At 53.7% G+C, this 124,487-nt stretch overlaps 6 protein-coding genes and 3 long non-coding RNA genes across 14 annotated transcripts in view; 6 read left to right on the plus strand and 3 right to left on the minus strand.

The window, feature by feature from the left end:
• DUS3L (dihydrouridine synthase 3 like) overlaps positions 1-2,311 on the minus strand; it is a 5,735-nt gene extending 3,424 nt beyond the window's left edge. For both annotated transcript variants that reach the window (XM_037505166.2, XM_054693070.1), the window contains exons 1-3: positions 2,214-2,311; positions 664-952; positions 1-437 (exon numbers count right to left, since the gene is read on the minus strand). The exon at positions 1-437 is cut by the window's left edge. In XM_037505166.2, the coding sequence (XP_037361063.1) occupies positions 1-437; positions 664-952; positions 2,214-2,311 (824 nt within the window). The remainder of the gene's footprint in view (positions 438-663; positions 953-2,213) is intronic.
• A 19,954-nt stretch (positions 2,312-22,265) lies between these two features.
• On the plus strand, positions 22,266-25,817 carry NRTN (neurturin). The gene is made up of 2 exons (XM_037505170.1): positions 22,266-22,515; positions 25,243-25,817. The coding sequence occupies exons 1-2, from the start codon at positions 22,347-22,349 to the stop codon at positions 25,665-25,667; spliced, it is 594 nt and encodes a 197-aa protein (XP_037361067.1). The 5' UTR covers positions 22,266-22,346; the 3' UTR covers positions 25,668-25,817.
• A 14,664-nt stretch (positions 25,818-40,481) lies between these two features.
• On the plus strand, positions 40,482-43,434 carry LOC129145456 (uncharacterized). The gene is made up of 3 exons (XR_008551010.1): positions 40,482-40,628; positions 41,523-41,712; positions 43,080-43,434. It is a non-coding gene; the product is annotated as an uncharacterized LOC129145456 (long non-coding RNA).
• Positions 43,435-50,864: 7,430 nt separating this feature from the next.
• On the plus strand, positions 50,865-53,104 carry LOC129145457 (uncharacterized). The gene is made up of 3 exons (XR_008551011.1): positions 50,865-51,220; positions 52,824-52,945; positions 53,085-53,104. It is a non-coding gene; the product is annotated as an uncharacterized LOC129145457 (long non-coding RNA).
• Positions 53,105-53,728: 624 nt separating this feature from the next.
• Positions 53,729-60,735, minus strand: NDUFA11 (NADH:ubiquinone oxidoreductase subunit A11). Its single transcript, XM_037505171.2, has 4 exons — positions 60,575-60,735; positions 55,842-55,934; positions 55,332-55,454; positions 53,729-53,929 (listed from the first exon to the last, which is right to left on the minus strand). Exons 1-4 carry the CDS (start codon positions 60,669-60,671, stop codon positions 53,817-53,819), a joined length of 426 nt encoding a protein of 141 aa, XP_037361068.1. The 5' UTR covers positions 60,672-60,735; the 3' UTR covers positions 53,729-53,816.
• An 883-nt stretch (positions 60,736-61,618) lies between these two features.
• On the plus strand, positions 61,619-63,243 carry VMAC (vimentin type intermediate filament associated coiled-coil protein). The gene is made up of 2 exons (XM_037504243.2): positions 61,619-61,809; positions 62,920-63,243. Exons 1-2 carry the CDS (start codon positions 61,619-61,621, stop codon positions 63,236-63,238), a joined length of 510 nt encoding a protein of 169 aa, XP_037360140.1. The 3' UTR covers positions 63,239-63,243.
• A 3,181-nt stretch (positions 63,244-66,424) lies between these two features.
• CAPS (calcyphosine) lies at positions 66,425-67,918 on the plus strand. The gene is made up of 4 exons (XM_037505180.2): positions 66,425-66,530; positions 66,600-66,777; positions 66,876-67,082; positions 67,163-67,918. Exons 1-4 carry the CDS (start codon positions 66,448-66,450, stop codon positions 67,262-67,264), a joined length of 570 nt encoding a protein of 189 aa, XP_037361077.1. The 5' UTR covers positions 66,425-66,447; the 3' UTR covers positions 67,265-67,918.
• Positions 67,824-121,377, minus strand: RANBP3 (RAN binding protein 3). 5 transcript variants are annotated; one of them, XM_037505172.2, is made up of 18 exons: positions 121,260-121,377; positions 102,330-102,385; positions 96,956-97,156; positions 89,563-89,599; positions 89,391-89,477; positions 87,456-87,527; positions 82,536-82,601; positions 81,584-81,676; positions 80,280-80,398; positions 78,787-78,906; positions 76,705-76,808; positions 75,476-75,554; positions 74,634-74,736; positions 73,965-74,089; positions 72,303-72,423; positions 69,904-70,046; positions 69,367-69,550; positions 67,824-69,194 (listed from the first exon to the last, which is right to left on the minus strand). In XM_037505172.2, the coding sequence occupies exons 1-18, from the start codon at positions 121,279-121,281 to the stop codon at positions 69,151-69,153; spliced, it is 1,776 nt and encodes a 591-aa protein (XP_037361069.1). In that variant the 5' UTR covers positions 121,282-121,377; the 3' UTR covers positions 67,824-69,150. The 5 variants fall into 5 exon arrangements, with proteins under 5 accessions (XP_037361069.1, XP_037361071.1, XP_037361070.1 ...); XM_037505173.2 differs by having other exon boundaries at positions 67,825-69,194; positions 73,965-74,074; positions 121,260-121,375; XM_037505174.2 differs by lacking the exon at positions 87,456-87,527.
• On the plus strand, positions 92,546-96,843 carry LOC119240621 (uncharacterized). The gene is made up of 4 exons (XR_005124151.2): positions 92,546-92,885; positions 95,280-95,396; positions 95,598-95,796; positions 96,707-96,843. It is a non-coding gene; the product is annotated as an uncharacterized LOC119240621 (long non-coding RNA).
• Positions 121,378-124,487: the final 3,110 nt, after the last annotated feature.

Here is a 124,487-nt window from a genome sequence, read left to right on the forward strand (position 1 = left end):
GGAGGGGCACTGGCATCCTGCTCCAGTGGGGCTTGTTGGGCATCACAGTTTTCCTGCCCTGGGGCACCATCAGCCCCTATGACCTTGGGGACAGTGGCAGTGGGTATGGAGCCTGGCAGCTGGCCCTTGCTTAGCTGGCGCAGAGCCTGCTCAGCACGTTCAAAGTAGACCTTTCGTTTTCGCAGCTGCTGCTGCAGTGCCTTGTCCAGGCTGTTGCGGATGGGCGGGGCCTGGACCAAATCTGCCTGCACCAGGTTCTGACCCTCAGGTCCTAGGTGGGCTCCAGCAAAGCGGCAGGTGACACCATAGGGGCACCTGCCAAAGGTTTCAAAGAGCACACAGCGTGGGCCCAGGTCAGGTGGCTTGGTCTCCAGGTAGTGGCCCACATCATGCAGGAAGCGGCAGCGGTCACCAAAGAGACACTTGTCAGCTGACTCCTGTTGAAAAACAGGCGGACAATGCAGGAGGTCAGGGAGAAGCTGGGGTGGCAGGCAGCCTGTATCTGAACCCCAGATCCACCCTTTCCTGGCTGTGTGTCCTGAAACAAGTCAGTAACCTCACATGGAAAGGATAACAATGAGGATTGAGTTGGGGTTAGAGAGAGGACAATTAACAAATGCCAGAAAATAAAACCTGTGTGAACCTTCCTGTGGCCACACTCACCTGCACCAGGGAGGGGCACAGCCTGTTCTTGTCATAGTGGGTGGGCTTCACATGGGGCCGGGCCTTGTTCTGGCCCCGGGCCCTCTTCTGAGCCTGTGGCTGCTCCTTGGCTTCCTCTGCCTCATCCTTCTGCTTGTCCTCTTTCTGCCCATCTTCCAGTCGGATCCTCTTGGCCTCAGGCTCAGCACCATCAATGCCACCAGGGTTTCCTGCCCCTGTCTCCCAGTTGGGATTCTCTTGTCCTTTGGTTTCCAGAAATTCGTGGAACTGCTCCTTGGTGGTGAGGTATCTATTGCAGAGAGGGAAGGAAAGAAGGGGTTGCATGAGGGGCCTCCCTAGTGGTGCAGTGGTTGAGCGCTGGGCCGCGAAGCTGCCCGCAGCCTCTGCTGCGCTGGTTCAATCCGTGGCCACTGGCGAGGGTCCCACATGGCGCACAGACCTCCCCTGCCGCCAGCTGCTCCCCTCAGCAGGGTATTTCGTCAGTCTGCCTGTTCTGCTCCCCGCTCTGGCTCTGGTGAATTCTCTCACCCTCCCGCGCTTCTGACTGTACCCAGCGCTTGTATAAATAAATAAATAAAAATCTTAAAAAAAAAAAAAAAAAAAGAAGGGGTTGTGTGAGCCCTCTTGGAGCTCAGACCCCATGAACGCTGGGGAAGGAGACTGAAAACACTTGACGCTGCTTATATGCTTCTCCTTCTGCAAACTGCCAGCCCTGCCGGGGGCACCTCGGATCACAGAAAGGATCTATTCTGGGGCCTCCTGGTGGCGCAGCGGGTTGAGCGCAGAGCTGTGAAGCTGTCCGCAGCCTCTGCAGCGCGGGTTCAATTCCCGGTCGGCCGGGGAGATGCCCACATGGCGCGGCGGACCTCTCCTGTCTCCCCGCTGCTCCCCTCAGCAGTGTATTTCAGTACATCTGCCTATTCTGCTCCTTGCTCTGTCGCTGGTGAATCCTCTCACCCTCCCGCGCCTCTGGCCTGTACCTCAACTATTGTGTAAATAAAAAAAATTCTAAAAAAAAAAGAAAGAAAGGATCTATTTTGTTCCTGGCTTCCTACTGACAGATACCCGTAATTTAGCTCAACTAACCTTCAGATCTCAGGCACGAGTCCCTGGCTGCCTTCGGCTACAAGAAACTACCAGTCCCAGCATGCCATGCAATGGAGTCCGCAACAGCCACATTTCCCAGCATGCTCTTCAGCCCCCACACGCCCCAGCATGCCCCGCGGTACTCGCTTCACGCAAGTCCCAGCCAGTAACTCGGGCCGGAGGTGCGAGTCGGGCCACACGCTAGGACTACAGTCCCCAGCATGCAGCTGCGGCCCTCGTTGCAAGCCCCGCCCACCCCAGCACGAAGCTTCCTGCATGTGACAGCAGCCAACGTGCGCGATCTCAGCTACGGCCGCTGACGCTGCGGACGGAGGAGCGCCTGGAACTGAAGACCGTGGGAGCTTCCCGCCCGGGGCCGGGCCCCACGTCCCGACATGCACCGCTCCGGGCGCTCTACGGGTGCTGGGAGGGCTCCGTGAGCGTTCCCTGCCCCGGCGACTCACTGGCGTTTAATGGGCGCCACTCCGCAGTCCGGCGCGCCGGCTCCCGAGTCGCCGCCGCTGCCACTCCTTGCCGGCGCCTCCGCCTCTCCCCCCGCCATCGGCCCCCCTCACGCCCGCTTAAGAGTGCCGGGAAGGCCTTCCGGGTCGTGCGTGTGTCCCCTGCCGCGCGGGGAAATACGCATCACCAGCCCGCCCGAGGGACGGCTCGTGCGTGCGCAGGCGCGGGGGGCGGGGCCTGCGGGGGGCGGGGCTCGGGGCTCCCCTCGCCTGAGCTCTGGGGGCGCCGGCCAGAGATGGTCGGTGGTGTGAGGGCTGGAGGGCTGGCCGGCGGTGGCCCCGACGTGTTTTGCTTTCCTGCTGTTTTTCTGTGTTTTAATTTTTTTTAAAGATTGATTATGCATGCGAGAGCTGGGGTACAGGCCAGAGACGCGGGGGGTGAGAGGATTCACCAGAGACAGAGTGGGGAGCAGAACAGGCAGATGGAGCAAAATACACTGCTGAGGGGAGCAGCGGGCGAGACAGGAGAGGTCTCCCGCGCCATGTGGGTAGCACCCTGGCTGGGGATCGAACTCGTGCTGTAGTAGCTGCGGATAGCTTCACGGGTTGCATCTTAACCCCTTGCGCCTCCAGGGAGGCCCTGTTTCTTAAATTTTTATTTTAAATTCCACTATTTCTACACGGGGTGTTCATTCAGCAAATAATTGTCGAGTGCCTAGGTGTCAACACAGGTGCTGCCCTCGATGCCACGGACAGCAGAGAAAACACATGCGCACGCAGAAAATCCCTGCCTTTAAGAGCTCCCATAGGAATGGGGGAGCAGACAATAAATTTAAAACATAAGTAAATGATACCTATATTAGACGACAATGAAACAGGGAAAGGAAGTGGGAAGACCATTTTTCGTGGTTGCAGTTTTTAATAGGATGATGGGATGACATTGGCATACTTTTGAAAGGAGTGAAGAGGGAGGCATAAGGACATCAAAAGAAAAAGTGTTTCAGGTAGAGGGAACAGCCTCTGCAAAGGCCTTGAGGCACGACCTGCCTGGTGTGATTGGAAGAACAGCAAGGTAGACCCCTGTGACTGGAACACAGTGAGCAGCGAAAGGAAGAGAGGGAGGAGGTGAAGCTAGGGAGCTGAGGGACTGGGAGCAGGTGGTAACTGTCTTATGGGCTGCAGGGAGGATTTGGGCTTTTCAGAAACCCAGGTGTCACCACAACTTTTCCAAGCACATTGAAACTTACAGTAAGTAAAGTGGAAGGAATGTTCTGAGGCACAATGAACTGCTCACAGTCACCTAGTCATGTTATCTTATTTTATGCTCTAGAAAATAACAGCACCTGTTGGGCTTATATGTCTTGTCTTTCAGGGCAAACTATAACAGAATAAGAACTGTAGTTTTCATAACAGTGTCAAAGAGAATGATAGATCCCAGGACTTAACAAAACCGAACCTAACTGAAGCAACAACCAAGGAAAAGCATGCAGTGACAGATGTTGCCAAATGAACCACACATTCCCATCCCTTGTCCCCCTGCTTTCTAAGTTCTTTGCTTGCTTTTCCTATAAAAGAGATTTCTTTGCCTCTTCTCAGGGAGAAGGTAACTGAAGGACACGAACTCTCCCTATTCTGTTCCACCATCAATCAATAAAATTTCTTCTCTGCTAGTCGAACAGGTCTCACTTCTTTGGCTCCAGTGACACCAGACAAGAGACCCCTGTTGAGCAAATAAGGAGCTCTCCCCATTGTGGGGTTGGTAACACAAATAGAGAAGAGGGTTGACAGAGCTGTTAGCCAGAGAGGACAGAGTGCAGCCACCACTTGCCATAGTCTCCACCATGCCTCATTGTGTGCCCCCCCCCAAAAAAAAACTATGTTCCTACAGGATGTTTGATGCAACACAGGGAGTTCAGGACCCTGATTTCAATCTGCTAAGGCTCAAACCCCAGTCCATGCACTTAGCAGTTTAGGAATATTGTTACTTGACTTCTCTGTGCCTCAGTCTCCTCATCAGAAAAATGGAGCAGGTAAAAATATCTCTTTTAGAAGGTGTGAACATTAATATATACAAACCCTACTTAATTAAGTTCTAGGGGATGGAAAGAGTGTCCAGGTAGGCACGGATCAGCAAACTACAGGATCAAGCATACCTTCCATCTCCCAAAGGAAGTGATACCTGTTTCTACCTTCAGCAGAACTGCGGGGGCGGGCCTCAGTTATTATATAGGCGATTATTAGCCTGGGACTCGGGTAGCACACGTCTCACCATGAAAGCACGGTCCAATCTGCCCGCTCTTGCGGTGTTTTTGAATAAATCCACTTTGCTGTTGGAATAACTGATTGCCTGTGTTTGAGGTCATTAAATAACTATCAATATATGTTACTGACTACTATTGTTATTTTGCATTATCGTCATCATCGAATTAACTGGACATGGTACAAGGTGGAAATCCTTAACTGCACTTATATTTTACTCTTAAACCTTCACAAAGCTTTCCTGGGGAGGGAAGTGAGGCAGGGTCTGATGGGAAACTGAGGCCCAAGGAGGGAAAAGATTTGCCTGAAGCTGGGAACCAGCTTTTCCAAGACTTAGGAGAAAACAGAAGGAGGTGGGGACCAGAACAATTTGTCATCCATCTCTGGCCTTGGCTGCCCTCTGTAGGACAATCTGGGAATAAAATGGTGGAACTGGGGGGAGACCCAGCCTAAGAAACCAACTGCAGTCCTTGTGACACTTCTTACCCAGCCCTCTTAGCCACCTCAAGGGACAGGAGCTCATTTCTGAGGTGCCCCACCCATTGAGGATCTACCAATAGTCTCCCCCCATCCTCCCAGGCAGGGGCAACAGTGGACAGCTAGGGAAACAAGTGCAAGGAGTGCAACCTCAGGAATATGTCTCCTTTCTTAGGGCCTCAGCCTCTAAGGAGAGCTCTTCCAGTGCTCTCTGGCCCTGCGAATGATTGCCTACCCTCTCTGTAAGTCAATCCAGGAAGGCTTCCTGTAGGAAGACAGAGGCTGTGACCTGGCCATTGATCACCATGCTATAAATGTTAATTACATAATAATAATAACAATAATTACATAATAATAATAATGCATCATATTATGATGGCATAGTATTGTTAATCAGTAACTAAATATTTACTGAGCACTTGCTGTATACCAGCCCTCCATCTAAGGCCCTTCTCATGCATTAACTCACAATCCTCTGACTCTGACCAGTATCCCTGGAATGCAGAGGTCCCTAGTCTGGGGGATCAACCCACTGTCCTCAACCAGAAACCAAGATATCAGCCTCTCCTCTTGCCTTCTCCCCCGCCCCACAGCCACAGCCTGTTGGTGCCCATGTCCTACCTACTTTCTCTCCAGAGTCTCTGTCCCCTCTCCCATCACCTAGCCTTCCAGCCTCAATCCAATGTTGTGGTGCAACAGCCCAGCCTCCACAGCTTTCTAAAAAACATGTGACTGTGCCCTCCTGGGCTCTCTGTCCTGCCAGGGCTCCCTACTTCCTATTGCCCCTGCTCCAAGTCACATCCCTGGAGTTCCTGTGTGAGCCAGTCCCTATTGCCTTCCCCAGCTCCATCCCGCATCGCCCCTCACTCCCTAAACTCAAGTGCCAGTGTCTTGCCTCCCAGCCCTCGCATCTGCTGTTCCTTCTTCCAGGAGGACTGCCCTCTTCCCAGGCACCTTGCTCCTTCCACTCACCCTGTAGTGCTCAGTCTCTTCTCTGGAAGACACTCCGGCTGCCCCCTTCTTGGGATGGGTCTAGTGTTCCCTTCAGGCCCTGTACTGCCTGAGCATCCCCATCACGGCCCTGATCACCCTGAGTCAGACAGGATGGCAGAGTGCTCTGCCTCCGCAGCCCTGTGTCCCCAGCCCCCAGAGCTGGCCCCGTGTAGCCCTGGAGATGCAGGACCCTGAGGGAGATGCCCCTCCCCCAGGGCTCCCGACCTTGACCAATGTTAGGAAGGAGGGAGACAGGTGGCACTGCTCCCCACCCCTGTAAGTGGGGAGACTTAGGTACCAAAGTGGGCGTGGAGCAGGAGCTTCTGCTCTGCTTATTCACTGACTTTCCCGCTCCCCGCTCGCTCTCTCTGTGTCCGTCTCTGTGGGTCCCTCTCTCTCTTACTCTCTGTGTTTCTCTTACCTTCCAAGTCTTGATTCTCTCCCTCTGCCCAGCATCCCTCTCTCTCTCCCCCTCCCTCCCCTCTCTCCCCCCACTGCATCTCTCTCTCCCTGGCTCTAGCTCCCTCCCTCTCCCGCAGCCCCTCTCTCTGCGCCCTCTTGTCTCCCTGCTCTCACTCTGTCTCTTCCTCTCTCCCTTCCTCTGTGTGTGTCTTTTTTCTGTCTCTTTCTCCTCATCCCTATCCCCTCCCCTCCCAGCCCCCCCAGACCGGATAGGGGTGGCAGCGCCGGGCAGGTGCGGTGTGGGCTTGGTGCCCATCTCTGCCCAGGGCCACCCCGGATTTGTGGTTGTGCCTCCTTTATCTGGGACTGCAGCTGCCCCTTATCTTCTGGCTTCAGGGCACGAGACTGGGATTAGGGCGCCTGGGCCAAGGACATGAGGCGGGCAGCCGGTCGCCATGAGTCGTTCTGGGGTGTGCTTGGGTCACCCAGAGCCAGGGAGCTGGGGCTGCAGCTGTATGTGTGTGTGACAGTGTATGTACATTTGCGTGTTTGGCCTCTGTGTGTCTGTGGGTGTGATGCTGTACACACGCTGGTAGCTGTGACTACTGAGCATATGACTTGGGGTGTCTGCGTGTGTAATTGTGCGTCTGTGTGAGTGTGTGTCTATTGTGTGTCTCCCTGTGTGACTGTGTATATATTTGTGACTTTTGCATGTGGCTCTGTGAGTGTGAGATGATGTAGACACAGCTGTGACTTCTGCTCACGAGTGTCTGCGTGTACATGCTTGTCTACGCGTGTATGAGTGTGCATGTGACAGTGTGTATGCATGTGTGGCTCGTGGGAGTCTGTGTCTGTCTGCATTTCCATGAGCTCTCATGAGAGCCCCAGGCCCTGCCCTGACCCACAGGTGCCCACACAAGCCCAGGTCCAGCCCTGCCTGGCTCCCTGGGGCTGGCCTGATGGCTTTTCCGTCCTGCTGGCCCAGGGCCCCCCCAACACACACATCCCCCAACCCGCCGCCACGGGCCTGCAACCTGTGACCTGTGGCTGCAAACAGCTCTGTGGGGACGGCCACCAGCCCTGCTTTTCCCATCCTCGCCTGGACCTGGCTGGCTCCTTCCTGCCGCCCACAGGCCCCGTGGGCCCCATCTTGGCCCAGGTCAGCGGCTCCTCCTTGGGCCTTGGGGCCCTTGCTCTGCCCCCAGCCCAGAGTGCTCCTCTAGCTGTGTCCCCTGTTGGGGCTGAGGCCTCTCTCTGCTCACACATCACCTCCTGGGGTGGGGATAATTTTATGAATCAACAGCCTAGAGTTATCCCAGTGACTGGGCAGGGCCTTCAGAGGAGAGTGGTACTGCCCACTTGAGAGGGCCTACACTAGGCACAAAACAAATGTGGGAGCCATTTTGCCCAGGGCAGGGCCTGGGGCTCTCAGATGGAGAAACTGAGGCCCAGAGAGCTCAGTCACCAGTGCATTGGGGGCTGACACTCCAGCCAGCGGCGGCTGGAAGGACAGAAGACACCGAGGGCACTGGGCCACCTCTACCCCCACAGGGCTGATCCCTGGGGTCCTGAGGTACAGCACCAGACCCGCAGGGCCTGGACCAGTTCCTGGTGCTAGAATGGAAACTTCTCCCTCAGCCAAATCTGTGTCTTGGCCAGCAGCCTCCCAGAACCCCTGCCTGGACCTCCACTGGAGAAGGGAACAATCCCCTTGGGAGCAGGGACTGCCCAAGGAGGGCAGGGGACCAGATCCCAGGGACAAAGCTTTGAAGGAGCACCCAAGGCTGAGGCTGAATAGTCTGGATTAATCCAGCTCTAAGTTTTAGGCTCTTTCTTGCTGTGTGACCTTGGGTCAATGTCTTGACCTCTCTGATCCTCTAGTTTCACAACTGCCTGGCGGGCTGGGGAGGGGGAGGCATTGCCTGGAGCTACCTGGAGGAAGTGGTAGAAGAGCAGAACAATTTCAGGGGCAAACACAGGGGTGTGCAGGTGGCAGGGCCTGGGTTGACCCTGGGGCCCATGAACTAGAATCAGCTCCAAGGGTCATGTGCCCATGGATGTCACTCACAGGGCCTCAGTTTCCTCACACCCATGCACTGAGAGCCCGTGGCTCCTACCAATGGACTGCGCTTGAAGCATGGGAGGGTTCAAGGCTCCAGTAGACCCGCCCCCGCCCCACAGCAACCTCAGTCTGGGACAAGGAAGGTTTAAAAATAAAGCATTGTAAATACCGTGTTTCCTGCAAATAGAACCAGCCCGAGTCCCCTCGGCCTCCCGGGCAGTCGGGCCCAGACAGGGCCTTTGAGGGGGGTGGGGGCTGGAGAGCGGGCTTGCCTGAGTGCGCCCCAGTTCCTGGCTGTGGTGTGAGTCAGCCAGTGTGATGGTGTCTGTCTGTCACCGCCTGTCTGGGGGGGTGACAAAGTGTGTGGTTTGGTGACAGAGTGGTGGGGGTGCTGGGTTGTGTGAGGTGACACGCTGAAGCCCCGGGGGTGTTGGGAGGGAGTGAACCTGAGTCTTGTGTGACTACATGGGGCTCACCCTGAACAGCACAGAGAGTCTGGGGGTGCTGAGCGCTACAAGCCTCCTCCTGAGGGATTTGTGTCGGTGTGTGCATGTCACTAGGGGTGACAGGGTCCCCCCAGGTGTGTATGTCTGCTCCAGAGGGTGACCGGAATCTCAGTCTGCAGTGGAAGGCGGGAGTGGGTCCTGGGGTCTCCACCCTCTACCTCCTGTCCAGCCCCCTTTGGCCCTAGCCCAGGCACTCCGGCCCCTGTGCATCCCAGAGGAAGAACCAAGTCTTTCAAGTTACTGTTGCCAGGGCAACCATTTTATGAACGTCCACATGGTGGGCACATGTGTGTGTCCTGCACCCCATGTGTCTCCACGCCCCACCCCCACGCCCCAGCCACGGCAGGGAGGGGGCACAGGCGGTGTGGGGTGAACAGGAGGTGGCCGAGGGGCAGCTGGTGACAGCTTAATGGTGGCGGGCTGGGGTGGGGGTAGGCTCTTGGCTGAGATCGGCCTGGCGTGTCTGCACCAGTGTGTGTGCCTGCGAGACAGCGTGGCCACCACTCCTGAGCACACGTGTGGGCTGGGGTGGATGTCCATGTTGGGTGTCACAGGAGTGTGCCAGCGTATTGTCTGTTAGAAGGTCCCGGTACCAGGCAGCTGGTGTGTAACGACCTAAGTGTGTGCACGTGTGCTCGGCAGCTAGGGAGCTGCTCCAAGGGCCAAAACGAGGCAGGATCACGGGTGTCTCTACAGGCAGTGTGTGTGTGAGCCTGTGTGTGCGCGAGCCTGTGTGTGCGTTTTGTGTTCAAATGTCCTGTGCTGGAATGTCCCGCTTGGGAGGGAGGTGAGGACACCTGTGTGAGCACAAGCGCGTGTCCACGGGCACATGGTGGGTGTGTGTCAGGTGCCACTGTGCTCACCCAGGTGTCTGGGTGTGTGAGCACCGCCAGAGGGGTGTGTGTGATGGCCAAGAGCAAGGGCTTGGGGGGTCTGTGTGTGAAGAGCCCTCGTGTCACACTCTTGCCTCTCATCAGGGTGTGCGTGTGTGTGTGTGTGTGTGTGTGTGAGAGAGAGACCAGGAGTAGCACTTGGTCGTATGGATAGAGGTGAACCGGGCACTCCCCTCTGGTGCCCAGCACAGCGGCTCACACTTACTCAGTCCTCACTACCATGCAGTGGGGATATACTAACAGCACCCCGTGTTACAGATGGGGAAACTGAGCCAAGAGGCCGCAGAGTCTCCCTCAAGACCAGAAAGAGCCCCCCCCACCGGGACGGCGCGGCCCAGGAGCCGACGGTCCCCACACGGCCACCCCTGACACGCGCTCGCCGCGCCCGGTCCACGCACAAACTCACATTCCTGCGCGCCCTCCACAGCCGCGCCCGCCCGTGCGCAGCGGGGCGGCCCCTGCGTGTCCCCATCACCTCATGCACCGTGTACGTCGCACGGACCCCGGGGGGCGAGGGCGAGAGGGCGGCGTGGAGGCTGAGGGCTCCAGCGAGGCCAGGTGTCCACGCAAGCTCCTGGGCTGCTCGGCCCGAGGAACGCAGGCGGCCTGGGGCACAGCGAGGGGCCCCACGACCCCGGCGGCGGGAGCGGGAAAGCAGACCTCCCGGCCGCGAGAGGAGGTCGGCAGCCGCGCTCCGCGACGAGACGAGCGCGGGGACCCGGGGCGGGGCTGCCGGGCGGGCGTTTCTCCCCAGCAGGACGGGGGCGGGCGGGGCCTCGGCTGGCGCGAGCCCGCCCACCCCCCGCCACCCCCGGCGCGTCTCGCGCGGCGCCCGGGCCCTTGGGCTCGCCAGGGGGCGCTTCGCGACGCGGCGCCGTCGGGGAGGGGGCCGGGGGCTTTCGCCTGGCCGGCGGGCCCGGGCAGCGCTGAGTCTGGCGCCGGGGGTGGGTCGGGATCCCCGCGGGGACCCGAGGCCAGACTGGGGGAGAGGCCACTCGATGGAGGCGCGGGTACCGTCAGTCTTAGGGTGTCATTTGCTGTCTTAGGGGAAGACTTTGGGTCTAGTTCCCTGGCATGGCTCCCTGAGGAGGCACCTTCTTCAGCTTCTGGAAAGAGGGTGCAGGCTGGGATGGTGGGGCCTCATGATCCTCGAGTGGGGGAGAGGGAAGTGTGGGTCGCGGCCGCCGCCGTCGGGGGAGTTCTGTGTTATTGTTTTTATTTTCCTGGAGGAGAATGGTGGGGGGAGACTTGGGGCCACGGATTTATGGAAGATGCGCGATCGGAGTCCCTGGGGTGGAGGCGGGAAATAGGTAATGGGGGGTACTGCTCTGGGGGTTCCTTTGGGTTTTCTTGGGGAGGGCACTTCTTGAGGTGTTGCTGGGGACGTCGCTTTCCGGCAGGGAGGCCCGGCGCGCAGGCGAACCCCCACGGAGCGGGGGGCGCTGAAGACCGCGGCACCGGCGGCTGCAGCTCTCCTCCTAGAGGGGGGTCCTGGGGGGGCGTCTCTGACCCCCTTTTGTGCCAAGGGAGCACTGCTGGGGTCTCCGGGGCCCGGGGAGATGGCCGTCTAGTGGGGTGCTCTGCCCCGGGCACCCCTGCCACCTGAGCTCCCGAGGCCCCCTCGGGCTGGGCCGGGGGCGGGGCCAGGGGCGGTGGCTCGGGTTTCCCGGCTCGGGGCCGCCCCCGGCCCTGGCCCCGCCCCGGCCCCACCCCCGGCCCCGCGCCGGCCGAGCCGTCCGCGGCGGGAGCGGCTGAGGCTGCGAGAGAGCTCGCGGTGGAGCCGCTCGGAGCGTCCGGGCCTCTCTCGCCGTCTCCCCGGAGCCCCGGGCCGTGCGCTGAGGCTGCCCGCGCCGTCTGTGCGCCCCCGCGCCCAGCGCCCTCCAAGCCACCGGTCGTCAGTGCACCCCCCGACCCCCAGTCCCCGCCGGGCCGGGATGGCCGCAGTCCGCGGCTGAGCGAACCCGGGGGGGCCCCATGGGCAGGCCCGCGCCGCGCCCCCCCCGCGGCCGCCCCCTCTGGCCCGGGCCCCCCGGGCGCGGCGGGCCCAGGCTGCCCGAATGGCGGTCGCGGCGGCAGGGGTAGGGGCTGGGGCCGGCGCGGGCGGCAGGCGCCGCCGCCACTGACGGGTAGTCGGGCGCCCTAGCAGGTAAGAAAGGGCAGGCGAGGGGCCGGCAAAAGACCGGCGCGGGCGGGGAGCGCCGTCCCCACGGACGGAGGTTTGGGGGTGCGTCCAGGGGCTCGCGGTAGACCAGTAGCTCTCCTCCTTGAGCAGGGAGCCGGCTTGTGTGCGCGGGTGGGATCGGGGCGACAGGTCCTCGGTGGCGGGGCACGGGTGTGGAGAGGGCGGTCCTCGGCGCCTCTTCAAGCCAGGATCTGGTGGGGGTGCCTGTCCGACGGGGCGGGCGTGCCTCTGCCCCGGGACCCCCATGTGCGCGTCTGAAGCGGCGAGGAAGCGGGGCCGCTGGAATCCCCGCCCCGGCCTCTAGGAAGGCACGACCGAGTCACCCTTTCTGCCCGTGGTCTACAAGGGGCTGCCGGGGCCACCCGGATCCCGCGGGCCTCGGCGGGGGCTGCCGTCGCGGGCCCAGCTGCTTGTGGAGTAAACATCTGTCAGCGGCGCGTTCCGGCCGCTCCACTGCGCGCCGCCGCCCGGGGACACGGTGTCCTCCGGTAAGGGCCGGGCTCCCCTGGCGCCGGAGCCGCCTGTTTAGCCACAAGAGGGCGCGAGACCCTGGGGGGGGGTCCCTTAAGGGCAAAGACCAGGTATGAAGAGAGAGGGGCCGTGCCTTCCTTGCTTTTTTTTTTTTTTCCCTAAGGCATCTCGTATAGGATCATCGCAAAATTCTCCCAGAAGGTGCGATTTGTGGGTTAGGAGTCTTGAGGCCGAGAGGTTTGTAGACAGTAGGCAGATTTGGGGGGGGGGCGGGGGGAACTGGGGAGAAAAATGGCCTCTCCTGGGGGGGGATGTCACCGGTGCCCCCTCCCCAGGAGTCACTGGCATAGGCTCGTGCCACTGAGCTGGCTCCGCCGGCCTGTGGTTGCCTGTGAGGACCCCCAGCCAGATCTGGGGAGCAGGGCTGGGCCCAGGAGAAGGATGCAGGAGGCGGGACCCCTGACTTTCCTCACTCCTGCCTGCCCAGTATCTTTCTCTCTGTGTTCCATGACACTCTTTGTCTGTCTTCAAGTGCCCCAGGCTGAGGAAGCCCCAATGGGGCGTGACTGGTCTAGGCGGATGTCAGTGGTGGGAAGACTCTCAGCTTTGCCAGCTTCTCCCCACCCCCAGCCCTTTGCCTTGGGGGCCTTGGGACAACCCTCTCCTCTCTTTTCATCCCCCGCTCTTGAGGTTCAGAGCTTTAGATCGCTCTGGGGTCTTACAACCCACCCCCAGGGAGCTGCAAAGAGCTACTTCTAGGGGTACAGGCAAGAAAACAAAACATACCCCTCTGTAGCTGGGTGCAGTGTCTGAAATTCCCCATTAGCGCTTCATCTTCAGATTTCAGGACTCATTCTCAGGGAGCAAGCATAGGATATAGCTTGAAAGAGTCTGGGAAGGCAAAAGTACACAAAAAAAGATTGTTTCAACCAGTGTCTGTGGGACAGCAATGGTGTGGCTGACCCTGTGGTGCCAGGACTCCTGGACCTTGTCCTTCCAGGGAGCTGGACTTAGATCTAAAAATCTAACGGTAGGTGGAGACCAGCCTGGGGAGTGCCAGCCTCCTTGTCTTCGGGTAGGAGAGACAGGAAGGTATTTTGGAGGAGGGGTATTGGGGCTGTGAAGGATGGATAGGAGTTTTCTAGATGCAAAAAGAAAGGGCATTTTAGATGGTGAAATGTATATACAACAATCTGGAATTAGGAAATAATTGGCTGGTTTGGGCCAATCCAGGGTGGTTGTAAGAGTGAAAGACTGAAAGGTTGGCAGAGGGAGAATGGACCCGGCATTGGAAGACCACTTCCTAGAGGGAGGGGCCGGGAGGAGACGAGAGAATGGTCCTTAATGCCCCTGGAGTTCCCGGTCCAGGCTGTCTCTGCTAGTGGGCTGTGGTCTCCCAAGGCAGAGTAGGGGGACTCCAGCCTCAAGGCAACAAATAGAGACAGAGGGGCAGATATGGCCTTCCCTCTGCCCCGGGCAGGTCAACATGAGGTGTGGTTCTAGCCATTTTGCAGCCAAGAAAATTGAGGTCCTAGAAACCAAAGGAATCTTTCCTTCATGCTCCATCTAGTTCCCAAACACTAAGCGACTGTGTGCCAAGCCCTGAGCAAGGATGGCGTGAACAAGACAGACCTGGTACCTGCACGCCTGAAATCAGGGGTTGGGGGTGGAGGGTGATGAACAGGAGGCTCCTATACTAACCCACCAGCCTCCTTCTGCATCGGGGGACTTCCCACCACAGAGGAAACCAGAGTGGAGAACTGGACTGCTTTGGGGGGGGCTTTCAGGAACAGAGAGGTCTTCCCTCCAAATCAAGTGAAACCAGGGTTCAGCCTAGCCCTAGAAGAAATTACATAGGAGGTTTTGCTTGCAGCAAGAGGGTCTTACTTCCCAGTTGGGGAAACTGAGACCCAGAGTGAGGGCAGTGGTGTGTCGGAGACCCACAGTATTTTGAAGTTGGGGAGCTGGAAGAGATGACTCGGGTGCTTTGTTCCCAGGAAACCAGTGTTAGCGTTTAAGCTGCACCTGGAATCTATGCCTCGGTTTCTCTTTCTATCAGACGGCCAGCGTTGTGTGGTAGCCTCCGGGCCACTCCCGGAGGACCCATGTCCCCCACACCACCCCCAGGGCCTGTGCCAGCTGCTCAGCTGTGCCAGGCCTCATTAAGCTGATCCTGTTATCCCTCTCCTGAGCCCCCTCCTTCACCCTGGACGCCTGTAAGACACGCCCCAGGCTACCTGGCTAGTGGGACCAGTCTGGTGTGGATATGTTGTGGGCCAGCCGCAGAGGGCCAGGCCAAACACACACACACACACACACACACACACACACACGCGCGCGTGCACACATGCACACTCATGCACGTACGCTTATATGTACCCTTCCCAGCCCGCCCTCCCTGAGAACACACTGGAGCTGTGGCTGCAGAAAGGAGGGCTCCAAGCCATGTGGGGACTGGAGCTCGGACCCTGTGGCTCCCAGGACCCTCTGGACCCTCATCCTCGGCAGAGTCCCTGGTTCCATTTGCTCAGCCATCGTGGTTGCCTTGAATGAACACAGTCCTTCTTCTGAGCCTTTGCCCCAGCAGCCCCCGCTGCCTCAGAGCTCTCCGCAGATTGTCACTTGATCTTGGGTCAAATGCTGCCTCCCCTGAGAAGCCCTCCTTGACCGTTCAACCTAAAAGCAGCCCCCAGTCCCTGTTGCTTCACCTTGTTTGATCTTTTTGTTGTTGTTGTTGTCGCCCTGTCAACCTATAAATTACTTTCTAATTTCTTATTTATCATCCATCTCTCTGATCTGATTGCACAGGGAGTTTGCCAAGGGTGAGGCCAGGTTGTCCCTGACTTCCCTGCCTGGCATAGCATGCAGTAGGTGCTCAGGAGGTGTTCGTTGAATTAATGTGGGGTGGGGGACGTGGCCGGTTGAGCCTTGTATGCTGGGCTTCCTGCCATCTTGCTTTTTGTTTATTTGCTACTCTCTCTGCTGTGTGTCCCGGAGAAAACCTTTTCCGTCTCTGGTTTTGGCCCCTCTTTTTGCCCAAACAGCAGAGCCTGTCACGCTCTCTCCCCTCCATACCCACCTCTCCCTCCTCCTCAACATTACTCTTGTTACTGAGAGCTCAGGGTTTATGGAGGCATTGAGGAAACAAGTCTGAAGTCAGTCCTAGGTTCAAACCCCAGTTCAGTCCTGCCTCTGTCTCTTGATTTTTGTGTGACCTTGAGCCAGTCGTGCTACCTCTCCAAATCTCAGTTTCCTCATGTGGAAAATAAGTTAATAATAACAACATCTTTTCCAGGAACTGTGTGGTGAATTAAATCTGTGGAAAACACTTAGCATGGTGCCTGGCACTGAATAAATGGAATAGTGACATCACGGTGTTAATATTATTATTATTGCTGTTAAGGAGGCCATATGGGGCAGCACTTAAGAATATGAAGGAAGGGGTGTTGGAGCTGAGGCTTTGAGGGATGAGTAGAAGTTTACCTGACTCCTATGTTCAAATCCCAGTTTAGCCACTTCTGTTTGACTCAGAGCAAGTCACTTCGCTTCATTGAACCTCAGTTTTCCCATCTACAAAATGGGGATAAAATACTTCATACCTTGCTATGAGATAGTACACGTAAGGGCTTAGAACAGGGACAACAGTGCTCTCTACTGCTAGTGTTGACGATTATTATTATTACCACTGTTATAATCACAAATGATGGTTGCTATCATTACTACTCCTATCATTATCATGAAGCAGTCACTTCAGAAGTCCCTCTCCCTGTGTGTCTACCTCTCAGCTTCACTTTGGCACAGAACAACCTGGTGTCCCTCAAGACAAACTCAGGAGCTCAGACTTGATTCTCAGAGCACCAGGGAGCCAGTGATGGTGCTTGTGGTTGTGCAGCAGCTTCTGGGTTGGGGGAGAAAAAGGAGAAGCTGGTCTCCCAACCCTCACCAGACCTGGAAAGGTCAGCGGGGGTGTCTGTGACTGCAGTCTGCTGTGAGGCCACCCCGCAGGCTGGCCCCCAGCCCCTGCAGACGCGGCATCGGAACCAGCTGTGCTAGCCAGATGTTCCTGGTTTACCCCCAGATGTGCGTCGCCGACTCTTGCGACTGCCCTGGCCTCCCCGTCCCTGCCGTGGAGTGGGGCTGGGCCCTGGGGCCCTCCAAGGGAGGGGGCACATTTTTGTGGGCTGCAGAATTTGTTTCTTGTTTGGCAGAACCATTGAGTTTTGCCTTGAGAGAGATCCAAGTCCCACCCCTGTGGGGCCTCAGTTTCCCCATCAGTGGAACCCTACGGAACCCCCAGGGGACATCTGGAAGAAAGGAGACAAGCAAGGCTGCCCTTGGAATAGGCCTCGCTGCCAGCTGGCCACACTGCTGGGGAACAGGGGCGTAGCAGTGGCCCAGCTGCTGCTGGTGGCTGGGCCTGTACCCTTCAGTGGCTCTCATGAGGGCGGGAGGATGACCTGGGAAGCCCATTATACAGACAGGGAAACTGAGAGGAGGCAGGAGCCTGCCTCATAAGGAAAAGGCACAACAGAGACCTGAACTCAGCTGTCCAGAACCCACATGTCATGCTGCGTGACCGCAGACACACTCCTTCCTCCTGCCCGCCCCCACATCTGTTCACAGGATGCATCAACCTACCCTCTTCTGGCAGTGGGCTGTGATGACATCCCCACGAGCCACCCCATCAAGCTCTTCCTGGTCCTCCCTGGTGTCCCCACAGTGCTGGCGGCCCCCATCCATCCCTTTCTGAAAATGGGGAAACCAAGTTACAAGAGGACCATGTGTCCAGTAATGTAGCGGAGAGGAAGGAGATGAGTGCGCATGGAGGGAGGTTTCACGTTGCTGAAAGCCTGGAGACGGGCGGCTGCAGAGATCTGGTACCTCTATAAACAGAATTATCGAAGTCTGCCCTTACCCTGAAAGGATCCAGCAAGCCTGGCTGTCCCTCCAGAAGCCCCCAGTCCAACGGAGACAGATGTGGACCTAGACATCATGCCAGAAGGACTGGGCAAGAAAGAGGGACCCACAGCTAGGGGGTCAAGATGGGAAGCAGGGAAGGCTTCTTGGTGGAGGGGTTATAGAAGTTAGGGCTTTAAAGGATGAGTAGGAGTTTGCCTGATGGACAAAGGCTCTGATTCCAGGTCTCCCCAGACTAGAAGAGATGACTGGATAGAGAGAGGGTCTCCTCTCCTTTTCCCTCTCCCTGGGAATGATCATGAAGCAGGTGCCTCTCTGAGACCAGGAGCGCTGTAGGATAGAAGTCATTCACTCTAGGAACAGGGTGTCTCCTACGTTGCTCCCCCCAGGCAGCTCTGTGGAAAGGTGGAGCCTCAGGGCGTTGCCTGGGCACCAGGATAATGGGCAGCATTTCCTGGCACCATCAAGGAAGCTGCCAGAAACACCCACACACCCATCTGCTCCTTGGATCCATGGAAGAGCCCGCCTGGCTATGTGAATTTGGGCTACTCATCACCCCTCTCTGAACCTCAGTTTCCCTTTCCTCACCACCCCAGCCTTGGGGACTATTTGGTTCCAGGATCTATCTAGATCCTTCTTATTGCAGCTCAGACTGGCATGGCCCCCAAGGCAAAAAGGGTGTTCCCTTCTCCTAAAAGTGAGAATTCTCCAGGGTCTGGGCATTTTCCCAGGACTGGGAAGACAGTGGCCAGGCCCTCTCTGGGCTGTGTGGGTGGCAATTGAGGTGCCAGCAGGAGCAGACCCAGGCCAGGTAGTGGGGATCGGCGCAGGGCTCTCTCCTGGCTCATCCCGCCACCTCCTCTTCCACGCCCTTGTCTCGCAGCCCACCTGTCTCAGTATTCCCCAGAATCTTTGCAGCCAGGGGCCTCTTATACTAGCAGCAGGTCGGTGTGTGTGCCCCTGTGTGTGAGCATGTTGCCGGGGCGCTGGAGTCACAGGAGCGAGCACGCAGCAGGCGGCTTGGTCCCAGGTCAGAGCACAAGTGATAATGGACATGCCTGTGCCTCCAGGTGTGTGTGCCCTCAACCCAGAGCCAGTGTTCGAGGGAGGGCTCAGGGGCTTTGAGTGTGTGTGAGTGTGTGCGTGTGTCTGTGCCCGTTCTGTATGTGAGTGCACAGTGTGTGTCTGTGAGAGTATGACCATGCTTGAGTGTCTGCAGCTCCCAAGTGTGTAAGGGAGTGTGAGCGTGAGCACAGACGTGTGCATGGGGTGTGGGAGTGTGACCTCCCAAGTGCAAGTGGGAGGGAGACCTGCGTAGTGTATTTAACTGGGAAGACATTGCAGTGAGAACATGCACGTGTGAAAAAAACACCAGTGTGATTCTGGTTATGTGTTTTCACACGTGTGGCAGTGTGTGAACATTTGAGTGTGAGTAAATTGTCCAAGTGTGAGTGTGCACTGTTCAAGTGTGTGTGTTAAAATGCCTGAAAGTGGAACAGGAATGTGCAAGTGTGTGGTGTGATAACATTTGAGTGTGAGTGTGGCTGAGTGTGAGACTAGTGTGAAAACTCCCAAGTATGTGGTTGTGGGTGTGAGACACCTGCATGTGAAAAAGCAGCCAGTTTGAGTGTGTGAGTGTGCCACACTGGGTGTGTGGGCATTTGGGAGTGAGTGTGGAAACACCATGTGCCAGCAGGAAGGAGCAAGAGCACGTGAGGGTGTCCCGGGAGAGTGGGGCGTATCCAAGTGTGCGTGTGAGTGTTTGGCGTGATTGAGAGTAAGGGCACCCACGGTGTGAGAGAACATGAGGACCCTCGTGTGAGTGGGGGTTGCCTCCACGGGTGCCATGTGAGTGGACCCACCTCCCCAAGTCTAAGGCCCCCATGACAAGGGCGCCAGTCACACATACCTGGCCCCCCTCCCGTGCCCTCCACCACACCCTCATCACCCCCTCCCGGTCAGGTCTGTGCCAGAGACAAACCAGTTGGGTGACCCCCGTACTGAAAGGCCCATTGTTAAAGGATGCTTATCAGCCGCACCTGCCAGGCCCCTCCACCATCGGCCCCCTGCTTCCCTGTCCCACATCAGAGCTGTGGGGGGTCTGTGGTTCCAAGGCCACTGGAGCTCCTGTGGCCAGGCCATCTTGGGGCTGCCGTCTCATCCACCCTGTAAGCCCCCCACCTCCGCTCCACCCCTTCCCCCGTTAACCCTCAGCAGAAACAGAGGACCAGAGTCGGCACTGTGCAGAGACCTTATTCCAGCCAAACTCGGAAACTGAGGCATGCTACTCTGAGACTTGGGTGTGAAGGAACCAGAGAGGGCCTTACTCCCCTGAGACCTGGGGCCGGGGCAGTGGGGGTTTCCCTGCCTATTTCCCCTTCCCAGGGATGGAGGCCCCCAGAGTTCAAGTCTCAGCTATGTGACTTTCGGCAAGTTACGACTCTGGGCCTCAGTTCCCCTATCTGTCAAAGGGGGGTAAGGACTCTCTTGTGAGGTTGAAATGACTTAATAAGTGTGTAGAAGGGATCTGGCATAAAGTGGGTGCTCATAAGAATAAACGGGGTGGGTTTGGGGACCTGACCTCTGCTGGCTGCACAACCTTGAGAATGAAATGTTCTCCCCGTAGCTCACAAGGCTCTGCCTGCATGACTGCCCGCACCCCTGCTTGCGCTCACCTGCACCCTCTCTCCCTCCCTCTCTCGCTCCCTCTGCTCCAGCCACATGGACTTCCTCACTGTTCCTCCAACAAGCCAGGCCCATTCCTGCCCCAGGACCTTTGCACATTCTGTGCCCTCTGCCTGGGACACTCGCACCCAGGTCTTCTTATGGTTGACCTCTCATTCTGGGGTCTTAGCTCATGTGTACCCTCCTCAGGGAGGGCCTTCCTGACCACCCTACCAAATCGAGTCCTGCTGACTATCCTGCCATCCTGTTTGACTTCATAACACTTGCCTGAAATCATAAAAAGAGTTTCTTTGTATACTGTCTGTCTCCCTACCAGATAACCATGTCTCTCTTGGTCCCCCAGATGTCCTCAGGGCCCAACAAATTGTGTAGGTGTTCAATAAATGTCAGCTCAATTAATGGATGGTTGGATGGATGAATTTATTGGGAGGATGAAAATGAGATGACAGATTCATTCTCTGGGCTTAGTATACAGCCAGTGCTTAATAAGTGAGGAAGGGTTTCCTGAGAGAGACTGGTGCCACATTTGAACCACCCAATCCCGGATCCCCCAGTCTGGGATCTGAGCCACCTAATGGCCGGCTTCTTTACATTCATTTGTTCATCCGTTCATTCACTGGGCAGATGCCTTCTTATCTATTAAGTGCTGGTGAGCCAATGGGAAAGACAGACAGCCTCTCCACTGGAGCGGCCACATCCCCAGACTGGACCAGGCTTGTTTACATGGCCCCCCGGGGAGTGTTCTCTACCAGCACCACCAGCAGTAATAAAAATGGCAGCATCAAATACCCCCAGTAGTGGCAACTCCGGTCACTCCACAGCATTTGCTCCCAAGCCCAGCGCGGCCCAGCCCAAGTGCTGCGTCTTATCAAAGAACCTAAGTTCAAATCCCAGGCCCTTTTCTAGCTGTATCCTTGGACAAGGCCTTAGCTGGTTTGTGCCTCAGTTTCCCCAGTTGTAAAATGGAGATGATAGTCCCGCTCTCATTGGCCCAGCGCCAGGTCTGGTATACAGCAGGTGCTCAGTAGATGTTCCCTGTTACATCCGGCTGATGTGGGTAGGCCCTGTGCCCGCAGACGCATGAGGACTGGGGGGTAAAGGCACTACTAGCCACGCTGCATTTAACTCCTTAGGGCCTGGCCCTTGCAAAACAGACAAATGGAATGCAAACCTCACGCAAATAACCGCAGGGTGCTGAGCCCCGAGCGGCCTGCACCGCCCCGAGGTGCGCGCCTGGGGGCGCCCGGCACCCCGCGGTCACGGTGGCGTCCAGGCGCTGACCGGGTCCAGCCTGGCTTTCAGCGCGCCGTGTAAATGTTTACGCCTGGCGGGCGGCCAGGCCCTGCGCAGGCCGTCACCCCCGGCCGGGTGGGGGAATGTAAACGCCGGGCGGGGAGTGGCTCGGGCGGCGGCGGGCCGGTGCCCCTGGGTTACCCAACCCTGACTGTGCGCCTGAGGTCGCGCGCCCAGGCAGTCACAGCACCCAGTCACCGCGTCCTAAAGGGGTGGGGGTGGGGTTCGTGGCATTGTGGGCGTCCAGAGAGCGCCCCCTTAGGAGAGCAGGAAAAGAAATAGGGGCGCCCTGGGGGAGGGGCAGTCTGAGCTGAGACTGAAGGCGGAATTGGGGGTGGGGAGAGCGCCTGGGTGGAAGGTCCGGCTTGTTCAAAGAGGGGGGTCAGTGCAACTGGGTCCTTCGCTGCCCGCTTCTGGGCATCAGTGTGACTGTCTGGAGGGGACACCAGGGCTCAGAGGGGCGCAGCCAGGCGCTCCCAAGGACAGCAATGGGTCGGGAGCAAAATCAGCCCCAGGGCCGCTGCCTCCCAGCAGGGTTTCTCCAGGCCACCCTTATCCCACAGTGCCCCCTGCTGGGGGTGCGCGCACCTCCTGTCTCTGCCCCAAACTCGCTGGGCTTCAGCCGTCCCCGGCCCTGAGCTGCTTGGCCAGTGGGGCTCAGCCGCAGGGCTTTTGCACTAGCTGTGGCTCCTGCCTGAGATGCCATTCCCGCTGCCTCTCCAAGCCCTACGTGTGTGCAAGACTCAACTTTCAATCCTCTGGAAAACACGCTGGAACCCACAGAAAGGGGAGGCTTCGCTTCCCCTGGCACGGTGCCCACTCTCTCCTTATTAGCATTTTTGCACGACTTTGTACAATGATTGATCGCTAAGCAGGGGTGGTTCAAATCAGGGGCTTCCCCGGGTCCCCAGTGCCTGGCCCAGTGCCCCCTGCCCGTTTGTTGCCTGACAGACCAAGAGGCCGTCTGGCTGACCATCCGGCGCCTGCAGGCCGAGGATGCAGCGTTGGAAGGCGGCGGCCCTGGCCTCGGTGCTCTGCAGCTCCGTGCTCTCCCTCTGGATGTGTCGGGATGGCCTGCCGCTCAGCCACCGCCTCGGACCCGCCCTGGCCCCCCTGCGCCGGCCGCCTCGCACCTTGGACGCTCGGATCGCCCGCCTAGCCCAGTGTAAGCCCTGCAGCTCATCTTGGGTCGGATACCCCCAGCCCGGGGGCGGCCATGATGGTGGCACTTGGGACGGTGGATCGAGGTCAGAGGCTTTTTTTAGATGGGGTAGAGGGAGGGTGCAAATCCCCCCAACGGCCTGGCATGGGTGGCGGGATGGTTGCTGGGAACTGGGGTCTTTCGGCTCAGCTGTCACAAGGAATTAGGCTCTTGCTCGAAGGGACCAGGGGGCCAGATGGAGATTAGGCCTGGGCATCCGGCCCGGGGTGGCCCCCGCAGCGCAGCGGTGGGGGGTGAGGACAGAGGGAGACTGGTCTGAGGCGCCAGTCATCTTCCTGGGTGGACAGGGATCCAGGCAAGGGAGGGGCGGAGAGAGCTCCAGAAAGGAGAAGCGACGTGGAGAGAGAAACAAGACAAGGGAGGCACAGAGGGGGCAGAGACAGGGAGGTGAGAGACGAGGGAAAGGCGGGAGGTGAAGGGAAAATGCCCACCCCGGGGCATAGCCAGCTCACCCAGTCGCCCCCGGTGCGTGCCCTGCCCAGATTGTGCGCGCATGGGCCCCCCCTCATGAGTGTGCGTGGCCCGCGGGGACGGGCCTTTCTCGGCCGTGTGCGCTGCGCCGCCCTGCTGGCCCGCACGGTCCTGTCTTGCTTTCTCAGTGGACGAGGGTGGCCCCAGACTCCACTTCCGCCTGCGACTCCCCCTTCCTCCTCTGCAGGCCACAAAGTCCTTCTTCCTAGGACGCTGGGCCTGAGACTTGGGTGGGGCCCCCAACAGCTAACACTCCAGAACCTCGAGGCAAAGCAGAAATGGCGGAGTTTCAGGCACTGGGGTGTGTCTCGCCCATGGGTGGGTGCCTGCCTGTCCCGGGGCCCAGCCCTACTGGGGAAGGGAGTGGCCACTTAGATCCCAAAGCCCCAGTGTTCTGCGTCCTGGGGGCAAAGCGCTGATGGGGGAATTGGGCCTAGGAGGGCGGGAGGGAGGGAAAGAGGGGGTAGTGCTCAGCTCTGACGCGCCAGACCCTGTGCCTGGAGCCAGGTCCGCTGGAAGGAGTCGGGGGCAGATACACTAAGATGACTCACGGTTGCACTGAAATTCAAATTAACGGGGCATCTGTATTTTATAGGGCACTCTGCCCCCTAATAACCCTAGATACACACCTTTTGGGAGCGTGCGCACTAAATGGTGGACTCTGAGGCACCAGCAGTAAGCTGGGCTCCAGCCTCACCCCAGAGCACAGCCCTGGCCAACCTGGACTTGGAAAACTCTGGACCAGCTGCTCAGTCGCCACCTTCTGCCTCTCCCAGCCCCATCCAAAACCCGGCTCCGCAGGCCTCCTTGAGCAGACAGAGACACTGAGGCACATGCCCTCCCTGGAGCTGTGCAGGACTGACAGAGGAGCTAGGCTCAGCATGTGGATGTGTCTGCTTTCGGAGAGGAGATGTGGGGAAAGTCACCCCCCAGGGTGACAGACAGCCCCTCCCCCTTGGGCCTCCCAGTGAGTTATTTCTTTTGACTTGCCAGGTGCACCAGCCTTAGGGGCAGGCGGGGGCTGAACTCAGGATTTCCTCTCCCACCAGCAAGGTGCCTCCCACCTGCTCAGGGGCTGGGAGCGCTCTGCCTGCGGTTCCACCAGCAGCGCGGCCTGCCACCCCTGGGGCTGCGGAGGATTGTGGCAGGACCACCTGCTTGGGAAATAAATTGAGGCTTCGTGGTTCTGGGAATCTGTGACTTGGGGCACCTCCTGGCAACTGCAGGGCAGGAGGGTTTGACTTGGGTAAAACTTGGGTGCACCACGGACCAAGAACGCTGTATGGGCTTGTCTCTGCTAATTGTGTGGCCTTGGGCAAGTCTCTGCCTTTTTAAGTGCCCGCTTCCTCACTGGTGATGCAGGGGTGGCCCCAACAATAGCTGCTGCCACCCCATGAGGTGGCATCCCCACACTGGCCTTGGTGCCTGCTTCTCCTTTGCATTTGGCAAAGTCCAAATGCCCCTCCACCACAGCGGCATCCACTGTTGTGTTGGACAGGCGCCTCCAGACTGCCCGTGTGCAGAAGATGCTGTTGAGGCCCTGCGACTCTTAATTAACTGTACCTATTTGGCTTTTGGCATGGGGAAACAGACCCCCTGGGGGCTCAGAGAAGATGTGGGGACTCTGGCTGGGGACCTCAAATGTGATCTAGAGATCCAGGAAAGCTCAGCTAAATGGTGAGGGGCTGGGGGCATGGGAAGCAGCAGAGGGTGTGCCAGTGCCCTAGGGCAACCCAGAATTGGGGTGAATGCAGCTAGGGGCTCAGTGGGGATGGAGGTTTGGGATCACCACACCCACTGAGGAGCCCTCCTTTCTTTTCCCACAAAGGGGTGTGTTCAGCTCAGTGTAAAGGGGGAACACTCCCCAGAGCAGCCCTGCATGGCCATGGGGACCACAGAAAGTCTGGAAGGTGGCCAGAGGGAGCGACACCATCAGCTCAGCTTAAGCTCAGGTTGGCTGGAAAGTGGTCCAGGGTACCCAGAAAGGGCGAGCCAGGTTCTGAGCAGCCCAACATAGGGACAGGAGACAGAAGAGGGTGTTGGTTATCCTGGGGGTCCCTGCGTAGGGGGTCTAGACATGCAGCCCCACCCTCACTCCCTGGAGGGTACGGCGCAGCACTCCTGAGCGCCCTGCAGGGACAAGGCAGCGGGCGCCCTGCTGGTCACTCACCCACCCTCGCCCTTTCTCTCCCCTCGCAGACCGCGCGCTGCTGCAGGGAGCCCCGGACGCCGTGGAGCTCCGCGAGCTGACCCCCTGGGCCGGCAGACCCCCGGGGCCGCGCCGTCGGGCGGGGTCCCGGCGGCGGCGCGCGCGCGCGCGGTCGGGGGCGCGGCCGTGCGGGCTGCGCGAGCTCGAGGTGCGCGTGAGCGAGCTGGGCCTGGGCTACGCGTCGGACGAGACGCTGCTGTTCCGCTACTGCGCGGGCACGTGCGAGGCGGCCGCGCGCGTCTACGACCTGGGGCTGCGGCGCCTGCGCCAGCGGCGGCGCGTGCGGCGGGAGCGGGTGCGCGCCCAGCCCTGCTGCCGCCCGACGGCCTACGAGGACGAGGTGTCCTTCCTGGACGTGAACAGCCGCTACCACACGGTGCACGAGCTGTCGGCGCGCGAGTGCGCCTGCGTGTGACGCTACCTCACCGGCCGGGCTCGACGGCGCCCCGCGCCCCCCACCCCGGCGCCCCCCGCCGGCCTGGCGCCCCCCACGACGGACTGCCCGCGCAGGAGATGCCACAGGGGCGCGGAACTCTCGCTGTGCGGAGATAAAGTGTGGAAAATCAAGCTCGGGTCGTGATGCTGCGCACGGAGGGGCGCCCCCCTCATCTAGGGGAGGGGGCGCCCCCGCCACCGGGGAAACAGGGGGGAGTGTGGGTGGCCCCTGCTCGGTGGTGCAAGGATCCCGGTTATGTTGGGGGGAAGGGAAGGAGAGGGTCCTGTTTATGGAGTGCAGAAAGGAAAGTGGGGTGCATGGGGGCGGTGTTGGCGAGGACCACGCTTCCTACCTCCCCCCACCAGTTCTGTGCCCCTCCGTGCCATGTCTCACCCGCACCTGCCCCCCACACGTGTTGGCGGGGGGTGGGGAGGGAGCCCCAATGCAGATGAAGAGACTGAGGTCCTGGTGGGCCCCATCTCCCACTTCTGGGGGAAGGGGAATCGGGGAAATGAGCAGAGGCGTGGAGGGAGGGCCAGCTGGCCGCCTCAAGCTGATCAGCCCCATAACAGGGTGAACGCGGAGCCACTATCACCTTTCACCAGCTAAAAATACAGACATTTGCCCGTTTTCCCTGTGGGGATAAGTCTGGGGCGGATGCCAGCCCCCTCCAGCCAGAAACCTGGGCCTGCCTGACCACATCTGAATCCCCAGAGACCGAGGGGCCCATAAAATCCCTGGCCAGGGCCAGAGGGGGAATTTACAGCGAGCCCCACGGAGGATGGAAAAAGCTCAGCGTGGTGTTTATGTTTGTCCGCGGTGTCACCTTGATGCTTGGCAGGCTCTGGATAGCTCCGTGGGTTGGGTTCTCAGGGTCCTGGGGGGGGGTTCATTGGTGGCAGGGCCCCCCCCCCCCGTCTGGGGAGGGATGCAAGGAGAGGCCTAAAGAGGGGTATGGTGAGCCAGGGCTGGCACCATGACCAGAGGGCATGGACCCCTCCCTTCCTGCCCCTCAGACTGGGAAGAGGGTTTCTGGGGTACAGTTACCCCCTCCCCCAGACAGCTTTCCTGAGGGTATAGTCTCTCCTCTTTCTTCCCCGTGCTGCATGACGGAGACACATACATGCTCCACCCCTGCACCCCACACTGGAGGCTCCTAAGCCCCTTCCCTCCTTTACTAGACTGGCCACTTTCTCACAAATCTGATCTAATTCCCAGCATCCCTCCCAGACCCAATCCCGTCCCCAGGTTGGGAGGCTGGAGTCCTCCAGAAGCTGCCGCGAGGGAGAATCATGCCGTCTCCAGCTGCCCAGGACTCGGGCTGCAGCTGGCGACATCCAGGCAGCTAGCAGGCAGGACTTCCAGGGGGCCCTGAGAGCAGGGCTTGGCGGCCAGGCCCGGGTGTGTGGGTGGTCTGCTTGGAAGGCAGTATCAGGACCGTGGCTGGCTGGCTGGGGTTCCCACCCACCCCCGCAATCTTCTGACTGATTCCTCCACCATTTGGGCTGACTCAGCCTGGTCGTGGTGGAGAGGCCAGAGTCCCCAGATGCTGCGAAAGCCAAGACTCAGTTTCCCCATCCTAGATGGTTCTAAGAGAGGGAAGTTGTTCAGCCTAAGACACACGGGTGGGAAAATTGGCCTTGCCGTCCCAGGCCTGTGGCCCCGGAAGCTTGGCTGCCCTGATGTGTGTGTGTGTGTGTGTGTGTGTGTGTGTGTGTACGCGTGCATGCGCATGAGAATGAGCCCTTGCTGGGCCTCCCGGGACCTCCGCCTTCCCGGCTCCCACCCAGATCCAACATCCCAACCACGGGGCGCTGGCCCAGCCCACCAGAGAATTGGAACATAAACAGAGCTGCCCCCACAGACCCCTGGGCTGAGAACCACCCTCCTCCACACACACACTCACAGGGCAGATACTGCCACCCACGCAGGCCTTAGTAGACGGGATCACAAGCAGACCCTCACGCTGACACAGTCGTCATGCCCACTCAGGGTTGCGCACTGAGAGAGCAGCACCCTCAACGTCACTGCTCATCTGCACAGTACAGGGGGTCACACACTCACAGCCACGCACACCAGGCTGCTGGTCACTCCATAGGGTCATCACTGGCAACACACATTGTCACAGTCACGCACACGCAGCATCATACTCTCCCCACCTCTCTGTGCTTGTGCTGGGTATGGAAGGTCCCCTTGTTCCAGCCCTGCCCCATGGTGCTTCCCAGTCAGCCTGGCCCCCACTCCCCACCCCCTCTGAGCCTCGACCTTCCCATTCTGCCTGAGTGCCTTGACCCTGAGGGTTTATCCACCTGTTGACACTGGCCAGACCATTCTCACTTGTGGGAGAATGTTGTCTCGGGTGCTGTAAGCCCAAGGCTCCCACCCACTTGAGGCCAGCAGCCTTCTCCCGGTTGTGATGACCACTGATGTCCCCAGATATGGCTGAGTGTCCCCTGGGGGGCAGAGTCACCCTGGAGTGAGACCCACCGTTCTGGAATGAGGGCAGATACCTAAGTTTCCCTTGGAGCATTCCCATCTGGAAAATGGCTCTACTGCCCACCTGCATTCGCCACTGACGGTAAACAACAGGATGACCACACCATCACCAGAGGACAGAACCCAAGGCCGGCTCCCCAGGGGGTCATTGCCCTAGTGGGAGGTCCCCAGCAGCCAAGGCGCCTGGCAAGTGAGGTCCCAGTGGGGAAAGGTGTGTGGTAGTGGGTCTCCAGGTAAGGCCCTCAATAGTGAGGTCCTCAGCAGGCGAGTACCCTGCCAGCAGGTGAGTACCCCACAGCTCAAATTCCTGAAAGAGGCACCCGGTAGGTGAGTTCTAGGTAAGGGAGATCTCCAGTAACCAAGGTCTCTGGTACGTGAAGCCCTTGGCAGTGAGCGCCCCAGCAGATAAGGCCCCTGTGACAGGTGAAACACCTTAGCAGATGAAATCCCCAGCAGCTGAGACCCCTCCCCAATAACTGAGGCCCATTAGCAAGTGAGTCCCCAGTAGCTGAGACACCCGGCAGGGAAGGTCCCAGCAGGTGAGACTCCTCCCACAGGTGAGATGTCCCCAGCAGATGAAATCCCTAGCAGTTGAGATCCCACCCCCACCCCCAGCAAGTGAGATCCCCAGCAGGTGAGGCGCATCACAGGTGAGACACACCCCCAGGGCCTTCACAGGTGAGGTCCCCAGCTCTGAGGTTCCCGAAAGCAGAGGTGCCAGCAGGTGAGGGGCTGTGCTGGACACTGTCTGGTAGCTGCCTCTGCTGCAGCTGCCAGCGGGCCTACCTGAGCATCAGGGCCCAGCTGAACGCCCACGGCTGCAGGGTCTCCGCCAGCGGGAGTAGCGCAGATAGCGGGCGGGGTCCTTCTCCAGCGACCGCAGGTACGGGCCAGGTCTGAAAGTCATCCACACGGGCGAAGGCGTCTCCCAGCAGCAGTTGCTCATAGGTGCTCCTGCTGGGGCCCAGCGCCACCAACCGACCCAAGCCTGCTGGGCTTCTTCCACTCCGACTCTGGGAGGCCGCCAGGGTGCAGGGAGTTCCTGAAGCCAGGTAGAACTTGTCCTGGGCTAGCCACGCTGTCATGGCCTGTGGGAGCTCCCAGCACATCCATGCTCAGGTGAACGTGAAGCCTCGGGCAGCTCGCTGGCTGAGCCCGGCTCCCAGGGACCGCCACCCAGGCAACTGTGTGGTCTTGGCAGCAAGGCTGGCCTGCGTGGCCGGGGGACCACGCCACGGCGCCAGCCAGCCGTCGGGCATGACGGTGCGCAAGTCTCTGCAGTGGGACGTGTGAGATGGAAGTGTCCGCCAGGGCCTTCAGGTGTGAGCGGTGTGAGGCCGTTCCAGGCTAAGCCTGACCCAACCCTGGCCGGTGGTGGAGGGGAGGGCGGGGCTGGGCCTTTGCTGCAGCAGATCCGGTGACACGCCGGAACAGCATCCCCCCGGGTGCATGCTCTGGACAGAGCCGGCCGCCAGGCTGCCAGGCCCCGGCTGTGAGCGCGGGACAGAGCTACGGGAGTGTGCAGTGGCCGTGTTCCCAGAAGGAGAAGCAGGGGTGGGTGGGCTAAGGGTGCGAAGATGGCCTGACTGGGTGTCCCTTGGAGGACACCCTTTGGAGCCGCCTGGAGGCTTGTGGACACTTCGGGAGCTGTGGTGAGAGATGCTGTGGGAGTCCCCTGACAGAGGGCCACGGGGGCTTGTCCTGGGACACGCCAGAGCCGAGGGCAGCTGCCAGAGCAGACAAGGGAGATAATGCGCCAGGGAGATCTAAAATCACTAATTGCTTACTCCTCAGTAAGTCACATACATCCGCTTGGCCCAGCCGAGTGGATCGCGCGTCACAGCAGCCGGGGGGAGGGAGAGCGGAGACAGATCACGGATACTAGAAACAAGGGCCCACACCTGGGCGCAAAGGCCGGCTACTGCAGTTGCTCTTCACAGCGCAGAGGGGGGCACGCTTACCCCAAGGGACGGATGTGAAGACTAAGGTCGCGTGCCGGCGGGAGAACAGCAAGGCCGGAATCCCAACAGTCCGGCCCTGGAGTCCGCCTTCTCCCAGCCCCCAGACAATGTCTCTACACGGGGAGTGGCCCCAGGAGAGGAAATCTGGGGCCCAGCTCCACACCCTGCGGCCTCTCAGCTTTCCTAGGCTTCCTCCACACCCCCCACCCCCCACCACCCCCCGCCAGCTGGATTCAGGATGATCCTGACACCCTCTCTGGAGTTGAGGTCTGGATTCAGGGCTCAGCCTGGGAAGAGAACAGCCGGAGCTGGCTTGGGAGGTTATGTACGAGCTCAAGAGGAGGAGTTGGGGCAAAGGGCATTCCTGGTGGCTGCAATGGCAGGAATGGGCACAGGGCAGGTTCTCTATGACCTGAGCAGACCGGTAAGAAGGAGTCCTGGAGCCCTCGGTGGCTTCTCAGGCTTTTATTGGGATCTACCAGGCACACAGCAGGTAGGGGTGCTGGGGGGCCGGGAGGCTGGCAGGCTTGCCAGCCCCCAGCAAGTCTTCACCCTGTCTGGGCTCTCCGGCCTTCTCTGGTGGTCTGTGCTTCTCTTTCGCTCTTTTTCGCTTTCATTTTCTCTGCTTCTCTGCTCTTCTCTACTCTCCTGGCGTCCCCGTGACGCTGCCCTTAAAAGCCCAGTCTTAGCCCAGGTGGATCCCATCTACATCTGCCCACACCCTATTCAAGGTGCCCGCATCAGGCATGCATTCAGGACCATAAGGATCCATCCTCTATCCTGATGGCGGGAGGGCAGAAAAGCCTGAACATCACTCACCCTGCCGTGGCACAAACAGTCAACTCAGAGTCCTGGAGGGGAGGGGATCCTGGCCACTGTTAGGGGAAGGCAAAGGAGGTGGCCAGGGAAGCCTGTGCGAACTTGATCTTGTTTGAGGTTCCTTCAGCAAGAGCTCAGAGACGACCCCTCTGGTGCCACGCAGGCTGATGCTTACTGTCTTGAGGTCTGAATAATTTCCTTCCACTCCTGTGTCCTTCCTGTCTCCACAGGTGGTCACAAAATCCTTCCAGATCCCGACAACTGGAAGGAGAAACTAGGATCCTCTCTACTTCCTGCAGAGCTGCCCATTTCATGGGGGAAAACTGAGTCTCGGAGAGAGACTCGTGCCCAAGCACACACAGCTGCAGCATCCAAACTCTCCCTTCGTAACGCAACTTCAGACTTCTCCCCCACGTTGCAGGTGGAGCTCGAATCTACAGTCCAGCACTGTCCAGTAAAACTTTCCACCACCACCACAGAAATAGTCCATGTAACACCATCCAAATCAGGGGCCACTTGCCCGTGTGGCCACCAAGCCCTTGAAATGTGCCAGTTGTGTCAAGAAATGAGTTTTTTTTTTAATTTTATTTATTTTTGCATAGAAAAGCTGGGGTATAGGCCACAGATGTGGAAGGTGAGAGGATTCACCAGAGACAGAGTGGGGAGCACAGTGGGCGGATCCAGAGTGGGCAAGACAGGAGAGGCCTGCCGAGCCATACGCAGGCCGGTTCCCCGGCTGGGGATCGAACCCAGGCTGTCACGGTGATAGTGCTGAGACTGAACCCCCAGGCCACCAGGAAGGCCCTGAGAAATGAATTTCTAATGCTAAGTTCAATTAAAAAATGGATACCCAAAAGCAACTTTGAAAGTAGAGCCAAAACCACAGACCAAAACCAGAACTGACACTCAATAATTGGGAAAACCTTAAATTCATTTGAAACACCTTGGTTGTGCAAATGTGTTTCTTCAACTGCACATTTTACAGAGTCTAAATATAGATCGAGTATCTCTGGTGAAAATTGAGTGTCCAAATTAGGCATGCTGTGAGTATAAAATACACTGGATTTCCAAGACTTGGGATGAAAAAAAGAGTGTAAACTACCCCAATAATTTTTATACTGATTACACAACGAGATAATACTAGTTGATCCAAACTAGTGCCATTGGGTTAAAGAACAAACATTATTAGAGTTAATTTCACCTGTTTGTCTTTACATTTTAAAAATATGACTACTAGAAAAATACCAATCATACATAGTAGGTTGCATTTTTTCTTTCTTTGTTTTCTTTTGATATGTATATATTCTTTTTTTTTAATATTTATTTTATTTATACAAGTGCTGGGGTACAGACCAGATGCACAGGAGAGTGAGAGGATTCACCAGAGGCAGAGCAGGGAACAGAACAGGCAGACTGATGAAACACACTGCAGAGGGGAGCAGCGGGCGAGACAGGAGAGGTCTGCCACGCCATGTGGGTCAGCTTGTGCCACAGTGGCTGGTGATAGCTACATAGTGCTGAGACTTAACCTCTTGTGCCATCAGGGAGGCCCAATAAACCATCATTTAAAAGGCACAAACCATATAACATTATAAACCTGCATGAAAAATCAAAAGCAAAATTTTGAAAAAGGAAAAAGATGTACGGACCCCACAAGGACTGGCCCAGCTGCCTGCAGGTTCACATCCACCTGCGGTGCTCCCTAGGGCCCCTCCCTGCACTGCACTGCGGGAGCTGTGCGTGGGGAGACACGTTCATCGGCAGTTCTATCCTCATGCAGGCGTCCTGGAGGGTCAGCTGCAACCCCAAAAGGTGCAACCTGTGACGAGGTGCAGTCATGGGGACACCTGGCGTGAATGTGGCCCTTGTGTGGCCGAAATGGGAAGCCACATTTGGCTGTTGTTGCACCTAAGCATCCACTGTTGTAGGGGAGCCAAGCACCACCACCCCCACCCCTCTGTGGCTGCCAACACCGGTCTCTGGCTAGTACAGCAGAGGAACTGAAGCTGTAATGTAAAATTTCAAAGTTCAATTCAAAGCTGAACTGCATAAATACATTTTATTTTTATTTTTAAAATTTTTAAAGATTTATTTATTTATGCATATAAGAACTGGGGTACAGGCCAGAGGTGTGGGGGTTGAGAGGATTCACCAGAGACAGAGTGGGGAGCAGAGCAGGGGTATCTACTGAAATACACTGCTGAGGGGAGCAGCAGGCGAGACAGGAGAGGTCTGCTGCGCCGTGTGGGTAGCTCCCTGGCCAGGTGAGGACTTAACTCTGTTAAGTGATGCAGTGGCTTCAATAGCTTGATAGTGCTGAGACTTAACCCCTGCACCACCAAGGAGGCCCCATAAATACATTTTATTAAACACAATCTTGTTGTTTGGGTGGGAACCCATTTCATTTGTAGCTGTTGAAAATTTAGCATCCAGATAGAGGATTGAATACTTAAATTGGATTGGACTGCCAAGATTTCATACCCCCCCCAAAAGAATATCAACTATATCATTAATAAATATCTATATTGATTACATTTTGAGCTAATGCTTTGTATGTATTGAGTGAAATAAAATAAATCATCAGAATTAATTTTACTGATATTATTCTATTCTTTTTAATGTGGTAGCTGCTAGAAAATTGAATATTACGAATGTGGCAGAAAATAGTTTGGCAAGTTCTCAAAAAGCTAGACATGGAATTATCAGATCGCCCAGCAATCCACTCCTCAGTTCCATCCAAAGGAACGCAGGGCAAGGATTGCAACAGACACATAGACACCCGTGTTCAGAGCAGAGTGACTCACAGTAGTCAAAAGGTGGACCCAGCCCAAGTGTCCACCTACAGATGAATGGACACACACAATGTGGTCCACCCAGGTGATTATCCAGTTGTTTTTTTTTTTAAAGATTTATTTATTTATGCATACAAGGACTGGGGTACAGGCCAGAGATGTGGGGCGTGAGGGGATTCACCAGAGAAAGTGGGGAGCAGAACAGGAGGATCTACTGAAATACACTGCTGAGGGGAGCAGTGAGTGAGACAGGAGAGGTCTGCTGCATCATGTGGGTTGTTTCCTGGCCGGCAGGGGATCAAACTTGAGCTGGTGGTGCAGTGACTGGTGATGGCTTCATAGCGATGTCTTTAACCCCTGCAAGCCACCAGGGAGGCCCATGATTATCCAGTCTTAAGAGAGAAGGAAATTCCTGGGGCCTCCAGGGTGGCACAAGGGGTTAAGTCTCAGCACAATGAAGCTATCAGCAGCCACTGCAGCCGGAGTTCGATCCCCAGCCAGGGAGCAACCCACATGGCGCAGCAGACCTCTCCTGCCTCACCCGCTGCTCCCCTCAGCAGTGTGCTTCGGTCAATCTGCCTGTTCTGCTCCCCACTCTGTCGCTGATGAATCCTCTCACGCCCACACCTCTGGCCGGTACCCCAGTTCTTGTATGCATAAATAAATAAATCTTTAAAAAAAAGAAAGAAGGAAATTCTGACATAGGCTACAACATGGATGAACCTGGAGGCCTTGCTCAGTGAAATGAGCCAGACGCAGACGCTACACATTGTGTGATTCCATGTCAAGAAATATGTCCACAGGCAGATTCATAGAGACAGAAAGTCACTTAGAAGTCCGGGGGTGGGGGTGGGGTGGGAAGGGGAACAGGACCTTCTGCTTGTGGACGTGGAACCTCCCTGGGGGGTGATGGGAGGTGTAGGAATCGGTGGCGGGGAAGGGGGCGGCCTGGGAAGGGCACTGAGTGAAGAGATCTGGGGTCCGCGGGGCCCGTGGCAGGGGCAGCCCGGGTGGGGGGTGCAGGCTGTGGGTGGCTGAGGAGGAACTAGGCGCTGGGGTGTGTGAGGGCGCGGCGTGGCTGCGGGCCAGGAGGGGGAAGCGGAGTGGGGGCGAGCCCGCGCTCAAGTGTGGGAGCCGCGAAGAAGCAGAAATGAAGGCTGCTAGGTTTTCCCCCACGGACGGACGCCTTCCTGCTGAGGTTCGGGGCTTTCAACACCTGAGCTAAAGACAGAACTTCCCATGCGGTTTCCTCACCTTTGTGCTCATTTGTGTCGTTCAAGAGGTAACCTTCAGGATTTCCTCTTTTGAAGAAGCATTTCCTTTTAGGGAAAAGCCTGGGCGAAACTGCTTTCTCCAAAGTGTTTGGCCTCTGCTCGCTGACCCCAGGGGCTCTTGCCCTAAGGGTGTCTGAGGGGGCCCTAAGGGTGTCTGAGGGGGCCCTGGGGGTGTCTGAGGGTGTTCTGAGCCAGGTGTGGGCCTGCACGAGTGTGTCGCTCTGAACCTCGCTCCTCCTGTGAGGAGGCTGCCCCTGGTGTCCCCTGCAGACCAGCAGACAAGCTGGGAGCCAGCCGGGTTCTGACTCGGCCTGGTCGCTGGCCCGGCTCGCCCCTGCTCCCACTGTCTCAATTCCAAACGACATGACCGCTTTTCTCCAACGTCCTGACCTTTGCTCATTCCAGACCATTCTTTCTAGTTAAGTTTCTTCAGTCGCTAAAGCCAAGGCCCTTGCCCCTCTGCCCCCAGCCTCCCAGGCCTGCCTGAGGCCCCGTCACAAACCAGCCGGAGAGCCCTCGGCTCACGCCCCAGAGCCGGACCCGTGGGGCGCCCCCCTCCAGCCGGCCTCACAAAGCAGACACGTGCCCAGTCTGGCCTTGTGTGGGGTCTGGGGGCCGAGATGGAGGCTCTTCCTTCCTGGAGGGAAATCCCAGCCGCTTACCACCCTTGCGGAGACGCGAGGGCGCGGGGAGCACCTGTGCACGGTGGGCGCGGCCTGCTTGAGGCCATCATCCCCGCTGCGCCAGGAGGCAGCTGTGCAGAGCCCGGAACGACTCCCACAACATCTCGGGGCTGTCAGGCGTGGGCCAGCACAGGTCCACCTGCGTGCTGAGACCTCCTGAGTCTGCTCCAGTATAAGGACGGGGCCCCGGCTCCAAGCTGTGCTGTTCCAGGAAGGACTCAGAAGATGAGGAAAGTGACTGTTTGGGTGTCTCTCTATGACTTCGTTTTGTTTTTTTAAAGCAGGAATTTCTTTCTTTTTAAAAATTTATTTATATATGCATACAAGAACTGGGGTACGGTATGCCAGAGGTGCTGGGGGTGAGAGGATTCACCAGAGACAGAGTGGGGAACAGAACAGGCAGACTGACTGAAGTACACTGCTGAGGGGAGCAGCGGGGAGACAGGAGAGGTCTGCTGCGCCATGCGGGTGTCTCCCTAGCCAGGGATCAAACTCGTGCTGCAGAGGCTGCGGACAGCTTCACAGTGCTGGGCTTAACCCCTCGCGCCAGCAGGGAGGCCCTCTCTCTATGGTTGCATGCTTTGCTGAGTTGTTATAATGATTTAAATGATGACGGTATTAAATCTCACATATTCAGTTTAAAACATGGTACATGGCTAATACACTGTTATCTACAGCTTACCAGAAATGAGAAGAATTGGTGTGTTGCTTAGTGACAGGGACACATGCTGAGAAATGCGCCCCTAGATGGTCTACCCTACCGGGGCCTCTTCCTACATGTCATCCTTGACCAGCACATCCTTAAGCGACAGGCCAGTAACACGGCGAACACCGCAGAACCGCATGCTTTAAGCGGGTGGGTCATGTGGGGTGCGCACTGTAGCTCACCGAAGGGGTGTAGAAAGCGGCACCAACATAGTTGGCCTCCGAGTACAAAGCAGAGGCTCGGCAGATGCCAGGGGTGATGGGGTTGTGCTCTGCTGAACTTTGTGTCCCTGCCGTGCTTCTGGAAAGAGACCCATGAGACAGGCCTGCAGGGAGGTGGCTGGGCAGGAGTGGGGAGAGGCTGAAGTTCCCCCACATGCTCCCTCTTGTTGTCAGGCTTTGGGCTGGGCACGGGAAGCTAACCGGCAGGGATGGGATTAAAACGCCAATTGGGCCTCCCCGGTGGTGCAGTGGGTTGAGCGCAGCGCTGTGAAGCTGTCCACAGCCTCTGCAGAGCGGGTTCAATTCCCCGGCCTGCCAAGGAGATTCCCACATGGCGCAGCAGACCTCTCCTGTCTCACCCGCTGCTCCCCTCAGCAGTGCTTTTGGTCTGTCTGCCTGTTCTGCTCCCCACTCTGTTTCTGGTGAATCCTCTCACCCTCCCGCACCTCTGGCCTGTACCCCAGCTCTTGTATGAATAAAAATAAATCTTAAAAACAAAGCGTAAAGGGACTCGTGCCCCGTGGCCGCCGAGCTGGAGCCGGGCGAGCCCGGGAAGGGAAAGGTAGAATTAGAAGATCATGGGATGTGGCGTAGGAGGATTTTTCTTAGTGACTTTAGGATGCTGGTGCCATTGTAGGTATAACTATGCAAAACAAAGAATCCAGGAAAGAATTGCCAGAGAAGGAATTAAAAATAAGACTTTATATGAAAGTACCCACCTTGATCCTGAAAGAAAACAAACCAATGGCAACAGCAGCAGCTGAGCAACCTCGGGCATAGAACACCCGAATACAACGGACGTCAGTGTGAAAAAAGCTGAGAGCAACTATAGAAACCCTGCCTTTTATGTACCATAAAGCCTTCAATCAAGTAAATAATTTGTGTAAATTGTAAAAAAAAAAAAAAAAAGTGTGAAAAAATTAAAAAATAAAACGTGGATCGTTTGTTTGCTCCTTTCAACACGTGTGCTGGGTCTATGGCAGCCCCTCCTCGGAGCCATGGACGCCGTCAGCAGCGACCTTGAGGAGCGCACATGGGGGAGATGGGATGAGAGGCCACTTAAGTTGAACCTTAGACCTTTTTTTCTCAGAAAAGGATTTTAACGTGCCACAGTGCTGGGTCAGCACAGAGGTCAGAAAACAAACAAAAGACAAATTAAAAAGAACAATGCCCCGTAAGCCCCCACCCCACCGTGTCCCAAGGGCTCTGTTCCCACCAGACAAGGGCAGAGAACCCCAAGCGGGGAAGGATGAAGGTCTCTTAGCTGATGGGGGTTAGGAGGCAGTGGGGGGGGGTTTCACCCGGACGGAGAGGCAAAGCTCAATTCCTCCTGGTTTGACAAATGGGTGGGAGTCTCCTGCACCCCATTCCATCTCTGCTTCACGGGTACCCAGAAAGATCCCTGCCGGGACTAAGGGGGCTGGCAGGATTCCAGGTCATCCCTGAGCCCTCGACCCTCCGTGTCTGTGGCGTGCCAGCCCCACCTGTAATTGTGTATAAAGCAAACAGGCTGTGGGGTGCAGAGGCGGCGGGCACGTCCCAGCAGCGTTTCCCAGCGGTCTCCAGCGAGTCGTTGACGAGGACTTTGAGGATCGACCGAGGAATGGCTCATCTTCAGGGTGTGGAGAGGCGAGGACAGGCAGAAGGAAATGTACCTGCAGTGCACACGGCTCCGTCTAGCCCCCACAGATGCCATCAGGTGAGCCAGGGTGTCCTGTCCCAGCAGCCAGGCCATTTTCCATAAGGAAAGCGTGGGACGCGCCTCGTTTCCACTGTCAGACCCTATGAGGCCACGCGCGAGGTTGAGGGTGGGGGTGTCCCCTGGCTGCAAGGCTGGTGTGGGTTGGGTAGACAATCCACCCATTCTAAGATGAAAAGGCTGGTGAAACCAAGTTCTCAAAGTGGGTTTTGCAGGGAGGGGCACCTGCAGTCCCGTAGGGGAGGGGCGGCTAGCAGGATTTCAAGCTTCTCACCCCCGCTTCACCAGATCTCACCCTCTCGTTCATTCATTTAATCAGCAAAAATTTCTTGAGCACCTGCTATGTGCCAGACTCCGGGGGTGATGCTGGGAGCAAGTTAATGAGGCTGACAACACATTAGGTAGCTCGGGAGTGAACATAAATTTATAATTTGCAAGAAGAGGGGAAGGTGCGAGCTGGTTTGGATGTGCGACCTAAAATGCCTGAGAGTTCTTTAAGGAAAAGGAGAGAAGAGCTTTCTGGGCAGAGGGAGCAACCCGTGCAAAGGCCCTGGGACAGAAGGAGTGGACGTACTGGAGGACACTAGGTGAGGTTAGGATTTTGTGAGTGGAGATGAGGTCAGAGCTGGCAGAGGCCAACGTACTGAACCTTGTCCGGTTGTGGTTAGAGGTGGAGTATTTAGCACAGGGCACAGAGTCCTGTTTTGAGGCTGCTCCTGGTTGCCTCACACTTGCCTGGAGTAGCATCATCTCAGTATCCAATGGTTCAAGGCTGGCAGACGGCTGGGGTTCCAGAAGGTTGGGGTCTCCTAGGGAAGGGCATTTACAGAGGGAGTGGACCCAGCACTACTCATGGCTCCCAATTGGCAGGTGGAATTATCTGGTGACTTATTAAAAATGTAACTCATGAAGCTGTCATCTTAATGTCACTGTGTCCTGGGCCCATGGCCAAGCCTTGTGGCCAAGCCTTCAGCCTCCCCACAGCCACCCTGCTGATGTAGAAAACTGATGTCTAGAGCTCGCACACCACTCCTCTCACGAGTCACTCAGAATCTCGGATGCACAAAGAGGGCTCCAGCTATCAGGCTGTTTCGCTAGCAACAACTTTTTGCCCTTTGCCAGCTATTAATTGCTAGTCTCGCTTCAGGGCTCGGTGAAGATAGCTCCTCCAGGGAGCGCCCCCAGATACCTCTTCTGCTCTGCCAGCCAGATGAGATCCCTCTTCCTGCTGCCACAGCTGCCTGTGTGGCCCCTGTCGTAGCTTCGGCCACACCACATTGCCTGTTAGACCTGTGAGGACAGAAAAGCTGGAAGAACAGAAAGTCAGGAAGAGAGAGTAAGAAATTGGGTTGTATCTCAAGGATTCAAAGCAGGTCTCTGTGGAGCGCCGTATTTGGCTGATTTGTCTGCAAACGCCCTTCCTTTTGCTGACTGAAGCATCTGGGACTGGGGTCTGCGTCTCTCAGAGGCTCGATCTGCCCCTCTACGGCCCTGGGCTGGCCCCCCCGAGAGTGCTCACTGCTTCTGTCTCTGCGGGGAGGAACCCCCTGCCAAGGGAAGCCTCACACGCAACTGCACCTCAGGACCCCAAGACTCCTGTGGTCCCTGGGAGCGCTGACCATCCTGTCACCAGGTCACAGGTGGGGTATGGGCTGAGGCAGCAGCAACCAGGCCTCGGCGGCTGATGGGGACTTTCCAATCACCAGCACCCCAGCCCTGCCGGAGCCGCGGCTAGCCCCACAGGACAGTGGGAGGCTGGACGACTCAACTGCCTTGGGGATGGTAGGCAGAGACTGTGGCCAGGCCGAGCCCAATGGCAGAGAAGGGGAATGTGGTGACTGGGGCTCATGAGAAATGTTAGGGGGTCCCGATCACTGCAATGCTGCCCACCCACGGCCCTCGCGGTGGGTCCTGTCATTCCTCAAGGGTTGCAGATGAAATCCACGTGGGTGAAGGGGTAAGAAGCAGACCAGGCACAGTGCCCCTCCCCCGACACTGCCCATCACTGACGTGTCCCTTCTCAAAGGGCCCACGCTCCAGGCTGCCACCGAGCCCTCAGCTTCCCAGGCTGGAACCGCCTCCCTGCCCACCATTTTGTTACACTGTATTGCTTCACCCAGCCCGGGAGTCGGGTGGGGCAGGGCTTGCTGGCATTTGAGCCCAGGCCTCCTGGCCTTGGAAGTGCATCTGGAGCAAGCTCTAGCCTTTGGAGTTCAGAGTTTTTTCCAACCACCCCTGTCCAAGCCAGAGGGAGCTGCTAGTCAATCTGAATTTGCTCTGCGACCCCAGGTATTTCCTAGCCCTCTCTGGGGGACACTCATCGGGTCAGTGCCAGGTGGGGCCTCCCTTCTTGGAAGAGGACCCTGGGGACCCCACCCTCAGGCTTTGGGACAAGCTGGGACCAGCACACAGTCACCCCTGCCCCAGCCGGGGTCTCAGCCTTCATTGGACCCCCTCAGTACCTGGGCCTGGGGTGGGTGGGTGACGGCGTGGCCAGACTGCTGGAAATTTTATTCCCCCGAGGCCTTGGGGCTGGGAGTCAAGGGGCGGCTGGCAGCTCAGGAGGAGGGTGGGGGGCCCTCCTGGCCTGGGCTGGGTGGGGAATAAAGGAAACCTGTGGTTTGCGTGGCGTGAGAAGACAGCAGAGGCTTGAGGACCGGGCTGGAGTATGGAGGACAACCTGGCTCCCCCCAGTGTTGTTCCCCGAGGCAGGGGCCCATGGAGGGTCCCATTTCCCTCCAAATTGCAGAGAAACTTCCAGAAAGAGTGGGATGTTCAATCCTCAGGCTGTCAGTTCAGTGGAGGCAGGATGAAGGGGCTCCAGAGAGGTTGGGGGACTGAGCAGCCTGTGCTCTCCCACCCTGGGGACCAGTCCTGCCCTGGCCTGTAGGAGGCCTGGCCTGGCCTCCCGAGGGCCCCCAGCTGCCTCCCAGGACCGCTGGCGAGCAGCCAGGTGGTGGGGAGGGGGCGCCAGGTGTGTGGTGTGGGTGTTAGGTGAGCGATGGGCCCTGTGGGGTCACCAGCAGGCTTGGCAGAGACCCCCGGTACCCCGCCCGCCCACTGGTACTCCCTTTATCTTCCCGACTGGCCTCAGCGGAAGGCCTCAGAGGGCTCAGATTGGGAACAGACACAGAGAATACTGGAATTTGCCCCCCAAACATAGTCTTCCTTGACATTTTCCAGAGAACAGCATTTCCCCTGATCCCAGAATGTTCTGGAATGTTCCAAGAGTCCTCATTTAACATCAGAATCCACCTGCAGCCTCAAAGTGGTGGAGCCTGGATGGAAACTGAACCCTCCTTGGACCCCAAAGTTCTTGACTGCAAGAGATTTGGGGAACAGACACTAACAGCTGGGTGCTGTGTGACCTTGGGTGAGTTAAGTCGCCTCTCTGGGCCTCAGTCATCTCTTCTGCATGCAGCCGCTGCAGGCACACCGTGAGTACCCTCCCACCATGCCTGAGGGTCTCCGCACACCCTCTCTCCTCAGCGGAATTGTGGGCTGGGGCTGGAAACCCTCTCTGGGCCTCAGTTTCCCCTCGGAACCACTTTGAAGAATGCAACCTCTCCCTGCCAGCGTCATGGAGGGAGTGGGGGAAATGCAAGGTGACAGAAACCTGGCATCCCTGTGCTGCCCGCCCCCGGCCTTTCTTCACCCCAGCCCCCTGGCACGTTGGGGTCTGCCCGCCCCGGCACCCCTGCCCAGTCGGGTTCATGTGGCTTAAATTTCAGCCTGTGGTGGGTGAGGAGGCGGGGGCTGGACACGCTTCATTTTCCGATTTCTGGAAATAAAAGCTGTGGGACCATCTATTGTCGAGTGGAAAAAAGCTTGTTGCAAAACCCTGTGTGAAAAAACAACAACGGTGTTTAGGTGTGTTGCTGCCGCGCTGCTGCCCGGGTTTGCAGAACATTCCAGGGAATGCTTGGGGCCGGGGAACAAAGGGCCCTTTCTCTCACCCTGGAAAGGTTTTGTGGGTGCACATGTAGTGGTTTGAGATTTAGAAAAGCCAGGGAAGGTGTTTTGCAAGAAAGCAAATGGTTTGTAGATGTGTTGGGACAAGGAAATAATAGGGCCTCGACTCCGTCGGTTTGTTTTGGAGGATGCTTTTGCCTTTTTGAAGACACCTGTCCCTCCACTGGCAAAAGATGGAGCCAGTCAGGCCGGCGACCTGGGCACTGGGCCCGGCCCTGCAGGGAGCAAATGGAGATGCCACGTGCGGATGACGCATCCAGAATTTGGCCCTCCCACCCCGTCCCCACTGGCATTATCTGAAGGGAAGCAATTTTCCCCTCCCCAGGCTCTCAGAATGTTCCGGACGTCCTCATTTATAATTGGAACCCACCTGCAGCCACTCAGGTCCCCAGCCCAGCTGCAGCCTCTGGCCCTGGCCTCAACCTGAAGGGTAACCGTGCTGGAGGTTGACCTCGGAACATGGAGAGAGGGGATGTGAGAATTTCAGGCCGCGTCTTGCCCACCTTCTGCTCCAGCCCCTGCCACGGCTCCCACTGACCTCAGAGGCCAAGCCGGCGCCCGCACGGAGGCCCACAGGCCCTGCTGCTGCTCTCTGTGCGCCTCCTCCCGCGGCTCAGACCCGGGGCCTTTGCACATGCTGCCCCCCCTGCCCGGAACACTCCTCCCCTGGGGCCCACCTCCCTCCCTCAGAGCCCTGCTTCTCCAGCCACTTCACTTCAGCTTGCAGCCCAGCGCCCCCAACCTCTCTCCCGCTTGCTTTCCCTCCAGAGTAGCCGCAGTCGCGTCTCGCCAGCTGAGAAGTGTGTCATCCATGGGGCGATTTCGTCACTGTGCGAACATCCCAGGGGGAGGACCCGGCCTCTCGCGGCCGGGCTCCAGGGCGCAGTCCTTCGGGGCCTCTGTCATCTACGTCGTCTACGGCTGGACCCTCAGCGAGGAGGACACGCCTGCTCCCCTTTCACCAGACCCCGGGGCTGATGAGCACGCGTCACCTCCTGTCTTCCCTGTCTGCCCCCCGGGAAGTCGGCCCCATGAAGGGCCTTGGCGGGCTGGTTTGCTGTGCGCCCCACGGGCGGGCGAACTGATGCGTGAGTGATGCGTGAACAAATGAATGGGCAGCACCAAGCACTTTTCAGAACTGTCCTGTCTGTTCTCTGGCTGGCCGCTGTCTCCCCGGGGTAGTGTCAGGACCACCCCCCACCCCACCCCCCGCCCAGTCTGACCTGGTACCCGCAGGCGCGCGGTAAACTCCCTGGATAGATGAGCGCATCCTCGAGCGCACACAGAAGTGTGGCGTCTGCCTCGGAGGATTATAAACGAGGACTCTGGGGTAGGAGTGGCCCCCCTCCCCTCCCCGCCCCCCACCCTGCCAGCTCCTGGCCACGGAGTCTCCGAGGGGCCTGCAGGTAAGGTGGTCCTGACTCTGGGTGACCCGGGGTGGGCCAGGCTGCTGGGGACGAGGCGGGCGGCAGGCGCAGGCAGGCGAGGAATGCTCCGGGCCGACAGGAATGAATAAACAGGCTCCTTGGATGTCAGAGGTTGGGGGGTGGGGGATGCTTTGAACCTCATGCTTGGCTGAGGATGTTTGGACAAGGCAGGCGGCCAGGGGGTGTCATCAGGGCTAAAATTAGCCTTCGATTCCCGCTCAGTCCCTCCCTTTGGGGCCGGGAGGGAGAGCAGGGCGGCCATCGCTGAAGTGAGCGCTAACTATGTGCCAGGCTGGGTTCCTCGAATATGTCGGGCGTTCGATCTTCTCACCGACCCTGACGGCCAGCGCCCTTGTGCTGGGCCTAGTGGCAAGTGAGGAGACCAAAGCGCTTGGCTCATCTGCTCCTCCTCAGGAGCAGAGCTCGGATGCCCTGAACCCCCGTCTCACCTTCAGGCCCCCTGAAAGCCAAGGGAGGTACCAGAGACCCCACGTGGGCGCGTGGTCCTCCCTGTCCTCTCCCCAGGGCCCTCTGCTGAGTCAGTTTCAGTTCAAATTAAAATCTGTCCAATGCCAGTGGCAGATAGATGTGGCCTCAACCTCTCCTGGGTTTCTATCCCTGGCCCCCCAGGAGCCCCAGGAGGCACCTAAGGAGGGGGCACACCTGACGGGAGGCCCCGGGCATCCCTGGGGTCAGGATCCTGTGGGTGTCTATCCCGCAGCGCTCGGGCATTCATCCGGGACACGGACGGACAACCCAGGCCCGCTGTCCATCCAGGTGGGGCAGGGAGCGGCGGCTAACAACATCTGCAGTTAAGTTTGACTTCACTAAGGCCTCCCTGGTGGCGCAGGGGTTAAAGACAGCACTGTCAAGCTACTGCCAGCCTCCGCAGCATGAGTTCGATCCCTGGCCAGCCAGGGAGGTGACCCCCATGGCGCAGCAGACCTCTCCTGCCTCGCCCGCTGCTCCCCTCAGCAGTGTGCTTCAGTCAATCCGCCTGTTCTGCTCCCCACTCTGTCTCTGGTGAATCCTCTCACCCCTCCTCCTGCACCTCTGGCCTGCCCCCCAGCTCTTGTATGCATAAATAAAATAAATCTTTAAAAAATGATGTTGGACTTAGCTAGGGGTCCCAGAGAGGGCAGGGAGGCGAGAAGGAGGTTAAACAAGTCGTAGAGGAGCCGGGATGGCCTCCGGCGAGGTGACTGTGGACGCGCAGGGTGTGAGGAGCAAGCCTGGGAGGGGGCCTCCGTCTCTCCCCCTCCCCCTCTCGGTCCTGCCCACTGCGGCTCATTACTCATTTTTAATGGTGGTCTCTGGTGCCGAGCGCAGGTGGGGACGCCCAGGACCGCGGCTCCTGCAGCAGGTGGCCGCGCTAATGGGGGTGAGAGAGCAGCGCGCTGCGGCGGGGAGCTGGGCTCAGCCCACCAAGGCGCTGGCCCGGGCAGGAAGTATCCAATTTAGGGCAGGCCCTGGAGGAGACCCCCCACCCACACCGCGGCCTCTCATGCCGCGTCTGGAAACCTCGCATCTCTGGATGCCTTTACCAGGTCTCCGCCTCCCCCCGCGCCCCCCGTTCTGGCACCTTGGCAGCTCAGCCACCCTCTGGCTCCCCATGTGCCAGCCTCGGTGGCGTGTGTTACTCAGGGGAGTTTACTAAATCCTCCCAGACGTGCTGAGGAGTGGAAACGGAGGCTCAGAGCGAGAGTAGCTGGAGACCGATGGCAGAGTTGGGAAGGGAACCCAGGACCCTCCCATGTCAGAGCCTGAGTTCTGGGCCCCGGCCCTTCCTGTCTCACCTCTGAGCCTTCATCCAGGCTGTTCCTCTTGCCTGGCCACTCTTATCCTCCATTCCTGGAAATCTGCTAAGAATGCTTTGGTACCCCCTTCTCCAGGAAGCCTCCCTGGGCCCCAGACTGGGACAGGTGCCTCCTCTGGGTCCTCCTCTGCCTGTGCCACCTCATGACAGCCCTGCCTGAGTGGTAACTGCCAGGTCATATGTCTGTCCACTGCTGCTCTTCGGGCCTTGGGGGGGTGGACTGTCTCTCTTGGTCACCACTGTGTCCCCAGAGTCCAGCATAGGACCTGGAACTCAGTAGGAGGAAGTGCCTTGGAATCAGTGTCCTGGCTCCACCCCCATTTGCTTTGTGACGCCGGGGAAGTAGCAAACCCTCTCTGAGCCCTGGTTATCCCATCTATAAAATGGGGGACAAGCACATGCTTGCAAGCCTGAATTGCAAAGAAATCACACTGTAGGAGATGCTGGAAACATGCTTGGCGGCCAGAAGCAGGGATGTTTATTTAAACATTTAAGGACATTAAAGCCATAATGAACTATCACTACGCACCTCTTAGAATGGCCCACATCTGGAACCCCAAATGCTGGGGACATGTGGGGCAACAGGAACTTTCTCTCACTGCGCTTACGAATACAACGTGGACAATGTCATCTCCTTACATGAAAATTCTTGCTCTTTCGTTAGGGAAAGAGGCCTGTTCCTCAGCACCCCCTGCATCATTTCACTTGTACCCCACTTTCAGGCTCAGCTTCCAGGTGTGGTTCTCTCTCAGGGAGGGCATATTCCTGGCATCCTTGTCAGCAGGTCTAATTTCCACTTCCAAAAGCCGGTATTACCTGGCACGGCACCCTCTTGCATGCTCAGGAAATCCATGATCCATGAATTAATTTGTCACTGCTCATTTTGTCACAGCGACTAGCCGGGTGTTGTCACTCACCACTCCACCTGGTTAGACTGATCAACTCGATGACATAAATATTCTGAGACTTTTACCATTGTGCTTCTGCCTCCGTGTTTTTTTTTTTTTAATACCTTATAATTTCTCATCTAAACAGCTCAATAGTTTTTACAAAGTAACTCATTTATGAGTTGAGTTTTTTTTTTTTTTTTAGAGGCATGCTTTATTTATTTGTTTGCTGGTTTGTTTGTTTGTTTGTTTTGTTTATACATGCACTGGGTACAGTCAGAAGCGCGGGAGGGTGAGAGAATTCACCAGAGCCAGAGCGGGGAGCAGAGCAGGCAGAAGGACCGAAGTACACTGCTGAGGGGAGCAGCGGGCGGCAGGAGAGGTCTGCACGCCATGTGGGACCCTCCTCCGGTGGCCGGGGAGCAGCCGGGGATCGAACCGGCGCCGCAGAGGCCGCGGGCAGCCTCGCAACCCAGCGCTCAACCGCTGCGCCAACGGGGAGGCCCGAGTTGAGTTTTAAAGCAATAATCACATTTATTAAGCTTCATTTGTGGTCCAGATATTATGCTACATACGTCACATATTTTTATTATTTTATTAAATTCTCAAAAAGGAAAAAAAAAAAAAACCAATAAGCAAAAAGGGACCCAGCCACTGGGGAAGAAAGTTTGCCAGTTTCCTACAAAACTAACCTACCCTGATCACAGGATCCAGCAACAGCTCTGTGGCGTTTACCCAAGTCCAGCCACACACAAACTAGCAGCCTGACACAGAACTGTCCAAACTGGAATCACCAAAATGTCCTTCAGCAGGTCAACAGATAAACTGGTCCCCACAGACAAAGGAATGTTATTTGATGCTAAAAGGAAATGATCCATGAAGTCACTACAAGACATGGAGAAACACAAATGCGTATTTTATGAAGTGCAAGAAGCCAGTTGAGAAGGTTCCTACTGTATGCTTCCAACCCCGTGACATTCTGGAAAAGGTGAAACTATGGAGACAGGAAAAACTCCAGTGGTCACCAGGGATCGGGAGAATGAACACGCACAGCTCGGGGCGTCTTTCGGGCAGGGGGGCTGTTCTGTACATGCGGCAACAAGGGTGGACACAGGTCACTGTCCAGCTCACGATCCAGAGAACACACGACACTAAGACCGGCCCTGACACGCCCTACGGATGTGAGTTTATAACCGCGTCCCAACACTGGCTCACCAGCTCTGACAGTCGTGCAAACTAATGCGAGGTGTTACTGAGGGGGTGGAAGGGGGTCCGTGGGAACTCCCCACTCTCTGCTCAATTTTCCCTTAAACCTAAAACTGCTCCAAAAAGTTGATTAATTAAGAAACTTCCGGGGGCCTCCCTGGTGACACAAGGGTTAAGACACAGCCTATGAAGCAATCCGCAGCCTCTGCAGCACAAGTTCGATCCCCGGCCAGCCAGGGAGCTACTACCCCCATGACGCAGCTGACTCCTGATTCGCCCGCTGCTCCCCTCAGCAGTGTATTCAGTCAGTCTGCCTGTTCTGTTCCCCACTCTGTGTCTGGTGAATCCTCTCACCCCCACACCTCTGGCCTGTATGCATAAATAAATCCATCTTTAAAAAATAAATAAATAAATCTTTAAAAAAAAAAAAAAAAACTCCCGGGAAGGCTGTGGGCATATTCACCCACAGGTAAAGTGACATTTGTAGCAAATTCTCAATGGTACGACACTCACGCGTCACTTAATGACGGGGGCATGTCGCCGGGTGATTCTGTCATTGCGTGAACGTCGGGAGGTGTGATCACACGGTTCACGTGCACACCTGGTTCCGGAGCGGCCTGCGGACCGCTGTTGCGCGAGCGGCCTGTGGTGACTGCGCAAGGGAACGCGTGGTAGCGAGAAGCTGGGGAGAGGGAAGGGTGGTTTCACGGGGGCGACAGCTCCACCTCGGGATGAAATATTACACGGGTGTTAAAAAGCCGGAAGCACTTCTTCACAGGGAGAGATCCGAGATGTGTGACGGGGGAGCCAGACCAGGCCTGGGGAACAGCAGGGACGGTGGGGTGCCGCTCTCGTGGGGGAAGAAAACATCGGGCGAGTCTGTTTCCGCAGGGAGCGTGGCCGGAAGGAGAAACAAGAAACCAGGCTGGCAGCCTCGGGGAGGGAGTTGGGCGGAGGTGGCAGAGGAAGGCGGTGGCTGATACTTTTTCCTCAGTGTCCTTGGTATACTTAAAAGGAGGCCGCCCGAGTCTGCTTTACCTATTGTAACATTTATTTGGAAACGTGGCTGTGGGGAAAAACGAGCAAAGCACAAGTGTTACACAGACTGGAGGGGAGGAGGGGGTTCCGGGCCGGCCGCTGGTCTGCGTTGCCCTCTGCGTGGGTTGACAGCTCTCCCGCTGGCCCCCGGAGCCCTGCCCTTGCCCTGGCTCACACCTTTCCTGCTCTGGTTCAGCGCATGTTCCGAGCCCGGGGGGGTCCCTGGAGGCCCCGAGATGTGGGCTGGACTGGGGCCAGGCCTGACCGAGCCCCTCAGCGCGGAGGCTGACCACCCAGGGTTTCGGGAAGCCAGGGGAGGCTTGTGAGCGCCAATGTGGGGCTGGGGCTGAGCCAGGCCTCTCTGGCACCCCAACTCCAAGGAGGAGCAGGATCAAAAGAGGGAGACTGGAGGGGTGATACCAGAGGTCCTGGGGAGCCCATGTGCCGCTCTATGCCTCGATTTCCCCACAGGCAAAGTCACTCTCTGGCTGGGGATACCTGTGATAACCTGTATCCAGGGAACTGGGGTCTCTGCTACATTCTGAGCCCTAGATGTAAAACTAGACGGGGTTAAAGGGGGCAAAGCTGGGCTCCCCACTTGCAGCCCCCTGAAATGACCAACCTGGCATCGGGATTGAGTGGGATGACAAGGGAGGGTCTGGGTTCCCCACCAGAACCTAACAGACGCCTGGTCCACTCTCCCGTCTACTCCTTGCTTATTCCCCCACCCTATGATGAGAACCCGGGGAGCACAGTGATAGGATCATGGCCCAGGGGTCCTTCTGGAGCAGTTCTTTTGGGGGTGCGCAGGGGAGCTGGTGCTGCTCCAGGGGTCTTTGCCAGGACGAGGAGAACGCTTACCACCAGGAGGCCCCACTACAGAGGGAGCAAGTTGGGTTTCATGGTGCCCGAGTCAGCACCCACCTTAGCAGCAAGTCCTCCCCTGACCTGCTGTGTCCCCCTGGGAAATGTGGGAGGTGCGCGGGCTCACCGCGGCCCCCATGCGGTCCCGACTACAATGGAGGGAGCGCGGGCTCACCGCAGCCTCTGGGTTTTTGTAGCCTCTGTTCCCTCTGCCTGGAACACCCTTCCTTCATAGTACCCCAAGGCTGGTTTCTTCTGGTCCCCCCGACTGCCCCAGCTAAAGAGACACCCCCCTTTCACGTCACCTTTGTTTATCTCCTCAGCACATCCCGTGTAAACCCCTCTGTCACTCACTTGTTCCCTTGCCTTGCGCTGTTTCACTCTCACTCGGGGCTAGAGCTCGCCACGGCCCCAGGCCTGAGACGGTGCCTGGCACGCGTTGTGCTCAGGAAACAGGTGTTAAGTGAAGTTAGTTTTGACTGGGAAACCCTCGGGAGTGGCAGGTGTCCCTCCTCTGTGCCCCACCACTCAACTGCAGCCACATTCTATGGGGGTGGCGTGGGGCCCCACCCAGAACCGGCACTCGGGAGACGGAACTTGGCCACAGCCTTAAGGAACCTTGCTGCTGACCAGGACACACGCCGCCCTCATGCCATGGCTCTACAAACTTTTGATGTGATGGGCAGAAATCGAAGCGTACAGGGCATGTGGGGCGCCGCAGACCGGGTGGGACGCCCTTTCAATAGGACATGAGGGAGGCTCAATGAAGAGGTGACACTTGAGCTGAGGACTGAAGGAGGCGAGGCAGTTGAGCCATCTGGGGAATGAGGCCGCGGGCACAGCCTGTGCAAAGGCCCTGGGACAGGACCGCTGGAGGAAGAGCCAGGCGCCTGGGAGGCTGGAGCACAATGAGCAGGGCAGAGAGGGGAGATGTGAGAGCAAGGAGGGGCTGGGGCAGCACATGCGGGGCCTTGGGGGGGTGAGGACTCCTTAGGTTTTTACCATGAGGAAGGCATGGCCCCCAGAGGGCCATGGCAGAGGAGGGATGGGGTCTAATTCGGTGCTCAGAGGGCCCCTTTGGCTGCTACACGGACAACCTGTGGGGGACTAGGGATGGGAGCTGGGGACCAGGCAGGTTTGGACTATGCTGGTCCAGGTGGGTGATGACGGGGCCAAGCCCCGCTTGGGGCCATGGCGGGTGAGGCGGCAGAGCTGGGCAGATTCTGAAGACGGGTCTTAGCCATGTGACGTGAGGCCAGTTCCTCCTGCTGACAGCGCGAAGGCCGGCCCCACAGGGCTTCCTCAACAACCTCTCCAGCCCCAGCGCGTCAGCAGGCACTCCCAACCACATCCAGTGCACCTTCTAAAAGGAATTTGCGGGGGTATCGTTTTGCTGTCGAGATCACTTGACCACCCCCCTCCCAATCGGGGTGCTTTGGTTCCAATCACCACGACCCCTTGGAAAGGCCTTCAGAGACAATTTACACGTTGCTTCTCAACAACAGCCAACGGCCACCCCGACGCCTGCTGGGAGCCTGGCGCAGACTGGCCTCTCAGGCCTGTTTCCCTTCTGTGAGGCAAGACTGAAGTGAACAGCTCGCTCAGGGCTGCTGTGAGTGCCACGAGAGCCGACAAAACAGCAGCATCTGCAGTGCCGGGTCTTCCTGGCAGGTGGGACAGGCCGGGTGGTTATCTGGGTCACTGATGTTTCTTGGCTCAGAAGAGCTGAGATACCTGGCTGCGCCCAGAGGGTTGGGTCAGACCCAGCAGTCTTGTCCTCACTGGGAAATGTCACTCCAGGATTGGCACCCTAGGGGCTTCGTGCCCCACTGCCCACAGAGGGCACCCCGTCAGGAAGGTGAGGTGTCGCTCACCTGCTGTGCTCCCCCACCCCCCAGGCCTTTGCTCTTGCCGTTTTCTCTGACCAACACGCACATCTCCCTCCTGCACCTCTGGAAAGCCCACTTCTGTCCTTTACCACCCCCTCCAGGAAGCCCTCCTGAAAGCCCCTGCCCCTTCCTCTGTTCCAAGCCAACTGCTCAGGATTGAGAAGGTCTTTGTAAAGGCCCACGAGGGAGCTGCCTGGGTAGGAAGTGAGGTTCTGGGCAGAAGGTGGGGTACTGGCCCTCTGCACAGAGGTTGTTCCCACAGGGACTGCATGTGTGGTGGGAATGATGTCAGTCCCTCCCTGCCTAGTAAATGTTTATGGGTAGGGGCCCTGGCTTTTGGGGCTCCCTGGAGGCCAGTGGGTAGCCACTTCCACCTGCCGCATTCTGGGGGACCTGCCAGGCCCACTCCAACACTGGCAGCCAGCCCAAAGGAGTGGGTGGGTTGAAAGCACAGCCACAGATCTGAGCCATCTAACAGGGAAACTGAGGCTGGGAAGTTGGAAGGGAACTACCGCTCAAGTTTCCTTCCCCCTTCCATGGGCCACAAGATCCAGTCGGGGTTTGATCTTCATGGCACCAAGAGGTGGTGTTCCGAGGAGAGGTTTGCAGGAGAGAAGGCCCCAGAGGGTCTGGTTCTGGAAGCCACTGGAGTACAAGGTTGAGAGGTGACCTTGAACCAGCCCCTTCCCCACCCCCGCTGGTCTCAGGCCCCTCTTACAGCAATGGATCCAGTTTCGTTTGTGCCTCCACTCCCCCAGCCGCCACGGGCAGCACGGAAGGAAGGATGGAGAGGGCATGGCCAGGAGAGGGAGGCGACCTGGCTCTTCAGCAGTGGCCACAGGGCAGGGGAACTGAGGCTGGGGACCTTGGTAAGCTATGCCCCCTGCTGGCCACTGCAGGGACAGGCCAGGCCACCCCGAGGGTGGTGGAAGGGGTGCTTCCTGGTTTCTGCCCTCTTCATGGACCATCTCTGAGAGTGAGCCGATTATCCCCACTTGCTGGCACGGAAAGCCAAGGTCAGAGCCAGGAGCGACAAGTGCCGGGCTCCTAAGCTGCCTGGCACCCCTCCCCTCTGGCCCACAGGCTGGGGGGCGCTCGCTTGCTGCGAGGCAAGGACCCGAAGTCAGGGTGCTGTGATGCAGAGCTGCGCTTGGTCTCCTGGCCCAGAGTACACATGGATGCCCGCAGCCACCGGGGGGCGCCCTAGGCAGGGCTCCATGTCAGCGCAGGGAGGCTCGCGGTGGCCGGCAGGGAGGTGGAGGGACCCCAGGCCCGGAGGAGCCCTGCCTGCAGCTGCACAGGACACAGGAGAACAGCGGGGGCAGGGGCAGGGCCCGCCCGCGGACAGCCAGGCCCAGGCGCTGCACTCTATGTTTTAATTCTAGCCGCTCAACACCCAGCTGGGGTGGACAGAAGAGGAAAGCAAGGCTCCAGGTTTGGCTTTCAACCCCGTCTAGGCCCCATGGACAGACTGGAGAGGAGACCGGGACAGGGGCGCTGGACACAGGTGAGGGGGGGCAGGAGCGCAAGATCAACCTCGCTGGCTCCTGTTACCCCCGGAGCCCACCAGGATCTGCCTGCCTGGCCAGGCACGACCCTGCTCCCCAGGGTGGGGCCGGAGAGCCCTAATTTATGGCCCATTGCAGCATGTTGGAGCAAGTCAGGCTTTTCTTTGCGGCTGCCAGGAAGCACCGAGCCAGTTCCGCAGAAAGCCTGGGGGCCTGGGCCGCGCCAGCATTCCAGGGCCACCTAAATCACTGGGCCTGACAGGTGGCGGCGGGTGAGGATCACGAGTCTCTCTTCTTGTCGAAGCCGCAGGACCCCTGCCTCCCTCAGACCCTGCCCTGCGGGCTCCTGGTGACCCGTCACCCACCTGCCAGATGGGGACCAGGCTCCTGGGCTAGGTCGACTGGGCCTCTCCGCTCCAGTGCCCAGGAATTTGGAGCTGGGCTGTGCACAGGGCTTGGGCATGTTTTCCACATGCTGTTGGCTTTGGGGGGAGGCCCAGGGAGGGATGGTCTGAAACCTGCAGGGGGGCTTGAGGGCAGTGGGGCCCAGCTCCAACTGGCTGGCTGGCCACTCCCAGGAGGCTCCGGCCGCCAAGGGGCCTGGTAACCAGCATTCTCTGGCCCCTGCCTGATGCCTCTTTCTATGGCACCCAGATGGTGCCACTGGCCTGTCGGCACCAAACCTTATCTCCTGCTTCCTTCCTTCCTCTCTACCAGATCCACCTCGGGCCTCCCTCACCTGCGCTGGCCCGTCCCCATCATCCAGCTTCCTGTACCCCAAGAACAGTGGAGAAGGGGAAACATACACATATACACAGGATTTATTTTCAGATGCATTTCGGCCTGCTGGAGGCCCTGGGGGCATGGGGTTCACACCTTCGGCTCTGCAAACACCTTCCAGCCCTCCAGCTGGCCCATCTTGACCAGGGCAGCCGTCGTGCCCATGCACGCACAGGCAGTGGCTCCGATCCCGTAGCTGTGAGCTGTGAGAGTAGGGAGGGAGGCATCAGACACTCAAGAGGCCTTTTCCAGGAGCTAAACTGTGACCTCAAAGGATGCCCCACCTGCAAGGCTGGGACCATATTCTTCTCGGGGATTAAGTCTCTGGCCCTTCCACCAGACTCACAAGTGGGAAGACAGACTCTGAAGTTGTGGAAATGGAGGCAGACAGGGAGGCAGGCATCCAGCAGGCTGGGCCAAGGGACAGGTGTGGGGGAAGAGGGAAGCATAAAGAAAGGACACCCAGAGGTACCTTGCCATAGGCACCAAGACCCGCATCTGCCGATGGTGCCTATGCTGAGGAGGGCAAAATGCCCTTGCTGGGGCAGGCTCTATAACTCCAGAGCTGTAGGGATGAGGAAGAAGGCAAGTCCCCGCTGAAGGCTGCCCCAGGGGAGGAAGGGGTCTGCTTGCTGGCAGGCTGGAGGGCACCTGTCAAACCTGAACCTCCCTGGGCCTCCAACAAGGCCCACAGGCTCAGCAGGGCAGGGTTTTGCCCACTCTCTTGATACCAAGGTCATGATGGCAGAGGCCTCCATCGCCTGCCCTCCCTCCCTGCCTAGCTGGAAGCTTCCAACCAGCACTGCTGGCCAGGCCAGAGTGGTTCATTTGTACAACTGGCCTTCTTAAGGCTGCCAGCTACCAGGAAGCTAGTTTCTTGGGCACAAGTACTGGCCGGTCAGGGTTTGGGGAGGGGAAGCTAGTAAGGGAAGATGGGAAGGGTGCAGGGGGGGCTCTACTGTGTCAGGCTGGCCTGGGACCCAGCCTTGTCTCCACAGGGAAGCATCCGGGTTACCTTAAGCCACCTAAGCCCCCTCTCTGGGCCTTAGCTGCCCAACCTATAAAGGGTAGGGGGTAGTGAGCAGTTCCCCTGCAGGGCTCTGTGCGCTAGGAGGTCCAGCACCACCTTCTCTGCTCACAGGCACAGAGACACAAGCAGTGACCACGTGTTCTCTGTCAAGGCATGGCAAACAAAGGTGGGGGGCATAAGAAGTGAGGGCAGCAGGGGAACTAAATCGCACACAGGGGGATGAGGACAGAGAGGTGGCTGAGTTGACATCTGGGGGAAGGGCATCCAGGCAGAGAGAACAGCACATACAAAAGTCCTGAGCAGAACATGTCTGCTGTACTGGAACAGCAGGAGGACGGTGTGGATGGAGCAGAGTGAGAGGCGAGGCTGCGGAGAGCTGGGGCGCACGGGAGGGTGGGCCTACGCAGCAGGGGCTGTTCCTATTACTAACAGGAACAGCCAAAGTTCAGAGACCTGGGAGCCTCTGGAGGGACTGCTCTGCCCCTCCGCTGGGTGAATGTTCTGCACATCTGGGCACTCGGGCGATGGAGCAGAGGGAGGAGGGTGGGCAGAGGTCGGGCTAGGGGCTCACTCACTGCGCACTCCCAGGGTCAGACCCCCAGCACAGCCTCCAAGGAAGTAGTTCAAGGGGTCGTCGGGCTTCTGGCGGACCTTGGCGCTGACGCAGGAGGTGAGGCCAAATATGGCACCGATGGCAGCTGCAGGGAGAGATGGGGAGGGCAGGTGCTTTATCAGGGGCCAATGGAGTCACACAGGGGCTCACAGCAGGTGCCCGCGGAGGGCTCACGGCATGTGGTCAGGAGGCAGAAGGGCTGGTACGGATGGGGACACACTGCTGGTCAGCTGGGAGCTGCCCACCGCGGCATCCTGCCCACCCCCTGCCTATACCCCGATGGAGGAGGCCCGTACATGTTCCTACTGCTGGCTCAGACTTTGGCCACTGCCAGGGGCTGAGGGAGTGGGAGTGGCCACAGAGTGTGCTCCAGGAGCTAGGGAAGTAACAGGGACACAGCAAAGCATGACGGTCAGGTCAGTGGCAGGAGGGTCCTCTAAAGAGATGCCCAGATGCCACCCGGCTGGCTCACCTGCAGTGAATGTGTACCGCCCCGTCCTCGCCACTCCCTCCAGGAAGGAATCTGGGGTCTTGAGTGCGACACTGTAGGCAGAGACGATCAGGCCTGTGGGAAGAGAGGGCAGGGCCGGTCAGACCCCACCCTGGTGCTGGGGAGAGGTTCCTTCACCATCCCATAAACCCTCTGCCCCTTTTGTGCCACGTGGCTCCCAGGCCCCCTTCTGCCCACGATGCAGCACCCTGGGCCCTACAGCTGCTGAGAAGCCAACCTGGGATTCAAACCTATGTCTGCTGCTGCAGAACCTGGGCTCTCACCCTGGACTTCGCCCCCGGCTAGGCCTCCCACCCTCCAGACCCGAGGAAAGCCAGCTCCTGCCAAATGCCGCCCGGTCCGCTTTGCTCTTGCTGCCCTTCAGTGGACACAAGGACAGGACGGGGCCTCGAGTGCACAACTGCACCCCCACAGTTCTGGCAACCGGGCCCCACTCCCATCAAAGGTTCCATTCTCCTGTGGGGCCTGGGGCTCCTCAGCCTAATCCTCCTTGGCACAGGTTTGGCTCCTGGGGCTGCCGGCGCCTCCTCCTCACCACTCCTGGGCCCCCTTCCTACCGGCAGCTCGGGCCTGGGCCCATCCCTCACACCTGGCTGGCTTGGCGGCCACCCACGTCCGCTCGGCCTCAACACCCAGGTCAGCTTTTCCATCTCTGCTGTCACTCCTGCTGCCCCGGCCCTGACGCTGGCTTTTATGTATGAAAGGCCAGGAAGGGGCTGGGCCCAGGGCTCAGCGCTGCGTTGACGGCCAGGGATTGGGTTTGTTCCTGGGGCTTCCTGAATCAACATTAACCTGGGCAAGGGCCGGGGCAGGGTCTGACCAGCCTCCTCCTTCCGCAGTGGACAGGCTGGCCAAGGCTCACCTAGCTGGCACCCCATCACCAGAACAATCAATATGGGCCTCCATCCATCCTGCACTTGACCCTGCTCAGGCAGAAAACTGACCCCCCAGTGTTGCTGGGGCGGGACATCCTGTGGTCAGCCCACCCCAGAAACAGAACAGCCATCTGGCAGTAACAGGGGCAGTCCCCACCCCACTCTCCCTCCTCAGCGACTGAGAGGCTCAGCCCCCTGTGCCCATCACTTCCCAGGTGAGGGGCCTTGGACAGGCAGAGTGACTTGCCTGTTGTCATGGCAGAGCAGCCTGGAAGCCAGGTGGGCCTGACCCAGGCTGTGCTCTGTTCCCACGTCTGCTTGCCACATGGACGCCCACGTGACGTTCCCGGCTGAGCAGTTAACCTTCGTAGCAAGTGGAGGAGGGAAAAGACTGCCGGCCCAGTTCAAAGGTAGGGAAACTGAGGTACAGGGATAAGGGGTAAAGAGGCATACTTTTTTTTTTAAAGATTTATTTATTTATACAAGCACTGGGTACAGTCAGAAGCGCGGGAGGGTGAGAGAATTCACCAGAGCCAGAGCGGGGAGCAGAGCCGGCAGAGCCGAAGTACACTGCTGAGAGGAGCAGCGGGCGGCAGGAGAGGTCTGCGCGCCATGCGGGACCCTCCTCCGGTGGCCGGGGAGCAGCCGGGGATCGAACCGGCGCCACAGAGGCTGCGGGCAGCTTCACAACCCAGCGCTCAACCGCTGCGCCACCAGGGAGGCCCAAGAGGCATACATTTTAACAGGGATCCTGTGTGCAAGGTGCTGGCCTGTGACTTTTCAGATCTTATTTCTCCTAACCCCACAGTCCGCTGCCCCAAGCATGTGCATGCTGCGCACACACACTCTCTCTCTCCCCCTGAAAGGGAAGCACTGACACGATTCAATCCCTTCAGGAGTCCTTGTACTGGGAGCAGTGAGCCAGGTGCCCCCACACCACCCCAGAGGCAAGGACTGCCCCACCCTAACTCCCCCCAGCAGTGCTGGAAGGCGGTCAGTTGCCACGCTCCCCCTTCAGCAGCCTCCCCAGCACCTGGACCTCTGTTGACACAGACTTTGTCCTAGGCATCCCCCACCCCCTCCACCTGCCGCTGGCTCTCTGTTCATGTCCTGCAGACACCTCCAGGCACAGTGCATCTTTGTTCACACATTCATCACAGCACACACAGACGATACACGGCACATACCTTCACTCATCACGCAGTTACCGTGGGCCCTCAACCATTCATTCATTGCTGACTACCCTCATTCATAATTCAGTTACTGCATATCCTCATTTCTTTTTTCTTTTTAACATTTTATTTTATTTGTTTTTATACAATAGCTGGGGTACAGGCCAGAGGCGCAGGAGGGTGGGAGGATTCACCAGAGACAGAGTGGGGAGCAGAACAGGCAGAAGGACCAAAAGCACTGCTGAGGGGAGCAGCAGGCGAGACAGGAGAGGTCTGCCTCGCCATGTGGGCATCTCCCTGGCCAGCTGGGAATTGAACCTGCGCTGCAGAGGCTGCGGACAGCTTCACAGAGCTGTGTTCAACCCACTGCGCCACCAGGGAGGCCCCTCATTTGTTCTTTCATTCATAGTAACTGGGAACCCTCACTCATTCAGTTATGGAGTTTATTTATTTATGCATACAAGAAGTGGGGTGTAAGCCAGGGGGTGAGAGGATTCACCAGAGACAGAGCGGGGAACAGAACAGGCAGACTGACGAAATACACTGCTGAGGGGAGCAGCGGGTGAGACAGGAGAGGTCTGCTGCGCCATGTGGGTCACCTCCCTGGCGGGGGATCGAACTTGTGTTGCAGTGTCTGTGGACTGCTTCATAGTGCTGCGACTTAACCCCTTGTGCCACCAGGGAGGCCCCCTGTACCCCTCATTTATTCATTCAGTTAGGAGTACTGTCACTCACTCATCCTTCACAGTCACTGTACACTCCATTTATCCGGGTACCAAGTGCTCTGATTCGCTCCATTCATTCATTCATAGGAACTGTGTGTCAGATTCAGTAATTCATTCACAAATAGTTATGGTGTGCCTTCATTCATTCACCCATTTGTTCATTCATTTGCACACCGTGTGCCCACAGGGGTTGGGCTCTGCTGGGAATAAGGCCTCCCTGCTCTCCAGGGGCTCACCATCTCAGGGAAGGCAGATGTGAACACTGTCCCAGGTGAGGGCTGAGGACTGGCAGGGAATGAAGGAGGGGGAAGAAGGGAGATTCCTCACTCACATGGTAGCACCACACCCCTGGGGCATGCTCAGTCTCCCCCAAGAGCCCCCGAGACCTCAGTCCACCCGTACCATGTGTGCATTTGTGAGCACACACACACACTTTCGCTCACAAACAGCAAAGCTAATTTTTTCTTAGTTTCCAAATTTCCTAACCCAGTCACTTTTCCAAATCTTGCTGAAGGCACCGAACACCCCTCAGGCGACCCTTTTCTGTTTCAGTTTACCTAGAAACACAAGCATGACCCTCCATAAAATTCTATCAGGCACCCCTAATTGCCAGTCTCTCCAGGAAATAATCTGCCAGAACGGATTTTCCTCTACTGTGACCCCCCCTACCTCCCTGCCCAGCACTCCCAGGTTAAGTGCCCCCTTGAGGCCCCAGCACACACCCTGGGCTGTTCCAACAACTCAGAATTCAAACAGATTCCACATAACCCCCCACATCCATTTCAGCCCTTTCTTCTAAGACGACCCTCCTCCCCAGGTCTCTGTATGCTTATTCATGACCCCGACAACCCCCAAGAGCAGATTAGCAGACCTGGATATGCAGCTCGGCTCCAAAAGACCCCAGAGCAGTTAATACATCTCTTGTCCTTCAGTTTCCACCTCTGAGAAATGGATACAATAAAGGTTGACCTTACTACATACGCAAATAGAAAATGGCAGTGATTATTAGATCTGCCTTAATTCAAATTATTAGGTCTGCCTTAATTCAAATGCCTCCTGGGGGAGACTCAACTTCAGCCAGGCCCTGTTTCAGGAGCTGGAGATACCGAGGTGGCCAAAGCCAACACACCTTGTTTCAGGGAGAGTGACAACAGAGACTGTAAAGAGTGACTCTGGTGTCACCCCTGCAGGGAATGCCAGGGTTGTGGATACCCTGGTGTAACCCTCCCAAGTACCCTCCTAGTAGCTCCTGACCTGCCTCACCTATGATCGCCTCAGTGCCCCTACCAGCCCCCTGGAGACCCCATTAAAATCTCGATGTCCCATAGCATCCAGCTCTCCTGGACTCGAGAAAGGCCGACTCAGTTACTCAATAACCCATGAGCCCCCAAAATCTCAAAGTTACCCCGTGGGGGAAGTCTCATGCTCCCTCCAAGCTCCTCTGACCCCAGAGCCTGGCGATCACCTAACTACTTCTAAACCCCAGCACCCAGGGGCAGTTCTCCACGACCCCAGTAACCAGCGTCACAGGCACCACGACCTCCCAGTGCCCTCTAGACCTGCTGGGCCCCCTGAACACTCATCTCGAGCAGTTCCCCACGACTGTCCGAGCCGTCCCGACGACCGTGCGCCAGCCCGAGATTCCCGGCCCCCCTCGGGCAGCTCCCGGAGACCCCACGGCATCCCAGCGCCCTCTGCATTGGCCCAACAGCCCCACAAAACCTCTCTCATTCAAGAGCTCCCCAGCGCCCTGGGGCCGCCAGACACCCCTGCGGTTGCCAGAGGCCGCCCCGCGAGGTTCCCGGCCCCGCCACCCGCGGCCCCAGCCGGGCGCCCTCGCAGCCCAGACGCTCCCGGACGCCGGCCCAGGCCCTCGCTGACCCTCTGACCTCCCTCCGCCCTCGGGCCCGGCGGGCGCTCACCTACAGCACCGCCGATGCTGGTGCTGGCGTAGGTCTTGCGGTGGCACTCGGTGCCGTCGGGGATGTCGCCATACCGCCGAAGGAGCGTCTGCGCCATGGCCGCGCGCCCCGGCCCCACAGAGCACCCGCGGGGTCCCCGCACCAAGGGCAGCGGCCACTCGCTCTCGCGAGACTTCTGCGGGCGGAGCGCGCAGCCTCCCTTGCGCCCAGCCGGCAACAAGCGCCCAACTTTATTGAGCGCCGCGGACACGGACACGCGTTGTGCGCACGCGCCGGGATGGGGCCTGGCGTCAGGGCCGAGCGCGAGCCCCGGCGTGTTTCTGACTGGGGAAGTCACCAGCGCGGCGTATCTCGCTCACTCCAGCCTAGATTGGGGATGGCGTGACCACCGGAGCGGGGGCCTCATTTAGGGGCGAGCCTCGGACACACGCGGGGCCTCTGCCCAGGGACGTGATTACGCGGCGTGGGGGGTGCAGCGCGGCCCCCCCCCGCGCCCGTGCCTGCGAGGGGCGTGGTCGCGCCCGGAGCGGCCCCCGCGTCGGGGTGGACTCGCGTGCCACTATTTTGGGGCGTGGCCAGAGGCATGGCTGAGATTTGACCAATTCGGAGTTGCCCGTAGCCTCGGGGCGCGGCGTGGCCCGCTCAGTGGATCCGAGCGCTGTGCGGGCAGTTCCGGGGGCGTGGTCAGGCCGTTTGGGCCGGGATTCGGACCAATCCTGGCGTTAGGTTCTGCGTGGGGCGGGACTTGTCGCGAAGGCGTGGCCAATCCCTTCGCCAGCGCGCGCCTAAGCGGGGCGTGCCGCCGAGGACGCGTCCAGCCGGGGGCGTGGCCATCCGGGGGCGTGGCCTGTCAAAACTAGCTAATCGTGGCGTTAGGACGGGCTCGGGGGCGGGGCTTTGAGGTGCTGGACCCAGTGAGGGCGTTTGGGTTCTAGGAGGGCGTGACCCAGACCTCTCCCAGGGGGCGTGGCCACCCAGGGGGCGTGGCCGGGCCGGTTCCGGGCCGCCAGGGGGCGTGGCCGGGCCTGGGCCGCGGCCGGGGCCATGTCCGCGCCGCCGCCCCTGCAGATCCGCGAGGCGAACGCGCACCTGGCGGCCGTGCACCGGCGGGCGGCGGAGCTGGAGGCGCGGCTGGACGCGGCGGAGGGTACCGTGCGCGCCCAAGCCGAGCGCCTGGCCCGTCACGACCAGCAGCTCCGCGCCGCCCTGGAGGAACTGAGCTGCGCCAAGGACCGGTGAGGCCCGGGGCGGGCAGGTGGGCTCCTTGGAGGAAGCGGGCGAAGGTGGAGCCGAGGCTGGGAAGAGAGGAGCGACCGGGGGAGCCGGGCGCACTCACGTGGAGGGCGGACTGCTGGTGGTATTGAAAACACAAGCACCAAAAACCTTGAATTTGTCGTCAGCTTGTAAAGTTGGGAAATGTCACCCAACTAGATCGTTAACCTAAAACAGGGCCCATTTTCCCATGAGGCAAAACCCGCTGGTAGTGAGTGGTTCAGGGGTCGCTGCCCTCGTGGTGGAAGTATTGGGAGTTTCTGAGCCGAGGATGGGGTCGTATCAGCGCTTCCGAAGTCCTCCAGGAGCTGAGGACGGAGAGGGATGAGGCAGAACCCAGGGAGGCGGGGGTGCGGGCCCCCAGCCGGGCAGGGCCATAACCCTCTCCAAGCATTGGACCCCGCTCGATTCTGTCTGTCGGCTGGAGGCATGCGTTCATCCCTACTGAGCTAGGCCTTGTGCCGGACACGGGGACACGTGTGGGTTCAGACCCACAGAGCCCTCCCTTTAGGCGGACACAGCCCTAGGCAGTTACAACATGGAGCCATCGCGGAGGTGATGGGGGCACGCAGGACACTGAGGGAACCCACAGGGGAGGCTTGGAAAAGAAGGGGAAAGGGAGCTACAGCAGGAGCTAGGGGGGGAGATGAGAGGTGTTAATCTGTTCAGGTTACCATTACAAAATAGCAGACCCGGCTGTGTAAACAACAGGAATTTTCCCCCTCACAGTTCTGGAGGTTGGGAAATCCAATTATCAGGGTACCCACAGATTCAGTTTCTGGGGAGGGGCCCCAGTTTGCAGATGGTTGTCTTCTCCCTGTGTCCTCACGTGGCCAAATGAGGGGAGGCCAACTCTCCACGTCTCTTCTTATGAGGGTAATAATTCAATGAAGGCCCCTCGTGGCCTCCTTTGGGAGGGATGGGTAGTGATTTAACATGAATTTGGGGCATACACACATGCAGTCCGCAAAAAGGGAGGAAGTAGTGGTTTGAGGCTGTGTTGGCCTTGATCCTTGGGAGGTGAACCTCTGGTCTCTCAGTACCGTAACTGCTGTGTCTTGCCTTTCTGCCAGTGAGATTGCCGCTCTTCAGGAGCAGCTGCTGACCACGGAGGCCACTGTCCATAGTCTGCAGGCTGCTGTGCACCAGAGGGACGAGCTCATCGGGCAGCTGCAACCCCGGGCCAAGCTGTTGCAGGACATCTGTCGCCGCCGGTCACCGCTGGCTGGGCTGCTGGCCGCCCTGGCTGAGGCCGAGCGCCTGGGACCTCTGCCAACCAGTGACCCCAGTCACCCACTCCCTGGCCAGCCCAGTCCAGCCCTTGCCAACAACACTGGGGAGGAGGAGGACAGGAATCACCTGCAGCCTGCCGTGTTTGGGACCACTGTGTGAGCCCAGGAGTGCAGATTCTAGACTTGAGTCAGAGGGTCCGGATGGGAACTTTTCACTGCTGTGGGTGTTCTTGGGGGTCGACAGTCTTCCAAAGGAGACCCCCGGGCAGAGCCATAATCCTGTCCAAGCATTAGAACCCACGAGCGGCATAGGCTCCAAATGGGTAGCCAGCAGGCCATGTGCAGGTGTTCAGCCTAGACAGATCTTTGAACCAATCACTCTTGTTGAAAAGTTGTCAGCACTTACACATTTCTGGACTTCTAGCTTCAGACTTGGCTCTGCTTGCCTGGATCCGAGCCCAGGGGACCCTCTTTAGCTAAAGTGAGAGTCTCAATTTGGCCCCTCACCCTTTAGGTCACCTGACCTCTGGTGCCTCTGGTTTAAGAGCTCTCTTTGTCTGGGAGATTCATAAATTTGCCCCCTTGCCTTGATTCTTGTTTCTTCTGAATCAACCTCCATTCCTTGGCTAAAGCTTTTTTTTTTTACTTTTCATCCCAGATCAGAATTTGGAGTCTCAAGCGTTATGCTTTTTTTCATCATTCATATGAAGACACGTTTTCAATCTTAGGTATTTTTTCCCCCCAAACTGTCCTTCCCTCAGCCTAATTTAACCCAGAAAAAAGAGTGTGTGGGATATGCTGAGACGGTAGCAGCCAGGCTGCGCTGCCCAAGAAAGCTCAGGCATCCCTTAACCTTTTCTTGATCACGTCCTGCCTTCAGGCCTCTATGCTGGCTTTTCCTCTGCGTGTCACATGACTGATTCCTTGTCACTCAGGTTCTTGCTCCAATGTCACCTCCTTAGGTCAGGTAGCCTTATTTGAAGGAATTCCTCTGCCGACCTCCCACCATCACTCCATTTTATATTTCTGGAACTTCTTACCATGAAGGTGTGAGTTCCATTAGGGCAGGGTTTCTGTCTGTGTTGTTCTCTGTCACCAGCACCTGGCTCACCTGGGGAACGGACCCCGGTAGGGAGGGACTGGATGGGTGTTTGGGCCTGAGGGCAGCCAGGAGTCCCAGGACACCAGGGGAGGCCCCTGGACCAGTCTAGCTTTTGTAGCAAGCAACCAGCTCCTTTTTATATTCCCCAGAGAATCTATTTTTAAACTCCTTTTCTTCCAGCTGCCCTTCTTAGCCCAAGACATTTGGGGTCTTTGCTTTTTATCAAACCGGGGATCCTCGTGCCCCACTCTGCCCAGCCTGGTGCCATGGCAACTGTTGCCGGCCTCCTTACTCAGGGAATTGTCACACCAGGAACCATGGGGAGGGGGTAGGGCCCATTCCAGCCAGAAAGGTCGGCATCTATCCCCAGCCCTCGGGACGGTGCCGCCCGCCTGCCCTCCATCTAACAGTGACCCCTCAGTGTAGTAACAATGGCCCATTTTCTTCTCTGGAAGAATAAGGGGGGCTTGTTTGTATGAGGGGAAGGCAGGTTGGGGCCTGTCTGTGCTCTGTGCTCAAGAATAAACCGGATGATTCTTGGTCTTTTCTCCATTCTTCCTGGTGTGGGGGCTGAAGTGGCCAGTGTTGTTCGCAGCCCGAGCTGGGTCCCTGCCGGGCGGGGCACAAGCAACCATCATGGGAGCTTGTCCCACGCGCAACACACATGCTTGTGTCTGACCTCTGCTGGCGGCTGCAGATGCAGGTATTGCCCCATTTTGCAGCTGTGGAAAGCAAGATTCAGCCCGGGACTTTTTTTGGGGGGTGGGTATTGTTGCAACTTTTTTTTTTTTAAAGATTTATTTATTTATACAAGAACCGGGGTACAGGCCAGATGCACGGGAGGGTGAGAGGATTCACCAGAGACAGAGAGGGGAACAGAACAGGCAGACTGATGAAATACACTGCTGAGGGGAGCAGTGGGCGAGTCAGGAGAGGTCTGCTGCGCCATGTGGGATTCTCGCCGGCCAGCTGGGATCGAACCCACGCTGCAGAGGCTGCGGACAGCTTCACAGCGCTGTGCTCAAAGGCCTGCGCCACCAGGGGAGGCCCTATTGTTGCACTTCTGATTAGCTTAGAGGAACTGCTAAAACAAACCGAAAACATTGTGGTTACATTTACATTTTCCTATAAAAGATTTTTTTTTTTCCTAGCAAAAAACCACAATAGAGTATTCCTCTGCCTGCGGGAGCCTTCTGGGCTTCCAGTCTTGAGCGGCATTCACTGTGGTTTCTCATAAAGCTGTCGGTGTTACACCGGCTTTGTCTGGAATCACAGCCTTGGCTGCCTTGTAACCTATGGATTGATTTCTGACCGTAACAGCAACTTCTGACAACCCAGCTGTGCTTCGAGTCCAGGCTGTGACATACGTCCCACAATCTGAGACTGTGCGGGTGCTGGGTACCCATGTTTTAATCCCGGGACATTCATTTGATCCCGCCTGTCGGTGTCGTGTGGCGTTGGCAATGATGATGTCCAAGTCCGGGTTGACGCCTTCGGTAACGGTGGCCTTGGTTCCTCCGGGGTGATGCCAGGGTCAGGCTGCTTCTGTCTCACTAGCTTGTCATGGGTGAGTCCAGCATGTTTAATAACTGAGCCAGTCACCAAGAGACTCACGCTGACAGCTCTGTGTCTGGTTCTAAATAACAAACTAGGAACTATTTTGTTGAAGTTAGCCTTGAACCTTCTGTCAGACTCTGCTGTCTCGGCCTGTACTGGTGGCTCAGGTCCACATCCAATGCGCCATCCTCAATCACCTCGAGCCTTTGGAACTTGGCTCCCCCTCAGCAGCTTTGCCTGCTACTGAGTGAAAAGGGGGACCTAGTTCAGGTGCCACAGGACCCGGCTGTGAGCCTCCCTGGCCAGGGCGCTGCCTACCCCCATCAACACTGTGGTGGTCTCTCCTTGTGACCAGGAAGGGGTTCCCTCCTGGCACTGTGGGATTGGCAGAGGGTGTAGGCAGGACAGAGTTGGCAGTGGTGCTAGGGCTAGCACTGTCCTGTCCCTCTCTGCCCCTGGCATGGTGAGGGTTACAGCTGGGGCCCCGCCCAGTACCCGGAGGCACCGTCCCTTAGCAACAGCCCTGCTGGGCAGGACGCACCACTGAACTATCCTGGGAAAATCAGGCAGGAGCCAGAGTTGCCACCTGGAGGGCTCCAGGACAGCCGGCCTCGCGGTGGGCTTCTTGCACTCTGCTCACAGCCTGGCCGGCTGAGCAGGACTCCCCTTGACCTGTCTCCCTAACTGGCCGCCCGGAGCCCTGACTCAGCATGGATGCCGTGGACGCCACCATGGAGAAGCTTCGGGCACAGTGCCTGTCTCGAGGGGTCTCGGGCATCCACTGCCTGGCCAGGTGAGTTGTCCCCTTGCACCTCCCCAACGCTCCCCCCATTACTTTCCAACATCATCCCCTGTCCCCCAGGTTTTTCCGCCGCCTGGATCAGCACGGGAGCCGATCCCTGGATGTGGGGGAGTTCCAGCGGGGCCTGGCCAAGCTGGGGCTGGCGCTGGCCACGGCTGAGGTGGAAGGCATCTGCAGACGCTGGGATCGCGATGGCAGCGGGACGCTGGACCTGGAGGAGTTTCTACGGGCGCTCCGGGTGAGATCAGGGTGCCTGGCCAGGAGCTAGTCCCTTCTGGGGCCCAGACCCCACTGTCTGGGTTGGGCCCCCACATTGACCACCTCTCCCCTCCTCAGCCCCCCATGTCACAGGCCCGTGAGGCAGTCATTGCAGCTGCCTTTGCCAAGCTGGACCGCAGTGGGGACGGCGTGGTGACCGTGGAGGACCTCCGGGGGGTGTACAGCGGAAGTGCCCATCCCAAGGTGCGGAGTGGGGAGTGGACGGAAGAGCAAGTGCTTCGCCAATTTCTGGACAACTTTGACTCTTCAGAGAAGGATGGGCAGGTGGGTACCCACACAGCAGCCCCTCCCCCCGCACCTCCTGCCTCAGCCTCTGGTCCCACTCGTGGCCCGTCTGCCCCCAGGTCACACTGGCTGAATTCCAGGACTACTACAGCGGTGTGAGCGCCTCCATGGACACAGACGACGAGTTTGTGGCCATGATGACCAGTGCCTGGCGGCTGTGAGCATCACACCCCTTAGATGTCTCCACTGTAGTTGTAGGACGCCCCCCCCCACCCAACCCCAGCACCCTTGAGCCGGGGCCCCTCTCACCTGGGCTGTGAGCCGGGCAATACTGGGGCTGTAGAACTGACTGGACCTGATCTGGAGGACGGTGCTCAGCCACCAGGTGAGAGGTTCCAACAGCGGGCCACTGGCTCAGGCCCCTAGAGAGCAGGGCCCTTGCAAGCCCAAGTCTCATGCTGTGGCACATGCTCCCCACCCCTCCTCTGATCTGCTCAGTGGACCCTTGGCCCTGCCAGCAACTCTCACCCCTGCCCCTCCCTGTGAGGCCTCCAGGAACCGAGGTGGCCCTGGGTGGGGCAACAAATGGCTGTTGAGTGAAGCAGGGCCCCGCACAAGGCAGCCATTCTTGAAGGGCAGGCGAGTTTGGTCACCTGCCCAGGCGTGGCATATGGGGCGGGGGCCAGGGGCCCACAGGGAGGCCAGGCTGCTGGGGACCTCGCCCTAGGAGGCGGAGGTGGTTCTTGGCCAGGCTGTGCAGCTTCCTGAGGCCCCTGGGGCATGCAGGAGGCCAACATTTTAGTTAAAAGTTTTAATGTAGTTCCCAAATACATTTCATATGACAATCTTACATAAATGTTCCAAAACACATGGGCATTATCTGGTTTTACTTGTCACTAGTTGGCTAAGGCTTAAAGCAGAAAAGTGTGGCCGGATCTCTTGGGAGGGCCTTTGGTGTCTTCCCACGGCTCAGGCTGCACGCTCCAACCTGAGGTGGAGGCGGCACAGCTGCAGAGACCAGGCTTCTCCCCACTCTGAGGGTGTGGCCTGGCGGCTTCCCCTGAAATCCCATGGTGCCCTGTGCACAGGACCCTTCCCTGTGGGCCTCTGCAGGCAGGTGGTGTCCAGTGGTCTCAGCCATGGCCAAGGTGAGGGTGGGCACAACACTTGCTGTGTGTGCTGTGAGCGTGTGGACAGTCTGTTGTCTGGAACCCAACCGCTGCCCTTTCCCCAAAGGCCAGGCTAGGGTACTCCCTGCCTCTGATAGAAGCCCCCCGCCCCAGATGGTGTTGGGGACAATGACATCCAGGATGGCGCAGGAGTGGCTGACAGCAGGAAGAAGCCTGGGTGTGACAGTGACAGAATGGGCAAGACCCCTCCTCACAGGTTCACTGGGCCCTTTTCTAGATAGGCTGGGGCCCCTGAGATGAGGAACAAGTGGGGGTCTGCCCACTTCCTCACCTTGAGCAGCTCACTGAGCACCCCCACCCAATCAAAAGGCCTGGACAGAGGCCAGGACCACAGCAAGATGGAGGACAAGGCCCACGATGGAGTTGCAAATGCTTGACGCATGACGTCTTAATCTAAGGAACCAAACGTGAAGCCCCGGGGGGGAAAGATCTAAAAAAAGAGCCCCAAATCAGAATGTGGGAGCAGGAGATAAAGAGAGCAGTAAACACACACCTAGCAGCCCAGTGTCCACACCTGTGAGGACTGGCCGGGGGCCTGGGCAGGCAGCAGGAACCCACAGGGCAGGGGTGTGGGCGGCGGCGGGGAGAGGCCGGCGACACGAGGAAGGGAGGAAGAAACCAGGTGTCCCAGTGAGAAGCCGTGACAAGTCTTAATGTGCCATTTCAATTCAAAGGAGGGGAGGGAAAAAAATGTTCTTTTTTTTTTGCTCATCAATATGATGAGGTCTCGTGTCCCAAACCACATTCAGGCAGTTCCCGAGTCTGCTTCTGAACGGGCCGTGCGGATCCGAACTGTGGCCAACCCAACGGGGAGTGTGGTTCCCGAGCGCCGCACCTCGATGCTGCAGAGGGGCAAGGCAGGTGGGCGGGCGGACAGACGGACAAAGCAGCAGGCTCGTGGGCAGCGGCTCCCGGCGCTATGTGCTCCCGGCTGTCTGCCCATCCCCTTCGTCGCCGGTGCCTGTGGGAAGCAAGGACCTACCGTCAAGGTCCCATCCTGGATGGAGCCCCTCCTCCCTGGGTCAGCAACCCATGTCCAGAGGTCAGCTCCAGGCTGGGGACAGCAGGTGGGAGGGGACCTAGGAAACTAGTCCTCCCGTACCCCCCGGGGCAGGGACTGCCCAGCTCACTACCTCCAGTGGCTCCCGATGGAGCCAGGACGTCGTCATCGTCACTGTCATCCTCCTCGTTGGAAGGAGCTGTCCCGGGCTCGGGGGCTGGTGTCTTGGCCTCCTGCTCCTGTTCCACACGGCTGCGCAATGCCAGGATGCGGTGGTGCAGGGCTGCGTACAGCTGCCCGGTGTCCTTGGAGCTGGCCTATGGGAGGCAGAGCCAAAGTGCCGGTTACAAGGTCTCCTGGGGAGAAACCCAACTCCCTCTTCTAGACAAACTCTGGGGACAGTGGCTCAAAGACCCACTGCCCCAAGGGCCTCTCCTCCTGGGTGCCGTTCTTGTCCCTGTTCCACTGACCTGAACCTGCTGGTTTTGGGGGCCACCCCACAAGAGGTCTCTCTGCCCGCTCCCTGGCTGACACACCCGTGCACAAGGAGAGGGCTGGAGGAGCCGGGGTGAGGTAGAGGCAGGAGCTCCCTGTGTCAAGGGGGCTTTCTCGGTAGCCTTGTCCCTCAAAGGCAGGCACCAGCCTGTCCTGCGTCCCCGGTGCTGCTCACCGAGATGAGGAAGACCTTTACACCCTGGTCCTCGGTGTCCATGGCTGTGATGCGGATGCTCTTCTCACTGGCCTTGTCGATCTGCATCTGGGCCCAGAGCTTGGTGTTGAGGATCAGCCGTAAGCTGCCCTGGGTTCGCATCACTGCAATCAACAAGGCCACTTACTCCCCGGCCCCCCAACTGTTAGCTACCAGAACAAACAATCTAGAAGGAGAGCAAAAACACCATAGGGCAGATCCCATGGAAACCTGCCAGCTCAACAGTCCTTATTTGCTGGGGCTAGCCTCACCCTCCCTCTCTAGGTCTGCTGGTGGGGTAAGAGACCACATACAGTGGAGGGTGCCAGGACAGTGGCGCCCCTGGGGAAGGGGTGATTAGGTGGAGCATGAGGTGGACAGCAGGGGCAGCTGGCAGGCTTTGTAGGCTGCACACTCAGGACAAGCCACACAAAAGTTGATACCCCTTGACTGTCTCCCACCCAGAGGCCTAAGCCCTAGCACCTGCACCGTTGTTTTCTTAGAGGGTCAAGGCCAATGCTGTTGAGCTTCATCAGGAGGGAACAGGCTGATAGAGGCAGTATATGGCAGAGAGAACGGGGGGTAGAAATTTCCTCTTTGCAGGTATGTGGGACACCCAGCGCTTACCCAAGGCTCCGTGAGCCTGCTAGAGTTGTGACAGCCTACCCACATGCCCCCCTCTACTCCCCACCTATGCCAGGCCAGCTCTCCCCATGTACAGGCCTTGTCACCCCAACCCAGGGCTCCAAATGACCACACAGGAGGGGAGAAGCATGGGCTAGCTCAGGAAGAGCTGCGGGGTCCGGGGCCCCCCCCGATCTCCATGAGGCCCTTCTCTAAGTCCCCCAAGCCTGGCCTTGTGGGCCCAATGTGTCCACCTCTGGGGCGAGTAGCAGTTTCCATGGGCTGAGAGGTCTGAGGTAAGGATCAAGGCTGTGCTGGGTGAAGGAAAAGCGGGGCCAGAGTGGACTTCAAGGAGGGAGGGAGGCTGCAGCTGTAGCGAGGCTGCCCACAGGCTGACACAGGGGTAGCAGCAACGCGTTGCATGCGCTCCGTTCACGTTTGAAAATTTCCATTAAAAAAAATAAAAAATTAATTGAGGGAGATCCAAGGGGGAGAAAATAGGAGCCTAAACAGGAGGGCTGTTTTCATCTCTGTTCTAATCCTTGGGAAGATTCTGAGTTCAAGGGTGTGAAGACATTTCTCAGATACTACTGAGCAGGGAGTAGGTTTCTCTGTGAAGGCTGGAAAACCACCTTCATCTGGGAAAAGTAGAAAAAAACGCAAATATTTCTTTCACACACACCCACATCCATTTTTTAAACCAGCAGACTTCTGGGAGTCAGAGTCACCTGTAGATAGCCCCAGAAGTATTACAATAGTCAAAGTAAAAAAGGAGGAACCCCCTAAATGTCCACCAATGTGATGGTCACAGAAATCCACTGTCAATGGAATACTAGTGTATAAAAGTTTCTTTCAATATGGAGTGTGTTCACAAAACAGCAAATGAAAAGAGCAGGAGACAAAATATTCCCCCATTTCCTAAAAAAATCAAAGAACCAACAAAATATTATTAGTGAGATTTTACTCCTGATGTTGATCTTTTTTTTTGGGGGGGGGGTTTCCCTTCTACCATAAGACAGTTGGCACTTTTATTATCAGAAAATAAGTTTAAAAATTGCTAAATAGGGCCTCCCCAGTGGCGCAGCGTTTGAGCGCAGAGCTGTGAAGCTGTCCGCAGCCTCTGCAGTGCGGGTTCGATTCCCAGCTGGCCAGGGAGTTACTCATAAGACTCTCACCCTCCCATGTCTCTGACCTGTACCCCAGTTCTTGTATAAAAATAAATAAATCTTCAAAAAAAAAATTGCTTTTTTTTTTTAAATCTTTTTTTTAAAAAGATTTAGTCCATCTATGCATACAAGAGCTGGGGTACAGACCAGAGGTGTGGAGGGTGAGAGGATTCACCAGAGACAGAGTGGGGAACAGAACAGGCAGACGGACCGAAATACACTGCGGAGGGGAGCAGCGGGCGAGACAGAAGAGGTCTGCTTCACCATGTGGACTGCTCCCTGGCTGGCTGGGGATCGAACTTGTGCTACAGAGGCTGCAATCACCCCATAGTGTGGTGCTAAACCCCTTGCGCCACCAGGGAGGCCCGCTAAATACTTTTTATATATTGTAAAACTCAGGAGAGTTCGTGGACAGGCTGGAAGCTAGAGCCTCTGGGTCAGGCCCGGCCCGCTTGATCTAAGTGTCCTCCTGTGGGGATCTGCTTCCCTGTGCCTGGGTCTGGGCCCTACACAGTCTTGGGAAACCACACCACCCCAAGCCCTCTCCACAGAAGCCCGCAGGAGGTCTCGCCAGCCTCCACTGCAGCTCACCTAGTCGGGACTGTAACGTGCCATCATCGGCTGAAGCCATGTCGTTGAGTCTGAGCAGCCCCCGTCCTCTCTCCACCCAGGATTGCGAAGTCTTGTCAAATACAAACAGCTTACACTGGATCTGGAACACAAGGCGGCCTCTGGGTGAGCAAGACCTGGGGAAGGGGGAACCTTCCATCTAATTTGTGTGAACCACTGAGGGGGGTGGTGTCAGCAAACTATGGTTGGTGAGGGAGGGGAGAGGGCCCAGATCTGGCCCTTGGCTTTTGTTCACTCAGCTTCCAGGTAGAAGGGAGTTTGCATTTTCAAAGGGGTATTAAAAACAAAAAAGAATCATTAAGGAAATGAAAATCAAAACCACAATGAGATATCGTCACTTCACACCCACAAGAAAGGCTATTACCCAAAAGACAGAGAACAGGTATGTGGAGAAATTGGAACCCTCACACACCGCTGGTAGGAATGGAAAGTGGTGCAGCCATTGTGGAAAACAACTCCTTAAAATGGTAAACATGGAGCTACCACGTGGCTCAGGAATTCCACTCTTAGGTTTCTACCAAGAGAAATGAAACACATATTCACATAAAAACTTGTAGACAATCATACCAGCATTACTCATAAATGCTAAGAAGTGGGAACAACCCAAGTGTCCATCAACAGGTGAATGGATAAATACAGAGTGGTCCATCCAGACACTGGATTTATTCAGTCATAAAGAGGGAAGCTCTGAAACTCACTGTAATGTGAATTCACCTCAAACATGGTGCTCAAGGAGAGAAACCAGACACAAAGTCCACAGAGTGTGATTCCATTGATGTGAAGTGTCCAGAACACGCAAATACAGAGATAGAGAGTGGGATTGTGGTGCCAGTGGCTGGAGGAGCGACCGACTGCTAATGGGCATGAAGTTGCTTTTTGGGGGACAAAAATGTTCTCAATTAAAGTTGTGAATATACTAAAAATTACATACTTTTATTCCTTGAAAGGGTTAATTTTATAATAGGTGCGTATCTCAAGAAAGTTGTCTACACGCACACACATGGAATATGCAATAGAGACCATTATGCAGAGACAGCCTGCAGATCTAAGTCAGTATGTCTTAACATGGGATCACAAAACAATGCTGAGTGGGGGAGAGAAGTACTACTCACACCCCACGTTAACCCGCCCGTCTGCTATGTGGTTGGCAGACACACACCCACATGTGTATGTGAAAACATGAGAAGCAGATGAATGAGCCCACAAAACTAGACAGGTTGCCCCAGAGTGGGAGGAGGACGAAGACAAGGAAAAAGTGGAGCAAAATCTAGGTTGTATTTATGACTTTTCCCCCTGATAAAACACATGGGATGCCTGCATGGCAAGTAACTATGGCTGTTAATTCTAGGTGTGGGAGGTGTTTGTTACAATCCTCTTTGCATTTTCTTCAACTACCAAGCTCTCAACACAGATCCTTTGCTCTAAAACAGAAAAACACAAAATGTTTCATATCTCAACAAAGTCGCCAGAGTAGTGCCACTGACACTTTGGTCACCTCCAAGGGAAGACTGAGGGAGGTCTGAGTACCTGGAGGTTGTGGCCAAGCCCTTGGGGGCTGCACCCCGAACACACCCCACTGCTGCCCATCAAAGGGCCCAGAGGCCCACCAGCCGGCTGCCTCACCTGTAAAACGTTGCTCTCGGCCTCTTCCCCGGTGATGACTTCCACTTTTTCCAACAAACACTTCCGTGCTGTTGCCTTGGTATAAGCGGCTGCCGATTCGACCAGGGACTCTGAAATGTTATTAGCTGAACGACACTATTTATTGGGGTGTGGGGGGGTGGGGCAAGCAGAGTGCACACCTTAGGACACCAAAAATGGTTGGCGCGGGCTGCAAAAGTGCCACACCCAGGACCTGGAGGGTCTCCAGAAAACAAGCCCAGTAACACAGCCTCGACTCCCATGTGGGAGCTGCCCAGAGCGGCTCTGGTTCTCCTCAGTGTCCCAGTCAGCACAGGAGAGAAAGGGTGAGAGACTTCTGAGAGGACACTGAAGAGAACCCCTTGCCCCATGCTGTCTCAGAGCACGAAGTGGCCTACGCAGCAGGTCTCTCCCAGAGTCACCTTGCAGCACCATGGCCTCAACATTTAAAGTGAACATGTTCCTTTCGGCTCACAGAAAATCAGCGCCCACGCCTTTTACTGTTCCCATAGCTAGATCATGTGGTTGTTACTCCTGAGGCAAGTCAGCTCCCCTGTACCTCCCGGGCAGCTTGGATGAACAGTGTTCCCATCCCTCAATATCTCCAAACCCTCCTCCCCTGACTCTCGGGCAGCAGGCCTGCCAGCATACCTTTCTCAGGGGTGGCCTCTTGGGACGAGGATTCTGACCCAGACTCAGCAGCTGCATTTTCCCTGCTGGCATCTGAACTGACCTCATTTAATTTTGGTGGGCTCTGCATGAAAAGAAAGGCACACCAGGAGGAGCGCGTATTGGTATTGCAGGACTGACTGCAGCGGAACAGGAGAACCCCCTGCAGGGACAGCAACTCTCGGCACTTCCCTGCTTGGACAGAGGGATTCTCTTCAAAGCTTTGGGGACCCGCCTAGACCCAGTGGATGAGATTGGATGCCCCTTCCCTAAGTGGAGTGTCCCAGTCAGACCTCCGACCTCCACACAGTGCTCCCCAAGCATCTTTTGCCAGTAAATCCTAGCAAAAAGGTGGCCAGCTCCAGTCAGCTCTCAGTCCACACAGGTCTGTCTACCTGTTACATGGAAACTGCCCTCGGGGCCCAGAACTCTTGTGGCACAAGCATTTGGTCAGAGGCACCAGTTGCCAGTCACCCTAGACCCTGATGTTTATCTTTGTCTTGTGAAGCAGTTCTTTGACTCCCACTGTACCAGACTTTGGTCTGAGAGTTGCGGCTTGGGTGGCCGTAGCTGGGAGGAAGCATGACTCAAGGGCAGCCTTCTTCAGGACAAGGAAAGGCAGGACATATGAACACCCAGAGAGCCCCTTCAGCAGCTGACACTGATTACCCTGCCCCCAGTTGTAAGCTGAGTCCAAGCCAGGCCCTCTGTCCCTGATGTGTGATGAAAAGTGTCCTAATTTTACAGGGACACCCTCTACCCGTGGGAAGATTCTAATGGTTTTTCTGGGTCCCCAGAAGAAGAGTCCCTACGGGGCCACTCACCAACACACGCTCGCTCATATTCTGGCCAAATACAAATTTGTTGCTGGAGGGATCAGCACTATTGGTCGAGTTCTCTAAACTGAAGAGAAGACGTGCCATGAGAATTGAATGGGAACATGAGATGCGCGCACGGTCAGGGTGGGGAAAGAGTCAAACTTCCGGTGCAGAAAGCGGAGTCTGGGAGAGGGAACCCTCCATGCCTCCAAGCCAGCCTGCATCACCGTAACGCGGACTGTTAGCTCCCACTTTGAGGCACCAAATTTCAGGGGACATGCCTGAAAGCCCCCAAGCCCCAGGAGGAGGACATCACACTAGGTACGCAGAATAGGACGCTGTCTTGGACAAGTCAAGTGCAGGAGTCAGAATCGGGAGCAACCCGCTTCTGGGAATGAAACCCAGCTGTTCCTCGGTGGTGGGCCACCCCTTGTCCAGTCACTGTAGCTCTCTAAGTCCCGTCTCCTGGCCCACATGAAGGAGGTACATCTCTTACCCCTGGGGCTGCTGGTGGGGGAGTCTGGCTGCCCATAAGCAATGCTCAACAAATGGCAACTGCCACTGCCATCACACTTGAGCCAATAAAAGAGGTCAAGGCTGTAAATACCTCCTGTCCTGGGAAATACTGTGGTGGAAAAGCATGTCTTTTAAAAAGCCCACTGGGGGCCTCCCTTGGTGGCGCAGGCGGTTGAGCGCTGCGCTATGAAGCTGTCCGCAGCCTCTGCAGTGCCAGTTTGATCCCAGCCGGCTGGCGAGGGTCCCACATGGGGTGGCAGACCCCTCCTGTCTCACCCGCTGCTCCCCTCAGCAGTGTATTTCATCAGTCTGCCTGTTCTGTTCCCCGCTGTTTCTGGTGAATCCTCTCACCCTCCCACACATCTGGTCTGTACCCTGGTTCTTGTATAAATAAATAAATCTTTAAAAAAAAAAAAATAAAAAAAAGGCCCACTGGGTCTGTCCTGGGCATGAGGTCCTGGTGACACAGGCTGCTCAAAGGTCAGGGTCCACCAACCTATAGAACTTGGGTCTTGCTTCAGGGGTGCGTTGAATCCCACCATCCCAGAACCTTCTACCCCCTCCCCTCTACTTTGCCTCTGGGGAGGAAGTGGGCTGGCTCCTGGTGCATGTGGCTGCCTCTTCTCGGGGCCTGAGGCAGTGACGATGGATGGCCGGAGGCCCGTCTGTGGCTGAGGCTCTCCCATACGCAGGCTGGGAGCCCAGCCAGAGACACGCACCTGGAGCTGATATACTGAAGGAAATAGTTGGTTGCGGTTGGTGCTTCTGAACTGGGGTGTCCAGCATTCTCCATGTCAGCTACTTCAGTGTTCTCGTTTATCAACTGGGAGAGAGAGAGGAAACATTTACTACTCAGAGAACAGCATGTTCTGGATTTCCACAGCTCAGCCTGTCTGCACAGCCCCTACATCACATGGCAAAGTGCCCAAGTGCAAATCCTATCATCTACTCTGTGTATGTGCCTGTGCTTGAGCACATGTGTGTACAGCGGGGGATGGGACTGTAACCAATTTCCTTTTCGATTTTAGTGGTTAAGATACAGAAAGAGTTTCACAAACTATTAGGCAGATTTTTCTCCCTTGTTCAAAAAAAAACAGCACTCAAGCTGGCATCTGGTTGAAATTTCATTGATGCTTCTGTCCCCAGAATACAGAATGCTTACGAAGCTGGTATTTGAAGGGCTTTATTATAAACATGATAAAAGCAGCATTTCTCAAGGCCGCCTTTTATGCTGACGGTTGTGCCATGCCCATTAAACATTTCTACTGTAACAGCCTAGGAACCCTTGCAGGTGGGCACTACCACCCTCATAGAGGCTCGGCGGTAGGAAATCACGGCTCTAAGTCATCCTCCACAGAGAAGCTGGGATGTGACTGCTCACTTCAAAGATGATGGAGGTTTTTGACCTCCGTAAGACTACCGCCCTCACCCCACTTTCAAGGCAGTCATTCCCCTAAAATCAGGGAATGGACTCAGCCTGATGGCCTAGGCCAAGTTCCCATCCCCCACTGAGTGGATTTTCAGACCTTCCCTTGTTCTGTTTCTTTTCCCTTGGCGGGAACAGCCTCCACGGGACTCATTATTCTGGCATAAAGCTGTGTAACATCAACACCTACTTTCTGTCTCTTGGGAGATTTGTGCTTCTATTGGACAGTAAGTACCAAAGGAGAAAGCAGAACACATGATCTGATGTTTTTTATACTCCAGAGAGATTTGTTTCCTTATTTTAGAGTTTCTCCCCCTCAGCATCACTGACATTTGGGGCTAGATCATCCTCTGTTTATGGCCATCATGGGCACTGTGGGGTGTTGAGCAGCATTCCTGGCTGCAGAAGAACCCACCCTTCAGTACAACCACGTCAGCTGTCCCTGGACACAGCCACTGACAATGCTCCCAGGCTTCCAAAGGAGATTATTGCAGGATACACCATGGAAAAATATCTTGTCCCTGTGTCTGGGAAAGGTAGTGCTGCCCAAATCTGGTTGTCCCAGAGTGCCAGTGCAAAGGGTTCGGAGCCAAGATCTCCTGTACTGCCAGCCACTCCCCACCCACTGACTCAAAGTCCCCAGACCAGACTGACATGCTGACATACCACTCAAGGGGCAGTCAGGAGGTGGTAAACACTAGTGCCTTCTTTGGGAAAGAAAACAGTATCTTTCCACTTGCCTTACTTTAAAAAAATAAGGTGATGGTTTCTCAACCAGGGGTGATTTGTTCCTATGGGAGACATTCAGCACTGGCTGTGTAATGTTTAGTTGTTATGACTGAGGTGGGTAGAGGCTGGGAATGTTGGCTAATACCCCACAGTGCCCAGAGCAAACCTCCAACAACTCAGAAAGACATGGCCCAATGCTGCTAGTGCTCTGACAGAAATCCTAATGTAAAAAAAAAAAAAAAACCCTACCTAGGGACCTCCGAAGCATCTCATTGTGACACTTGCTTTCTCCTTTGCCATGAAAATGTCAATTCTCAGGGAGAAGCACACGCAGTGGCTTGCTTCTCTGTCCCCCACTATATTATCAAGGGAGCCTGGTGCCAGAAGCCACTGCTGAGTTGTACACTTGGGGTGGAGGGGGTAGCACGGAGCTGGGAGTGTGTGCTAGGAGCCGAGCAGTGGGGTGTGTCAGGCACAAAAAACAAGCAGTTGCTGAGTGGGCCATGAGCCACAGGACTACACCATGATGGGCTCTGTCCTCTTCCCACCTGCCTTTGTGGGGACTTTCTGTTGTTTAACCTGGGGGAGGCATGAAAATAAAATAATTCATTAGTTCACTGGCTCACCCAGTCCTCTTATCATGTACCTTGACTCTGTCCCTCAAGTTCTGCCCAAACACAAATGCTTGCTGTGCGACTTGCTCTTTTTTCTCACAGTTTTCCTCCTCAGAAGTATTGCTAGATTCATTTTTCTGGGATTCCTTCTCCTATTTAAAAAAAAACCAAAACAACAACTGAAAAGAAGTGACATAGAGTCATATGTTGCTTAATGACGCTTGGTTCAAGGACACACTGCATGTACAGAGGGGGTCCCAACAGGCTACCACACAGCCGAGACATGGAGTGGCTGCACCATCTAGGTTTATGTCATTACACTCTAAGACAGTCATACAACGGCATTACCGAATGATGCATTTCACAGAACATAAACCCATTATTAAGTGACAAAACCGTATTAGCCCTGATAGCCAGATGAGCAACCTTACACCATTTCAACCTGTTCCACGTATCTCTTTTGGTGTGGCTCCTTGGGCGAGGGCTAGAACCAAAGGTAAAAGTGGATCAGGCAGACCCCCTGGGCTGGACAGGGTGAATCTTCTCCATGGAGTGCCCAAGTTTAACCCCTATGCTCATGAGTGAGGAACTTGGAGGAAGATGGGACGTGCGGGCAACTCCCTGGTCTCTAAGTCAGAGTTGTACAGCCCTCAAAGTTCCCAACAAGTATGTTATGGAAATGATTCCTGTTTCCAATTCTGAAGGTGGGGGGTGGGTAAGAAGGGGCTCAGGGATGTTTAAAATGGAAAGCCGGTGACTGTTTCCATCATCTGAGCCTGCACATCTATGGGGATATGAGGAGGAAGGGGAGGGTGGAGACTCTGCCTGTCTGCTGAATGGACAGAGTAGAAAGAAACCCAAAGATCTGATATGACTTTGTATTTGGAAGCCTTGGTGCCTTACTGCAACTCAGATTTCAAATTCTCCTCTGCCAGCTACAAAAGCAGGTTTTTCATGAATGCCCTGAATTTTCCAGCTGCAATGCAACACTACTGGGAAACAAATGCTTTTGGCCTAGATAAACCCATAACCATTATGGGTTTTCTTTGAATCATATTTTCTGAGCTGACTCTCCAGGCACCCTCTTACAACTAGAATGGGCACACATATACGAATCTCCCAGGAGCTGTTAGGGTGTGGAGACAGGGTGGAGAGGCATTCCTCCAAGTAAAATAGGTAACACCTTCATCAATGAACACCACTTTTTTGCCTGTGACTCGCAGAGTTCAATGGTTAGGGTGTCAATGGCAGGCATACTAACCCAGGACACATGGGGATAGATGTTAGTTTGGGGGACTCTGGGACAGAGCTGTGCTCTTGGAACGACCAAGAGGGATACCTTCGTGTTCCAGGGACTTGGCACATCAGTTGTGGTTATGTACTGAAACCTTTGAGCACATTCAGAAAACCTAATGCAGGCCAATGGTGACCCAGCTCAGAGCAAGCAGGCAACAGACACTATGAGTTCAGCAAAGCCCTAAGAAGTTCCCCTCATGGTGTGTGCCCTGCCCCAGCACAGACGGACCTCGAGGGCTTGGGCCTCAGCAGAGGGACTTGTACGTGTGGAGTTGTCTGGTGATGTCGACGTTGCGGCCCCCGTGCAGTCTGCTGGGATAGTGACCCCGTTGGTGCCGCTGCTTGGGACTGTGGGGAGGAAAAGAGCAAGAATTACTTAAGTTTAGCAAGGACCCGTTCTTGCCCAGAGGAAGTGCTGAACCAAGAGCACAGTTCTCCCTTTTGAAAGAAAAGGATCTGATGCCACTACTAAAAGTCATAAATTCTTAGTTTAAAAACCAAAAACTAAAACCTCACAGAAGCAAGACTATCTTATTGTTTAGTCCACAAAATAAGACTTTTCAATGTATTAGAAGCAATACTGCTAATTAAGGGGGGAAAAAGGAAAAAAGTACATTGGGGGGAAAAGATATTTTATAAAACAAATTTTACTAGTTTTTACTCTAGGCATTTGTTTCCCTTTAAATATTCAAGATTACATGACATGTACAACTTTAAATCTAGCTTTGATTGTTTGACATTAGAACCAAAAAACTTCACATGTAATTAAAAACTAATTTGGGGGAGGGGATATATATTGGGGGAAAATTTTGAGTTTTATAAAACAAATTTTACTATATTTTATGCATTTTTTCCCCCTTTAAATAGTTGAGAGTTATATGACATACATAACTTTAAATCTGTCTTCGTCTGGCATTAGAACCAAAAAATTTCCCATGTAATTAAAAACTCCTCAGAAATATTAACTAGTTCCTTCACATGTTGCCTCTAATAAAGACTTAGGAAATTCAGGGACAGATCAAGAGAAGACAAGTAAAATTCTTTAGTATTAGAAAATGAAGGATTAACTGAAATTAAGGATTAACTACTATCTGTTGGGATATAAAGGAAATACTGTTTAAGAGGTATGTCTTAAGTTCGGCAAATGAGATTTAAATGCAGGTCTCATCAAAATTACCCTTGAAGTCTCTGAAGACTAGAAGAAGGTTGAATTTTGCCTGCAAACATGCAGGGACAAATCTGAAACACCTGGGGAAATGGGCCAGCTTTTAGGATGGCAGTGTGTGTACCAAGCACGTTTTCACCAGCAGTCACACTTGGCCCTGGTGCCACAGGGAGGAAGTGGAATCACTTCACATGTTCCCTTGGGGTCACCAAGGATTTTAAGGACTGTTTCCCAGAGCTCTTTATTTCTGAGTGCATTCAGCAGATATTGCCAAAGTCACCTGTGTGGAGACACGGCTGTCCCAGGCGTGACTTCAGAACCGCTTTACCCTGCTGTCTGAGCCCGGCGCCAGGGCCGCCGTTTCTTACCGGTCTGGGAGAGTGCCTTTGGCTGAGGGGCTTGTAACACTGCCGGGCGAAGCACGCTCCGCTGCTGTTCCTTGGGCTTCTGGCTCGGCAGACCTGGGAATGGAAGTCAGCTTGCCCAGGGCCCTTGGATCCGGTGGGCAGAAGCACATCATCCCCAGCTCTCAAGTGCTTTACAGAAAAATTAACACCAGCAACCTGTTTACTGTCCCTCCCAGGCTAGAGTTTGCAGGAAGCCCTTTTTTAAAAAAAACCCAAGATTTTATTTACAGCTAGACATGCAGAATCTGGCTGTTGTTATTTATAGATAAGATAATATGAAATTCCCACATAACTGATCATGTCGAGTGAGCGCAGTGATGCTACAGGGGAATGAAGTGACAGTTGTTCTCCAGTGCTGGGGTCAAGTGCAGACAGTGAGGGAAAAGAAATGAAGAGGTCGCATAAAGGGCCCCTCTGTGCCTGTTTTTCCAAATGCCACACTGGGAAAATCCCTCTGCCAACCACAAAAAGGGCCTGGGTCATGAGAGGCTTTCAGCCTTCCAAGGACTTTCCTGTTGGACCTACAGGGTGTGTATTGTGCACGCCACTGCTTGGAGTATCCACTTACTAGCAGCGTGCCACAGGATCCTGGTCGCTCTGCTCATCAGGATTAATTCTGTGTGGCATGATGGGGTCAGAATACTCTGTATAGAGTAGAGGCAAAGGAGCTATTACTGGCACAGAGCGCAAATGTTCCTCATTGCTTCCTCCTTCCCAGGGAGGGCTCAAGTCTGACTTCCCTGGTCTGTGCCAAACTCTTTAAATCTGCTTTCCAGTGCTCAAAGGTTGGGTAAGGTGAGGTAACCCAGAGGCAGGTGAGCCTGGAGTGCACTGCTGCACACACATGCTGTGCAGAGGCCTGGCAAGGTATGAGAAAGCCAGTTCGTTTTTCTTGCCAGAGACAGGCACCTACCTGCGCTGGGTGCCTGGCCATGGATCAGTGTTGGCGGCTTCAACCGGAACCCACTGCTCTTTTCCTCTACAAGTACAAGACAAAGGATAAAAAGCAGGTCTGCCTGGGGTGGGGTGGTAAGGCCAGGAGGGAGAAGGGGAGGAAGAGAACTGTGGAAAATGTTTCTAAATGAAACAGACACAGATGTGTCCCCTCAAGCCACTGAGACCGTAGGGCAGTCTGGGGGAGGAGGTGAGAGCTGCAGGAAGTACTGACTCATTGGAGAGCAAGTACAAGGTGCGTCAACCTACAATCACCCCACTCAGCAGAGGCTGGGACACAGTGCTGCTCTTGCAGGTCCTGAAGAACACAAAACAAGTCCCCAGGACCCGTCTCCCTTTCCTAGGTTTGTCTTGTCAGAGGATGAGTCTGTAATCAGTAAACATCCCTGTACTGTTCATCACAAGTTTTCTGTGATGAATGGTCAGAGGTGGCGGACAGAGAGTTTGTGCTTTTTTCCAGAAGTGCCTGAGGGCTGAGCTTTTTCACTTAATGAGAGCACCACAAGGCCCCAGGGAAGGAAGCAGGGTTGTTAATCCTGGCCACCGAGAAGAAGCTGGGTTGCCTTAGGACTTAAGCCTGGGCTAACAGATACAGGGGCTTTGGGGAGTGCTCAAAACCTGGTTATAGCTCAGTCATGTATCCACACAGGTGGACACATGATTTGTGTGTCTTGCTGACTTTGCCCATCTCAGAAGAGGGTGTGTCTAATATGATCCTTGATGGGAAACATAAAAAGCCTTGCGACTTTTTCCCAGAGAAGCACAGGGAGAGCAGTTTCTCTTTAGTGCTAAGGTATAACCCATAAGAAAAATCTCTTAAGTCACAGAGAACACTATCAATGCATAAATATCCACTGTGTTTCCACACTAGCAATGAACAATACAAAGAAGTTAAGAAAACAATTCCATTTACAGTAATACCAAAAATAATAAAATACTTGGGAATACATTCAACAAACAAAATCCACAAAAGGTGTTGGCAGTAAAGACTGAAATAAATGGAAAGCTACCCCTGAAGGCTGTGTACTGCATGATGCCATCAATATAAACTGTGCAGAGGAGCAAATCCACAGGGACAGAAAGCACATGAGTAGGAGTTACGGAAGGGACTGGGGGGGAGGGATTGACTGCTAATGGGATGGGGTCTCCTTGGGGTGATGAAGCATTCTAAAATTTATTATGGTGATGGCTATGGCTGCAAAACTCTGCGGGTTACTAAAAACCAACTAATTAATGGCTAAAACAACACTAACACTTTGTGTGACCAAAATTACAGTAGTTAAAAAAGACAATCAGACTTTCAGAAGAATTAGGAAGGTTTTCTTTCTGCTGTTTATAGGTAGGTGAGCTAAACTGTTCTCTTTGGGCAAAAGCAGGATTATAAAACTCTCACTGCTAGTTAGTGAGAAGGAGTGGAGCCTGACAAGCTTCCAAGAGCCTGTGTTAGTGGAGCTGGTATCTCTCCCGCAAGAGAAGGGCCATAAAACCACACTCAGGGGAGACAGACACCACAGGACATGGGGGAAGAAGCACTGCCAGATGTTCATTTTTTAGAAGAGAAATGTTGAATTACATAGCCAACATTACATTCAGAGGATGATTGGCAATTTAGAAACATTTTTAAAGCCCTTAGAGCTGGCTTCACAAAGTTTGCATTGTAGCTACAAATTGCTCTCCTCTGCTCTGCTCAGTGTGGAGTTGATGCTACCAGACATCTGACCCCTGGGGCTGGCCCAGGTTGACCAGTGAGGGCAGCAGGCCTAAATAATCACCGCCACTGACCACTCATTAGCATTGGGTCACTGCCTGGCCCACCCTGCAGATGTGCAGGAAATCCCGGCTGTGAACAGATAAACAGACAAGTGTGCATACTTCTAATGGCAGCCAGGGACTCAGGACAGAAAGGAGGTTATGTTCACAGGGCAGCCAAACTCTGGAAGCTCCTGAAATAGGCCCCATTTCCAATGAATCAAATGTGCTTTTTTCTCATGACCCCCTCAAAACTCACTTTCCCTGTAACAAGCTCAGTACAATGGAGAGGCATTGTCTTGTGGCTAGAGACCCACCACCATGCCAGGGCACAGGGATGTGCAGGTGGGCTGGGGTCTTCTTGAGGGCACATGCACATCCCTCACTGAGCTCACTGGGGAAGAGCTAGCTCCTTCTGGGCCAACCTGCACCCTTCCCTGAAACAAGTCTGACAGTATGCTGGCTCCTTTGAGGATACTTTCTGCTCCACCTCTGCTCCACTCTGGTCACCAGAGTGACCCCAACTCTTGAGATTCAGTCTGGAAAATACGTCAAAATTGTACCTGGTGTGTACCAGAGGTTGAAAAGAGCCCAAGAGAAGGCAGCCTGGCAGGGTTTAGGGCCTGTGCAAGGACGGAGTTAGTCTAGGCAGGAAGCACTGGCCATGCACAGGGAGCTGGAGCGACAACTCATTGCAACTAAGACAAAGGGAGTCAGGTTTCTTACTGTCAGAAGAGAGAGGCAGAAATGAGAGAGGGGGGATATAATTTAAACCCTTTTGGCGCTGGACTGGAAGTATCCATGAGAACCTGTGGCTACCCATGTATACAGGGTAGAGGGAGATACAGAAAGCTATGTGCAGGTATATACGTGTGTATGCATATAGGTCTACACCTGACTATGTGTGTTCCAAGTTGCAGGCACTGACCATCTGTGAGCAGTAACAGCCCAACATCAATGAATAAGCTGAGCATCCAGATCTTGGTTTCTAAAGACCACTCTCCACTAAAAAGAACCAGGACCCCTCGAGAAATGGTTGGTCACAGGGCTGGGACAGGGAGAGAAGATGAGCCTGGAACCTTGTTATGACAGAAATGAACAAGTGCTTAAAAGAATACCAGAACCTGGCAAAACAACACAAGAACCAAAGGCAAATCAAAGTAAAAACTGAATGTTAAACACTAAGAACACATGATAAGCCGCTGACTGAAACAGTAATTTGGAAGTCCACATTGGTACAATAAAGAAATGATTAAGTAAGCTGGAAGAGAAAGTGCTTCCTTACAGAACAATTAATAAATGGAGGAGCAGTGATGAAGGCAGAAAATGCCCATTTGGGGATCGTCAGAGTAATAACCGATTCAAGAAAGAAACAGTCATAGATGCTAACACTGGAGGGCAAAATTAGGGCAGGAATGACATTTCCTAGCGTCTCAAAGTATCTCTCCAGAAAATGCCAATCACAAAGGAAGAAACATAAATTACAGTGGTGAAAGTGGGAAGATGCCACCGTAAGCAAGTGATCGATGCTAACCCCACTAGTAGTTTCAGGACAAGCAAACACCATGTGTGCTCCACTGGGGTGTACTGGAAAGAACAAAGCTTCACTTCTGTGGTAGTCTAGCCCCAAACATGTAACTTGGTTGAATCACCAGGTAACAGTGGGCAAACCCAAAGTGAAGTTCTTCTCCAAAACAACTGGCCTTTAAGGTAATCTTCAAGATCATAAAAGTTAAGGAAAGACCAAGGATGTTTTCCAGATGGGAGAAGAGATATGAGATGTGTGATCTGGGGTCGAGCCCCTTTTTGAAGAAGGATATTGGGATGGCTGGAGAAAATCAAATGGGGTTGCTGGGTAGAGAGATGCAGGAGTACGTCAGCATTTTTCTGTCAGCTAATTTTTTCCCCCCTAAAATTAAGGCAGGCATGGGTATAAAGAAGTTCATTTTGCAGAGCTGGTATGTACATCTAACCTGACCCCACATTACAGCAGGGACCAGGGTCAGGGCTGTGTTGCGGCCTACAGAGCAGGTCTGAGGGGAGAGAAAAGGGAGTGAGGCTGTCACTCACAGACCCTCAGAGGTGACTGTGAGATTCCTAATAGAGCAGCACAGAGGGATCAGGAGTGGCTTCAGTGACTGGTGGGCCAGAACAGCTTACCACAGCTAATACATCTGCACAGTTCAGGGTAAGACTTGCTAAGCCAGCATCCCAGGTACAACCAATGTGCAGATCTCCAAGGACCCTTGAAAACCAACCTAGGGAAGGGCAGGGTGCTGTTCAAAACAGTTTCTTTTAGATTCAAAATGAATTCACTTGCTTGAAATGGGGCCATCAAACCAATTCCCAAAGTTATAAAACCTTGACTCTTCCCCTGACATCACCCTCATGCCAGAATATGACTTATGTTGAAAAGCTTTTGAAGTCAGCAAAGAATTTATAAAAGGCAGTTTGGATTACAGAATTCCGTTGTTAAACTTGCTCATTAAATCTTTTATGAGGAACTTTAGCCATGTGGGGGAAACTTTCAGGAAATCTTGGAATTGGTTCTCTAGCAAAAGGCCAAAAAAGGACGGCTCCATGTTCCTCAGAGGGATCATCATTTTCCTTAAAATTTTAAATGTGGTTAAATATATTTATCTGAACAGATCTAAGCAATATTAAGCAATGTGAGAATTTAATACCCAGAAAAGGAGGCTGGAAAATTACATAAACTCCACAGTAGTTACTTTTGGGATGGGGGTAGAGTGGCAAGGGGGCAGATGGGTTCTTTAATTTGATGTATTTCTGCCTGGGGTCTTTTGGAAAAGATAGTATATATGTATTCCTTATGTAAAAATTTAAAAAATGAATAACACACCTCTTTATAGGTTTTTTATTTTTTCTTTTTTAAAGGATTTAAAACTCCTGTAACCAGTCCTGCTTTTGCAGAAACAAGACTAAGGCTTATGAAGTCTGTCTCACACTGGACTTCAAATCTACTAGCTGAAGAGTCATTCAGGAAATGAAAGAGAATCCTTATTTCAAATTGTCCATTCCTAGCTAAGATTTTATTTTTACAATATCAAGTTTTTCACCAGGAAAAGCCCCAGTGACTGGCTGCAAAAGGCAAGGGGATGAGAGGGCTCACCTGGTTCTGAGTCAGAATTGCCTGCAGATGGTTCGCAGAAGCTTGATGGCATAAAAACATTGTTTTTTGATACTGTCGACAAGGAGATGTGGGCAGGGGAAGGAACAAGAGGAAAAACAGTGTGAGTAGGTGGGGCAGATGTACAAGGAGTAACGTTACCTCTCCCACCTGAGGGGTGTGAACCCCACTATGGGTGAGGGCTTTCAGCATCATGCCAAGGCCTCTAACTACTCCTGATAAAAGCAATCCCCCTGGATTCTACAGCAACTAAGGGGTCTCTAGTTGAAAGGCCCTTATCTGTAGTATTTCAGTCTGTTCTACGACTGCTTTCGTCTCCTTGTGGCCCTGGCCTTCCCTTGGCATCCTGGGGGTAGCCAGGAGGGAAGGAGAAGGCAGCAGATGTTTGAGTCTCACCTGGGGCCCGGTATGAACCCCACTCCTTGACACCAGTGGGGGCTTTCCTGGGCTGCTGGCCAGGCAACAAAGCAATGGAATTTGGAGCTTAAGAACTATCAGGACAGAATGTAGCTAAGTAGAATCAGTGTAGAGCAAGGTGATGCTTGCAAACTACTGGCACCACCATCTATTCATTTTCCCTAATGAATGAGTGCTGAGCATCTATTAGGTGTCTATACAACAGGAGAGAGAAGACATTTGGTGGTCCTTTGCTCCTACAGTCACAGCACACAATGCCTCTTCTCTGTTGTAGCTTCTTGATACAGAGAGTGGGCTCAGCAGTCAAGAGTTAACAGGAAAAATACAAGCAATAGGTAGGAAGTGGGAACTCCCCCATTCCACAGGCAGGCCTATGCCACAGAGATCCTTGAAAAAAGGATGCCAAGAGCAGCCGGACTACAAACTATGTGGACAGTTCCTTAACAGCTGGGTAGCAAATGACAATGTGGGGCTCTGATAAAGTGGTGGGAAAGGACATGGCAACGTCCAAAATAAGCGCTAAGGAAAATGGGTACAAAAGCCAATGTGTTACAGGGATGATCCTGAAAGAACACTCACTTCCTATGTTGTCCATTCCTGGAATGTTCACACTGCTCTTGTTAATAGGAAAAAACCTTCCAAGATTGCTTTATTTTCCTTAAAGTGGCAATCCTTAAGGCGCACAGTTGTAAAATGTTTTACATGAACTTCCCAAGAATGAACTTTGAGCTGGGTAACTGGAGAGCTTCACTGAATACACATGGAGCTCTACGTCAGCTCCACAGAGCTGAGACGAGAACAGGCACAACGCAAGATGAACTGAGTCAGGATGGGAGGAGGGGGGCAGGTCCTGCAGTAGCACATACCCCTCCATCTGCAGGAGTGTCTCTAAGGCCTTCAGTCTCTCTCTCTCTCTCTAGCTCAGAACCTGCGTCTTCCCTGCATCAACTTTTATAACCTCCCCACTCTCCCTGATCCAGAACCTCAAGGCCCACGTGGCCGAGCCTGGTCCACCCAGCAAGGCCTCACCAAGCCCTCTCCACCTACGTGTCTGCTGGGGCCACTCAGCTCCCGGTGTGTGGGGGTGTGTGTTTCTGGGGTCCTCAACTCAACCACCAAGATCCAGGCAGAACTGAAAAGTTAGGAGAACATCCATTTCCCACACCTCCAGTCTACAGAAATGGCAGCTTTTGGATAGAGTTGTAGTTAACACTGGGGCTAATGACAGTCCTTTTCCTCTATTTCAGAAGGAAGATTTCTCGGCTCATCTTCTTAATAGTGCACCAAGTCTCCGTAAGTGCCACTGATTCCTGACATGGACTCCTGGTGCCTCACCCCAGGCAAGCTCTAATCTCATTCCTGAGGGAGAATGAGTCTCCGATTGATTCTACTCAGATATGGGCAAAAAATGCAAGAGTGGGGTGGGAAACACGGTGGGAGCATTAGTGGGCAGATAAACAAGGATCCTTTTACAATTCAGTGAAATTCTGCAACTTTTACCTGACTGTGAAGGTGGGAATTGGGTTAAAGAGGACGTCCTTTCTCGCTTGACAGGAGGGCAGTAATTTCCATCTTCTCGGTCAGAATCTAGAAAATGAGGAGGAGGAGAAAATCAGGCTGCTTCCATTTTTTTGCAAGCAAAGATGGTGAAACACTTTAGAAATTTCCTCACCTTCTCCACCTTCAGGGCTGGAGCCTCCTGCTGATCTCTGAAACAAGAGCATCCACCAAAGTGGTTAGAGAAGGTCACACTGACGAGGATCCAGTGAGAGGGTGAATTGGTGAATTCTATAATGAATGGCCTGGAATGCAGCACTGACGGCTAAGCTCAGCCACCCAGATCATAGACAGACTTTCAACCTAAAGCTCACAAATGAACTCTAACAAGCCTTCTACCTAAAGACCCTGTGCCAAGGAATCCTCTTAGTGGCTGAGAACCCATTATAGCACAAGGATCAGGTTCTTTGTTTCTCCACAGGTTATGGCATACTGGCCTGCTAACCCCAAATCAAACACAGTGAAACTTTATCTGGCCAAAATTCATTTTGCCAAGAGCTGAAAAGTGACCCCTCTGTTTAAAACGGTTGCATAACACCAAATCACCCTGGATTCCACTCCATGTCCTGGCATATTCCACAGTGAGGACTCTGCTTCAAGGTGGGCTTTTATTTCCATAAGCAATCAAGTTTTAATGCCTCTGACCAAAATCAGCTGCAAAACACTCAAAACAGAACCGTCAAACACAAGAAGTCAGGAGACGACAGAACTCACTGAACGGTGACACGCGAACAGTGAAGGTGGCTGAAGGATTTCCTTCTGAACAATCTTGAGGTTTAGAATGTGAACAACCAGCCATGAAGAAGTCTTCAACTTCTTAACTGCTTCCCAACCCAGGACAATACATAATCCCTCTTTACGTCCCTTCTCCCGAACCTGTAGAAATTCATCAGAGCTAAGTGACCAAAAGCCAACCTTGAGGGCTCGGGCACTCACTCAGGAGCAGGAAGAGCCGATTTTCTTAGTTCCAGGCCAGTCCCTCAGGGCTCAGGTTTACCCAGATGAGGCCCACCTCCCTCCACAGGCAGTCAGGGATTAAATGAGGTGGTGCATGTGAAAGTGCTCTGCCAACTGCAGTCACCAGATCATGGGAGCCCTGAGAAACTTGAGAAACCTCAAGTGGGGCTGTGGTGTGGTGTGCTTTTCCATGAAGGGTCAGACTATATTCTTCTTAGCTTTTACAATCCTTCACAAGTCAAACACTTGAGCTCACAAAAACAGGCTGCTGGGCAGAGTTTGTGGACTCTCATCCTAAAACACTGCGAGAGCCTAGAGAGGGCAGAAGGTGTGCTTGAAGTTGCACAGCTAAATCATGACGGTTAGAAAAAGCTCCCAAGCTGGAGCTCCTCCCCCATGGGAACTCATGACTCAGGTTTGAGTCAGAAAGCAAGCCTGGGCTTCTTTCTCCAAGCCCATGTTCCAAGAGTTTACTGGAAATGGGTCTAGGCGAAAAGGAGATGATACCACAATCGCCACATGTACATCTGGGCGATCAGGGGGCTCAAAGGAGACCATCCTCACTATTTGGAAACACAAAGCCCCCATAACACAGCAGGGGTTTATCAGTCCTGGAGCAACTGTGAACAGACCACTGGGCCCACATGTGAATTAAAATCCTTGTCACTTCTCAACCTTGGGTGAATTATTTCACTTGGAAAATGGAGGTGCTAGTGCCTCCCCCACAGGGAAGCTTTGAGCCAGTGACAGAGCTCATGGGTTACACCAGGACACACTAACTCCTGCATACTCACTTCCACTGGATGCCACACCTGGGCATGTGCTGGGACAGTGAGCAAGGGCTTCAGAGATCAGAAGAGTTTGGGATGCAGTGATATCCCAGAGACAGGAATGAGGGACTAGGGGTGAACCCTCTGAGGGGGTGAAGAGTCCAGGACTTGGGGATGGGGGTGCCTCTGAGATGAACTCTTGTCTGGGTTAGCATCTGGTACTACAGCGCTGCATCACTAGCAAGTTATTGGGCCTACAGACTGGGGACCAGTCTCCTCCTTGGGTGGCAGCAGTGTGGAGCAGGCTCTAGGTATATTCACCTTCATACTTGGTTGGCAAAGGTGAGAGAAACACATAGGCAACTGGTGGCTGCTGCAGCAGGGGTCTAAGCCTGGTTGTCACATCTCAGCCAGCATTGCCCTTGACCAATCACTACCAGTGCAGGTGGGCAGCAAACCTCCAGCCCTGGCAACTCTGAGAATTCTGCCCCAGAGGCCCTACTCTGTCCATCAAGGACCAAGACATAGCCACCAATATGCTAAATCTTCCAGGGGCAATGCCCACCCCTCACAACATGCAACCAGCTGGCACTTCCACTCACGGGACACCCAATGTCTCCTCTCAAGTCCTCCTGTTTCCATCCGAAAACCGTTAAGTCCAAGTGGCCCCTGTAATAAGCTGATGGTGGCGTACTAAGGTGTCCAACATGGTGACTGAACCCTCCACTTATCCCTTTAGTTCTACTGGTTTTTGCTGGTGTATTTGGGTCTCTTTTAAATGACACCTAACTTTTCACCTCACTTCCAGTAATATCCCCCAAATTTCTCAGGCATCTGGGTATCCTCAAGAATTTGGTGAATATCAGTCTCTCCCCACAAGTACCCAGACCAGGAGCTGAGGCCTCTGTGGCTTCTGCCCAGGCTGGCGGCACCCCTGCTGTGAGGATCCCCTTCCTTAGGTATCTTTCCTTGTCAGCATTCTCTAGCCTTGCTGTTTTCAGAACATGTCAAATGCTGTTCCTGACTTAATATTCCCCTAAACATGATACTCCCATGGCCTGGACACTCTACCCCCAGGTCCAGTCAGTATGGCTGCCCTGAGGTTGCCTGACCCTCAGTGTGAGCCCATGATCACAGGCTGTCTCTCCCCTCTCACCCTCCCTCCTCTTTCTGGCCCAATTTGTGGATCAGTTAAAAATGATCAAATGTGGTTTTTGTCTGTCTTCTACTACAATGAGGCCCAACCATGTTTGTTCTGATCATGACTCATACACCCAACATCTAGGATACTGCTTACTGCATAATGGAATCCTCTGCTACATCCCTTTGTGCACTTGAAGAACAGGCCCCTAGTCAGGTAAGATTCAGATATTATAGATCCCTGACCCCAGGTAACACTCAAATCTGTACCCCACAGGCATGTGCAGAAGGCCTGGGAAGGCTGGAAGATGAAGGCCTGGCAAGTACAACACGGGATGATTCCCCCACTGGAGAACCTTTCAGGAACTCCTGGAACCTCTTGTAGGGTCTGGCACGGCCAGCTCAGGAAACGGATGCCAGCAATCCTTCTTTACAGAAACCAGTGCAAGGAAGCAGAAAACAGAATGTATGGCAGTCATTTCTGCTTGACTTGGCTATGCTGACTCACGTAGAAGTCCTTAACCACCTACCCTGGGCCCTGCCTGGGGCAGTAGGGAAAAGGATCTCTCAGGTGAGTTTGCTGTCTGGCTGCTTCATGCCATCTTCCCCCAAACCAGGAAAAAGTCTGGGATGTAGCAGCTCCCTTTCAAGTTTCCCATGGCCACACAAGGTAAGCTCCAGCTCTACAAACACTTTCCTCAGACATAGCAGCCTGGGGGGGTTCAGTTCTCTGCCACGTCAAAGCAGCCAATCCTCCAGTCATGGGACGGGTATTCAGGGGTTGGCTGAGAACAATGCCTGGGACATGTATGAAATCAGTCCCTGAAGCTCCAACTCCTCAGACTTCAGATGTCTGCAGCTCAGGGATGGGCAAAGAGGATTCCGAAAGCGGGTTTCCAGGATGTATGTATGCTTCCAGGGAAGGACTGAGAACAAAAGCAGGGGTGTGGAAACTTCTGCTATCTCAATCTCTTTGCATACTTGAATCTACCTCTGTTGAGGGTCAGAGCTTCAGGAAAACACCTAGGGAACACTGAGCTCAGGACCATTCCGGGTACCATGACTATCCCAAATTAACATTTATATAGGAAGCAAAAGAGAAGATCAAAAGATCACCCTTTAGCTTATTTCTCTTGTGTTAGGACAGTGAGTGAATGAAGCAGGTTCATGAAAGATGAAAGTCCTTTCAGGTGATGTTTGGGCTGCAACATGGTAAGCCGTCAGCTACAGGAGAATCCAAGGAGCTGCTCACTGTGTGCTGCTGGCAGCATTTTCAGTCCTATAAGCTGAGTGGGGGGCAGCCAGTTTTCTCCCCTCAAAAGTCACTGGAACCCTGGGGGTGGGGGTAGGGGTAGGGGTAAGCATTCATTCTGTGAGGTAAGTGCCTGCCACCAAGTACAAAGTAGGGAAACCTAGTACTGTAGGTGTGGGGAGCTCTGCTTCTTTGCATAATGGGTAGAATGGTAGAAATTATGACTGTTGAATGTTTTAAGGGTCTCCCCCACCCCTGCAAAAACCCACGTCTCTTATGAGGCTAGCCGGCCTGGTCTCAAGGAGGACAAAGGGGCCAGGCCAGGCGGAGAGGATGGGCTGGAGGCTGTGTCTCAGAAGCTGGTGCTCAGACACAGGCACAGACACACGGGCAAAAAGCAGGAACGAACAGCACTGACCTCCTGAAAAGATCAGAAAGCAAGACAATGACAACCGGTTTCCTTCCAGAAACTCTAGAGACCATTTGGGTGCGTGGTCCTCATTGATCCCATTCTGGATTGACCAGTTAGAAAACATGCTGGGTGTGGCTGCAGGGATGAGAAATCACTTAAAGGAGGGCCCGCTGAAGTGTCCTTGTTTTCACAGGGACTACAGGCCAAGTGAACACTATTCTGTGATGGAGGCAATAAACTCAGTCCTTATGATAAAGACAGATGCTGAAAAAAGAAAGAGCTGGCCACTGAAGATTTGAATTTTTGGTGGGGGTTGGGGGTTTGTGTGTGTGTGAGTCTATGGTCAAATTCTATGTAGGAGCCAGAAGATGAGGGGGGGCAGTCCAGCCAGCAGGCTCATTCCAGAATCTTCCTAAGCTTCCTGGTGGGTCTAATAAAGATATTTTAGGCTCAGCAGCACCTTGGCTCAGAACTTCAGTCCAGTATACTTCAGCCAAGCTCAAAGTGCTAAGAGCTGCCTGCTTTCTCCAGACCAGAGAACTTAATCTGGATGTGGTTTGTTCTTTAAACTGTCTCCCGAGAGCCAGGAAGTCTGATATATAGAGTTTTTCCTGGTACTGAGTCTTCAATGGCCAGCGTTCTGCTGAGACTGAAAGACGGTAAGGGCCCTTTCTAAGCAACAATTCAGTGAGCTGCTATTTATCATAAAGAACTTGTAGCCTTATGTCCCCCCACCCACCCCAAGGGATTGTGGAATAAAGAACAGACTAAACGTGATGGATGAGACCTACTGGATAACTCGAGGGCGGTTTCCTGAATTCAGTGTGGTACAGAGTGAGATCCAAATTTGTTCTGGTGCAAAAGCCACTAGTCAGGTGAACCAAAGAAAAGCCTCAGCCTGAAAGGACGAGGAAGGGTGGGGGAAGATCAGGTTCCATGTGCCTTCATTTATGCCCTAGTTGACCTAAAAAAAAAGTTTACTTTGCCTGGAACATTTCCAATCAGTAGAGAAAGCCAATTAGTGGACACCACTAGCAACCAGTCAGTTTTCTCTGCTGGGAGAGCAAGGGAGTGACCCGTCTTAGGCTCCGAGCTGTCACCAAATGATGCGAGGGGGTGTGGCTGGAACTTCTGATGACTGGGGATTTCTAGCGTTATGAATGCTAAAACTAAACAACATGTGTATGTCACATGCATGGTCTCTGCCACCACACTGGTGCATTCACAAACTGTTCCCCATGGTTCTGGCTCTCCCCCATGGACACTCAACACGCTGTAACGCCTGACCTTTTATTTGCCAGTTCGGGGGATGCTTGAATTCTCTGGACTACAGCCTCTGACGCAAAGTCCATAAGAATTGAGAAGCTGAGTTCCACGGACTAGGCTTCAGAAACATCTGGCCTGCCCACAGAAAGAAGGTGTGGGACCCCCCCCCCGCCCCCTGAGCATTTCTTACTCAGGCTTCTTGAAGGGTGGGGGTTAACTGGTCTCACCGAAAGGGCACTAAAAGAGGGACAGGATAGAGCCTGAGCGCCTCTGGAAGGGTGGCTGCGCGACACAATCTCTGTGGTTTCCCCTTTTGTTACTCTTCATTTGAACCTCATTTTTGACCTCTTTAGTTGGAGATGTCTATGTAAGGTGAGCTTTCAAGCCAGGCAGCAGCAGAGGCCCTCAGAGCCTCTCAGCAGACTCACATGAAGCTCAAAGCAGGCCCTGACAGCAAGCTATCCCGAACCTGTGAAGGATGAAGGCATGGAAACTCTTAATACCGGACTCAAAAAAAATTCCAGGGACTGCCCTGCCAAATTTTTTAAAAAGGTGATAATTTCTCTTAATTCTTGCCATCGCCCCTCATGTGCTCTTCATATGAGAGCTGCCCCACAGAAAATTCTGGTGCAAGTGGCTCCTGGTTGGACTTTAGTGGATCTGAGTATGTTCTGTTACCCAAAGCCCATTTTAACTCCCATAGATTCTGGCACAGGTAAAGCCTATCCTTTCTCCAGCACACACTGATTGCTCCACAGTAAGAAAGTATGCCTCCAGCCTCCCCTTGGTTGAAATCACCTCTTACTGTGTATCCTAGGCTTTGATGACATTGACTATTTTTTCACGGTTTCCTTAAAAACATGGGGGCTGGTGATGTAACAAAAGGACTCACCAATGGTCTGGGATTGTGACACCCCAGAAAGTTGACTGGTGTTCAGTGGGGCAGGTGGGATCCTTTGTTTTCTTGTTAGGAGTCCTTTTCCCTGCTATATGAATGGGGTCTCTGTCTTAGAGGACAGAGTTTTTAATCCTGAACAGAGGATGATGTTTACCTTTCCCAATTTATCAAACTCCAAAAACCTCAGACATTTCTTGTTCTTGAGAGTTCACAATCTTCTCCACCTATAATCTTCAAAAGCCTTCTGAACACAAAGATAAAGAGCTCAAGGGATTCCCTCTGGATTCAAAGGAAGTCTTTTCTTCTTCCTGCTTTGATTGAAGACAAGCAGTTCACAGCCTAACCACAGTCCAAACACATAGGTCTTGCAAAGCAATGTGCCTTAGACACCTCCTCTACATCAAGGAAGCTGGAGCTCCTGGTATTTCTAAGACAATGAACTCAAAACACCCAGATTCAGGGAAAGGAGAAAGAAAAATGGAAGGAAGGAGAAGGGTAAAATTTGATTGGGAAGGTTCTACCCTACTACTTAGTTCCTCTCTCCATCTCTCATGTCTTTTTCAGGAAACAGGATGAACATCTTGCTATGAGTCCAGATCCCCCAGTTGGAAAAGTCTCAATGTAAAAGGGGGCTTCATCTTTCCTGGCTTTTTGGCAGCACGAATTAAAGGAGCTGGAGAGATCCTTGTAGCCTTTTTTCAGTTCTTATCAGCCTCTTATGATCTAGGGCCTAGATCTGAGGACCCGATGGGAAAGGGGTCAGGTCTGGACTGGGACCCCTGAGTCATGGAATGCCAGTGGAGGTGGACTTACCCCTGCCAGTTCTCGAGGAAAAGGAAGAAGCTGGGCTTCAGGAGCGGGAAGCGAAGAAGTGCTGGCTGAAGCGCTAGCAGGGGCAGGAGACTCTAGGGCATGCTCACCAGCTGACTCGGGGTGACCCGTGCCATGGTGGGGGGCCTCAGCCTCCCCCAGAGGCTCCTCTCCCGTAGACAAGTCTTTTTGCTCTGCAGAGGACTGGGAGCAAAAAAGACAATTTTTCTTCAATGTGAATAAAGGTTGCAACATGGGGCAGGGAGGAGTGAGGTTATTGACTAAACTGGCCCTCCAGATTGACAGAGCAATGTACAGTGGACTTGCTGCTGTTTAACTTTGCAAGAAGTTTTATTGTCTTCAGAAGTCCAGCCTCGTGTGCAGCATGAAGCTTCAGCTTACTGGCCAAGAATGAACAAAAACACTCCTGCTGGCCAAAATGGGGGCTGGGTTCTATCAGAGGGGAACATGGCTATAATTAGTGTTATGTTATCCTGAGGGTTAATAACACATCTCCTTGGAAATACTGATGAGGGGTGCAGAGCATTAGCACCTTTCTGTCCATCAGGAAGGGTGGGGAGGACAGCTTGGAATAGTACACATCCATAAAATGGGAATCCAGGGTCAAAGGCTTTTACATTTTCATATGGTTCTTCCAGCACCTTTCAATTTGTTCTGCTTAAACCTGAGATGAAGAAAATGCATTCTTGCTTCAGTGAGTGCAGGTGTGGGGTGACCAAACAAGTTTGCAGACACAGAAAGCTGGCTTTGTATCAGCAGGCAGGCAGGTGGGAGAGCCTATGATCCTAGGCCTAGGATCCCCTCAGGCTCACCCCAAACACGTGGGCAGGCCTGATTTGGAAAATAGCCAGGCTAAGAGAGCCAATTCTGTAAGTCTTCATACCACAAAGTACAACATCCCTGCTATCCTTTGAGGTGTTCTTGGGATTCTGGAGGGGTTTTCATGGGCTGAGAGCTCTGCAGCCATGACTCTTCTTGAGAAATGGGCTATAAAACTGGTGTTCTGGCACAGATGAGCTCTCATCCCCAAACCTCCCATTTGGCACTGTCCAAGAACACAGTCTTTCTCGCACCCTGTGACCTAGATGACTATGAGGCCACCTTGTCTCCCTGAAGATGGGGCTGCAACTCTTCGGAGTATGAAGTGGTTGATATTTTTTTAGATTGAGCTTGGGGGCTACCCTTTGACATGAGATTCATCAGATGAAAGGAACTACATAAAGAGAATTTAAGAGGACACTCTAGATGTTTTTTTAGGAATGCAAATGCAATGCAGCATACACTTATCCACACATTTTAAAAGTCACCCAAATCAACTCTATCCAGGGCAGATCCACTGACAATAGCCTGTCTTACAAACTGCTCCTCAAACCTTGTCTACACACCAGTCTGTTGCTACTTCATGGCTAGAGATTTAACACCTCAGAGATTAAACCCAGAGCTCTTTGGGAAACTGCCTGTCTCCAATTAGAAATGCTTTATGTTTTTTTTTTTTCAAAATTCCTCTTTTTGGAACATATTCAAATGCTTTCATGGCATGACAGATTCAAAAAGAAGCCTAAATTGATAACCAAAAAGAAACACAAATATCATTCCAGCATTTTCTACTTGGGTCCCAGTGTTTCTGCTGGACAAAAAAAAGTTAAGTTCTAAAAAATTAGATAGAGACTCTAGTTTTTCAACATGTTTGTTAAACCAGACATCAAGATTTTGGCAGGCTTTGACATCATCTTAAATATGTGGCTGGCAAAAAAGAAAAATCAAATCCATGTACACAGGATACACTTGTTACCCTAACAGTAAGCTTCAAAATGAAGTTTAAACATGCACTGACAGTGTTTGGAGTGACACAGGACTTTGTGCTCAGCGGCATTTCTGTAATTGCCGTCTTTTTACCTAATAGGCATCCAGTGCAACCGGAACGCATTCCCGTTCAGAATAACAAATATTTGGAAGATAAAGCAGTTGAAAGAAACATTTAGTCATCATAAACAATGAAACCACTGACAGAAAGATATCCAAATTCTGTTCACATTGAAATGAAAAACCTGTCTGTCTCCATTCAAGACTGTTAGGACAAAAAGGTTTCATATCAGTGGGGAGAACACGAGCACACGTAAAGGCAAGTGTTTCACAGAGCGCCCTCTTCAGGAAGCCTGGGGCTAGGGGAAGAAGTAACCGATCCCGGTGCTGTCAGGCTGGCTTTGGATTTAGATTTGGGGCTGCAAGTCTGGAGCTCAAACCGTCCACCACTTTCTCTAACAACAGAAGGATTTGAACAACTCGTCCCAAGGCTAAGCAAGCAACGCTATCGGCAGGTCACTGCGATCAATTTGTGGTTTCTGTGAATGCAATATGGACTGTCAATGGAACCCATGGAAAATGTTACATGGCTTCGTCACTGACAAACACAAAAAACTCCTGGGCAGGCAACTAAATTTTTTTTCTTTTTAATTTCCAATCTTTGTTATCTTAATCATGATTCATAATAGTAATGAGGCCTGTTGGATGGCTTAGAGAGCATTAATAGGGAAGTTAAGTTAAAAGGTTAACAAATGGGACCTTTCCTAACCTTTGAGGATCAAGAAGTGGTTCAAAAAAATAGCTACAAGGGACATTTGGTGACAATCAGGACAACTCAAATACGGACTAAATGTTGAAGGATATTTATGAATGAATGAGCATTTTCTTAGGCATGACAATGGCACTAGGGCCATAGAACAGAAAGGCCCCATCCCCAGGAGCCGCCAGAGGAGGTATTTTAGGGGAGGAATGTGAGGTGGGCACGACTCACAGCATTTATGACTACAATGTTACTAGTGAAGCCAGGTGAAGGGTATCTAAGGGTCTGCCATGCCATTCTTTTAACTTTTCTGAGGATTGGAAAAATTTCAAAATAAAATTTGCAAGGAAAAGGGAGGGGGAGGAGGAGTTCACCTTGAAAAAAACAACAGCAGTCTGAATCCTAACCGCCCCTTTGCCAACTTTGTTTCCATAGTGAGAGATGAAGTGACATGAAACCAAAGGGTCTCAAGTTAACATTTTTGTGGCCAGTCCTTGCAGATCTGTCTTCTCGATTCCTTGGAAATGGGAAGCCAGGGAAAAACAAAGTGTCTGAGTCACTATTTACCTCCCACCATACTCTCCGGCTGTCATAAGCAACAGAGCGAGAAAGGAAGATTCCATGTCTGCCTGGCCACTATCCACCTGATAGCTCAGAAAGCAACCGAGTAGACAAAGGTCCCTCTGGCTTTTGCCTCTAAATACATAGTTTTCCTGCACCCTTTTGGTGAGCATGTGATGGAATCAGAGAACTGATCTTTGAAGATGTTACTTTTAGGAGACCATTTACAGTTGACTCTGAGTCACTATTTTGATAAAAACTACGCTTGCACGTTTTTAAGGTGACAATGAGAGCGTTCCTGGCTACTCTTCTGGTTGAACTTTATGCCTTGTTTACAGGATTTCACTGACCTTCTGAAGATGACAGGTAAGTCAGTCTTCAATTATAAAGCAACAGAACTACCACAATCATGAAAGCAGTGCTGACATAGGGCTTTTACGAGCATCTGAAAAATTCAGGTGAACAAATATTACATTTCAGTGTTTCATCCTACTTGCTACCTTAAAGTCTTCAGGTTTAAAAAACTAATTTCTATTACTCATTTAAAATCAGAGGCTCATTGGCCTTTTTTCTGTCAAGAGTCAGGTACTCAGTGGGCCATCTGGTCTTGGTCCAAACTATTTGAGTTTGCCATTATACAGTGAAAGTAGCCAGGCTGTTGGGAAGCGCCCAGTATGGTAAGCGCCAATAACACTAGGTACAAAACAGGTGGTGGCGACAGGCCTCAGTTTACTGACCCATTTTAAACTAATAGTGGTTGAAAAGAGATCAAAAAAAAAAAAAAAAAAAACACACAAAAAAAACCCCCTCAAAATTCTAGAAAATTCCGATTTTATGGAAAACCTAAGATAAGTAACCTTCACACCTGAAACAGTGATAATCAAACACATCTATCTCCAATATTTTAATATTCAGTTTCTAGTAACTAAATAAAACACATCACCCAACTGAACCTCCTAAGGACCACTGACTGAAGACACTACCTGGATAACCAAAACAAAATGGGTGAATGTGTCCTTGAGATACTTTCTTCAGTACAATGCACAACGGGGAAGTTTAATATGAGAACAGACTGGGAGATAAGCCCCAGCCAACACAGAAGGCACAGGGGAGGTGGGGGGTTGCTGATTCTTCCTTCTGTCCCCTCCACAAGCACACTTCCTGAACAGCACTGGAATGCCCTCAGGAAAGCTGGGTGGCACAGAAGGAAAGGTCTGTTTTCCTCTTAGACCAAAGAACAGAGTCTATGATTGCAGCAGGGCCGCCAGGAGTCTCCTGCCACCAGACCAGCAGGCCCCAGCCTTGGAGTCAGCCACCCCCCCCTAGAAGGAAACAGAGGATGCACTCATTTGTGGATCTTGAGCCCTGAGTCTACGAGATTCTCAAATCCTGTTCTATCATTAGGATGCAAGTGGATTTCAGAACACCCTGAATCCAGCACAGCATTGTGGTCACACTGAAATGCTGCAACAGGTGTTAGAATTCACCCGTCATCCAGGGCACGGGTGGAGAGTGACCATTCAGTCTTTGGACAAACAGAGGAAAACCTTGTATACGCTTGGGAGATTTTGCCGCAAATACCAACTTCTTTGGACACAACTCTAACTTTCAAAACCGACTTGTCAGGAAGGAATATAAAGCCAGTGGCTTCAAAGTAAAGAGTACATGTGACACCATCTTATCTCATCTCAGGCTTTTAACAGGCTGCTATGTTCTGGGAATCAGGTATTTCCAACAATGGTACATTTAAATGAAAAACTCAGGAGGTAGAAGCAACCTAACAAAGATGGGCATGGGAAATATATAACGCAAACCAACTAATAATTATTCTAAACGCATTTATGCCAGGTTGGTTGGGTCAAGAAATTTCCCGAAAAATCTGGAAGGTCCTCTTTTCCCCCTTAACCACCACTGTCTTTCCCCTCCCCTCCTTCCTCTCTCCCTCCCCTTCTCACCTTCTTTCTTTCCTTTCTTGCTGTTTTCCTAAGGTATGTCAGTATTTCTAAACCAAATCATTAGGAATTGGAAAGAGCTTTCTATCACTGTCGAGGCAGTCTCTGAGTCCTTTCTACTCAACACCGCTCACTGACAGAACCTACAGCCTCCTTCCTCTAGCTCAATGGTTAAGCTCCAAAAGGCAGATGCATCCTTGGCCACGTGAGCTGGGGAAGAGGTCTCTGAGAGAAACAAGTCAGGGTCATCACATGGTGAGAGAACACGCTGGCCCCTTACCTTTTGTCCTTTCTCCTTCTGAAACACAAAGACAGGCGGAGCAATGGCAGGCTTTTCTGTAAAAAGAAAAATTGTTTTTTTTTCCCCCCAACACTATATTCAGACAATAAACAACGCTATATTTGTTTGCAGTAAATTAACCAAAAACAATCCAAACATAGAACCAGTAACTCCAAATAACACAGCATGGCTGGGAAACACGTTTTGAGCCATGGCTGCGTGGGGGTGTTCAGTTTGTGAAAACTCGATGCTAAAATGGCAGGATCTGAGGACTTTCATGTGCACATACTACACACCAAGACAACAGTTTCCAGACCCACGTGGAACAGGCTGTGTCACCAATCAGGGGAGAGCAGTGGGGAGTGTGGTAAGCTGCAGGGTGACTCCCACTGTGGCCTTGCAGGAATGAACTTGGAGGATCAGAGCTTTATGCGGCATCTCCATATAAGCATTATATTTCAAATATTACATGACTAATGTAGATTTTTTTATTTTTGTTTATTTATTTTTATTTATTATTTATTATTTTTTTATTTATTGTTTTGTTTTATTTTTCAAACTTACAGGCCATCTGGGGCCAGGAAGCAGCTAATGCGCACCCTCTGACCTCACAGCGCATGCATTTTGGAGCGCTTACCTCAGCAAGTCAGCCCACATTCAACCTGGATCTGTGAGCACCCATTAAAAAAAATATTTTAAAGAATTTCAAAAAGTCTGCGAGTTTGTCTTATCCAGCTGCTGTTGAAGGAAGAAACCCTCTAAGGTGTTCTGTCACAGGACAGGACCCCTGCTGTTTTCAGGCAATACCATGCATCTCCCATGCAGCACAACCAAACCCAGACTTCTCAATCAGTAGTTCACCACTCACTACTGGATGTGGAGGTTAGTGAGGGGGAAGCCTGGATGACGGGCCCAGGAGCACGCATGAACCCTGCAGGCTGTGCCCAGATGCTAGGAGCCTTCAAGGCCCTGAGGTCAGGGAACTGATGCGCAGCTTGCCTAGTGAGGAATTTGGCCAGCAGCTGCGCAGCTCTGCTCTCATACAGCCCTCATGGGTGGGTAGCTGAGGTTAACCTGGAAACTGCACTCATCTCAAAAAGCGCACAGGAGGCACAGCCATAGAGTGACAAGGCGCCCAACAGGCACGGTGGCCATGCGAAGGACCCAAGGAAGTGTACAAAGGTTAGGGGACAGGAAGGTGGGCTCAGGTTTAAAGGATGACTGGTTTGGAGAAGGGGGGTGATGTAGAGATACCAGTTAGGAGGCCACAGCAGCTCCCAAAGATCCACCCCTGGACAGCAGAACACTGATCTAGACCTTGGGACAACAGCCACTGATGGTGACCACTCCCTTGGTCTTGCTCACTGTAGCCGCACAAGCCCGGTGACAGTTCTGTTGTGCACAACAGTCCACAGCTAACACTGGGGTGAGTGGCATGTATGAGACCACAGTGCTACACGGGAGAAGGGTGAGGGTAGAGTGTTGCCAACAAAGTTAAGCAGCCATCTCCCTAGCATGTAGCTGCTGCCTAGAAACCTAATGAACAATCATGCCTGTGCCAGACAGTAAGTGACAGCAAAGGAATGCTGCAGGACTCTGGGGACAGCCGTAGCTTATCCACAGCACATGCTGCATTTTATCCCAGTAGCTCAGCCTGGGGTTGGAAGTCCAGGCTCCAGACTCACTTCTCCATTCGACTCCTGGCCAGCTGCAAGACACTGAGGTGCCCAGGAAGGAGCTGGGGTTTTGGCAAGCCAGCATCTCTTGAACCCTGACAATTTTAGTGAACCACCCCAACCACCCCATAATTCAGATGGCCCAAGGAGGAGAACGCTACCTGCTCCAGTCCTAGGGGACACTGTGGCATGTGACTAAGACCAGGCCGGTGAAGAGTGCATGAACCTGAGGGGCTAGGACTTCTGTTGGAGCTGTGGGGAAGGGGTGCTCTCTTTCTGCTGAGAGAGAACACTGGGGTTGCCAGCAGCCACATGTCTCCCTAAGGGACCTTAGACTGGAGTCAATCCAGCACGAAGCAGAGGCAGAGGAGCTGGAGGAGACTGAATCCCGGGGGGAATGTTAGAGGTCCTGGATCCGAGACCTCACAGTTAGGTCAGCAAATGCTGATTTTTGCTTAGGTTAGTCAGCTCAGTTTTGGCCCCTTATCCTGGAGAGCATCCAGCCTGAGAGGTGGGGCTTTACCCTAAAGACTTAAGTAAATACACATACTGTAGAAGAAACCCTGGCCTGGCCTCACAGTGGCATGAAGATGCTGGCTTTCTCTCCACAGCAAGTATCACCACCTGACACATTTTGTATTCATGCGTTTATGGTTTGTCCTCATGACAAAGACATCAACTCCATGAGATCAGACCCTCAGCCTTGTTCCTCTCACTGTCCCATGGTCCGAGAACAGGACATAAAGCCCTGGAAGGATTCAACAGTATTGGGTGGATGGATAAGAAGGGAGTGCTGGAAAATAGAGCTGTCAGACTGATGAGGAAGCACTACAAGAGAAAGGGAACATTTTGGATGGCAGAGGAAGAGCTTTCCGTTGCTGGGAATTGCGTTGGTTGATCTGCAGGCACACAGGAGTGGCTGCAGGGATTAGGGAACAGGACCACGCGGCAGGACGCAAGACATGAGCTAGGAGGGGTCCCACATGATGGAAGATCAGTCTGACTGCAACTGGGCTTGCTGCTCAGTAGGGAAGAGAGGGAGGCTACAGAGGGGACATGGGGGTCCAAGCTCTGAAGCAGTCACCCGAAAACCCAAATGCGTCAAGCAGATCCTCCCTCACTAACTTGAGGTGCCTTTTCTTTGACTCATCCATCACCACAGCCCAGAACTTCTTTCTTTGACTCTACTCTCATCTTAAGTCTGGCCTCTGCAGAGTAGCCAGAAGCAGTGGCGTGAAGTGCACTCTTAAAATTCCACCATTAGCTTCCCAGACTAGGGCCTAAGAGCCTTCAAATAGGTGAGAGCCCCTCATCTGACCATTACTGTGGCACTGAAAAGCCCGCTGATCGCAGTGCACCCCATGCTTCTGGACTTTTGCCTGCTTTAGTCCTTCTGCCTGCAACACACTCTCACCTCCTCTTCTGGCTTGTTTCCTGCCGTGGATCATGCGAGAAAGCCCTTCAGGGAGGCTGAGGAACCAGGGATGCAGCATTCAAAACAATCCCATGCCCCCCGCGCCCATCACCTGGCTCATGCTTGATCTGATAAATGGCTGAATGAAATCCCTTCTTCACATGTGTTAACACCAGCTGCTATGTCATCACATAAATATTTATTAAGCCCTATTCCGTGCAAGGCACCATGGGAAAAATGGAGAAGAGGAAGCCAGGGGCAAAAAACTTCAGGGCAAAACATCGAATTAAAAGGAGGGGTGTGTGGTACATGTGGTCAGGGAGCTAGTTACCTGCTCAGTGGCAGCAGCTGTCCCAGGAACGGTGGCTGCACAAGAGCAGCACCTTTGTTTTGTTCACCTCTGTGTCTCCAGAGCTCCCCAGGCTGCTTCTCGTGTGATGGGTGCTCAAAAAACAGTCACAGAGTGAATGAAATGTCACACACCACAAAGACTAGGCTGGGGAGGCAAAGAGCCTGGTGACCCAGCTTGGGCACCACCGGGACTCCAGCTGATGGAAGGTTTGGCATTCACCACAAATCTAAGCACTGCACCACAACACGGCAGAGAATTCCAGTCACTTCTCCACCCAAAAGTGCAAAGCATCACAGTCAAACACATTTCATTTCCACTCGGCTCCGGTAGATCCAAAGCCCATAAATTGTAAGTTAGCACTGAAATGACAAAACGACAACACATGTGCTCCATTCCAAAAACGCACAACAAACCACAGATAGCTTTTTAAATCATTTTATGTCACCAAACTGCTTCTGGTCATGTCACCAAGTAAGCAGAGTCTGTTCGGCTGACTGAAACTCACGTCTGGGGAGTGAAGAGGAGCCAGAGGCAAGGAGCCTTCTAGGACCTGCTTGAATTCCCAGCCCAGTCTTTCTTCCAGACAGGAAGGGAAAACCCCTACCACGGATTTTTAGAGACTCAGGCTCCCAGAGGGACCTACAATATTAAGATGCTAATCAAATATAGACTATCTGGATCCAGATTCTGGTAACCAAGTGTTTTCAGGTCCTGTGAAAGGCTCCCAGATCAAATTAGCTTGTGAAAAAGCAGCTTGCCGAGGCATTGGCTCTATACCTCACCATACTAACGGGTAAGTACCATCAAATACCCAACAGTAAAGTAGGCAGCAGTCCCACTTGCTTGGGCCTCACCAAGGCACTCCAAGGTGCTGCAGGCCAAGTTCCAGGTGGCTACCACTCCCTCAGAACTGTTCTTGCCCCTCCTCCGTCTGAGCCCAACAATGACCTCGGGTGGCTATCACAAACCCGAGCCAAGGACAGTCCTTGTCTCCCACAACACTCTGGGCAACAGAGGGCCCTGGCCTGAAGCTGAAAGGAGTGAGCTGCTGATGACATCTCAGCCCACAGTGCCACTCTCCCTCCTGGCCCCTCTGCCACCCTCACCCCAGTCCCCCCAGATTCAGATGCAAAATGCAACAGCCCACTATAACCCCCAAGGACAGAGCTGTGTCCTGAGTCCAGTCCAGGTGATGGGCACAGAGGCAAGCCTGAAAGTGAAGAGGCTGCAGATCTCTGCCCTCATTCCAAACTTGCCAGACGTCTGGGAGCCCTCTGAATACCACCCACCTCCCCCCCACCCCCGTCGTCGAGTGGGTCCTGCTCCCAGAAGAACTGCCCACAAGACTGTCAGGGTGCTCTGCCCACCCTGCAGAGTCTGCAAATCAAGCCCTCAGCTGCACCTCTTGCTTTCATAGATTCAATCGTAGCATTCATCTGGCAACAACACATTTCAGCAATTCCACACGAGTGCCTATTGTGCGCCAGGCATCTGCTGGCCTCCGGGATGTGCAGGCTCATGGAGAGACATGTCCCCTGCCTGCCAGGAGCTGACAGCAGACTTCAGCTGAACATAACAACATGGGGGAAACACAGAAGCTGGGGCACCCAACCTGGTGAGGCTTCAGAAAAAGAGTGGGTTAGGCGTGAGGAAGAGATGCCCTTTCGCCAGGTGACGAGGGGAGGGGAGGAACCAGACAGCAGAAAGGAGCACTGAATGGACTCGAGCAGGCCAGAGTGGCACCTGCTATGCGTCTGGTACTTTCCTAAGGTTTGCAGCACGCGAGAGAACTCCAGAGCCTTGAGCACAGATGGGGGAACAGATCACTCCAGCACAGGGCAACGGGAGTGGAGGGTGGAGTGTGCCTCACCCTCAGCTGGGTCCAGTGCCTGGAGAGTCACACCTGCACGGTCCAGTGTAGAAGCTCATGGAAGGCCTGCAACAATCACACACACAGTTTCTTCCTTGAGGAAGTAAGCCAGAAAGTGCCCCAAGGGAGGTAAGGGTCGCAGCAGAGGGTGTTCTTCCTGGAAGGAAATGCCCTGAGATGCAGGCTCCCTCCTGACCTAAGACTCGGGCTGGTCTTCTGGGGCACGGGGACACAGAAAGCATCCTCAGATGGCTTGGGTATGCACACGGGAAGTCCTAGGAGTCCACAATCTGGTGTACAGTCACGCATTGCTGAACAACGGGGACATGTTCTGAGAAATTCGTTGGTAGATGATTTCATCGTTTTATGTACACCACAAAGTATGATCACACAAGCTGGACGGACAGCCACTGCTCACCTGACATGTACACAGGGACCACCCATCGTGTATGTGTTTTGTCGCTGACCAAAATACCATTAAAGGGCCTCCCTGGTGGCGCAGCGGTTGAGCGCTGGGTTGTGAAGCTGCCCGCAGCCTCTGCAGCGCCGGTTCGATCCCCGGCTGCTTCTCAGCCACCGGAGGAGGGTGCCGCCGCTGCTCCCCTCAGCAGTGTACCTGGGTCCTTCTACCTGTTCTGCTCTCCGCTCTGGCTCTGGTGAATTCTCTCACCCTCCCGCGCTTCTGACTGCACCCAGTGCTTGTATAAATAAATAAATAATTCTTTAAAAAAAAAAAGACTTCTTAAAAAAAATAAAAAAAAAACAAACACAAAATACCATTAAAGCACGACGGTATGATGTCTTTGCCAAACCTGAGGGCCCATGCACCACCGCCTCAAATAGTGGGTAAGGAGAGTCACACGCCAACCAGCTGAGAGAATGAAGACAGCGGGCTTCCTGGTATCGCCCCTACACAGTAGGCCAGGGAACAGGACTCGAGGGTCAGAGACTGGTGGCAAAACCTTGAAACAAAATGACTTATGTGTCTATTTCAGAAGCAGCAAGGAAGGGGCTGGAAAGGGGCCCTGCAAGAATGTCTTGTCCCAAAGTTTAAAAAGGAAGGAGAGCACCCTGGGATAGGGTGGCAGTGGCAACCGTTCAGCCGTGACGGAAGGAGGGCGAGGAGCTGGCTGGAACCCCAGGCGTGGGATAGCGTAAGTGTGCTCCCCATCTCTCCAGGGTAACAGAGGTCTTGGGATCCTGTCTGTAGACATCTCCCAGCCTCTGCCATGGTAGTCTCAGCAAGGAGACTCCCCAGTGGGGTTTCACAAACCCCTGAAATGGTTTCCTACCTGGGCCAGCAGTCACTGACAAGTTTATGGGCCAGGCAGGTGCTCAGTGCTTCATCTGCATCATCTGCATCACCTCCCTGATCTCTGCATCAGCCTCAGGAGTTAGGTTACACCCATTTCCCCATTTTACAGAAAAGGAAACAGAGACTTAGAGCGGGCATGTGGCTTGTCCAAGGTGGGAATGGAGCCACATGGAGCCTGAGCCACCCCGCTCTCCATGTACCACAAGCACAAAAGGGGGAAGCGACACCCCAGGGTGCTTCCACCCATCCTTTTGATCAGGAGGGCCGTGGACCTGAGGAACAGACTTTTCTCTTGAGAAGGAACATGAGGGACAAAGCAGCTGCCAGGTGACATTCCAGACAAACAGCCACAGGGGCTCACAAAGGAAACAGAGGGCAAGTGCTGAGTGTGGGGCGGGCCCAGCTTTCAACAATCACAGGGTCAGCTCCTCTGACAAGTGTGCAATTAAGCCCGCAGCAGGTCTAAGGATCTTTAGGAAAGAAATCAAGAACATTCCAAGGTGCTCACTTGACAGTCAAACAAGTTGCGTTCTGTCTTCATCTGTCAAATGCTTAACCATGTGATGTTTGGCATAACACATTTGCAATCTAAGCCACAAACACACACATTCTCTCCACTCTCCCCTTCACATGGAGTTTCTGTCTCCATGCTGTGGGGGGAGTACTGTCCACAGATACTTTGGACAGCCTGCCCTGCAGCAAGCTCGGCCCCCTACTCCCCAATGATGGCTGCCTCCAAACCTTTGTGTGAGAGAATCTCTGTTAAACCAAACAGAAGAAAATATGTAGACAGGAAAACACACAGAGAAGGGAATCTGGAATATCTTTGCCGGTTCTGTTTATTCCCCTCCTAAATGATGACTCGAATACCTGCCAGGAAACAGTCCCTATCTGGAAAACCACTTGGAATTCTTGACCAAAAATGTCAGCATGGTACTTGTGTAAAATGAACTTTAATCCAGGGCTGATGTGCCTTAATCTTCTTATCTGTACAGAAAATATGGAAAGTACTTGCCAACACAAATACTAGCCTATTAATACGTGACAACTGCTTTAATCCTGGGACACTTACTATCTTAACCCTCCAAGTCATTTCTTTCCTCAGGAATTATTATAAACAATTCTGGGCAGAAACATAAGGTGAATTGGTCACTGGTGTGTCAACTCTGTCCACAAACTAGTTCTCTGGTGAAGAATGGAACGGATCTCATTCATGCTGTTGCTAGGTGACGCAGCCCTCGGTCTTAGCGCACAGCACGTTCGGGGCTACCCAGCCCAGTTATGCAGGGTAGTGGGCCTCTGGACAACCAGACTCTCTTTCTCAGTCCTCACATAGATTTTTCCTCCAGGAACTCTCATCTGGCATTATGGAGATTGCAGGGGCCATTATTTCTGGAGATAGACGGTACCTTTTATTTTATGTACTTGGTCCTGGCATGCTCTTCATCCTGTCATTGCCTTCACCTACTGAAATCCAAGCTACTTTCAATGCTGTAATCTTATTGCTGGACCCCAAGACTTCTAATAGCAGGAAGAACAATGTGCAACTTAACATTTGTTTAAAAGCTATACTAGACCCCATGGGAGATGCTCTATATAACTGGTCTCATTTAATGTTACCACATCCCCCATGATGTAGCTATTATTTATCATCTCTGATTGGCAAACAAGACTGAGAAGCCTTGGGCAGACCTTGCCGGCGAAGTCACAAAACCAGTAAGTGGGAGAAGTAGGATGAGAACACTAAGCCTAATTTCTGAGCTGGGTGCCTCATGTTCTCCAAGATCCCTGTCAGGGCCAAGGGAATTCTACGCTCTTTACACACTTATCATTCCAGCAGTCAAACCTTCCTACTTCCTCTATCCCTGTCCCACCTTCAAGACTTGAATCCAACAGAAACTTCACAATTTATTAAACACAAAAGCATCAACTTCGCCTAAAGCTACCGAGAAATTCAGTGATCCAATTCTGACGGTACTTTTCTATTGTGCCACTAGATGGCGCGACACGAGCACGATGGAGGTAAAGTGCAAAGTGGCTGAGGTGGGGAAGCCTGGAAGGAGTTCGAGCAAAAACAGCAGAAATTCCTGCATAGGAAGGAAGTCTAAGGACTGCAGAACTGTTGAGAGTGCGGGCAAAATTCAGAAATGAGAACTCTGGTTTGGTGTTCAAGTCAGTTTTACCCACTGGTGGCTAGCGTCCCGGGCAAGTAAACCTAACTGTCCCTGCAGACTGTCCTGTTTGTTCAACAGGTGTGGTACTATACACCCCAGGCAGTTTTGGGAATGACGAATTAAATGATGCATATACAGTGCTAGGGAAGTAGTAAGTATGCAATATGCAGCCCACACTGGCATTACTATTGTTAATGCAATTACACCTAGAAGACTGCAATACCTTGATGACACCGCAGAGCACAGGCCTTAGACTCAAGGACAGTCGCCAGTCCCCTAGATTTCCAATAATGATAGATGTCCCCCAGTCTGCCCTCTTCCAGGAGTTGCCTGGATGCCAGGAGACTTCAACACAAATGACCAGTTGCTCAGAATTCCCTGAGTAGTGCTGAGGTGAGATCTCATGGAAGGCCAACTGGCCAGGCCTTGCTCACAGTGGCACAATTTACTCAGCACCTACTACGTGGCGCTGGAGACAATGAAAAGTCGACAAGGCCACACAAGCACACAGACGCATGCTCACATGATTGGATAATTCTGGAGATAAGTGCTGAGGAAGATACGGCAGGGTGTGGCGAAGAGGGATGGGGATAAGAGAACTAACTGCAAGTAACTGGCTGCGGCCCCTCCGAGGCGTCATGTGAACCTCAGACACAAGGAAGGGCAGGAAGGAGAACAGGAAGGCAGAGAGTGCCCAAGAGTGAGAGTCCTCAGAACAGAAAGAACCTGGAAGCCAACGTGACTGGAGAGTTTCTACAGGAGAGAGTGGGTGTGTGCTGACGAGTCTGGGCTTATCTAATCTAAGGAGAGGCCAGAGGAGGAGTGACATTATCACCTGGCATCATCACCCTGGCACGAGCCTCAAATGACTCCATTGTTACTATAGAAAATTTTTGTACTAAAATACCAAGGAAGACCACTTTGGGAGTGGCAAGAGCAGATATCAAGGAGGCAGAAGAGACGCAAGGGGAACCAGTGGGGAGCCTTCAGGAGTCGTCCAGGCAAGGAGTGGTGGTCACAACGGTGACTCGGGCTAGTCTGGCGGTCTTGAAGATGGGGCAAAATGGATGGAGGCCGAATACTTTGGAGACAAGAGTCTGCACCTTAACTTGAGAGATGAAGATGACCAAAAGGAGGGTGTGAAATGAACTCCTGCTCACTCAATGGCAGATGCTGTCAGCTAAAAGAATTCTCCTCCCCCTGACAATCAAACTCCACAAACAGCATGCCCCCACCCCAATACTGCGAAGGTCGACTGAAGCCCTAAACTCTTAGCTCCCACCATAATGCTACAAAACATCTATTCTCCCTGGAGCAAAGGCTAGCTTGGTTTCTCTTTCCCTACCCAAGAAAGTCAAATTCTAAATTGTTTCCCCACTCCTGTTCTGCTGCTACACGTGCAATGCGGCATTAATGTGGGGATGGCAAATCCCTGAAATTCTCTGTGGCAAACCTGGGTGAGTTTAATTTTGAAAAGTTATTTAAAACTTCCTTAAGACAAGGTATACCTTCTAGACAAGTGCAGGGAGTGACTTCCATCTTCGTTGCTTCCTATTTGTCTAGGGGAGCAAGAGCAAACACAGTGCCCTCACAGGTCGTTTCCAGGCAGACAAGTGCTCTGTAGGTCAACGCGATTGGCCGCCGGAAAGGACGAGCATGAGCTAGAGTCACTGGCCGGAGAGTATGTTTAGAGCAGCTGACTCCCTGCTGGCATATCCTTGAGCTTCAGCCCCCAGGAAGTGGAATGGCCCAGGTTCCGAGCATCTTCAAAGGTTCTTCTCAGCTCTGACATTCTGTCAGGTTCTCACCTCGGATCTCAGACAGTGCTGAAGGCCGTGGGAACAGCTCTCCTCTTCTAAGAGAGACCTACAGTCCGTGAAGCATACTTAGCTGCCAAGAGGCCATAACTGGAAAAAGCAGGGTAAGAGGGTAAGCCTTAAGCTTTAGTGGCAAATAATTTAGTTCTGGATAGTTGGATGTAATCTGACAGAGTAGTCGTCGTCACCAGGGGGTGATTTGCACCTCCTTCCCCCTCCCCACCCCCAATGGGTAATGTCTGGAGGCATTTTGGTTGTCATGACAGGAGAGGAGGCTGCTACTGGCCGCCACAGGGATGCTGATCAACACCCTACAAACAGACACCCTACAGTGTAGTGTACAGGACAGTCCCCCAATCATGAAGAATGACCCAATTCCAGTGTCAACTTTGCTGAGGTTGAGAAACCCTGTATTAATTTGGAAAAAAAAACTGAGTTAGATACCTAACTCATACACCAGAATAAATCCCCAGTGGGTTAGATGGTATAAACCAGAGTGAAACCCTCCCCCCTTCCCTATCCTATCTCCTGTGAGTTATCTCCTCTCTCTCTCCCAATTTAGTCTGTGTATTTATTTATTTTTAAGATTTATTTTATTATTTATGCATACAAGGACTGGGGTGTAAGCCAGAGGTGAGGGGGTGGTAAGAGGATTCACCAGAGAGAGTGGAGAGCAAAACAGACAGATCCACTGAAGTACACTGCTGAGGGGAGCAGTGAGCAAGACAGGAGAGGTCTGCTGTGCCATGTGGGTTGCTCCCTGGCTGGCTGGGGATCGAACTCGTGCAATAGTGTCTGGCAGTAGCTTGACAGCGCTGTCTTTAACCCCTGCGCCACCAGGGAGGCCCCAGTCTATATATTTAAATGAGAGCAAATATCCTAGGACCTCAGTAGGTCAAATGGTTATGGGCCACAGATCCTCCTGGGCATCAACAGAAGCTCTGTCTCAAATAGGGGCAATTCTGCTTATGGGGAGACCTGGCAATGTCTAGAGACATTTTCCCTGCCACAACTGGGGGCAGGTGGGTGCCACTGTCATTTTGTGGACAAAGGTCAGGGATGCTGGGGTACAGGACAGCGCCACCAGCCTCAAAGTCAATAATGCTGAAATACCACTGTACCCCCCAAAGAGCTTTTCTCTACCCAAGCATCCAATTAGGAGAATAACAGCTAGATGTAACTAACATATATCCACAGGCAGCATATATTTCCTCTGGCACAATCCTCATGCTTGATTACTATGCTTTCTATTCTACAGACACTGGAACTGAGGTCAAACTGGCAGAAGACACAAGTCAAGGACAGTCAATCCAGGCACTTCTGATTGTGCCATAAATTGTCAACACCAAGGCTGGAGAAACAGGGAAGAAACCACGCAAAGGTCACCACAGCCCCCACTAAGGGCCCCTACACTGGGACGCTGCTAGCATACGCCGGGGGTTCTTGGTGTCAGCACTCCTTTCCATCTTGAAAATTACTGAGGATCTGCAAGAGCTCTTGTAAAGGTGGGCTACAGCCACGGGGACTTAGTATACTAGAAAATCAAACCAAGAAAACGTCAAAATATTAGTTTAAGACAACAAGTTAGTAAAGGTTTATCTAAGTATTATTTTGATGAAAAAAAAATAACTTTTTAAAAACAAAAATAAATTAGTGAAAAGAATGCTGTTGTTCTATGTTTTGACAAATCTCTTTAAGGTCTAGTTTAAGAAAAGAAAAGTAGGCTGATCTTGAGTTCATCTGTGGCTCTAGCATACTATTACAACCTCTGGGGAAACTACTGTCCATTCACAAAAGCAGAGTGAAAAGGCAAATGTGTCTTTGTATGGCTATGGAAATAGTTTTGAACTCAAACTCCCTTAGAAATTCCCAGAGACCTAGGCCATTGTGGAGAAACCTTGCCACATGCTGCTTTGGGTACCTGCCTCCAGGACACTGAATCCTGAATTAATTAAAAGTCCATCCGGAGCTCTCTGTTGAGGTCCTAGGCTAAAGAGCACCCTGAGTTTGGAGATCCCTTGTCTGTGAGATGGTGGAAGAGGGTAAAAACCCAAATGTCAAAAAAGGTCAGGAAGGCAAAGGTGGGCTATGTCCCAGACAACCTGGGGGAGTCTGGAGTCTCCAGGAAAGCACACAGTCTATCTCAAGGCAGCAGTTATTCCATTATCCTGGTACATCATTACTACATAGGAATGCAGGCTGAAATTGGTTCTTGGTTTTCAAGAGAAATCAGAAACCTGGATTATTTCCCCCTCTGAAATCTCAGAATTCTTAAGTGTTGACTCCTAATTAAAAACAAACAGAAACCTATATGGGCCAAATTAAAAATGCCTGTTTGCCCTTCAAAAAACTTTTCAACTTCTGCCTGTGGTTTTCAACTCTGGCTTCATGTCATAAAACATCTGGGAGCCTTCTGAAAACTCCAGACACCTGGACCTCCTGCAACCATCTCCAGTGCTGTGGCCCAGGCACTTTCCTCAACCTTGAGCAGGTGTGATGTGCAATCAGGATTAGACTGACAGTGCTAGACAATAGGACTGAGTACCAAGACCACAACAGTGAAGCACACTGGTCATGGAGGGCTCCACTGTGAAGCCCTAGGCTGTACAATTTTATGTGGAACAATGCAGAGCCACACCGCTGACTCCACTGGGATCACAGGAAGGTCACTGTGCATAGGTGGCAAAAACAAATCCCCTTCAAATGAGCCAAAGAACCCCTGCTGCCTGCTGCTATCACGTTACATCCAGATGATGCAAACCCATCTGCCTTATTAGTGCCTTACTAGTGCTGCAAAGTACCATGGAGAGCTACCAAAGCTCGCCAAGTCAGTACCAGCTAACCGTGTACAGTTCTCACTACATGAGAAAGACCCTTTGAAGCTTCCCAATGCATTCCACTGCTTTTCAAATAGCACTCACCTCCCACTTTACCCTGGCCTGTTCTGTGACTGAACTCACACATGAGGCTGGAATTCAACCCCAAAATGCTGCCTTTGCTACCACCAAGCACTATCCCTCCTCCAAACACCATCTTATACTCGAAGCTCACCTTATTCCTCCTGTTGCATCCACTCAATGCAATTCCCTCTGTGTACAAGCACATACCCCGACTAGCCTTACTATTCAGTGATTGTGCGGGAGTAACAGGTTTACTAGGTAATTTCACTGTCCTCTTCACTGAGAAGCAAGCTGAAGACATGGTTGGGAAATTCTGCAGAACTCGAAGTTTTTCCATCTATACACATGATGCTGGGCAAAACCTAGTCTTTCTTTGAAACTAGATTTTGCAGCTTTTGTGATATCATGACACCCCTCAGTTACCATAAAGTTCCACCTGCTGCAGAGTTAAGAAGCACTGGAGAGTTGAATATAAACATTCAAACAAACCCTAGAGTTAATTTTTGCCATAACTCCATGAAAAAAATTTCAAACTGTTGTTCCTCCCTTATCTAAAAACCTTAATTTAGGCAGGGGAAGAGGGTCAAGAGAGTTGTATGTACTGATGATCCCAACTGTTTGAGTTCTAGTTCACCAATGAAAATTCAGGTGTATCTTATCCTCTCAGAGGTTAAGTTTTAAATCAACAAGGTAAAAATTGAGAAAAGTCAAACCACTAGAAAATTTCTACCCTGACATCTGGTCACTAGTTCTCAACTGGGAGTTTGCCCACCAGTGGACACTGGTCATGTCTGGAGATGGGTGTGATGACTGTGGGAGGGTGCTACTGACACCTAGTGGGTAGAGGTAAGGGAAGCTGACTGCATCCTACAATGCACAGCGAATTATATGGTCCCCAATGTCTATAGTGCAGGGACTGAGAAATTCTGAGCTAGATGGCTGTGCAATGAAAGGCAAGACAGAACCCAGGAGGGCTGAAGGTCCACTTCCTACTGGTCTCCCATCATGGGCTCAACCAAGATCCACCTTATTTGTGAGGAAGAAACACCTGCACCATTCAGACTCCTCTCTTTATGCCGAGCATTAAAGTACATGTGTCTGTAAGTCCCCTTGTAGTAAAAATAGCTGTTGACTGTTTATTACTGTGTGCTGAGATAGGTGATAATTAATTTACATGCATTAATTGACCCAATGCTCACAGCAACCATGAGATAGGTGTGATCACCACTATTCCCATTATACTGGTGGGAAACTGAGATTCAAAGGGCTTAAGAAATTTACTAAAAGTCAATCAGATAGTACACAGCAAAATCAAAGCACAAACCCAGTTCTCTATGTGTCCCTACCCTGGTTCACTCTGCAATGTCTGAGGATAGTTTTGGTTGTCACAAGCCCTTCCAGTAGGGGATGTGGAGGGTATGTGCTCTCCTGGCATCTAGTGGTACTGTCAGGGATGCCAGGACACTGTTAAAATCCTACAATGCGCTTTGAACCAGAATGTGAACAGGGCTATTGAGAACCCCACTTTAAAATATCTCTCAAGTGTCTGTTAGGCAAGATCCCAGGAATTCATATGTGTATGGTATCTCTTCATATTTGGATCTAGAATTCAAGATTTCCTTTAGCTCAAATACACTGTGCTTATCCTCTTTTTACTTTTTATGAGGGATAAACTGTCTTCAAATCCTGATGTCTGTCAACAATGAATGTAACCCCAGAGCAAGAATGAGTCTGGGATGTATAAATATTAAAATGCCAAGCAAGAGCCACTATCCTTGGGCACAAGTCACATGCGTGCATGCACACACACTTTCTCTCTCCCAGGAGAGGCACTCCAACTGGACTTTAAAAGTCAGAAACTGTACGACAACCAATAAAGGGAATAGCTATGACCATCCCTTAAGAGATCACCATGGCAACAAGGGCCAACAAAATGCTGTACTGAGTACACAACTGGAAACATTTCTTGGTACACAAGCACAGAACACCTCACCTGTACCATTCGGGTACTTATCAACAGCACCTGTGCTGCTTTTTAACTGTAGAATTGCCTAGAGTCACCTAAACACCTCACAGAATGGGGGGAGGGGCAGAGACTGAGCATTTGTGGTTTCAAGAAAACTTATTCTCTAACAAGCTTGTTCTGATGCCCAGCCTGGGTGGACAACCTTTGCCTCAGACTCAACCATTGCCTTAGGTGGCAACGGCTGAGAGAAGAGGGACAGACGGTGAGGTGAAGCTTGATCAGCTTAGGATCCCAATCTGGAAAGAGGGCATGTGGCTAGAACTTGAATAGCAAGAGGGAAGGCACTGTGTGGGGCTGTCCCTAAAGTTTTAAAATGCATAGACAAGGAAGTCTCAGTGGGCTGTTCAAGCCACAAGTAGAAATGGAGTTGAGAAAAATGTAACAACGAATTAAAGAATGGCAGACATGTGAGGCAAGGCCACTGAGATGTGACTTCCTGAGGACAACCACGCTAGACCTAGAAACAGAGACAAAAGTACTAGGTGAGAGTGGTAGGCAAAAACATTTCATTTCTCTATTTGACACATATATGTTCCAATATGCAATTTCCAATTAGCAGCTCATATGCTAGAAAGGGTATCCCTGGAAAACAGGAATCCATTTTCTCTTTGTGCCCAAAGGTATACCTCACACTGAGATACGCCTCACTGATTCATTCATTCATTCATTCATTCATTCATTCAACAAACATTTCTTGGATACCTACTCTGTGGTAGGCACTGTTCTAGGTGTAAGGGATCCATCAGCGATCATGACAGATAAAAATCCTTGCCCTCCTGGAGCTTATATTCTAGTGAAGAGCCAGTCAAACAAACCAGTAAAACCCAACATGTCAGATGGTGGTAAGTCAGCTGCCTAATATAAAACAGAGTAAAGCAGATAGGAAATGTGAATACAATTTAAAATAGGTGGCCAGAGACATTCTCAATATCAAGTACCATTTAAACAAACACCTGAAGGTGAACGAGCAAGCACAGGAATATCTGGGGGAAGAATATCTAAGACACAGGAACCAGAAGGTCCAAAAGAGAGAGTATATGGACCATTTTAGGAATGCTGAGAAAATAAGGGTGAGTCGGGGGAGAGAGGGACAAGGAGGTAGCAGAGAGCACCACTCTGCCTTCTGAGCTATGTTGTTAAATGGCTAACAGTGGCAATGTTGGTGTTGAGAAGTGATCACCCTCTGGAAATATTTTTTTTTTCCCCTAAAGATTTATTTATTTATGCATACAAGAGCTGGAGTACAGGCCAGAGGTGTGGGGGTTGAGAGGATTCACCAAAGACAGAGTGGGGAGCAGAACAGGTAGACTCACTGAAATACACTGCTGAGGGGAGCAGCAGGCTAGACAGAGGTCTGCTGCACCATGTGGGTCTCTCCCTGGCTGGCCGGGGGATCAAACTTGTGCTGCAGTGGCTGCAGACAGATTCATAAGGTTGTGTCTTAACCCCTTGCGCCACCAGGGAGGCCCCCTCTGGAAATATTTCTAAGGCAGACCCGACAGAATTTCCTGTGTGTATGAGAGAAAGAGGAGTCAAGGTTTTTTGGCCTGAGAATTCAAAGAATGAATTTGCCATTGACCACAACAGAAGAAAGACCGTGGGAGGGACAGGTAGTTTGAGGAAAGAGGGATTTTGTTTTGGATGCACCGCTGATGTGCCTACCAGACATTCAAACAGAGATATCAAATATGATGTTGGATATGAGTCTTGAGTTTAAGAAACTGAATGGGCTGAAGATGAAAATAATGTCACAATGATTCCCATTTAGTCAGTCCTCCTACCTTTAACTGAGTCTTATGAACTAGAATGCTTCAACCCTCTGGGACTTGGGACTCTCTTATTTATTTTTATTTATTTTTTTAAAGATGTATTTATTTATACATACAAGAGCTGGGGGTACAGGCGGTGGGGGGGGGGCAAAGGGGTGAGAAGATTCACCAGACACACTGGGGAGCAGAACAGGCAGACTGACCCAAGTACACTGCTGAGGGGAGCAGCTGGAGAGTCAGGAGAGGTCTGCTGCGCCATGTGGGTAGCTCCCTGGCCAGCTGGGGATCGAACTTGTGCTGCAGAAGTTGCAGATAGGTTCATAGGTTGTGTCTTAACCCCTTGCGCCACAAGGGAGACCCAACTCTCTTATTTTAATAACAGAAATGCGCCATAAAATGGCCAAAAGACCACCTGATTCACATTCCTGCTCCTTACTAGCTGCGTGACTTGTCTTGGATAAGGAACGTAACCATTCTAAGTCTGTTTCCTCACCAAGAGAAGAGAACTAACAGCACTCTTGAAGCTTTTGTGAGGCGTATTACCCAGATAACATATGCCCAGAGTTTAGACATTACCTGCTACCATCCCAAATGCCCCACCAGGACGAGAACTTACTATCATCATTCACACATACATTAGTGTAGTTCAATACGGGAACCTCAGACCACACTCCAACAGCCGGAGCATGGTATGGGGACCCAAGGCCAGACAGGTAGATAGCTTGCCTGTAGTTTTGCACTTAGAAACGGAAGGAGCTAAAAATAGGCCTGGGAAGTTCAGAAGCTAAGGCCCTATCAACACCACTGTTGATTTAAGCAGACATCAGTTTACGAAGAGCTTCCCTGAGGGCTTAGGAACTGCAACCTTGTCAAAAACGCTCAGGTGGGATGTCAGCCATCCACAGAAAAGGGAATAACACATTCTCTGTCGATCTCTCTCTCTGTTAGTTCACAAAAAAAAGACCAAAACCAGCCAGGGATTTCGGCGGCCCACATCCTGCGGCCCGGCCTAAATGAAGGGAGACGATCAGATCGCCACGAAGGAGCCGGGGGAACTGGCGGGAATGGGGGTGGGGAGGGCAGGGCGGGGGCAGGGGGGTGAAAACAGACCGGGTGTCTCCGGCGTGGGGGAGGCCATAGGAAGATGAGAACCACACAGGATTAGGGGGTGGGTCGGCTGGGTAGGCAGGAGGGGAAACGGGAAAGGCTGGGTCTCTAGGAACGAGGGGGCGGGGAGGGAGCGAGGCGCGCTCCGGCCCACGACCAGGCCCTAGGGTCTATTTACATCCGAAGCCCAGGCACTCAGACCGCGCCTCCTGCCCCCTTCCACTCCGGACCTGGCCTGCGAAGCGGAAGGGCCTGAAGGCCGCCGTCTCAGTGGTCTCCCCGGCTCTCCGGTCCGACGGTGGCAGGGCTGGGACTGCCGGGAGTGAAGGGGCCAGGGAACCCGGCCTGAGGGGACGCAATGGGGGGCGGCTATGGGGCCCGCTGAGTCTCTGTCCCGAAGCAGACGGGACCTCCGGACCCCGGCTTGCCCACCCCTCAGGCCTGTGGGCCCTGAGCCGCCCCCCGCCCGTTCTCTGACTGCCAGCTGGCCCCCGACGGCGCCTCCCCTACCTTCGTTCGCCAGGTCCGCCATTTTACTTCCTTAAGCCCTCCCACAAGGCTCCGCGCCGGCCCGGGCTCGCCTGCTTTCTGCCAGAAACTCCCCGCGCGTGCGTACTTCCCAAGCCGACTCCAAGAGAGGCGGGCAGATGGCGCCTGCGCGTTGAGCCCGAGTCGGAGTCGAACTCTAGATCGCTGTCCAGACCTGGCCGAGCTCCGAGCATGCGCCTGCGCACTAACAGCCCCCGCCTCCTTTTCCCGCCGACCGAGGGGGCGTGGGCAGGGTGGGCGCATGCGCATCGGGCCTCGCGCGTCCGGCTGCGCGGGAGCGACGTTTGTGTGAGGTTCTGCGGCTGGAAACGGGTCTTGACGCCCCCGTTTTCCGCTTGTTTCTCCCTAGTGCCCCACTGTGGGAGGGTGAGCCATCGAACGAGACCTCCTTCTAGGTAAATCCCTGGGTCTGCCTGGGACTTTCCTCACGAAGCCCCCGAGGCCTGAGGGAGCGATCTGAGGGGGAAGGCCTGCGGAACGCCCGTCATCTCGAGCCTCAGTTTCCCTTTCTAAGTCCAGTGTGTCCGGCAGACCCTTTCTGGCGGCCAGGTAGAGAAGTGGGGTGAACAGAGGCCTGAGGTTGAAGAGCACAGACCAAGGGAGAGGGCCTCACGCGAGAATGGTAGGTAATGTTGGCCAGATAATATCCTTGGTAATTCTGATCAATATCACCGTAGATACTCTTGCTCTCCGCACTTGCAGTGGTAGCGAGAGAAAAGAGGGGCTTCTGTTTCATAGATGACACCTGAATCAATTAAAGATGATATGCCCTTCAAATTCATATCCAGAATTTAATAATTCAAGGGCAATGACATATCTCCAAAAGTAGGGGGCTTTCTACCCATTCTTTGCTACCAGAAACTGGTCAGAATGAGTCCTACCAAGCATACCCCTGATTTTATCACCAATTCCAATTAAGTGTAACTTGCATTAAATACCGTATATCGTCATTTAAAACAGAACACCACCAAACCATCAATAGGAGGAGATAATATATAAATAAACCAGAAAACAAAAATATTAAATTCTGGGTAGATCCTGTTGCCTGGCAAAGTGCTGAACCCCAAGCCTGATTTTACTTTGATATAAAGGGTGATTAGCAAAGTATTAGCGGCATATTAAAAGCATCACTCAACTGAAGCTTTCTCCTTGACTTGAGGAGTGAAAGAAAATTGAAAACGTAATAACTATAATCTTTATGACTTGGTGTCATTTAATGCCATGTCTACACATCTCCTCAAGTCATTTCATGCACCACATTCATTCCACATTTTGGGAAGCTCCCAGCAACATGTCATCACTTGCTAAATATAATGCAGTTGTGGTTTTCCAAGGGACATTGACAAGTGCTAAACCTGTGAGCTTGATGAGCTAATATCCATAGTTTTTACAGTTTTTACCAGTGCCAATGGCTGCCAACAGCCTCAAAGGCCTTCCTTTGCTTGCTTTATCTGGTTTCTAACAAATTAACTTTGCCAATACTTATTAATTAAATATTTGTTGAGCACCGAATGTGATGGTTTTAAAACATAACCCCAAATTCTTTGGCCTTCTTCCCAAATCTGTTCCCTTCCCTTCATGGTTTGGTTATTGGTGGAGCAGAAGTGTTCAGTATGTAACTTGTAACTTGGAGACTGGGTCACCACAGGGATGTAATTCCTGCTGGCTTTATGGGAATCCTTGCTCTTAAAAGTCTTTAGCCGTTATCTAAAGCAATCTAGCTGCCTTGCAGTGCTATACAGTTCTGTATGACAAGGATACATTCTGACAAATGGGACATGAGGTGATAGCATCATTGTGTGAACATCATAGAGTGATTACACAAACCTAAATGGTTAAATCTACTACAAACGAAGGCTGTATGGTATAATCTGTTGGGGCCACCATTTTATATGTGGTCCATCCTTGACCAAACTGGAAGGAAGTTGAGGCCACAAATGCAAAGCCCTGAGTAAGAGATGTGTGGCCACCCTCCGGCTGTTCCAGCTGCAGCCACTGACTGATGGCATGAGTGACCCGAGTTCTGAGAGACGAGCCCAGCCTAGCCTGTCCCATTCCTCAGCCAAAGAAACCATGAAAGATAATTAACAGTTGCTGTTAGAAACCACTACATTGGGGAGATATCTGTGAAGCAGCGATATCCACCACACCTCCTATGCTTCAGCAGGCACTGTTTTACAAGTTGGGGTGCCCAGGATGAATAAGATAGACCCTGTCTTAATGTAGCTTTGCATTCTTCTCTGGGGAGACTGACCATAGACAGGTAGCAAAAATAATTTGAGAGAGTGGCAAGTGCTTCCAAGAAAACAGCACATTGTGACAGTAACAGAAAGGGGGGATACTTTAGATTGACTGATCAGGGAGGTCTCCACTGAGAGGGTGACATTCTGAAAGAAGAGCTTCAGGGGAAGCATTCTAGACAGTACAGTGAGTGCAAAGGTCCTGAGGCAGAAACCAGCTTGGTGAGCTAGAGGAACAGTGAGGAGTTCAGCGTGACCTGGGCAAGGTGAGTGAGGGCAGAGGTGAGAATTGAAGTCAGGGACATACATGAAGGGCCTTGTAGGTCACAGTGAGATGTTTGGGCTTCTTCCTAACAATGATTAGAAGTGAGGGCAAAGGAGGGATCCAAATGGTTTATCCTGAACTGCTGATCGGCCTCTCTGGTGTCTGCCTCCTCTTGGTCCACCAGGAGACAAATCAGAGGACCCCTGGCACTTGGACCAAGCTCTGAGAACTGTGAATTGTCCTTCTCTGCAGCCAAGTTGGAAATGATTTCTGTTTTTGGACTCCAGGATAAAGGTCAATCACAGCTACAATTCAATTATTTTTTTGTTGTGGGCAGAGAGCTGGTACGCGAAGTGTCTGCTCTGCCAGTCTCAGGCTGAGGTCAAGACTTGGAGATTAATCAAACACAGTGCCTGCCCTGAAGGAGCTCAGAGCAGATGGGCCTGATAGGAAGTCACCCTGGGATGCCTTCTCCTCTCAGCACCCATTGTGCTGTCCCTCAGCCCACGGCTCCAGCTCTGACAGCTGGATGCCCCGTGTGGCTGACGTGTTGTGACTCAAGCTGGGTGCATCAGCTCCCCTCACCCTCATATTCTGCAGGAGCTAAATTGGGTATGGAACTTGGAGGAAATAGCCTATTTATTATAATTTTAACTTTTTCATTTTAAAATAAATTCACACAAA

This window comes from Talpa occidentalis, unplaced genomic scaffold (genome assembly GCF_014898055.3).
Source record: "Talpa occidentalis isolate TD23 unplaced genomic scaffold, MPIMG_talOcc4v2.1 talOcc4.12, whole genome shotgun sequence".
NCBI lineage: Eukaryota > Metazoa > Chordata > Mammalia > Eulipotyphla > Talpidae > Talpa > Talpa occidentalis.

What these genes read in the sequence shown, in the direction of transcription:
- NRTN (XM_037505170.1), top strand. Translation starts at nt 22,347, where the DNA reads ATGCAGCGTTGGAAGGCGGCGGCCCTGGCCTCGGTGCTCTGCAGCTCC. An exon ending in GATCGCCCGCCTAGCCCAGT is followed by an intron (nt 22,516 to 25,242) that starts GTAAGCCCTGCA and finishes CTCCCCTCGCAG; the next exon opens with ACCGCGCGCTGCTGCAGGGA.
- NDUFA11 (XM_037505171.2), bottom strand. Translation starts at nt 60,671, where the DNA reads ATGGCGCAGACGCTCCTTCGGCGGTATGGCGACATCCCCGACGGCACC. An exon ending in GCGGTACACATTCACTGCAG is followed by an intron (nt 55,455 to 55,841) that starts GTGAGCCAGCCG and finishes CTCTCCCTGCAG; the next exon opens with CTGCCATCGGTGCCATATTT. An exon ending in TCTGACCCTGGGAGTGCGCA is followed by an intron (nt 53,930 to 55,331) that starts GTGAGTGAGCCC and finishes CTACTCTCACAG; the next exon opens with CTCACAGCTACGGGATCGGA.
- VMAC (XM_037504243.2), top strand. Translation starts at nt 61,619, where the DNA reads ATGTCCGCGCCGCCGCCCCTGCAGATCCGCGAGGCGAACGCGCACCTG. An exon ending in CTGAGCTGCGCCAAGGACCG is followed by an intron (nt 61,810 to 62,919) that starts GTGAGGCCCGGG and finishes CCTTTCTGCCAG; the next exon opens with TGAGATTGCCGCTCTTCAGG.
- CAPS (XM_037505180.2), top strand. Translation starts at nt 66,448, where the DNA reads ATGGATGCCGTGGACGCCACCATGGAGAAGCTTCGGGCACAGTGCCTG. An exon ending in GGCATCCACTGCCTGGCCAG is followed by an intron (nt 66,531 to 66,599) that starts GTGAGTTGTCCC and finishes CCTGTCCCCCAG; the next exon opens with GTTTTTCCGCCGCCTGGATC. An exon ending in CTTCAGAGAAGGATGGGCAG is followed by an intron (nt 67,083 to 67,162) that starts GTGGGTACCCAC and finishes GTCTGCCCCCAG; the next exon opens with GTCACACTGGCTGAATTCCA.
- RANBP3 (XM_037505172.2), bottom strand. Translation starts at nt 121,281, where the DNA reads ATGGCGGACCTGGCGAACGAAG. An exon ending in TGGCCAGGCACCCAGCGCAG is followed by an intron (nt 81,677 to 82,535) that starts GTAGGTGCCTGT and finishes TTCCATTCCCAG; the next exon opens with GTCTGCCGAGCCAGAAGCCC. An exon ending in TCCATCGGGAGCCACTGGAG is followed by an intron (nt 69,195 to 69,366) that starts GTAGTGAGCTGG and finishes TGCTTCCCACAG; the next exon opens with GCACCGGCGACGAAGGGGAT.